Genomic DNA, 144179 nt, shown 5'->3' on the forward strand with positions numbered 1-144179 from the left:
GGGCAAAAATTCTGATGTCCAGAGCGAGTGGTTCACAACGGAATTTCTTACTGGTATGAAGAGCTCTGGAATTCCAAATCACCGGTTGAAACTAAGGGTTGGATGTCCAGTTATGCTGATGAGAAACATCGATCAGGCCAATGGACTGTGTAACGGTATGAGGCTGATAGTTACACATCTAGGGAAGAGCACGATAGCTGCTGCCATAATTACAGGAAAAAGGGCAGGTACCACGGTATTCATTCCCAGGATGAATCTTATTCCGAGTGATCCAGGACTACCCTTCAAATTCAGGCACATGCAATTTCCATTGACGCTTTGTTTTGCAATGACAATAAATAAAAGTCAGGGTCAATCTTTATCTCGAGTGGGAGTTTATCTTCCTAAGCCCGTGTTCACGCATGAACAACTCTATGTCGCTGTCTCTCGAGTTACTTCTAGAAAAGGGTTGAAGCTGCTCATCTTGGATGAAGATAATAATGTTTGCAAGGAGACAACAAATGTTATGTATCATGAAGTTTTTCAAAAAGTATGATCATTGGTCATGTTTTAGAATTGTTGTTGCTATAATTTAGAAAACTAAAGTTGTGTATTGTTTGGAAGTCGGTTTTTTTAATTTCTTTGTAAGGCGTACTGGTCATTACATAACATGCAATTTCTATATAAGCAGATCCTCCTGCCATTGACTTTTAATTGATGCACTTTTCAGGTATAACAATACGCGGAACTTTTTTTTTACATCATTGTTACCCTAAAATACAATATTTACATTAGACCATTGGTTTTGTAAAAAATAAAAGCAAATAACAATCGGCGTTTCTGTAGCCCAAACTATATTTATACGCACCCGTAAAAAAAATTAACGTTTGCATTCACAGACTAGCTGTATACATCTGACACTGACTATTATATAAAAAAAATATAAATTTTTTAGTTTTTATGATTTATTTTTTTTATTTTTTTTATAAGGCCAGAGCAAAGGACATAAAAGAAAAGAGTTGCTCCCAACTCTGTTGGTACCCAACTCTAATCTTTTGTCAGATGCTCATAAATATATTATTAAAAAAAAAGGGAAAAAATACATAAAAAAAATTGGGGGACATAAACTTAACCTGTTTATCCAGAAAATGTAGGTCTACCCAAACGGGTGATATGAAAATTAAAAACAACACAAATGGATATAACAGCCTCTTAAGTAGAGGTCTAAGACCGCGGTGAATGGACCAACCGTCAACACAGAGCAGATCCACGTACCATCCTCTCCCTGCAAAGCACAACAAGATAAAAGCTCTTTCGAGCCCCAAAGTATATATCAAATAAGACCTTCCTTCCGACACGGGGAGGAATACTGGAGCCTTTAGCCCAGAATTGCAACCACCATCCAGAAACACGTGGATCAACACAACAGTGCGTCCCTTATCAGACCTTGAAGAACGAAGACAACCTTAAGGATGACGACGACGGTAGGTTGGGAATCCGAATTGAATCTTGCCGCCGAAGAGGAAAACGTCTAATCTGCCACATATACTCAACAATTCTGAATTGAACAAACATCAGAGACAAGCATGAACATATCTTTTTTAGGGATGGTGTCTGAATCGACCGCCAACATGAACAAGATTCACGTACCAACAGCCCATGCGACAAATCACAGCAAGCATTTTCAGCCCTTTCGAGCTCAACGAAACCCGAACACCGCGAAACACACTAGCACAACCGCGACGGGTTTCTGAAGTAGAACCACGACCCCAGACGACAACGAAGGAAGCCATCGTGGGGTTTGAAGATTGCGAACCGGGACCATGACGAAACGCAACTGCGTAACAACTACCACCACGCAAACACCATCAAGAAGGATGAGGAAACCCATCCATCTTTACACCAGATCTACTACCAAATCCAAATCAGAAACGACAACGATCTCAAAAGCAACCACCGACCCTGTATAAGTTTTTAGACCAACACATGAGCGGTTTGGTGATGACGCAACCGCGAGGCTGATCGCATCACCGGCGGCCGCGATTACATGGTGGAAGAAGAAGGGAAGGAGGCTGAGAAGAGGGAGGTTGAAGGGGCTGCGCGGTCAAATCAGGTTTTGCGAGTATGTTATCAGTTTTTATGATTAATAAAATACACTATGTCAACAAATAATAATATACAGTACGTCGGCATATTTTTGCAAAAATATTACATATGCCAAGCTTTACACTGAGTACAACTTATACTACAAATAATTAGTATAAGTATAAATCCAAATACTTTAATCGTTATCTGCAATGTTTTGATATTTCAAAATATATATAAAATTAAGATGATATTTTTTCCATGTCAAATTTAAATTATAACTACACTTATAACTTTAAGATAACATAATATAAAATCTATATATTTGATAAAAAAAGTTTTTTATTTCCCCGTGCTTGGCACGGGTCACTATACTAGTTATGTCTTAAAAGGAAAGGGGTTTGATAATTCTTCATTTGGTGAAACTCATTAACCACTTGAATCTAATTGTTTTGATTGGTTATGACATGCATTAATTTATATCAAACGTAAACACATAATAATATGTTAATGTTTGTGAAACATTTATATATTAGACCTCTCTCAAATTTCAATGTTCATTAATTATTTCTTTATCAATATACCCTTATTTATGTTACATATTTTTCTGCAATATATAATAATAATAATAATAATAATTCTTTCATTAAAACATTGACTAATTCTCTCTATTGAAGAGCAAACACTACAACATCAAAAGTAAAAGTAATCAAGTTTAACTTTACAAGATTTTGAGTAAAACAATTTATTTTTATAGAATACCGTTAATCTTTTAATTCTTAAAAATATATCAAACGATATTAAGTTTGTATAAAATTTTACATTGATGATCTATACGATATAAACTTACAATCTAACGGTCAAATTTAAAAAATATAAATCGAGTAATACAATAGTAAGTCAAAAGTAAAAGTAATCAAGTTTAACTTTACAAGATTTTGAGTAAAACAATTTATTTTTATAGAATACCGTTAATCTTTTAATTCTTAAAAATATATCAAACGATATTAAGTTTGTATAAAATTTTACATTGATGATCTATACGATATAAACTTACAATCTAACGGTCAAATTTAAAAAATATAAATCGAGTAATACAATAGTAAGCGGTGTAAAATTTTCAATCTTTTTCATCGGAGCTGCCATGGCGAAGCACCAACATCGAAAACATCTGAAAACCGCAACAGATCCTGATGACAGACACCTAAACGAGGAAACCAGAACCAAACAAACCACAAAACCACTGTTGCGGTGGCGGCACCCCAAAGATCATGGTAACTGCATATCTCAGCAGATCTGTGGATAGAATCATAAAACACAGGCGAGGCCGCACAACCACCAACCTTCCCCCTCCGAAACGGTGGCAAGGAGAAACACCAGCGAGAAGAAGCACCAGCGAAGTTGTGGATGAAACGGTGGTGCGGAGAAAGATTCTCGTCGCACCACCACTGCCGGAATCTACATTGTGAAGAGAAAAACTGGAAAGAGGATGAAAAGTCTGATGAATCTAGTGAGAGGGCAGAGAAATGTTTGTTAGAGAGAGAAGTCGGTTAAAAAAACTTTTTAAAACAAATAAAGTTTTAATCTCTTTATTTAAAAAACTGACTTTCTTTATCCAGCCGCTTTAACTTTATTCTGGATTTTTGTCCCTCCTCATATTTGGATTATTTTATATGATGCAGTTTCATTTATTTCCTTTTTTTATTTTAAAGGTTAGAAAGAGGTCTATTCATTTATGACAAGCAAGAGATTATTAGACATATTTTTGTTGATATGAATATTTTTGGTGACCTAATTGGCGCTGCCACATCATAAACAATGATCGAAAAATGAGATGATAAAATAAAAAATTCAAGAAAAAGGGGAAAAGAAAACACTGATTTTATAAACGATGGAACAAAACTTCATTTTATTTGGTACTCCCTCCGTCTCTAATTAAAATATCATTTACAAAAAAAAAAGTGTTTGTCTATAAATATATATAAGACCATCTATAAATTTTAAGATAAATTCATTACTCTTTTCCTAACCATACCACTTAATAATACTATCAATTGTTTTGGAAAATGAAAAATCAACAGTAAATACATTCATAAATAATGTGCAATTTAGTAATACTTACAAACTTTTTCACACAAATTTGTTACTGCAAGAATTGTTTTTAATACCACCCGTAGCTTTTCTAAATACTATTATATTAAAGAGCACATGAAGTATATATTTACCCGTGGATGGTTCAGGTATCTATACTAGTTAAACATACACCAAGCAATTTTCAGTTTGCGTATCACATAACACACGACAAGAGTAATCAGAAATCCAAAGTTACTTTTTTTTTTCAAAGAAGATTAAGATGAGTGTGGATCTTATCCAGCAGCATTCTAGCAGTCTCGTTCTTAACATTTTATAGATTCTGAATAAATAATAAGAAAATAATCCTCTTAATAATTATATTTTAATAAAAGACAAAAAAAAAAAATACTAATTTCATTTAACATAATAAGCCTTAATACATCATAATAGAATTACAAAATATAAAAGAAAAAAACTTATCTTTCCTAGAAAATTCATAAGAATCGGTTTCTTTGAGCATTTTGAGATGCAAGATCATTTATTAACCCACCAATGTTCTCCAACATATCCTTCTCAACTGACAATATTGTCAGACCGTTTTATCTCTTTTGTGACATTGATGATCTCAGATAGGTTTTAATCAACTTCAGTTTTGAAAAACTTCTCAAGTATGTTTCTTCAAGCATGAAGTGAGCAATGCTTTTTTTTTTGTTATAATTTTTTAGCCCCCTCTAATGATGCTTAAATTAAGGTAATTGTTGTAAAAAAATTTGCTATATAAAGCCCTTACATTAAAAAAGCTATATAAACTCCCTACTGTAATATTTTTTGGCCCCCTACAAACATGGACCTTAGGCCGTCATAACCCGGACCTAAGCCCAGGGCCAACCCAACATTCTTGATGCATAAGAAAACAACCACCTTGAAGGGTATCTTACACTTCACATAATTTTTCGAACACTACTTTCGTATCCTGAAATATTTGGAGGTTGTAAATACTTGGAGCAACCAAAGAAAATCTTCATACACAATTTTCGAATTATACTCACCTTACATATCAATAACCCAATTCCATTTATTCCCCCATTGTGAAAGTGCAAATTACAAAATTTAAGTCTAGGTTGATACACAATTGTGATAAAAAATTTAAAAAAACTAATTGATTATTAGTCGGCATACAAAGGATAAATGTTATAATCGACACATCATTGAAATGGAATGTGTTCAAATTGCTATCTTAGGCACTACATATTTGAATCATAGCAAAATAATTGTCCGAGAATTTGCATGTTAGTAACTGAGATGTTACTCGTTATGGTGTGTCTATACATTACAGTTCAGTTGTCAGTATAAAGGAGTTGATATACTTAGTCTACCTCTAAATTAAATATAATTAAGCTATCATAACTTAAGTATGTTTTCCACGTTTTACTATTGTATTAAATTTGGTAATTATTCAGCTCTTACAAAAAAAGAAGTATTTCACCAAAACAAAACCCACCACTTTCTCCTCATTGTTTATGTGTAATACAAGCATGCATATGAATGAAGGGAGAAAAAGAATAGAATCCACAATAATGAACTCCCTCATGACCTTAGAAAATTACAATGAAACACGACAATAAAATAAATGTTCAAAGAATAATGAACTCTAGCGACATTGTAATAATAATAATAATAATAGTAATAATAATCAAGTTATTCTTCACCCATGTGTTAACTCTATGGACCAGGCTTCACTCTATTTATAATGGCTTCCGCTAAGCCCAGAGAATTAGAAGCAAGGTCACCAGATTTTAAAGCATCCTGATAAAAGACTGAAACTCCACCGTTATAAGATTTATCACAAGCGGAATGGTAAGATAAAGCCTCTAACAATTGGGTCCTTGCTTCTACAGCATTGCGCTTTGCGACGAAAGCAACGGCTGCGGTTATACTATTGAGCATCTTTCCATATAGTTCCCGGCAAAGAGGAACATTGTTGTCCTCTGTATGAGGAAACATCTTATTAGGAATGACTTTTATTGTTGAAGGAGTCATCCTGTAATCCAGGACTTTTATTGTTTTATTGACTCGTATACTTGTTTCTTGAGTCTCAACCTCAAGGGCTTTATATATGTTGAATCTAGGAGTGCTCAATGCTTTTGGTAATATTGTATCGTAACACATAGTTGGGTTTTTTAATGTTTTGCACATCCTCCTAACACGATCTTCGGGGGTGCGAATACCATTAGCTTTTTTTATGGGAATAGCATTTGTGGTGGGTGCAAACATCATAGATATTATCACAATGAGGAGAACGACGAGGTGGGTTTTAGTGAAAGCCATTTTAATCTCACTCTTTGTTCTCCTCAACAAGAGAAGAGGAGATTAAGAGAATGAGAGAATGTGGATGAGATTGGAATGGTGACATATGAAGGGTATTTAAAACTTTCAATATGTGGGTTTGTGCGGGTTTTTAGATTTGATATACCTAAGAATAGGATTTGTAACTAGTTTTATTTTATTTTTGTTAATTTTAGAATAATCTTATGGTTTTGTGGTGGATGTTGTATTTTAACAACTACTATTATGCCCGTTTATTTATGGTGATTTTCTTACCTGACTTCCTTTTATTTTGGAATTTGATAAGAATAAGAGAGAAACTCCTCAAATTTAGGTTGCGATACATGGATTAATTCAAACTAATAAGTTTTCTTTGACACCAGTACAACAGTACCGTACCGAGTCAGAAAACAAAGCACGGAAAATGATATATGGGCAAATAATATTAAAAAAAGAAAAAAGAAGGTAAAAGAGTACCATTTTGTTTGCTTAGTCCAAGATTTTATATGTAGTATACAACTTTGAAATAGATATCCTGTTGAAACTAAACATTTGAATAGATGATTTGATTTCTTATATAACTGACATTGCCTACTATGTAGAAACAAAATGAGAAATCAAATTTGCTACATTTATACTGTATACAAAGCAAATAAATGATTTGAGTTGTCTTGTTATCTTTCAATTGTACTCTTCATTTAAATTATTGTTTTAATCATAACATTATATTTTCTATAAATTATTTGTTAAACCACCATTCAATATTTATTTTTTGTATTTTATAAAAAACGATGCACATATCTGGATACATCGTATTATTTTTTTTTTTTATAGGTTTTTTGTACTTTAGAAAATCAACTTGAAAAATGGTTACAAATCTTCCTATTCATATTAACTATTACTCATAAAACTAAATTTTAGTTTTATATATACTGAAATATAGAAGTCATTATCTATATGTGTCACGACGAGCCATCCATGATATCTTGTACTTAGCACAAATCACTACATTAGTAAAATAAAATAAATAGGCATATACGCTCAAGTTTAAAACTTTGATGTTCTGCGCACTAAATTCAATATTTTAATTTGAATTCTTATACATTAAAGTTGCTTGATCATAGCAATGATATTGCAAATCACTAATGCACAAATTATAATTCAGCAACTTACCCTCTATTGTCAATGTTAATTCTGACAAAAAAAAATATGAAGTAACGTTGTCATATAAGTGTATCATATTATTTGTATGTATCGGAGTTTGAATATCGGATTTTCCACTAAACCTTGAACAAAAAAGTAACGTTCCGAATATATCTATATATACTATATATATAAAGGTGGTTGCCTTGCGTAACAAATTAGCACCTATTTGGAAGGATTTAAATAGGTGGGGAATTCAATCTATAGGAAAAGGTTACTTGAATTAGCTTTCTCATCTATTGAAGATATGAAGAGGGTAAGATCCACTGCTTTATGGAACTTAAACCCAGGAATGCTTAAGCTGTTTGCATGGTCGAAAGATTTTAACCCTAGCGCACAAAAGCTCTCATCAGCACAGGTTTGGCTCAAAATCTATGGTCTGGCTAAAAGATTCTGGAGACCAAAGATTATCTTTGCGATTGCCAACAGTGTTGGGACACCCATATGCACTGATTTTGCTACTAACAAGCCAATTTTTGAAAGAACATTTGGCCAATATGTTAGGGTTTTAGTTGATATGGATTTATCACAACCTTTGAGATATAAGGTTCTATAGTAGAGAGACAAGGTTACGCGTTTCTTGTGGATTTAGAATATACCGGATTTTTGTACTCACTGTAAGAAGATTGGCCACCATGTTGGTATTTGTAAGAGAATCCATCCAATGGAACATGAGGAAAAAAAGAGAGATAAACAAAAGAACAGAAGACAAGGAAAAGAAACTGAAAATCATATTGTTCAGGTGCATAATGGAAGGAGGAATCAGAGGAAGAGTAGTATTGTGATTGAAGTTGCGGCTTTAGCACAAAACAAGTCTGGTAGGAATGGAAACAAAGTGACTGAGTCATTAGCTAGAAACAATGAAGAAGAGATAAATAATGAGGAATCAAACAAGTCCCTTGCGGTTCATACTGTCAGAAATAATGAGAATATACAGCTAGAAGAAAACACAGATGAAGATCATAATGTTACGTACTAGGGTGAGTAATATGTTTGATGGTTTAAATGATGAAGCAAGTTCGGAGGAATCAGAGTTGAAAATACAAAATATTTTCAAAGACTGGAAAAAATAAAAAACACAAACAAGTTGATCACCTCAATCAAAGTTGGAGATATCACATATTGCAAGAGCCAAATGATATTGCTGAGCACATCACTAACTACTTTAAAAATCTTTTTTCTGCTAACTCTTTTTTGCAGGATAATTCTTTGGTGGAAGATGTGGTGCCCAAATTTACAAAAAAACAAAAAGAAAAAAAAAGAAAAAAAAAATCTAAAAAATTGCCACTTTTATTTTTGAATGCAACTTTAATTGTTAATTTTTCATTTGCACCCTTATAAGGGTCACCGCTAAGTTATTATTCTCCACTTTACAATTATGACAATGAGAATACATCAATAATTAATATAGAAAATTGTATATAAAAACAGGTTTTTTCTAGATTACCCTCTCTTATTTAGAGAGTATTTATCCCCTCACGATATCTACCAATCAAAATGTAATATACATTGGCAACATTAAATGTCAAATAAATGAGTAAATTTTATCTATAAAAAAAAAATCAATTTTAGGTAACTTTTAATACTTTTAATTTTTATTTAATTATAGACAAGATTACATTATAGGTCATTTATCTTATTTATTAATAACACTTTGGTCCTTTTTCTTTATTTTTTTCCGTTTAGGTCTTTTATCTCTCATAAAAGTACATATACATCATTCGGGGAGAGTCCTAAAAAAAAAAAAATCATTTTGGGAGAGTAACGTAACATACTCCATAAGATATAGGTGTAAACTATAAGTTGATACCTAATATAATTTTAAGAGCACGTACTTATAGTAGACATTTGTGAAATATGCAATGTCTAATTGACAGTTATATCCACAAATTCTAGGCAGGGACGTTCCTGTAAAATTGGGGACCCAAATGTTCTTTATTTTTGTTTGATAGGAATGTTTTTTATTTTTGACAGGATTTTATATATCCATCCTATATCCTATCCATCCTATCCTGGGAGTCGAACCCAGGAGTCAAGAATACACCACTAAGTTCTGCCGTTGCACCATGCCTTCATTTTCACAAATTTTACAACGTTATATATATATATATATATATATATATATATATATATATATATATATATATATATATATATATATATATATATATATATATCATACATGAATTTTAGGAAAATGCTCTTCTCCCAATAAGTTTTGTCCACTTCCAACCAAACTTCCGAAAATGCTCCCAACGTGAGTTAAGTCACGCATGTGCTAAACACTTGTGTGACTTAACTCACGCATAGATTAACACCTGCATGACTTAAGTCACTCTGTGTCTGTGCAAAATACCAAAACAACAGAAACTTAATATTCCCTAATTTTTTTCATTCACTCATTCATTCATACATCCATTCAGTCAATTGCATCCATTTTTCATCATTCATTCAAGCATTCATTCAATCAAGCATTACTCATAATTAAAATATGCATAATAAAACCTAAAATTGCGCAAAATATCATAAAAAAACAAAAGCACAAGTGTAAATATATTACATCCATATCTGACAAAATGTCATAAAAAAAACTACAAATATACAAAAGTCAAAAGATAAGACCCTAATCCTCCTCCTCTGTGAAGCCGCCACCACTTCCAGCATGCTATACTCGGCCTGGATGCTCTCCATAATGCCGACAACGGTAGGATTTGAATACACATCATGAACCCCTGCAGCGCTGTCTACCATGGCTCTGATGTTCCAGATGATCTGGAATGAGTCAGGAGGTTGTCTGACCCACTGCTGCTCAACAATGACGTCCTCGTAGGGAGGGACAGGAGTTGTGTAGTCAGGAACAGTTGCAGGGGCGATCACAAGAGTATGGGATACACGGTAGAACCATTTGATGTACCCCACTGAATGATTTCCACACCTCGTCCTCCGGGACCGGATCACCCATCTCCTGCTGGCTAAGGACATGGACATCAAACTCCATGAAGGCCATAACCACCTCCGATTGCTCAAGATCCGCAATCTTAGTAGAAGGTCTAGGAATGGTCTAGGCATAACCGTACTGACTCAGAACTTGCTCCGGCAAGTGACGTCACATCCTATCTTTGTCGGCCATAATCCATCCAGAGTACCAACCTATATCATGAAAAGGCGTCAGGTCTCGTCGAGTCTCGTACGACCTACAGATGATATTATGATGCTCCGTCAAATCAATTGCGCTTCTGAAGGGTCCATGATCATAAATGCCCCTAGGAGGTTTTCATTTACGCATAAGCGGGTCAGCATGTAGGTAGTCTTCCTCACGCTTCCTCGAAACGAGCTGCTTGAAGTGCGCCACAACTCATCCTTGCAAACACAGAGAGACAAATGTATATCAGCACAAATATCATACAAACAACTATACATTTATAATCCACTATAAAAACAAAGAAAAAAAATATATTGCCACAAGCAAGGTCATGTAACGACCAACAACTTTAACAGCTGAGTCGGAGGTAAGAGAAAACTGCTCATACGGAAAGCAAGTGAGATCCCGCCACATGACCAGTCGCCTAACATGACTAAATCCTGAAGCGCAAGCAGCCATAGCAGATCAACGCTTATGTTGTTCTTGCCGGCAAAAATGGTGTAGCCAAGAAAGAGCAACAAAAATGCCTTAACGCATGCGGTCCTAACAACACTCTACTCCACCTTCTCCTCCCCTAGTAGGCTCCACCAGCTGATTACACCTATTCCACAGTGTGTATTAACACCTCTTCAGTTTAGTGTAACTGACATGAGCACCACATTGTTTTTTCACCTCAGCTCTTGCCTCCGCCTTTGTAAAATATAGCTCATCATGCAACAGCTTTATGCCCCGGTCATGATCTAAGTCCTCCTCATCAATGAGCCTCCCATTGATAGGGATGTCTAGAAGACACACCAAATCATCTAGTGTGATGGTCATCTCCCCAACAGGAAGATGGAAGTTGTTGGTGTCCTCATGCCATCTCTCTGACTAGGCACAAACGAGCCAGTGAGAGATGTTGTCGTACCCAATCTTAAAGAGAGGGGAAAGATTGGAATCATCCACCGGCCCCCAGAACCAGTCATTTACTTCTCCCGGCAACGACATTGACAAGTTACTAAGCCTAAGCTTATTCCCGTGCGAGACACAGGTCACCGTATACGACTCATGAAACTAAAATACAAAATAATAAACAAACAACAACACCGTTAAAAAAATAATAAGTAAAATAAACATGAAATATTATAACATAAATTTCAATTCTTAAGTAAAATAATAAAGCAATAATATAATCATTAAAATAAGTAAATTTGAATATTCTAACATAAACATGAAATAAGTAAAATAATAAGTAACATATCGTTAAAATAAAATAAAGCAATTATACTTATTTTGGGATCGACCCATACCGAAGTTCGGTAAAAGCGACAACTCATAAGGTCCCTCTAGGAAAGCCCTATGGTCCGGCCTCAAACTCCATCCTCGGCTCCTCATGAGCCTCACCCTCTTGCTAGTAAGCCTCACCCTCCTCCTGGTGAGGCTACTCATACTGAGCCTCCACATATTGAGGCTGCTCATACTGAGGCTGATACGCCTCATGCTAATGTTGATATTGCGTCGGTGATGACAGGTCATCTTACATTATTCTTAGCATGTTTTTCAGTTTATTTTAGTAGAAATTAGCAGCAAAAAGTAGGAGTATTAGAATGATTTCCTATGATTTTGGGAGTTTTGTAATGTTTTCTATGTTTGAGTTTGTATTTCTAGTTTTCCCAAAACATAGCAATTTGAGGGGGGTTTTAAAGTAATTCACGAAGAAATCATGCAAATCGGCAAATCAAGAACATCCGAAGAATTACAAAGAATGAAGAAAACGAAGAATGAAGATTCAAGAGGCCTCATAAGACTTACAAATGGGAGGAATTTTGTTCCCAAGTCATGAGGAAAATTATTTGAAGACGAAGACTTAAAACGACAGAAAATCGAAGAATTTGAGCCCAGGAAAGATACCATGCGCCTAGCACATGGGGAATGTGATGCGCCTAGGGCATGGTTTTGTCCTCTCTCCCATGCGCTAGGCAAACTAACAATGTGCCTCGAGCGCCTGAAAACTCAGGGCACAATTGTCTTTTCATGTTAATATTTTGGGTAAAGCCCGCACTTTTAGCCCAAACCCAAGTAGAAACTCTCACTATAAATACCAGCCTTTCTCATTCAGAATTTCTCGTTCAGAACTGGAGCAGTTCAAGAGGAAGGCGACTTTGGAGCTTCGGGAGAGTTTCTATCTTCTCCTTGATTTTCTAGGGTATGTTTTTATCTTTAGTAATTTGTTTTTAGTTACCATGTGTAACTAAATCTTTTTAGGTTAGAGTTCTAAGATAAACCTCTGTATATTTTTGTTGGATATTTATTTAATTTAATTTGTCGTTTATTTATTTTATTTATGCTTTTGTCCACTATAGAGTTTTATTAGATTATCGTCTTTATTTCTGCGAGAGGTGCAACCCTAGATTAGGTACTTAGGTTGTGACAGGACCTAATAATGCTATCACTAACCAGATTCTTATAACTTGATATTTATATCCCTTTACTGATAATTATCTGTCTAGGAAGTAAGTGATTATTAATTAGCCAAAGATACCATAGGAATTGTTGACCCTAGACGTAGGTACCTAGTGGATGATACCCATTGGGTCATGTGGTGCATTACCGAAGCTATGAATTAACTGTTTAGTAATTAGGTAAACAAGCACCTAGCTGTCCGACTTAGAGCTGTAGCCTAGTAAAACCATTCTCTTGAAACCCTTAGTAAGGTAGACGTAGATTAGGGTTACCTGTTTGTAGAACTACTAAGTAAGCTTACAGAGAGTGTGTTTTGAGTGTCCTAAGATTCATAGATGGGTAGACCTAAGGGAACCTTGACCTTCATTGAACCTTGGCCTTCATTGCCTTGGGAAACACTGGAAAGCCAATTTAAGTTTATGTTTCAATTACCTTTGAATTAGCAAGACCTCGCACGTAAGGATCACCGTGCGATCAACAGCTGCAGTCAACCATCAGAGGGAAAGGCCTAATTAGGTACCATGATGGCCATTGGGTCTGGTGGTGCCCTACCTATTTAGGAAACTCCCAATGGCCTTATCACTTCTATAGTCACCAAGAGATAAATAAACGCGACATTTAGATTATGTATTATCCAACAATAAATATACAAAGGGGATTCGAAGAATCCTAACCGCTGCTTACTTTTCTGCAACCAAAATAGGTAAATTCGCTCTGTTGCAAACAGATAAAAATTGCAACTCATTTTTATACCGTCAAACTTACAAAAATAAGTAAATAGAATTGTTCAAACGAAAGGACAATCCATGTGGATAGGATACGCTACTTACTAACTATATTACTTGATGAAAATGACTGGTACACTTACCATTGTTCAATTACGATAATCAATACAATCTTAAAAACATTGTATCCACTCCATCAGTCGAGTCCACTATATGGGAAGCAGCCGCCTGTGTCGATGACCCCTCCGCATCATCAATCCTACCAAACCTTGTTCCCCATCTCTCCGTCGAGCAGCCTGAGGAGGGTGTTGTGCTTCCTTTTCCCTCTGTGCACTGCTAGTAGAGGACTCCCTATCTCCCCTAAGTCGGTCAGGCCTATGAGACATATCTGCACAACATTTGAAAAAGTAGAAAATCAATGATTTTTTTCATATGGACATTGTATCATTTCTAACTATTCAACAACAACAGTAAAATTTCGGCAGTGTCATTTCAGTCCGTAAACTACCACATTGCAGTCAAACTAACTATAATAAACAATAACAAACCAATTTCTAACTAATTTTGTAACGCCCACTTTTTCATAATTGTTATTTGAATTTATTTATTAGAATATTATGTGAAATATTATTAATATATGTTATATTGGTGAAATATATGTTAATAGTTATTAAATAGGTATTTTTCTAAGTGGGGGAGAAATATTATTATTAGTAGAAATAATTAATTATTAAGGGAAAGAGTATGACTGTGGTGAGAAGAGCAATTAGGGAAAGAATAAAATCAGTAAATGGGAAAGAAAAACATAACGCGTATAACTGAGAAAAGAGGAGAGAAAGCAGAGAAGTCAGAGAGAACCCTAATTGGACGAAGAACGCGGCTGTTGGAATTCAGAAAACTAATCTAAGGTAATGATGGCTTGTAGGTTTGGTCGGCTCAAGTGTCTAGGGCTCTGATACATATTAGGATGGGGATTCGTCGCAACTGTTTTCGTTTTCTTCATTTCTTTTATGTATCATATTTTTGGTAAAAGACTTAATAATGGAGTTTATCGTTGTTGAAAATAATGTTGATTACGTTGAGGCCTTTGTGCCAAGATTTTCCCTTTATGTTGGATTTGGTTGAAATAGTATTTTCTAAAGAATTATTCCGCTGCAGTTTTGGAGATATTTTAAATGTTGATTTAAATAAATAGCTATTTTCTATTTATGAAATTTTGATTAGCAGTGTGACACTCCGTTGTATGGTTTACTCTGATTATATTAATTAATATTACGTTGTTGGGAGAACGGGGTGTTACAATTGGTATCAGAGCAGGTCGGTCCGTCCGGCCAAGTAGATGAGTCGTTGTGTCGTGTCGTCATGTTTTCTAGTTAGTAGTTATGTTTTATTACGTGATCATGTTTACCTGACTAACTTTGATGTGGTTTTCTGTTTTGTTTGAAGAAGCAATAAATAAATTTATTTTTTCTTGTGCTTTGAATTTCGAGGACGAAATTCTTTTAAGTTGGGGAGAGTTGTAACGCCCACTTTTTCATAATTGTTATTTGAATTGATTTATTAGAATATTATGTGAAATATTATTAATATATGTTCTATTGGTGAAATATATGTTAATAGTTATTAAATAGGTATTTTTCTAAGTGGGGGAGAAATATTATTATTAGTAGAAATAATTAATTATTAAGGGAAAGAGTATGACTGTGGTGAGAAGAGCAATTAGGGAAAGAATAAAATCAGTAAATGGGAAAGAAAAACATAACGCGTATAACTGAGAAAAGAGGAGAGAAAACAGAGAAGTCAGAGAGAACCCTAATTGGACGAAGAACGCGGCTGTTGGAATTCAGAAAACTAATCTAAGTTAATGATGGCTTGTAGGTTTGGTCGGCTCAAGTGTCTAGGGCTCTGATACATATTAGGATGGGGATTCGTCGCAACTGTTTTCGTTTTCTTCATTTCTTTTATGTATCATATTTTTGGTAAAAGACTTAATAATTGAGTTTATCATTGTCGAAAATAATGTTGATTACGTTGAGGCCTTTGTGCCAAGATTTTCCCTTTATGTTGGATTTGGTTGAAATAGTATTTTCTAAAGAATTATTCCGCTGCAGTTTTGGAGATATTTTACATGTTGATTTAAATAAATAGCTATTTTCTATTTATGAAATTTTGATTAGCAGTGTGACACTTCGTTGTATGGTTTACTCTGATTATATTAACTAATATTACGTTGTTGGGAGAACGGGGTGTTACAATTGGTATCAGAGCAGGTCGGTCCGTCCGGCCAAGTAGATAAGTCGTTGTGTCGTGTCGTCATGTTTTCTAGTTAGTAGTTATGTTTTATTACGTGATCATGTTTACCTGACTAACTTTGATGTGGTTTTCTGTTTTGTTTGAAGAAGCAATAACTAAATTTATTTTTTCTTGTGCTTTGAATTTCGAGGACGAAATTCTTTTAAGTTGGGGAGAGTTGTAACGCCCACTTTTTCATAATTGTTATTTGAATTGATTTATTAGAATATTATGTGAAATATTATTAATATATGTTATATTGGTGAAATATATGTTAATAGTTATTAAATAGGTATTTTTCTAAGTGGGGGAGAAATATTATTATTAGTAGAAATAATTAATTATTAAGGGAAAGAGTATGATTGTGGTGAGAAGAGCAATTAGGGAAAGAATAAAATCAGTAAATGGGAAAGAAAAACATAACGCGTATAACTGAGAAAAGAGGAGAGAAAGCAGAGAAGTCAGAGAGAACCCTAATTGGACGAAGAACGCGGCTGTTGGAATTCAGAAAACTAATCTAAGGTAATGATGGCTTGTAGGTTTGGTCGGCTCAAGTGTCTAGGGCTCTGATACATATTAGGATGGGGATTCGTCGCAACTGTTTTCGTTTTCTTCATTTCTTTTATGTATCATATTTTTGGTAAAAGACTTAATAATGGAGTTTATCGTTGTCGAAAATAATGTTGATTACGTTGAGGCCTTTGTGCCAAGATATTCCCTTTATGTTGGATTTGGTTGAAATAGTATTTTCTAAAGAATTATTCCGCTGCAGTTTTGGAGATATTTTAAATGTTGATTTAAATAAATAGCTATTTTCTATTTATGAAATTTTGATTAGCAGTGTGACACTCCGTTGTATGGTTTACTCTGATTATATTAATTAATATTACGTTGTTGGGAGAACGGGGTGTTACAATTGGTATCAGAGCAGGTCGGTCCGTCCGGCCAAGTAGATGAGTCGTTGTGTCGTGTCGTCATGTTTTCTAGTTAGTAGTTATGTTTTATTACGTGATCATGTTTACCTGACTAACTTTGATGTGGTTTTCTGTTTTGTTTGAAGAAGCAATAACTAAATTTATTTTTTCTTGTGCTTTGAATTTCGAGGACGAAATTCTTTTAAGTTAGGGAGAGTTGTAACGCCCACTTTTTCATAATTGTTATTTGAATTGATTTATTAGAATATTATATGAAATATTATTAATATATGTTATATTGGTGAAATATATGTTAATAGTTATTAAATAGGTATTTTTCTAAGTGGGGGAGAAATATTATTATTAGTAGAAATAATTAATTATTAAGGGAAAGAGTATGACTGTGGTGAGAAGAGCAATTAGGGAAAGAATAACATCAGTAAATGGGAAAGAAAAACATAACGCGTATAACTGAGAAAAGAGGAGAGAAAGCAGAGAAGTCAAGTGTCTAGGGCTCTGATACATATTAGGACGGGGATTCGTCGCAACTGTTTTCGTTTTCTTCATTTCTTTTATGTATCATATTTTTGGTAAAAGACTTAATAATGGAGTTTATCGTTGTCGAAAATAATGTTGATTACGTTGAGGCCTTTGTGCCAAGATTTTCCCTTTATGTTGGATTTGGTTGAAATAGTATTTTCTAAAGAATTATTCCACTGCAGTTTTGGAGATATTTTAAATGTTGATTTAAATAAATAGCTATTTTCTATTTATGAAATTTCGATTAGCATTGTGACACTCCGTTGTATGGTTTACTCTGATTATATTAATTAATATTACGTTGTTGGGAGAACGGGGTGTTACAATTGGTATCAGAGCAGGTCGGTCCGTCCGGCCAAGTAGATGAGTCGTTGTGTCGTGTCGTCATGTTTTCTAGTTAGTAGTTATGTTTTATTACGTGATCATGTTTACCTGACTAACTTTGAGGTGGTTTTCTGTTTTGTTTGAAGAAGCAATAACTAAATTTATTTTTTCTTGTGCTTTGAATTTCGAGGACGAAATTCTTTTAAGTTGGGGAGAGTTGTAACGCCCACTTTTTCATAATTGTTATTTGAATTGATTTATTAGAATATTATATGAAATATTATTAATATATGTTATATTGGTGAAATATATGTTAATAGTTATTAAATAGGTATTTTTCTAAGTGGGGGAGAAATATTATTATTAGTAGAAATAATTAATTATTAAGGGAAAGAGTATGACTGTGGTGAGAAGAGCAATTAGGGAAAGAATAAAATCAGTAAATGGGAAAGAAAAACATAACGCGTATAACTGAGAAAAGAGGAGAGAAAGCAGAGAACTCAAGTGTCTAGGGCTCTGATACATATTAGGATGGGGATTCGTCGCAACTGTTTTCGTTTTCTTCATTTCTTTTATGTATCATATTTTTGGTAAAAGACTTAATAATGGAGTTTATCGTTGTCGAAAATAATGTTGATTACGTTGAGGCCTTTGTGCCAAGATTTTCCCTTTATGTTGGATTTGGTTGAAATAGTATTTTCTAAAGAATTATTCCGCTGCAGTTTTGGAGATATTTTAAATGTTGATTTAAATAAATAGCTATTTTCTATTTATGAAATTTTGATTAGCAGTGTGACACTCCGTTGTATGGTTTACTCTGATTATATTAATTAATATTACGTTGTTGGGAGAACGGGGTGTTACAAAAGGCGCCTTTTTATTGTAATAGCCCGGTGGGTCCCTCGCAAGGCAAGGCACTGCACCCCCCGCACTGCACTGTTACTCACAAGCTTAATCACTAGCCCCCTCACCATACTAGTGTTTTTGCCTCCCGTGGGAATCGAACCTAGTACCTGGGGATAAGTACTACTTCAATGCATTCCCACTACCAATTGAGCTAGTAGCTCAATTGGTAGTGGGAATGCATTGAAGTAGTACTTATCCCCAGGTACTAGGTTCGATTCCCACGGGAGGCAAAAACACTAGTATGGTGAGGGGGCTAGTGATTAAGCTTGTGAGTAACAGTGCAGTGCGGGGGGGTGCAGTGCCTTGCCTTGCGAGGGGCCCACCGGGCTGTTACAAATTTCATCATTAACAATCCAATAAACAAACAAAATTTCATTGAGATATTTTATCAAACACCTAGAGTTCAACTTTCAATCAACTTAAAATATAACAATTTCTAAACCCTAAACTACCACACTGCATTCTAAACAACATCTAAACTACAATTCCTAACTTAATTCATCACTAACAATCCAAAAAACTAACATGCAAACCAAATTTCTAAAAATGTAAAATTTCTACAAAAAATTCAACCGAAAAAAAAAACAATGTAGTAGGATAAGCAACACTTACTTGTTGATTTGTGTGATTTTATGTTGATTTGGTTGAGTTTGGTGAAAATCGCACTTGGTGATTGATGTGATCCTAAAATTATCTCTCTTGAAAAGAATAATAAAGTCATTGTGGAATAAAAGAACCAAATTAATTTTGGGTTCTAAGTTTTATTTTCGCAGGTCATGATATGTCAGTCTTGTTTTGGCTATATCTGGAGCTCTGGATGTCCGTTTGAGGTGATCTTTAATGCGTTGGAAAGCTTAGAATATTCTCTACATTTCGTCTGTTGGACTCAAGAGCAAATTAGGAATATTTCTTGGTGTAAAATGAGCATGAATTGGATGACGTGATTTTGATGAATGGGCTGATGTAAGAGAAGAAACAACACATTAAAGAAGCAAATGAATGTATAACATCTCCATGCATTGATGCAGCCACCCCTACCTTAAAGTCATTTTGTAACCTTTTATTTGCATTAATCAGCCACCAAAACATTATTGTAATTAGTGGCTGCATTTCCTTTCATTTTCTAAGAGTTTTAGAGTCAAAATCATCATGTAATAAGCTCCTATAAATAGAGCACGAAAATGATATGTAAAGATAGAGAATTTTGATAAAAAAAGTCACTTTATGTGAATTTGGAAGCTTTGCTTCTTTTTGGTTCTGGATTGAACCATGCATTGATCTTATCAAGAAACCACGTTTCTTGTGGCGATCCTCTACCAAATTAAACATCTTCCTTGGATTGGGAATTTGTTTGGTTACCATTTTCTGCCTATTTCCATCATTCTTTAACCTTAATATCCAAATATCCTTCATCATTTACAAAAATACAAAACTAAAATTACAACCCTTTTTCTTCTTTATCATTTGGTATTCAGAGCTAGGTTCCGTTGGGACTGATTTTTATTTTTCAATTTCAAAATCTTTTTCATTTGCATATTATCCTTGAAATTTCTTCATCTCAGTTTTTTTTTTTGAAGTATTAAACAAAAAAAATATGGCTCATGAAGTTCAAGCTTCAATTGAATATTTTGATAAAGTATGGAGAGAAAAATGGCTTGAGAATATCAAGAGAAGATCAAGTCCTTCTTCTGCTCTTAGAGAGTCACAAAGAAATAGGAGAGAGGAAATGAGGGCAATAATTGATGGAGGAATGGCTGATATCTCTAAAATACTAGAGGAAAATCTCTTTCAAATCCAAAATAATTATAAGAAAGAGATAGAAGAAAAAGAAAGTCATGAGGAAGAAGTGAAAAGGAAGGAAAAAGAAGAAAAAAAAAGAATGTGATGAAAAAGAAGTAGATGAAAAAAAAGAGAGAAAAGAAGGTGCTGAAGAAGTCGAGAGAAAAGAAGAGAAAAAAGAGAGTGAGAATGAAAATCAAGAAAAAAATAGTTTGAAGTTTTGGCCTACTATTACACTAGTACCTTCTTCTAAGTTGCTTTGTGTTGTTAATTGTTGGAATTCTTCTAATATTGTTCAATCTCCTAACATTTCTTCTTTATGTCATGAAGGAAACAAAGTCAATGAAGAAACTTTTTCTCAACAGGTGGAAGGAAATTATGAGATTTGGAATGATTATTATGTCCATAAATCAAAAGTTGATGAAAAGCAAACAAATTCTTCCAACAAAAGTGAAGAGCTCTCTAAAGTTAAAGTTACATGTGATGGATTCTGTAGATTTGTTTTTGACCCAGGAGGTATTCAAGCTAAAAATTCGAGGTCGAATTCTCTTGAAGAGGGAGAGTATGATGTGATCCTAAAATTATCTCTCTTGAAAAGAATAATAAAGTCATTGTGGAATAAAAGAACCAAATTAATTTTGGGTTCTAAGTTTTATTTTCGCAGGTCATGATATGTCAGTCTTGTTTTGGCTATATCTGGAGCTCTGGATGTCCGTTTGAGGTGATCTTTAATGCGTTGGAAAGCTTAGAATATTCTCTACATTTCGTCTGTTGGACTCAAGAGCAAATTCGGAATATTTCTTGGTGTAAAATGAGCATGAATTGGATGACGTGATTTTGATGAATGGGCTGATGTAAGAGAAGAAACAACACATTAAAGAAGCAAATGAATGTATAACATCTCCATGCATTGATGCAGCCACCCCTACCTTAAAGTCATTTTGTAACCTTTTATTTGCATTAATCAGCCACCAAAACATTATTGTAATTAGTGGCTGCATTTCCTTTCATTTTCTAAGAGTTTTAGAGTCAAAATCATCATGTAATAAGCTCCTATAAATAGAGCACGAAAATGATATGTAAAGATAGAGAATTTTGATAAAAAAAGTCACTTTATGTGAATTTGGAAGCTTTGCTTCTTTTTGGTTCTGGATTGAACCATGCATTGATCTTATCAAGAAACCACGTTTCTTGTGGCGATCCTCTACCAAATTAAACATCTTCCTTGGATTGGGAATTTGTTTGGTTACCATTTTCTGCCTATTTCCATCATTCTTTAACCTTAATATCCAAATATCCTTCATCATTTACAAAAATACAAAACTAAAATTACAACCCTTTTTCTTCTTTATCAGTGATGTTTTGGGAAGTTTTGGAAAGCGACTGTTATGTTTTAGCGTGAGTTATATATAAAAGCACGCATCGTGACTTAAGTCACACTGGGTTTATAACCTGCATGGGTTAACTGACGCTGTTAACTCACGCTGAAAGTACCTAGCGTGACTTAAGTCACGCAGGGGTACTTTTCCTCCATCTAGTTTGGAGGGAGCAATTTTTTATGGGAGAAGAGCATTTTTCTGGATTTTAACAAACAAACAAAAAATTTGAACCCCCAGCTCCATAGTGTTGTTTGCACCTCCCCATGAACGGCCCTGATTTTAGGCAATGGTTGTATAGATTATTGTTATGAATGTGAGTTTTAATTAAGCTTGTAACAGTTAAGTTTTGCTATAAATTCAATAGCCAATGTGTAACACCCATACTAGACGTATCTAGAAAGTCTAGCATATGTATTAGATTAGTACTGGATACATTAAAAATATACAACATAAAAACTTCGAATGAATATCGTATACAACAAATGCGTTCGTACAATAAGATTACAACTCAACTTTTCTAAAATAATAATAAATGCATCCTTTAAAATCCACATCATCCAGCAGCGGGTACAAACGAACACTTGTCGCATCATCCATTCGGCTACTAGCTTGCTAATCCATCCTGATATCTGAAACAAATAAGGATTGGGATGAGACATAATGTCTCAGTGAGTTCCACCTAACCCTAGGCTATAGGCAACCACGGGGGAAACCTACAGTCACCACGTGTCTACAATACAACCTGCCGGTTGATTATACGTGTGTGGGGACTTGCTTTCTTAGACGGCGGTGCTTGCTAGGGCCGTCTTAATATTCTTAACTTGTTATAGGCTTCTCTTCTTATACGTGCCATGGCGGTTAAGGGGATCTAAGACCGCATTGCCAAGATACGATCTATGAATCAAGGCATCCACTTGCTAAAATCATGACACGACTCTAACCGGACGATTAAGGGAAACCTAAGATCGTCGACGGTATAACTCTCTTAACTTGCTTACTTACTTACTTGGATAAGTTGTATTAATAAACTTTCTTAATCTTGCCACAAATGTGACTCTTTCTAGCTTGCTAGCTCTTGACTTTCTAGTTCTATATTCTTTCTAGTTCTTGACAGTCTATGCCAAGGCTCTATGACATAACACACATAAATGTATGAAGAATATGCATAGTTAGCTTCATTGATTATGTTAGCGTGTAACAAACAACTTATCTGAGTTCATTTTACGGATTAGTCCCGAGTGGAGTAACCCCGGAAGCTAATCCCTTACTACCGGTGAAGTGCTTAGCAAGAGCGAACTGGACTCCCTTAGTGAACGTGCGGGTCCCTTACGGCTTACCCCATTCCCCTTGGAGAACCTTTTGTACCCAACCTTGGAAGGAATACAAAAGACACAACACCTTAACTTAGTGAAATGCGGCTCCCTTGCGGCTTAACCATTCCCCTTGGGGAACCCCTTGAATCCAACCTTGGAAGGATTACAAGAGACATAACACTCTTTCTTTCTTATAAGTCTTAGTCTTATGCATGAAAATTAACTTAAACATGCTAACTCGTTTACCTCGGATCCCTAGACGATCCCACTAGAGGTAACTATATGCTTGCTTAACTTACTTTGTGAATGGATATAAAATCGATTCACGTCTTGCCATACTCGTATGGCACTTAACTTCTATGCGAAGATAATAATCTATATCACCTCATGTCTTAACAAGCATATCACGAATGTATAACATTCTAATTCTTTACTAGCTATTCTATTTCTCGGTAACTATACCGAGGCTCTAGTTCTTCCCTTTCCTTAAGATTTATCTCGCTACCCGATTCAAACATCATACTCTCGTTTACCATGCTTTACCATACTTGCCAAATACTTGTTTCATTTATAAGAAAGTCTCCTTTTAAAACTTGAACATTTAGGATCTTGGTTTGAGGGGTTTATTTCTCTTAAAAAGACTGCACAAGAAAAACCGCTCGCGAAACGCCGAAACGACCTGAGGCGAACAAAACAATGGGTTTCCCCACTGTGTTGCTCGCCTAGACGAGTAGAATTGCTGGGGAGGCGAGCTCTTACTCGCCATGACGAGTTGGGGGCGAGTAGGACCCCCTGTTCGGCCCTTTAGCTCGCCGTGGCGAGCTGTGACAGTCCTGCAACTTCAAAATTGATATTTTTGACTTAAAAACCTCAAACCAAGCATCTCCAAGTGCTATGTGACCCTTAGGATCATTAGAAACCTATAAAAACAGTCATGGAACAAGTGTACACAAGTATGGCAAGCGTGGTAAGAAAAGGGGCAACTAACTTATACTTTAAACCCTAAAATTCATATAGTTTCCTTACATGAATGAAACACATAAACCAAGGGTGGTAAGCTATCTAAGGAACTCACCTAATCAATTCTCTCATGGCAGCTTCAAGTTCCATGTTCAAACAAACATAATCCTAGTTTTTGAACACATGCTTCCTTGACCTAGACCAATCCATCTTATTGCCCTTTCTTGCAACCTTAGCACCATTATTTCTTGATCTTTGAAGAAAACCTAGATTGAATCCTCTTCCACCTTACCAAGAGCCAAACCCTAACTCTTGACTTCAAGACAAAATCAACTTCAAGGTTGTTTTCTTGCTTCACTCTCCAACTCCATGAAATATAACTAGTATAAGCTCCAAATCCACAACCAAAAGCCCTAGCTTCATGTTACAATCACCAAACCCTAAACTTTTGATTCACTTCTTGAGAGGAGAAGTTGAGAAATCAAACATAACACAAGCTTCTCTTAGTTCAAAAGACCATGAGGAAACATAGTTTAGAAGCTTGCAAGAATGGAAGAAGTTTTGAAAAGGTTTGGTTGAGAGATGAGAGAAAGATGGCGTGGGGGAAGGAAGGAGAGAAGGAGGAGAAATTGTTTGCCAACTAGAGAGAGAAAGGATAAGGGAAAATGAGATATTTTCCACCAAAATCATTTAAATAATCTTTTCCGTGAAATTACAATTATGCCCTTGCCTCAAGCGTGTTAAAAACGACTCTAACACTTTTCCCGTAAAAAGCTGACATCTCATAAAATATTTTCCATTAACTTACTTTCCATGAATTATTCCCTCTGGCACGATTAACGGGTAATATACCGATGCTGACAGGCGGGATATTACGCAATGTCTAAAAAAATTATGTCTACAAGATCATAGTCACAAGCAGCCTACATATTGCTCAAACATTTGTAAGTTTTAGGGTTAATAGTGTTTTTCACCCCTGTAATATAGGACATTTCCGGTTTTCTCCCTTGTAAAATTTTCGGTTTGATTTGCATCCTTGTAAAACTTTTTTTTTCTTCCGGAAAGCACCCCTCCTCCATCCAACTCAGCAAATTTGCTTACGTGGCGCTGATTTGGCAATTTTTTTTCATTTTTTTATTTTTTTTAAATGGCCAGGTGTAAAAAAAAAATCCACATCAGATTTTTATTTTAAAAATATTTAAAAATAAATTTTTAAAAATAAAAAAAATCAAAAAAATTAAAAAATCGAAAAATAGTTTTTAAAAATAAAAAAATCCAAAAAATCATAAAATATTCAGTTTTTTTTTCCAAAAAATCGAAAAATAGTTTTTAAAAAATTCAAAAAAAATATTAAGATTTTTTCCGAAATATAAAAAAACAGCAAAATAGTCATATTTTTTTTCCAAAAAATTTAAAAATCGAAAATTTAAAAATTATGAAAAAAACTATTAAATTTTTTTTAGGAAATTTAAAAAATTAGAAAATATAATCAGTTTTTTTTAAAATTAAATTTTTTTAAAAAAATTCTGGAATTTAATTTTCAAAATACAAAAAAATTAAATTTTCAAAATAAAAAAAAGGTCAGATTTTTTTAAAAAACATTCTGGAAAAAAAATTAATTTCTAAAAATCTGAATACAATATTAGAGGTTTTTATAAAAGTCGTGGAAATTCCATTTTTCCTATAATTAAGCTCTTCCTTAGAGGTGGTAGAATTCATAAATTATAAATCTTATAAAATCTTTCCACGACGATGGTAAAACCCTCTGATATTATTTGAGAATAAAAATTCTTATTATAGCCCCAAAACGGATTTTTGTTAGAATCATTAGGCAAAAAAAAAAAATTTGTCGAATGAAATGATTTTTTTCCCAATATTTTATTAAAATTGTGGTATAAAATTTTCGAATAAAAAATCTGAATTTTTTCTATATTTGTATACAGATTTTTAAACAAAGTCAGATTTTTTTTTTTCAAAAAATCTGACCTCTTTTGTAATTTTAAAAATTAAATTCCAGAATTCTTTAAAATCTTTTTAATTTTTAAAAAAATCTGATTATATTTTCTGATTTTTAAATTCCAGAATTTTTTAAAATCTTTTGTAATTTTAAAAATTAAATTCCAGAATTTCTGATCTTTTTTTTCGATTTTTAAATTTTTTGGAAAAAAAATATGACTATTTTTCTGAAAAAATATTAATATTTATTCTGAATTTTTAAAAAGAATTTTTTGATTTTTTAAATTTTTGGAAAAAAAACTGAATATTTTTATGATTTTTTGGATTTTTTTATTTTTTTAAAAATTATTTTTCGATTTTTTAAATTTTTGAAAAAAAACTGAATATTTTCATGATTTTTTGGATTTTTTATTTTTTAAAAATTATTTTTCGATTTTATAAATTTTTGGAAAAAAATTCAATATTTTTATTATTTTTTGAATTTTTTTATTTTTTAAAATTTATTTTTAAATATTTTTAAAATAAAAATCTGATGTGGATTTTTTTTTTACACCTGGCCATTTAAAAAAATAAAAAATGAAAAAAAATTGGCAAATCAGCGCCACGTAAGCAAATTTTCTGAGTTGGATGGAGGAGGGATGTTTTCCGAAAAAAAAAGTTTTACAAGGGTGCATATCAAACCGAAAATTTTACAAGGGCGAATACCGGAAATGACCTATATTACAGGGGTGAAAAACACTATTAACGCTAAGTTTTATATTATATCCATTTGTAGGTGTTTCTCCTTTTGCACACCTTGTGCGGGGGCATCATCGGTGGTTTCGTAATATATCTCCTTTTGATTTGTTAAAAAAAATGATAATAAGGAATATAATATTCAAATATATTGGTGTCTTATATTCAAAGTTAAGTCCCCAAGGCTTTGCTAAAAAAAAGCCCTCAAGGTTGATAAATAGATACGAAAATGCTGAAATAGAATAAATATACACGATGAAAATTGATAAATTTAAGACAAACAATGCTAACATGTGACCAACATCGTCAGTTTGTGACTGAAGATTTATAATAAATTTCATTATAGAAAAAGCTAGAAAAAACACAAACCTACAAAGGAAAATGAGAAGAAAAAAAATTAAGGCTCAAACACAACAAGATCACCAAGACTTACACTCTAATGCTGCACATCTTATTTAAACCCCTATTGGACCGTAAAACAGCCCAAGCATGCCAATTTGCAAAACCATAACAAATTAATCAACACATATAGAAGAGATGAAATCAATCATATTTATACATGCAAACACGATTTCAATTTGTGGTGAGAGAGAATAATGAATGTGTGGCTCCATGATTGATAGCAATGAAAGGATCAAACATTCAAGGAAAGGAACAGAAACCGTGAAGGTTTTACTTTGAGTACTGAGTGTAGAAAATCGTATGCATATTCCATAAACTAAAGTTAAATGTTACACAATTTCTCAAAACTTGCTTAAGAACAAGGATTTCAATAAATTGAACAAATCAATAGGCTACTTGCTTTGATCACGGAGAAGCAGAATCAGAATGAGTAATCAAGATGAAATTAGAAGAGGAAAGCAGGAGATTTAAAAAAATAATGAAAGGAAAAAACAATTGAAGATGGAAGGAAAACGGAAGAAAGATGCAAAATGGTTTTTTGAATGGGTGGCGTCTCAATTTAATTTTGCACAGCAACGGAATGGTTGAAAAATGTTTAATTAACAATTAAATTCATATTACAATACTTAAAATTTATTTAATGGGCTATCCTAATTAGTGTCAAGGAAACCAAAAATGGTAAGTTTACATTGAATTCAGCAATTTGTTCTTAAAATTTATTTAATGGGCTATCCTAATTAGTGTCAAGGAAACCAAAAATGGTAAGTTTACATTGAATTCAGCAATTTGTTAACTTTTAAAAAGTTAAATCTATCATTTTTCACCATTTCCCAAATACAACATTTCTAAATTTGTTCTCTTAACTAATGTCCTAAGGGCACTCTTTAGCATTTTCCTTATTTAAATAAGGGAAATGTTAATCAGTTCCCCCGGAGCACCGGTTAAGGAAACAAATATATATAGCAATATTTGCATTGAAAGCTGTGTAATCAATACATTAAAAACTTAAAAAGTGTCTTTTTTAACTTACAATTTCTACTTTTGGCCTCCTCAACCAGTGCTCCGAGGGCACCAGTTAACATGACCCTTTAAATAACAATTAAATTATTTTGGGCCCCTACAAACCTGAACTTTAGGTCGTCGCACCCTGAACCTAAGCTGAGGGCTGACCCAACATTCTTGATGCATAAGAAAGCAATCAACTTGAAGATTGCCTTACATTTCACATAATTTTTCAAACACTACTTTCTAATCCTAAAATATTTGGATGTTGTGGATACTATAAGAACAGTGGTTTATATTATTTTTTTTGAATGAATTACAATTGTGAGAATAATCTCTATTAATAGATAGAGAGTGAACCGAGAGCATTCAGGCACTATGCTACAATCAGGGAAATATATAATACTACATAAATACATATAATACAATTACTATATTTACATGATTTGTTTTGTTGTCTCATTGACTTTTGAGCTGTGACAGTTCCATGCTTTGATTTTCTGTGGTATGACTTTTGCTCCTCATTAATTCTTTATTATTTCATATTAATTCTCCTATATGCCCCCTCAAGATGAAGTTACCATCTGTGACTTTCATCTTGGACCTTAATTCTTCAAATTTAGCTCGAGGTAAGGGCTTTGTGAGAAGGTCAGCAAGTTGATCCTTGGTAGACACATGAGAGACTTGTAGCTTTCCATCACGAACTTGTTCACGCACAAAGTGATAGTCCATGGATATATGTTTCATTTTGGAGTGGAGAACTGGATTGGAGCATAGATATGTGGCACCTACATTATCACATAAGAGCAACGGTGGCTTTGGTAGTGGTATATGCAGCTCAGACAAGAGATTTGTTATCCACATAATTTCAGCTGTTGCTGTGGCTACTGCTCGATATTCAGCCTCGGTGGAGGACCTAGCAACGGTGCGTTGTTTCCTTGAGAGCCAAGAAATGGGATTACCTCCAAGATATATTAGATATGCAGATGTGGAAGTACGATCATCAGTATTGCCACCCCAATCAGCATCTGTGTATGCTTGAAGGGTGAGTGCAGTAGTTTTCTTGAGCAAAATTCCAAAGTTAATTGTGGCCTTGAGATATCTAAGTAGCCTTTTGAGATGTTGAAAATGGAGACTGGTAGGCTTATGCATGAATTGAGAGAGTTTGTTGATGGCAAAGGAAAGGTCAGGCCTTGTGAGATTGAGGTACTGTAGTGCACCAATGATCTGTCTATAAAGAGTAGAGTCTGCAGCAGCTGTGCCATCATTTAGTGCGAGTGTTGAAGTTGTGGACAGAGGTGTATATGTAGGTTTTGATGCATCCATATCAAACCTTTCAAGGATATCTCTAATGAATTTATGTTGAGATAGGAATAAGCCTGTTTTTGAAGGAATAAGCTCTATTCCGAGAAAGTAGTGTGGTGTTCCCATATGTTTGAGAGAAAACCGGTTGGAGAGAGATTGAATAAAGTGATGAAGAAATGATGCATCATTTCCCGTTAAGAGAAGATCATCAACATAAACCAAAAAGTATGCAAGAGTAGTACCTGAGGCATATATGAAGAGTGAAGGATCACTTTGGCTTGTAGTGAAGCCATGAGAGGTAATGAAGGTTTTGAGTGCATCATGCCAAGCTCTAGGTGCTTGCCTTAGGCCATATATAGCTTTATGCAGTTTGCAAACATAAGTTGGTTGGTGAGAGTCTTTGAGGCCTGGAGGTTGTGCCATGTAAACTTCTTCATTAAGTGACCCTTGGAGAAATGCATTATTGACATCGAGTTGATGCATTTTCCACCCTTTTGTCAAAGCAATTGTAAGAATCAATTTTATGGTTTGAGGTCGGACAACAGGCGCGAAGGTTTCTTTGAAGTCCACCCCGGGACATTGTGTAAAGCCTTTGGCCACCAACCTTGCTTTGTAACGATCAATGGTGCCATCTGGATTACGTTTGATTCGAAACAACCACTTGCAATCAACAATGTTCTTATTCTTTGGTGGTGGGACAAGGGACCATGTGCCATTCCTAATTAGAGCGTTGAACTCTTCTGATATGGCTTGTCTCCAATGAGGATGTTGCATTGCTTGTCTAACATTAGATGGTTCTATATTTTCAGGAAGAGGATGGTTTGATGCATAGAAGAATTTTTTTGGTTTGAAAATATTGTTCTGAGATCTAGTAATGATGTGATTTGTGGTGTTTGAATCTGCAGGTGGGTTAGTGAAAGCAATAGAATTATGTGTAGGGGAAGGTGAGGGAGAAGATTCATTACCTGATGAAGTGCTTGGAGACAATGGAGCCTCTTGAAGGATTGCTTCCGGTGTGGGAGGTGTTGTGGCCATGGGTGAGTTTGGTGCTTGTGGTTGAGGTATGGTTGGGTTAAGAGATAGTATTGTATGAGGGGGTATCAGACTAGTGTTGATGGGAAGATTGGCAACAGGTGCATTTTGGTTGATGGTTGGATATGGAAAATGGTTGTCATGGAATACAACATGACGTGAAGTATAAATTTTGTTGGTTTTAGGATCTAGGCAACGATATGCATATTGTGAGGGTGAGTAACCAATGAATATACATGGTATAGATTTGGGTTGGAGTTTATGGTTTGTGTAAGGTTTTAGCCATGGGAAACAAAGGCATCCAAAGGAGTGTAGGTGATGAATGTTATGTTGATGTTGATGTAGAGTGAAGTATGGTGACTGCATGTTAAGGTTAGGAGTGGGTAACCGGTTTATCAGATATGTTGCCATGGTGAATGCAAATGACCAAAATTGAGATGGTAAATTGGCATGGTGTAGGAGTGCTCTAGCGGTTTCAGCTATATGTCTATGTCTTCTCTCTGCAGTGGAGTTTAATTCGGGTGTGTGAGGTGGAGTTGTGTAATGAGAGATGCCATTTGATGACAAAAAAGATTTTAGTTTAATGTACTCTCCACCATTGTCAGAATATAGAGCAACAATTGGTAAGTTAAAATATTTTTCAACAAGTTCTTTGAATTGAGGAAAAAGCAATGAGACATCAGACTTATTTTTCATGGGATATAACCATGTGTATTTTGAATAATGATCAACAAAGATTAGATAGTACAAGTAGCCATCTAACGACCTAATGGGAGCAGGTCCCCATACATCCGAATAAATATTCTCAAGAGGCCTAGTGCTCTCTATACTAGAAGAAGTAAAGGGCAATTTATGACTTTTTGAGGTATTACAAGAGATGCATGGATTGTTGATACCGTGTTTTATTTTATGCAAAGAAGATAAATGTCTCATGATGCGATCACTCGGGTGTCCTAGGATGTTGTGCCATGGTTGATGTTTTGTTGTAAGGAAGGCTTTATGGTTGGTGGTAGATTTTGGGAGATAGTAGAGCCCATCCTTATGCAATCCTTTTAGAAGAGGAGCCCTTGTCTTCAAGTCCTTTACCAAGTAATAATCATGAAAGAATTCAATAGAAATTGGGTTAGTCTTGCATAAGTTGGAGACAGATAATAATTTGCAAGAAATATGAGGGACATGAAGGACTTTGGGAAGGTGTAAAGTGTGCTTTTGAATAGATAAATTGGCCTTACCAACATGAGATATGGGAAGAGTATTACCATCTCCTATGGTGATCTTGTCTGAGCCGTGATATGGATTTGTGATGTGCAGATCATCAAGATTGTTGGTGAGATGATGAGTGGCTCCTGAGTCAAGTATCCAATCAGTTTCATCAGTATGAGGTGTGTACCTGGCAGAGTGAGCAGCTGATCTGACACCATTTTTAGAAGGGTATCCATGAATCTTGTAGCACTCTTTAGCAGTATGTCCAGATTTGTCACAAAACTGACACATAACCCGCTTTTGTTGGCCTTGAGAATCTGATCTGTTGTTGACAGAGGGACTGATATGATTGTGAAATGAACCTTTCTTGTGATATGTCGGCTTGCCTCTGTAAGCCACTTGAGCAGTTGGAATAATTGCTGGTTCTTGGTCCCTTTGTAGGAAAGTTTCATGATCAACCAGAATATCATGAAGTTCATCAAATGCGATGGCATTCTCGCGAGTTCTAAGGGCTGCATCGATCTCTTTGAACTCGGACCCAAGGCCATTGAGAGCATGAATCACGAGATCATCATCATCAATAGGCTTGTTGATGATTGCAAGTTCATCAGAAATTGCTTTGATGGCTTGGAGGTATTCAGAGACAGATTTGGAACCTTTAGAGGTTCGAGTTAACCGCTCTTTAAGATGCATGATGCGAGCTCTTGTTTTGCTTGCAAACATTTTGTTAAGGATATCCCAGGCATCCTTTGAATTTTTGACATTACCTAGCATGGTAATGATTGAGGCCTCAACAGAGGACAAAATAGCATGGAGAATGAGCTTATCTTGTCTCCTCCAATAGTTGTAGTCTGCATGTTTTTCAGCAGGTTCTGGTTTTGTTCCGTCAACAAAACCAAAGAGATCATAACCGATCAATAGAGCATTGAATTGCACCATCCATGAGGGAAAGTTTGTGCTGTTTAGTTTTATGGTGGACTGAACATTCAGTATGAGGACAGTTTTGGTGTTTGTTTCACCAATGGATAGTGAATGAGCAGACATGGTGGTGGATGAATTTTGGATCGAGATGCTGTTAAACAACAGAGCTTGATACCATATAAGAACAGTGGTTTATATTATTTTTTTTGAATGAATTACAATTGTGAGAATAATCTCTATTAATAGATAGAGAGTGAACCGAGAGCATTCAGGCACTATGCTACAATCAGGGAAATATATAATACTACATAAATACATATAATACAATTACTATATTTACATGATTTGTTTTGTTGTCTCATTGACTTTTGAGCTGTGACAGTTCCATGCTTTGATTTTCTGTGGTATGACTTTTGCTCCTCATTAATTCTTTATTATTTCATATTAATTCTCCTATAGATACATGGAGCAACCAAAGAAAATCTTCATGCACAATTTTCACAACGATCATTTGAATGACAACAAACATGCACGACAATGGGCGAAATTTTACCACTCTTGCATGTTTCTCTTTCTTTTAACTAATAAGTTTCTCTCTCCCATGGTTTGATTTCAATCCACATGATTTCTACTATTTTTGCACCACGTGTATTCATCTCGTGCTATATAACACCTCTCTTTTTACATTATACTCACCTTGACATATCAACAATCCAAGTCCGTTTATTCCCCCACTGTGAGAGTGTAAATGGAAAATTTAGGTCTAGGTAGACACACAATTGTGACACCATGATAAAAATTGAAAAAAAAAATATTATTTATAAACATACAAAGGATAAATGTTATAATCAATGCATCATTGAAATGATATTTGTAAATTGAGAGGAATTCGTCGACATTAGACATGGAATTGATGATAATTTAAATTCGATCGTCAAGAAAAGTAGACAAAGTTGATGGAGGACAAAAATAGCAATAACAGGTTGCTTGTCATCTTCTTACTTTTAGGCACTACATATTGGAATCATAGCAAAGTAATTGCTCTAGAATTTGCATGCTAGTAAGTGACAAGTCACTCGTTATAGTGTGTCTATAAATTATAGTTTAGTTGTTAGTATAAAGGAGTGGATATACTTAGTTTACCTCTAAATTAAACATATTTAAACTATCATAATTTAAGTATGTTTTCCATGTTCTACTATTGTATATGAAATTTGGTAATTATTGATCTCTTACATAAAAATAAAAATAAAAAATGAATTTCACCAAAACAAAACCCACCTCTTTCTTCTCATTGTTTATGTGTGTCACAAGCATGCAAATGAATGAAGGGAGAAAAAGAATAGAATCCTCAATAATGAACTCCCTTGTGACACTAGAAAATTACAATGAAACACGACAATAAAATAAATGCTCAAAGAATAATGTTGTCTAGTGACATTGTAATAATAATTATAATGATATTAATAATTAAGTTTTTTAATTTGAGCCCAATTAAATTCCAAGTTCACCCTTGTGTTAACTCTATGGAGTATGCTTCACTCTATTCATAATGGCTGTCGCTATATCCAAACAGTTAGTAGCGAGGTCTAAAACAATTTTAGCATCAGCAGCAAAGGGTGCAACAGGATAATCTTTACTCTCAGCAAAAGTATCTACACAAGAGGAATGGTATGAAATAATTCCGCTAAATTGGGCATTTACTTCTTGAGCATTGCGCACAGCGAGGGCCGCAACGGCTGCGGTTATAGAATCTGGCATCATTTCATATTGTTGCTTGCAAGCATCAAGTGATCCACTTACGTCTGGGTTGTTTGCATATTTAGGGATCAAAGATGTAATGATAGCTATAGTTTTATTGATTTGTACACTTGCTGCTTGAGTCTCAACCTCAAGGGCTTTGTATATGTTGAATTTAGGAGTGGTCAATGCTTTTGGTAATATTGTTTTGAAACATATACCTGCCCTCGATGGGTCTTCTAATTTTTTGCACATCGACCAAACACGAGCTTGGGGGGTGCGAACACCAATAGGTTTTTTGGTGGCGATAGCAATACCAATAGCATTTGTGGTGGATTCAAACAACATAGATATTGTCACAATGAGGAGAACAACGAGGTGGGTTTTGGTGAGAGCCATTTTTTTCACTCTTTGTTCTCCTCAGCAGGAGAAGAGGAGATTGGGAGAATGAAAAAAAAGTGGGTTTCGAATGGGGACATGTGAAGGGGTATTTGAAACTTTTAATACGTGGGTTTGTGCGGGTTTTTAGGTTCAATATACCTAAGAATAGGATTTGAGGTGTAACTGGTTATATTGTTTTTGTTAATTTTAGAATCATATTATGGTTTTATGGTGGATGTTATTTGATTTAGACAACTACTATTATGTCCATTTATTTATGGTGTTTTTCTTACTTGCTTTCCTTTTATTTTGGAATTTGATAAGAAAAAGAAAGAAACTCCTCAAATTTAGGTTGAAATAGCTAGAATAATTCAAACTATATGCTTTATGCCCTTCAGCTTTTTGTACTTTCTTTTTGTTTATAATATTTTCTTTGATTAAAAAAAAATGCCCATATGTTGACAATTGCAACGTATTGGTATGCAAGAAAAAGAAAAGATAATGAAAAGTTAGAATTTATGCCAATACTTCAAGCTCATCTATTTCTCCCTGGCACTTTCTTTAAATTACTCTAAACAATCTATCAACTTCTCTCCTTGGTTTCAATAGTTGGGTGATGACCTCAGCTCTTTGGTTTCTTCTAGATTCAGGTTGTTCTTTTAAGGATCTGGTTGTTGCTTGGTACATAATTCGGGTTTCATTGATATGGGTGGTTTTCACTGTTTTCGATTAGGATCTGCTCGTCGTCGTGCCGTAAAAGTAGATTTGTTCGTCTTTGTCTCGCCTCTATAGGTATGACCTCGTCAGTCTTTGAGATTTAAAAGTTAATCTTCTGGATTTATTAGTTCTAGTTTTGGTTCTCAGAAAACCTCCGACAGTGTAGCCACGGTGGTCGGTTGATTTTAAATTTGTCACTTTACAATATCGAAATTTGGTAAGAATGAGAAAGAAAGTCCTCAAATTTAGGTTGTAATACCGTAAATCATTCAAACTATAATGAATATTTATGAGTCTTTCCTCTAGAATACTCTTATGTTTGTTTTCATGTTGATCATTATGATCGTTTTCCCTATAATTCCAATATTCATAAGAAGGTATCATAGTGATACCCTAGAGTAAGATGATAATGATGCTTCCGCTTTCAATTCAACATACGATGAAGATGAAGAATATGGTGGTGATGAAGTTTTTGCAATTTCTAGACCAATTTTGGAATTCTTAGCTACGCATAATCAAATAGTTTTCAATAGTTTCGATTCTCCAATCAATTAGGTTTCCAACACATCGATTGAACCAGAATTTGATGGATTCTCCATCAAGATTGGTGAGATTCCTAGTGTTCTAGTTGATACTTGCAGCAACATTGTCAATGCCGACGATGTGGCCTTTAAAGATCCACAATAAGACGAGTATGTGATGGTTCTTGAACCTGAATTAAAGAATCGCTACTCTGATTTCATTATTTCTAAAGCCTCGGAAGAGTTCGTCACAACTTTACCGATGATATTGTGAAGCTCTATTTACGGGGTTGTCATCGTGAGGCCCTTACTGTAAAAAAATAAAAAAATTCTCCTATATTAACCCCAAACTATAATTCTTTTCGGGCCCCTACAAACCTGAAATTTAGGCCGTCGCACCCTGAACCTAAGCCCAGGGCCGACCCATCATTCTTGATGCATAAGAAAGCAATCACCTTGAAGGTTGCCTTACATTTCACATAATATTTCAAACACTCTACTTTCTAATCCTGAAATATTTGGATGTTGTAGATACATGGAGCAACCAAAGAAAATCTTCATACAATATTTTCACATAAGGATCGTTGGAATGACAATAAACATGCACGGTAATGGGTGAATATTTCACCACTCTTGGATGTTTCTCTTTCCTTTAACTAATAAGTTTCTCTCTCCCATGCTTTGATTTTACAAAATACACATTTAACATCAAGGGGATTTTAGTTTTCACATCAGCAGGGGAAATATCTGAAGGGAAAGATACACAGTGTGAGTTTTAACATCAGTTGGCATAAGCAAATGAAGGGAATTCTTAGTAGCATATACCATTTACATCAGTGCATAATTGAGATGAAGGGAAAAACACGCGGTGGCATTTTCGCAATTTGAGCAAAAACTTTGACTAACTTATTTTTACATCAGTGGGTGAGAAATGCCTGATGTGAAAACAAATTTTCACTTTACCTTATCTCTTCCTCTCTATCGTAAAAACACTTCTTCGTTCCTCACTTTCTCAGTTCTTCGTTCCTCCAATTATTCAATTCTTCATCTTACTTTGCCCATTTGGCTTCTTTGTACCCATCGGTCCAAATTTTCATTTCAAGTGTTGAATTCAAAACACTATCAATTAATCTATAAAAACCCATTTTCAGATCTGAACCATACACATCTAAAATCTCACATTCCATTTCACAATCACAGTCACAGTTACAAAATCAATCTTCCAGAAGCTTCTCTCGATGGCACGTACCAAGCAGACTGCTCGCAAGTCCACCGGCGGCAAGGCTCCCCGGAAGCAGCTCGCCACCAAAGCCGCCCGGAAATCAGCTATGGCGACTGGAGGAGTGAAGAAGCCACACAGATTCAGACCTGGAACAGTTGCTTTGAGAGAGATCCGTAAGTATCAGAAGAGCACTGAGCTTCTGATCCGTAAACTTCCATTCCAACGTCTTGTTCGTGAAATTGCTCAAGATTTCAAGACAGATCTGAGATTCCAGAGCAGTGCCGTTTCCGCTCTTCAACAAGAACATCATCATCATCTCTTTCTTCCAAGAAAACCTTCCACTTTCGTCTACCCTCTTCTAAGCGTCCGTATTCTCTTCTCGATCAATCTTTTCTTTCATCAATTTTCTAATTCCATCATTAATTTTACTATTATTTTTTTCATTTCAGGTGACGATGGTAACAACGATTCAGAATCGCAATCTAAATCATCATCATCATCCAACGAACTCAACTTCAACCTTTCTCAGGTTCCCACTAATCGTTGTTTCTCCATTGTATGTAATGTTTCTCTCTAACCCTAATTTCCTTATTTTTATATACGATGGATGGTAAAGTTTGATTTTTTTTTTTGTTGACTTGTGAAATTCATTAAATTCTGATTATAATTTGTGGGATCAGGATGCGGCGATGGGGCTGGTGTTGAGTGCAGCAACAGGTAGAGGATGGACAACAGGTTCTGGGATGGAAGGGCCTCCAGTTCCTGCTATTAGCAAGGATGGCCAATCTGGGACTGACAATATTTCCACTTTCCCATGGTCACTCTTCACTAAATCTCCCAGGCGAAGGATGCTCATTGCTTTTACTTGTACCATATGTGGCCAGCGAACTACTCGCGCTATTAATCCTCATGCTTACACCGATGGCACTGTTTTTGTTCAGGTAATAATGGTTTTTAAGGAAGTAGGAATATTATACACCAAACCTGTTACGAATGTTGCATTATATCTGACCGAAACTCAAACGGTAAAATTTTGCATGTTGATTGTGTAGCTTAGCTGATCAAAGTTTGGTTCAATTATTTATGTGAACTGTCATGGATTGCATAAGACAGGCAGTTTGTCTTTAAACTGAAATATTTAGCTGATAGTTGTCATGAATAAGGGGAAATCCGGACATGCCATTTATAATTTAAACATGATCTTGGGATAACGAGCTAACCATTGGAGTTTGAAACTTAACTCTCAAAGATGACAAGTATAAACTGCCATATGATGCTAGACTTCGAGTTGGCCCTGAGAATTAGGAAAGCTGATAGGAAAATATCAACACTTATGTTTCAGTATTTGTTTGTAAATCCCATATACATTAGACTTGAATCAAATTGATTGTTTTTTTAATCTTTAACCAACTATTTTGTTTATAACATCTTGGATATAGTCTCATGACTTTGAGTGTACTAAGTGTGAAAATAAGCATATTACTCCCCCCACACTATTACAATAAAAGCTTGAGTAATTCTTGTGTGCTCACAAGAGTTTATATTTGTGATACGTGTACTGTGCTGGTAGGAGCTTAACTGTGCTCTTCAAGAGTTTATATTTGTGATACGTGTACTTTGAGGACACACGTGAACTAACCCGTGTCTTGCTCCACCATGACCATTCTCTCAACTGGTGGATTCCTGATGGCCAACTCTGTCCAACTGTACCCAATAGGTCTAATTACATTCATTGGCTTCAAGATCTTCTATTATCAAACATTATTCCAAATACGATTTCAACTTCTTGGTGCTAATTATCATAGCCTTTTTTTTTTCTTTCCCAAAATTATCAACACCAATTCGTTTTCTGGATCCACAACAACAAAACAACAAAATTAGTTTCGGAATTTGTAACAACACAGGCCGATTCCAGCAACAATCGGAACAATACAGAACCAAATCGGAATAGTGAAGAAGCAAGGAAGTAGAGCCGTCGCGAAAACAGTGAGAGATCGGCGAAGAGGTAGTTCCTTTTGTTTCGTATCTTGTTTTGTAGATCTACAACTTTGAGTGCATTTTAAACCTCAACAAATAATTTAAACTAAATAAATTTAAATTTTCTTTGTGGATTAAATATGATGAATATTTTTCTTTTTCCTCACTATGTACTAATTATGCTTATTGTATTATGGCAGCTCAGATGTTTACTCCTATCCAGAGTATAATAGTGTCTTGGATCCACATTTAGCACAACATTTGGCCTTTTTTGGCATTGACTTTTCATCGCTTCAAAAGGTTCACTATTTACCTTCAATGATACAATTTCCCTTTAGAGTACTTGGTTACGCGTGGCCTCTATGAGACCTGCATTTGTTAACTTGATGCCTGTTAAAACTTAAAACTCAAAATTATATTACTTATTTATCATATTGCTTTCCTTTATGGGACACGGCCCTTGAGCGTTTACTTTTGCTATAGCAAACTTTTTTTTTATATATTTTACTGATTAATGGTTTATTTGAAAACTTTTATTGTTTTTTCCTTATTACATGAAAACATATTTGTTGGGATCAAATGTCCTGTTGAACCCTTGTTTGCTGGATTAAATATACTTTATTTTCTTCATCATCTATTGATAATGTTGAGATTAGAAGGGTTGCATTTCTCAAAGATCTAAGGTTTGCTACTTGTGTTCGATAAAATATTTTTTTTCCGATAATTATAAAATTGAGTGTTTGGATTTTTGCATATGCATTTCAATTTATTGTGATATATGCTATCATACTCAATCAACAAAATTAAATTAACATCTATCAAGAGCTTAAGATGTTATGTTGGGCATATTATTTTGTTTAGATTTGATACTCAATTTGACAGATGCAAAACTAAACTAGCTTCTGAAGATTCAGTTGAAGTTTAGACAGCTAACTTTTGTCTTTCTACTCTGCTAGGCGTTGTATTAAACTGCCATACCATAAATTATATATCAAGTGACATGCTTTTAAGTGACACATGTTCTTGTATGCAGACTGAAATGATTACAAATTTTGATTGGAATCAAATTCAAGAAAGTGGACAAGAAGTTGATCCAATTTTTGGACCTGGTTATACAGGATTGGTCAACATTGGAAATAGGTGAGAGTTGGCCCCTACTATATGTTGGTTCTTATGAATTATTTATTTTTATGCTTCTTATTTATTCATTTTGTTTCCTTTTAGTTGTTATATAGCAGCAACTATGCAAGTTGTGTTTTCAACAAGATCATTCATATCACGGTTAGTAATGTCTTCTATTCTCTTGTGAATAGCTCAATCCAGTTTGCATTCAGCTCAATTCTGTTATAATTTCTTTCTTAGGTACTACTTGAACCAAAGTCTAAAGAAGGCATTTGAGTTGTCTCCTGCTGATCCAACTGTAGACCTGAATATGCAGTTGTAAGTGTGCTTGTTTGGATTATCTAAGTTTGTGTGTAGGAAAGCTTGTAATTTGTTGACATTCAAATAAATAGTATATAATCATATATACGTTGTAAATGTATTCTAGCTTACTCTCTTAGCTACTTCGCATAGAATATTATGTAGAATATCCTTGTAATTAAGTGTATAATCTCCTATATAAAAGACCTTCCGTAGTGCTATTCAGTAACACGGTTTTCAGCATATGTTTCTCTTTTCTCTCTTACTCAACACGGTATCAGAGCAAAGTAAGCGTGCTAAGTATCTAGCTTGTTTTAAGTGATTATATTATCACCATTAGCTATTTGTATCTCTATTCTCATAGTCATGTTTATACATACAATCAAAATGGTGTATGTCATGGCATACATTAATCTTTTGATAATTTTTTTATTTTGGTTATCTAATTATCTAACCATTTGATTGGAAGTTCTTGAGAATATACAATTCAGAAACTAACTGATTATTTCATCGAAACACTTTATTTTAACATATAATATACGATTGAACTTATAGTTAAAACGTCCAGTCATGTGTGTGTGCAGTATAGGAGAACAATTTGTTTCCCATATAAAAGAAAACATTTGTTAGTGAAGATGATGTTCTTAAAGGGATAGATCATTTTTCTTCGTTATAATGTAAATAAGCATCCATTTGTTGACAGGACAAAATTGGCGCATGGTCTACTTTCTGGGAAATACTCTGTTCCTGCATTCAAGGTATGTATCTCTCCATAGCGTAGTAAATTCATCTGAAAATTTATATTGTGCCTTTGTAAAATTTAATGTTACCTTTGTAAATTCATCAACTACGACTGCTGTAAGATTTCTGGCTCTTTGATGACTGTTGAATTTGTATATATTGATTCAGCTCATCTGGAAGAAACATGTTTCTTATGCATTTTATTTGCCCAACTTATCTGTACGTGCATCCATTATCCTTCAAACATTAGAAACAAGAAGGAATACGGCCAAATATGTTCAAAGCTGTAATTGCTGCCAGCCATCCTGAATTTTCATCTATTCGGCAACATGTATTGTGTCTTTATTATAATATTATAAGAAATCAAACATGGATAGAAATCTTATCTAACATAGGACAAACTAAAGATAATGACAGAGCATAAAACAAACAGAAAAATTACAAGGAATTGTGGTACTGGAGAATGCTCAATAGTGTATATATGCTCTGGTAGTGTTGGCTTTTTTTTCCCCTCCTGTTTTGGTTTCTGATTCCTAATGTTGTCATATAACTTTGTACATTTCTATTGCAGGTTGCTAAGGAGATTGGTATAGAAGTCAAGTCTTCGAACGATTTTTGGGAACAACTCTAGTTGTGGTTCTGTGTTTGTCATAGTGTACGAGGATCACGACAAACCAGCTCTGGTCACTTATCCAGATTTAACACTAAATTGTAAGTGGATTATGGCCCTTTTGGATAAATAGATTAAAATGTTTGGTATGATTATGTAGTTATGTTTAACGAAAGTTTGCAACTGATTTTGCATGAAGTATACTATTGAATTTATGAATCGCTAGCTATGAAACCTCTTGAGAGATTTTTGGGTTTTATAAGCCTTGTTGTGATTATGTGTTTTTTTAGGACTAGGCTCCTTTTGTTGGTAAGGCAGAGAAGTTGAAAGAGGAGAGTGACAGGATGAGCTCTTGAAGATTCTCATCTCCAGAGTTTAACATAACTAGATCAAATTTAGGTACCATATTTGGTTTTATAAATTCATGTATTTGATTTGATGACGGAGAATAATTATAGTAGAACATTTTTATAAATTCATGTTTTATAAATTTAGGTACCATATTAGATTTCTTGTAGTGTATAATATAACTTCTTTGATTGTATTTATATATGCATGTACTTTTTTATATAAAAAATATTGATGTAGCATAAAAATATCCATAATTTTTTTTCTTATTTTTATTATAAAAGGAAAGAGGTCTCAAGCTGATCTGGTAAGCAGTTTTAAAAAAAATAATTTTTTTAAATTTTTTTTTGGATTTCACATCAGTGGGTAAAAGTACTGATGTGAAGTATACATGTTTAACTTCAGTGCCTATCATAAAACTGATGTGAAAACCCTGCTGTTAAATTTTAAAGGGAGCGTACCACGTCAGTGCAACAAAGGCCTGATGTGGAAAAAAAGATTTCACATCAGTTCGTACCTGATGTGAAAAGATCTGAACATACTACATCATATCACTTTACATCAGTTGCCACCTGATGCGAAAAGTGATTTTCAACTGATGTAAAAACTCATTTCTGTAGTAGTGTCATCCGCATTATATCTACTATTTCTGCATCATGTGTATTCATCTCGTGTTATATAACACCTCTCTTTTTACATTATACTCACCTTGACATATCAATAATCCAAGTGCATTTATTCCCCCACCGTGAGAGTGTAAATTTAAAATTCAGGACCAGGTCGACACACAATTGAGACACCACAATAAAAAATGAAAATAAAAAAATTATTATTTGTAAACATGTGAAAGATAAATGTTATAATCAACGCATCAATGGAATGATATTTGTAAATTGAAAGGAATCCGTTGACACTGGATATGGAATTTCTAAGAACAAATCCGCCATGGATGAAGCTTCAAGCTTTTGGAGAAAGATGAAAATGATTCTTATTTCATTGAATTGAAACGGTTATAGAGATAGCTATTTATAGGAGCTGAAAACTCTAACTAACTACATGTAACTCAAATGAAATGCAAATGTAAGAGAAATTACAAAAGCTTAAATGAAACTTGCGCCTCAAGTAACTTCTGCAGTGCTTGTATCATGTACTGTCATTTTCTTCTCTTCAATGCTTTCTTCCAATACCCCCCCACAAGATGGAGGTTGGTAAATGTCAATCATGCCCAGCTTGTTGAGACACTCATAGAACTGACGAGGGCCTGAAGCTTTGGTAAACATATCTGCAGTCTGATTGTGTGAGGAAACAGGAAGCAGTCTCATGACTCCAGCTTGCAACTTCTCTCGTACAAGATGGCAATCAATGTCTAAGTGTTTAGTGCGCTCATGGAACATAGGATTAGCAGAAATGTGCAAGGCACTCTGATTATCACAATAGAGCACAGGTAAACGAGCTGGTGATTGCTGTAAATCATGGAGAAGGAAGCACATCCACTGTAATTCACGGGTTGCTGAGGCCAAGGCCCTATACTCTACTTCAGCAGAAGAACATGAGACAATATTCTGCTTCTTTGATTTCCAGGACACAAGAGATTGACCAATAAAGAAGCAATAACCAGAAATAGATTTTCTGGTGTCTATGCACCCTCCCCAATCAGCATCACTGAAACCAAACAACTGTAAATCAGATGATTGAGGGAAAAACAAGCCACGACCTGGAGATCTTTTGAGGTATCTGAGAACCCTAAGGGCAGCTTGATGATGAAGAGCAGTAGGTGAGGCCATGAACTGGATCAGTTGTTGGGTGGCATAGGCAATATCAGGTCTGGTAGTAGTAAGATACAATAATCTCCCTACTAATCTTCTATAACCAGAAACATCAGGATGAAGAGAACCTCCATCTTGGTGTAGGCGTGAAGAAGGGTCCAGAGGAGTGCTGACAGGTTTGCAACTAGTGAGCTTAGCATCTGCCAAAAGTTCCAGACAATATTTTCTTTGACAGAGTGTGATACCCCTAGAGGATCTGGCCACCTCTAGACCAAGGAAGAACTTGAGCTGGCCAAGGTTTTTGATTTTGAATTGTTGATGCAAAGCAAGTTTTAATTCATCAAAAACAGTGAGAGAGGTACCAGCAAGGATTATATCATCTACATACACTAAAAGTGCAGTAAAAGAAGAAGCAGTGGATTTAGTGAACAAAGTGTGATCTGAAGATGCTTGAACAAAACCCTGGGCATAAAGAAACTGGGTAAGCTTCTCAAACCACTGCCTACTAGCTTGCTTAAGACCATAGAGAGACTTAAGTAGCCTACACACTTGTCCAGCTTTAGGAGAAGAAACTCCCTGAGGTACCTTCATGTACACAGCTTCATTCAAGTCTCCATGAAGAAAAGCGTTATTAACATCCAGTTGGTGAAGGTGCCAACCATGAATGGATGCCAGAGCCAATAAGACTCTAATAGTGGACAACTTTGCAACAGGTGAAAAAGTTTCAAAGTAATCCAAACCTTCAGTTTGGGTATATCCTTGGGCCACAAGACGTGCTTTGAATCTCTCTATACTTCCATCAGCATGTCTTTTAATCTTATATACCCATTTACTCCCAATAGCCACTGCATTTGAGGGCAAATCCACAAACTCCCAAGTATGGTTAGCATTGAGAGCCTCAATCTCATTCTACATAGCAGTTAACCATCTAGAGTCTTTGCAGGCTTGATGGTATGTGGAAGGCTCAATATCTTGTGAAAGGGACAAAGCATAAGCTTGATGTTGTGGTGCAAGATGAGAGTAAGAAACATAATTGGCCATAGGGTAACCAGAAGAGTGACAAACATAGTCTTTCAAGTATGAAGGTGGTTTACTACTTCTCTGAGACTGTCTAGGAGGTAAATGTGTAGCAACTTCATCAGCCTGGTCCAGAGGTTCAATATCAGTAGTAACACTTTCAGATGCATCAACATTTTCAGATGCATCAATATTTTGAGTGGACTCTTCTGTATCAACAGACAGCTTGCCAGATAAATCACAATTACTATCTAGGTAAATGTGAGTGTTGGGAAGAGGATTTAGAGACAATGAATGGAATGGAAATTCAAGATCAAAGAATTTCACATTCCTAGAGATCAAAATATCAGAAGTATGAACATTGACTAGGATGTAGCCTTTCATTCCTGATTTATAACCCAAAAAGGCACACTTTTGTGCTCTTGGATCAAATTTGTGTTTGTTGATAGGCAAGGTAGAAGCATAACTGAGGCAGCCAAAGACTTTGAGCTGACTCAAATCAGGTGCATGACCATATAGTGCTTCATAAGATGACTTATTGTGTAAAAGTTTTGTTGGTATCCGGTTCAAAAGATACACAGAGTGTAAAACTGCATAAGACCAAAACTTTTTGGGCAATTTAGACTGAAACATTAGTGCTCTACTAATATTCAGTATGTGTTGGTGTCTCCTTTCTACTCTCCCATTCTGTTGTGGTGTATACACACAACTCCTTTGGTGCAAAATACCTTTCTCTGCATAGAATTCTTGCAGAAGAAACTCAGGACCATTATCACTCCTAATGGATTTAACCTTCCTTTCAAATTGATTTTCCACTAATTGAACAAAACTCTTAACCTTTGCTGAGACTTCTGATTTGGATTTTATCATAACTACCCAAACATGTCTACTAAAGTCATCTAAAATGGTTAGAAAATATCTAAAACTATGAACAAAGGCAGTAGAGAATGGACCCCAAATATCCATATGCACAAGATCAAACAGGTTATGTGCATTATTCTGACTGACAGTAAAAGGCAGTTTCTTTTGTCTTGACATTTGACAAATATCACAAGCTACATGATTACTAGCAGAAATGTAGCTATACATTTTATTCATACATTGCATTCTATCATGAGATAGATGCCCAAGTCTAAGGTGCCATAGGATTCCAGGTGGCACAACAGTACTAGACTGATTATTAGAAACAGAAATACTAGAAATCTTTACTGGTTTTTGTGGTTCTTTCTTGGCCTTCAAGTAATATAGACCATCCACTTCTTCAGCCAAACCAATCCTCCTCATATCCTTCTTTTCCTGTATAACACACAAATTAGCCTCAAAATTCACTAGGCAATCTTGTTCTTTGCACAGTTTTGACACAGATATGAGATTAACTGCAAAGTCAGGTAGAAATAACACATTGCAAATATGCAAAGTATCAGACAGTTTCACATTTCCTCTGTAACAAGCCTCTACAATGTTCTTATTTGGTAGAGTAACACTGATAGGATTAATTTCATAATAAGTAGTGAACCAGTTCAAATCATGACAAGTGTGATGTGTAGCACCTGTGTCCACTATCCAGCTAGTGTCATCAAACTTGCAATTAGCATTATTGGTAAAAAGTTTACCTCCAATATTGCCAGATGAAGTACTGGCTCTCATCACATTTGCTGAGCCTTTAGAATCAATGTTGCTTCTTTCTAACAATGCTATCAAACTTTGATACTGATCCTTGGTTAACATCATACCATTATCTTCATTCTTTCCATTGGAAGTGCCTCCCTTAGATTCAGTATCCTCACTTTCCACAAAGTTAGCACTTGCATACGAATTTCCTCCATTTGAAAAGGAATTTCCTCATCCTCTTCCCCAATTAGGAGGGTATCCATGCTTTTTATATCAAGTTTCAACAGTGTGATTAGTTCTATTGCAAAAACTGCACACTCTTAGAGTTCCTCTTCCTCTTCCTCTTCCAAATTGTCTCTGTCCATCCATGGCATTCACAAGTCCTGAATTTGCATCATCCATTGTAGCTGTAGGTGATGACACAACATTGTATTGCATCTTCCTTTCTTGCTGCATTACCATGGAGAAAACTCTGTTAATTTGGGGCAAAGGATCCATCAATAGAACTTGTGATGTCACCCCTTGATAATCTTCATTCAATCCCATCAAGAACTTGATGATTCTGTCTTCTGCTCTAAAGGCTTTGTTATTCCTCATAGCTAAAAAGGTGCAAGCTATTGGACAAGTACATTGAGGCATTGGCCTATACTGATCCAACTCTTCCCATAATCCTCTCAATTCAGTGAAAAATTCAATAACTTTCTTACTACCTTGCTTCAAATTCGCAATCTCTTCTTGCAATTGTGCTACTCTTATCCTATCTCCTCTCATGAATCTATCTTTCAAGTCATTCCACATATCAATAGCATTCTCTATGAACACTACACTCTGTGCAATAGAAGGTGAAATGGAATTGATTATCCAAGTATGAACCAAATTATTACACCTTTCCCAACCAGCGTAATTCAAATCATCCTCTTCTGGCACAGGTATAGATCCATCAACAAACTTGAATTTGTTCTTCATTGCAAGAGCTCTTCGCATCTTCATGGACCAAGAGTGATAATTTTCTCCGGTTAATTGAGGTGTAACCGTAACTGTTGTGGAATTATCTGACGAGTGAGCATAGTAAGGATCAAGGCTTTGATCCTGATTGTTATTGTTTCGCACCATATTGAAGAAGAATCCGATCAAAGATTCAAAGAAGAAATGAGAAATTGTTCAAGAAAGAACAATGAAAACCAGAAACGCAAAATCAAAGAGAATCGGTGAAAAGAGAGTAGAAAAACAGAGTGAACGAAGAAGATGAACTTATCTATCGTTCAATCTTCAATGTGCGGAAGCAGAGCAAGAAAATCTTGCTCTGATACCATCTAAGAACAAATCTGCCATGGATGAAGCTTCAAGCTTTTGGAGAAAGATGAAAATGATTCTTATTTCATTGAATTGAAACGGTTACAGAGATAGCTATTTATAGGAGCTGAAAACTCTAACTAACTACATGTAACTCAAATGAAATGCAAATGTAAGAGAAATTACAAAAGCTTAAATGAAACTTGCGCCTCAAGTAACTTCTGCAGTGCTTGTATCATGTACTGTCATTTTCTTCTCTTCAATGCTTTCTTCCAATAGAATTGACGATAATTTAAATTCGATCGTCAAGAAGAGTAGACAAAGTTGATGGGAGGACAAAAATACCAATAACAGGTTGCTTGTCATCCTCTTACTTTTAGGCACTACATATTTGAATCATAGCAAAGTAATTGCCCTAGAATTTGCATGTTAGTAAAAGTCACTCGTTATAGTGTGTCTATAAATTATAGTTTAGTTGTTAGTATAAAGGAGTGGATATACTTAGTCTACCTCTAAATTAAACATATTTAAGCTATCACAATATAAGTATGTTTTCCAGGTTTTACTATTGTATACGAAATTTGGTAATTATTGATCTCTTAAATAAAAAATAGATTTCACCAAAAACAAAACCCACCTCTTTCTCCTCATTGATTATGTGTAACACATGCAAATGAATGAAGGGAGAAAAAGAATAGAATCCTCAATAGTGAACTCCTTCGTGACAGTAGAAAATTACAATGAAACACGACAATAAAATAAATGTTCAAAGAATAATGTTGTCTAGTGACATTGTAATAATAATGATAATGATAATATTATTAATAATCAAGTTTTTAAATTTGAGCCTAATTCAATTCCAAGTTCACCCTTGTGTTAACTCTATGGAGTACACTTCACTCTATTCGTAATGGCATTTGCTATATCCGCACAATTAGAAGCAATGTCACAAAGAACTTTAGCATCAGCAGCAAAGGGTACAACACGATATTTGTCACTTTCAACAAAAGCGTCTGCACAACCCATATGGTAAACAAAAATATTGCCACATTGGAAATTTACTTCTTTAGCATTGCGCACTGCAAGGGCTGCAACAACATTGGTTATGGAATCCGGCATCATTTCATAATTTTCCTTGCAAACTTTAAGTGATCCACTTACGGCTGGGTTGTCTGCATATTTAGGCATCAAAGATGTAATGATAGGTAATGTTTTATTGATTTGTGCACTTGTTGCTTGAATCTCAACCTCGAGGGCTTTGTATATGTTGAATTTAGAAGTGGTTAATGCTTTTGGTAATATTGTTTTGAAACATATTTTTGGTTCTTCTACTTTTTTGCAGATCGACCAAACACGAGCTTGGGGGGGTGCGAACACCAATAGCATTTGTGGTGGATGCAAACAACATGGATATTGTCACAATTAGGAGAACAACGAGGTGAGTTTTGTAACGCCCCATTTTTATTTAATTATTTTTAGTAGATGTGTGTTATACCCTAATTTTGGACCTAAAAATACTTGCTCAAAATGTTTTTCCATCTTTAATATGTGTCTATCATTATTGAAGATTGTCAATTTGCTATTGTTTTACACTAATATTTTACTCTGCTTTATCTTCCAATTTTGCTTTAAAAATCTTTTCAATTGTGACTTTGTCCATGATTTCTTGCATTTTAAACCATCCAAAGGGTCTTTCTTGCATTGCAAGTCATTTGAATCTGTCTCTGATCAATTGCATAGTTCTCTGCATTTTATTTCAATGTTATTTGCAAAATTCATAAAAAGGGTATTTTAGTCATTTTCTGTGTTAAAAACCTCTTTTAATCTTTGAAAATTGTCTCTGAGTCTTTTCAATTGGTTTGTATAAATCCTTGCCTTGATTCCATGCCAAAATCCATTTCAAAAATTGCATCTGAGATATTTGAGTCAGTTTAGTCCCTAGGGGCATTTTGGTCTTTTCACATGAAATTTTGACAGAGAGAGGTTACTTTAAAGCACCTCATTTATGTAGTTGGTTCATTTTAGTCCATTTTGTATTTTTTATTTGTTTCACTTTACGTTATTACATTTTTTACCCAATTTTATTTTTTAATTTGCATTTTAGTCCTCCAAACTTTTAAAAATTGCATTTAAGTCCTTATTTTTTGCATTTAGGTCCTTTTGGTTTTAAATTTGTTTTTTAGTCTTTTTTCTAAATTGCAGAACAGTCCTTTAAGTCTCATGCTTTTGTTTTTAGTCCTTTTACCAAAATTGCATATTAGTCCCTCAAGTTCCAAAAATTGCAGAATGGTCCTCAAGTCAATTTTAAGCCAAGGCCGAGTTTGTTAAGGTCCAATCCAGGTGTCAACATCCCATTGGAGCATCAGAACACATGGCAGCCTATATAAGGCCACATCACTGACTGCAACAGTACACATTCTCCTCCCTCCAATTCTTAACTTAGCAAACACTTAGGTACAAATAACACTTTCAAAATAGCATTTAAAAATAAAGCGCGCGCGTAGAAAGTAAAGACGGTTCCTATAGGATACTATAGTCGTTATGGGTGCCTAACACCTTCCCGTCGCGAAAACAACTCCCGAACCTCGATTCTCAAGGGTTTTTCTTATTTTTCCCTTCCCAAGAAAAAATGAGATATCAAAGGTTAAAAAGGTTCAAACTTAATCAATGTTTGACACCCGAAAAACCAAGATAAAACAGCTGGCGACTCCACTGGGGAGATTCGAGAGTTACGCCTAATCTTTATTTTCACGCTTGCGCTTTGATTTTACTTGCTTCTTTCATTTGCTTTCTTATGTGAATAAATGTTTAAATTCTTGCAAACGTGTGGGGGTGAGAATATCAAAGCCCTACACCCGGGCTGAGTGAACTTAGGATTTATGGGGGATATAATCGACAATTCATTCCGAGGGTTGCCTCGTGTATTGGATTATGCGATCAATCCCACATAGCTGAGGCATTTTGGGGGTGATGTTGTCGGCGCGTGTTGTCGCGTTTAGGCACTTTGCTTCCAATTGTTCTATATGACGCTATGGACCGTAGATAACCAAGCCCATCCATGGCCATTTTCTAGGATGTAGTGCGGAGGCTAAACCGAGTGTTTGTCTCGAGTTTTAGTCGTCACGCGATACTACACTCAAGTTAAACCTTCTCGCAGATAATCATGGAGCGAGTGTTTGTCTCGTGGCACCATGCTATACGTGGGAGAGGTTGCGACTTGGGAACCTTTTAGAACCCGGTTACTATTTCCTAAAGCCCTAGTATCACCGGACACCGTGTCCACCCGTGACTCCTTGACTTTGAATCTCAACCCACCATGTTTTCTCCGTACTTGAATCGTGCATACATGCATACATGCATAAACTTTTTTCCATGCATTTATCGAAAGGCTTAGACAAATTGAATTTGTAAACATTGTAGGAATGGGGAAGACTAAGTCCTACAAGTTCAAGGAAGTGGATTTGGCTAGTTTGAGAGATTTGGCACTCAAGGTCAAGGATCCGATTGGTTTCCGACACCGTTATGGGGATTTACTTACTCTTCTCCGAACTAATGTGGATGAGAAGCTTGTGCACACTCTAGTGCAATTCTACGATTGGAAATATCGGTGCTTCACTTTTCCTGACTTTCAGTTGGTACCGACTCTTGAGGCTTATTCTTCCTTGACAGGTTTACCTATAGCCAAGGGAACACCTTTCACGGGTCTTGAGCATCCTCATATGCCTTTGGATATTGCCCGTGATCTCTATCTCAAGACCTCCGATGTCTCCAAGAATCTTGTCACTAAGGCTCGCATCCAAGGGTTCACTTCGAAGTATCTACTTGAGAAAGCCAATCTCAAAACTACTTGTCAGGACATTCTTGAGGTTATTCTTGCACTACTCATCTATGGGCTTATCCTCTTTCCAAATCTTGATGACTTCGTGGATATAAATGCTATTGTGATCTTTCGCTCCAAGAATTTGGTTCCTACTTTGCTGGCTGACACATACCATGCTATTCACGATCGATCCGGCAAGGGTCGTGGATACATTCTCTGCTGTGTACCTCTCCTCTACAGGTGGTTTATTTCGCACCTTCCAAAGTCTTTTCATGATAATCCAGAGAATTGGACTATTTCACAGCGGATTATGGCTCTCACTCCTAATGAAGTGGTTTGGCTCACTCCGGCTTCTAAGGTCAAAGAAATTATCTTCGGTGGTGGAAAGTTTCTTAATGTACCTCTTCTTGGTACCCGGGGTGGAATCAACTATAACCTGGAACCGCCTTGCGACAATTTGGCTTCCCGATGAAAGAGAAGCCCATCTATCTTGCTACCTCTCCTTACTTCTTCCATTACTCTAATGCTCCTACGGGAATAAGAGAGGACTTCATAGAGGCTTGGTCCAAGATTCGGAAGAAAGATGTGAAGCATATGGGTGTGAGATCCGGTATTGCTCATGAGGCTTATACTCAATGGGTAATAAACCAAGCCGAAGAGATTGGCATGCCTTACCCCGCCATGAGATATGTGTTTGCATCCATTCCAACCATGCCTTTGCCTCTACCCCTACCTACTCAGGAGAAGTATCAGGAGCATCTAGCTATGGAGAGCCGAGAGAAGCATCAGTGGAAGGCTTGATACTATGAGGCTGAGAATCTGATCATGACCTTGGATGGAAAGGATGAGCAGAAGACTCATGAGGTTTTGACATTAAAGAAGGAGTTAGCTAAGGCTAGGAAGGAAATTGAAGAAAAGGATAGGTTGCTCATGAGGGATTCCAAGAGTGCTAGGGGTGCCCGTGACTTCTATGCCCGATATTGCAGTTACGAGTCTGAGTCTGAGCCTGAGGATGATGCTTCCACTTCCTATGCTTGAGGGTTGCTATTCCCTGTTGTTGTTTCCAGTTGTGGTTGCTTTACATTTCAAAGTCTATCCCTTGGCTTAGCATTTCAAAGGGAATTATCTTGTAAAACCTTATGATGTTTGCATGTTGTGTATGATGTTTCAGTTGTTTAGTAGTGTTTACAAATTTTTAATTTGTCTAAAAACCTTTCGATAACACAAAAAGAGTCTTTTTGCATATGCATTAACACATCTCATGCATCATATGCATTCATTGGTCACAAAAAACTTCCCCCGTGCTCATTGCCTCCTGGTTTTTTCTGCCGCAGTCTGAAAAGTGGCTCGTGCTCGCAAGGTTTACAACCAGATAGAATTCATCAGGCAAGATTGTATAAGAGAAGAAACATGGCTAACATTGAAGAAGAGAATGCTCAGCTCCGTGCCGAACTGGCTACTATGAAAGAAGACTTGGCTAAGGCCCACGACACTATGTCCGCTCTGATGGCTGCACAAGAACAACCACCCACATCTGTTCCGGTTACTACTGAAGTGATTCCACCTATCCCAGTGTCTACAGTAGCTTCTGATGCTCGATTTGTCATGCCCAATGGGCGCCCTTATGGACTCTCAGCTTTCTATGCCCCCAATACTGCAGCCGATATCTCTGGTATTGCCAATCAAGGACCTATTCCTACAACAACCCTTGCTTCTACAAAAACCCATAGGCCTCAAGTGACTACTGTTGTTACCGATCCTGTTGTGCACACTATGCAACAGGTAATCGATGTTGATACTCCGCGAGGACAGGACCCTATAATGGAGGCTATGAGAGAACAGTTAAGAGAGCTAGCTGGAGAGCTCCGTGAGGTCAGAGCTAGCCGTGAGATTGGTGTTTCTGCTAAGGCTCGTGATCTATGCCTGGTATCCCAGTTTGAGATTCCTAAGAAGTTCAAAGTGCCGGATTTCGATAAATACAATGGATCTTCTTGTCCACATAGCCATGTCATCTGGTACGTCCGAAAGATGGCCAACTACGCAGATAATAATGCACTAATGATTCACTGCTTCCGGGACAGCCTGGCAGAAGATGCGGCAGACTGGTACACCGGGTTGAGTAAAGACAATATCCATACTTTTGAGGAACTCGCTGCTGCTTTTGAAAGTCATTATGAGTTCAATACCCGTTTGAAGCCGAATAGGGATTCTCTTAAGTCTTTTTCTCAGAAGACAGATGAGACCTTCCGTGAATATGCTCAGAGGTGGAGAGGGGCGACTGCCCGTGTTTCTCCTCGGCTTGATGAGGAAGAATTAACACAGACATTCCTGAAGACTCTGAAGAAGGAATATGTTGAAAGAATGATAGTCTCTGCGCCAAATAACTTCTTCGACATGGTTACTATGGGAACTCGTCTAGAGGAGGCTGTCAGAGAGGGTATCATTGTTCTTGAAAAAGGTGAGCCCTCAGCTAGTGCGCCAAAGAAGTATGGTAACGGCCACCATAAGAAGAAGGAATCCGAGGTGGGGATGGTGTCCGGTAAGCAATCCACAGCTACTGTCTCTCCTATTAATGCTGCTCAGTTATCTCTACCCTACCAATATATGCAGTACTCTCAACATCCCTTTTTCCCACCATTCTATCAGCAATATCCTCTGCCATCGGGCCAACCACCAGTGCCCGTTAATGCCATTGCTCAACAGGTACAACAGCAGCCTCCTGCTCAACAGCCACAGCCGCAACAACAGGGCCCTCGGCCCAGGACATATTTTCCACCAATACCAATGCGGTACGCTGATCTGCTCCCAACTCTACTTGCTAAAGGGCATTGCGTTACCAGGCCAGGCAAGCCTCCGCCTACGCCATTACCTCCCAGGTTCCGACAGGATCTCACATGTGAATTCCATCAAGGCGCTCAAGGCCATGATGTTGAGGGTTGTTATGCTTTGAAGTATGTTGTGAAGGATCTGATAGACAGGGGACGGTTGACTTTTGAAAATAGTGTTCCACACGTGCTTGACAATCCACTTCCAAATCATGCTGCTGTTAACATGATCGAAGCTTTCGAAAGAGTTCGTGCTCCTCAAGAGGCTCCCGTTTTAGATGTCCGTAATGTTATTACTCCTTTGGTGCCACTACATGTCAAACTTTGCCAAGCTTCTTTATTCAATCACGATCATGCTTCCTGTTCAGAGTGTCTTCAGAACCCGATGGGCTGTTGTGCGGTGCAAGATGATATACAAAGCCTAATGGACAATAAGTATTTGATTGTTAGTGATGTTTGTATGATTGTGCCAGTGTTTCATGACTCTCCTGTCGAGAGTGTGCTTATGACAAAGAATGTTGAACCTTTGGTGATCAGGCTACCTGGCCCGGTATCTTATGCCTCTACTAAAGCAATCCCTTTCAGGTATGATGCGACTTTGATTGAGAACGGGATGGAAGTGGCTCTGGTATCCCCAACTACGGTTAGTAACATTGCAGAAGAAACTACAACTCTGAGAAGTGGAAGGGTTCGTCCACCCTTGTTCCAAAAGAGGGTTGTCACACCTGCTGCCACAATAATTCCACCAATTGCTCCTCCTGTTGACAAGAACATCAGCCTATCAGGCCAGTCTATTGAAGAGTCCAATCTGGACGAGATTTTGAGGCTCATCAAAAAGAGCGATTATAAGATTGTAGACCAGTTGCTGCAAACGCCGTCAAAAATATCCATCTTGTCTTTGCTCTTAAGCTCAGAAGCCCACAAGAAAGTGTTGATGAAAGTATTAGAACAGGCCTATGTTGATCACGAAGTCTCCGTGGATCAGTTCGATGGAATAGTGGGTAACATTACTGCTTGTAATAACTTGTGGTTTGGTGACGATGAACTCCCCGAAGCAGGGAAACGCCACAACTTAGCATTGCATATCTCAGTGCACTGCAAGTCTGACATGATATCCAATGTGTTGGTGGACACTGGATCATCCTTAAACGTAAAGATGTTCTTGGGGAAGTAGATCTGTCAATTACCATTGGTCCTGAAACATTTCAAATCACTTTCCAGGTCATGGACATCAATGCTTCTTACAGTTGCCTCCTTGGAAGGACATGGATTTACGATGCTGGGGCAGTAACTTCTACTCTGCACCAAAAGCTCAAGTTTGTGAAGAATGGTAAGCTTGTCACTGTACATGGCGAAGAAGCGTATCTGGTTAGCCAAGTGTCATCTTTCTCTTGTGTTGAAGCAGGATCCGCTGAAGGGACGTCATTTCAGGGCTTGACTGTTGAAGGTGCGGAGCCTCGGAGGGCCAGTGCTACTATGACTTCATTGAAAGACGCTCAGAAAGCTGTTCAGGAAGGGCAAGCTGTCGGATGGGGCAAAGTGATACAGGTTCTGGAGAATAAGCGCAGAGAGGGCCTCGGGTTTTCCCCGACCTCTGGCGTTTCAATAGGAACTTTCTACAGTGCTGGGTTTATCAATGTTATTACCAAAGATGCTACTGAGAGTGGTTGTGTGCCTGCGTTTGTTGTACCAGGAGGCATTACGAGAAATTGGGAGGTCATTGATGACGAAAGTGATGTCTTTGTAAGGGCATGTTTGTTTCGGCATTGCCGTTATCAATAAGAATTGTCGTTTTTCCGCGACTCTGTTTTTTTACTTTTTAGTGCCTTTTTCTTGGAAATAATGGTAATGCCAGAAAAAACCAAAACATCTTTATTTTCTTATTAATTTCAAAAATCTGCATGAGAAAACTTTTTCTAAAGCTCATCCCAAACATTATGCAGATTGAACCATAATAAACCCGTTGAACACAGTGACCCTACAGTTCCTCCAAATTTTGAATTCCCTGTATGTGAAGCTGAAGATGAGAATGATGATGAAGGGATACCGTACGAGATCACTCGATTGCTTGAGCGAGAAAGAAAAGTCATTCAGCCTCACCAGGAAGAGATTGAGCTTGTCAACCTGGGTACTGAGGAGAACAAGCGAGAGATCAAGATTGGTGCTACACTGGAGCCAGAAGTGAAAAAGAAGATTACTCAGCTTCTCCGATATTATCCGGATTTTTTTGCATGGTCCTATAAATATATGCCGGGTCTAGATCCCAAGATTGTGGAACATCGGATACCAACAAGATCTGAATGCCCTCCCGTCAAACAGAAAATGAGAAGGTCCCGGCCAGACAAGGCTCTTAAGATCAAGGCTGAGGTGCAAAAGCAAATTGATGCGGGTTTTCTCATGACAGCTGAATATCCTGAGTGGATTGCCAACATTGTACCAGTACCAAAGAAAGATGGGAAAGTTCGAATGTGTGTTGATTACAGAGATCTGAATAAAGCCAGTCCGAAAGATAACTTCCCATTGCCTCATATTGATGTGCTCGTTGACAGTACTGCTCAATCCAAAGTGTTCTCCTTTATGGATGGTTTCTCCGTCTATAACCAGATACGGATGTCTCCTGAAGATAGGGAAAAGACGTCCTTCATCACCCCATGGGGGACATTCTGTTATAAAGTGATGCCTTTTGGCTTGATAAATGCGGGTGCAACGTATCAGAGGGGTATGACTACTCTGTTTCATGATATGATTCACAAAGGGATTGAAGTATATGTTGATGACATGATTGTGAAATCAAGTGATGAAGAGCAGCATGTTGTGTATTTGGAAAAGATGTTTGAAAGATTGAGAAAGTACAAGCTACGGTTGAATCCCAACAAATGTACATTCGGTGTAAGATCTGGAAAACTGCTAGGCTTCATCGTCAGCCAAAGAGGCATTGAAGTCGATCTTGACAAAGTCCGAGCCATCAGAGAGATGTCGGCCCCTCAAACTGAAAAGCAAGTCAGAGGTTTCCTCAGACGCCTGAATTACATTTCAAGATTCATATCTCATATGACTGCTACTTGTGGACCAATTTTCAAATTGCTCAGAAAGAATCAGCCTGTTGTATGGAATGATGAATGCCAGGAAGCTTTTGATAGCATTAAAGAATACCTGTTAGAACCTCCTATCCTTGTCCCGCCAGTGGAAGGAAGGCCTTTGATTATGTATCTATCAGTGTTAGATGAATCCATGGGTTGTGTTCTCGGTCAACAAGACGAGACCAGAACGAAAGAACATGATATCTACTATCTAAGCAAGAAGTTCACCGACTGTTAGACTCGGTATACAATTCTTGAAAAGACTTGTTGTGCTTTAGCATGGGCTGCCAAACGCCTGCGTCATTATATGGTGAATCATACAACTTGGTTGATATCCCGAATGGATCCAATCAAGTACATTTTTGAAAAGCCTGATGTTACTGGAAAGATCGCACGTTGGCAAATGTTATTGACTGAATATGATATTGTGTACAAGGCTCAAAAAGCAATCAAAGGAAGCATCCTTGCTGAGCATCTTGCTTGTCAACCTCTGGATGATTACCAGCCAATCGAGTTTGAATTCCCTGATGAAGAGATTATGTATTTGAAAGCAAAAGACTGTGAAGAACCACTGATCAATGAAGAGCCGGATCCCAATAGCAAATGAGGGTTGGTATTTGATGGTGTTGTCAATGCTTATGGTAAAGGAATTGGGGAAATTATTGTAACCCCGCAGGGGCACCACATTCCTTTTACTGCACGAATAACTTTCGAATGTACAAACAACATGGCTGAGTATGAAGCTTGCATCTTGGGCATTGAAGAGGCTATCGACTTGAGAATTAAGCACCTTGATATCTACGGAGATTCTGCGCTTGTCATTAATCAGATAAAAGGTGAATGGGAGACTCATCATGAGAAGCTGATCTCTTACCGTGACTATGCAAGACGTCTGTTGACATACTTTACAAAGGTCGAGCTGCACCATATCCCTCGGGATGAGAATCAGATGGCCAATGCTCTTGCTACTTTATCTTCCATGTTTTGTGTGAATCACTGGAATGATGTGCCCATAATCAAAGTACAGCGTCTTGATAGACCCGCTCATGTGTTTGTTGTTGAAAATATGCCAGATCAGGCTGAGGAAGGTGTGAATGGTAGAAAAACTTGGTATTATAATATCAAACAGTTCTTGCAGAATCACGAATATCCACCTGGTGCTTCCAATAGGGATAAAAAGACCCTGAGGAGATGGGCCAGTAGATTCCTTCTGGACGGAGAAGTCTTATACAAGAGGAAAAATGACATGGTCTTGTTGAGATGTGTTGATGAACAAGAAGCTGAGAAATTAATGCATGATGTACATGACGGTACTTTTAGGACCCATGCTACGGGTCACACTATGTCAAGGAAGCTATTAAGAGCCGGTTATTACTGGATAACTATGGAGTGTGACTGCTACAGACATGGCAAGAGATGCCACAAGTGTCAAATCTATGCTGACAAGATCCATGTGCCTCCACATGCTCTCAATGTTATCTCTTCCCCATTGCCTTTCTCTATGTGGGGCATCGACATGATCGGAAGAATTGAACCAAAAGCTTCCAATGGTCATCGTTTCATTCTAGTGGCGATTGACTATTTCACCAAGTGGGTTGAAGCTGCTTCCTATGCGAATGTGACCAAGCAAGTGGTTGTCAAGTTTATCAAAAATAACATCATCTGTCGGTACGGCGTTCCCAGCAAGATCATCACTGACAACGGCTCCAATCTGAACAATAACATGATGCAAGCTTTATGTGAAGAATTCAAAATTGAACATCATAACTCTTCTCCTTACAGACCTCAGATGAATGGTGCAGTTGAGGCCGCTAACAAGAACATCAAGAAGATTGTTCAGAAGATGGTCACTACTTACAATGACTGGCATGAGATGCTACCGTTTGCCTTGCATGGTTACCGTACTACGGTGCGCAGTTCAACCAGGGCAACCCCCTTTTCCCTGGTATATGGCATGGAAGCAGTTCTCCCTTTGGAAGTGGATATTCCATCCCTTCGAGTAATCATGGAAGCAAAGTTAACCGAGGCTGAATTGTGTCAAAGTCGGTATGATCGGTTGAATTTGATTGAATAAAAATGCATGGATGCTATGGCTCATGGACAGTTGTACCAAGTACGAATGAAGAATGCTTTTGACAAGAAAGTTCGACCTCGAGAATTCAAGGAAGGCGAACTTGTATTGAAAAGAAAGATAAGCCAGCAACCCGACCCAAGGGGCAAGTGGACCCCCAACTATGAAGGTCCTTATGTTGTCAAGAAGGCTTTCTCTGGTGGTGCTTTGATCCTTGCACACATGGATGGTGTTGAACTTCTGAATCCTGTAAATGCCGATATAGTTAAGAAATACTTTGTCTAAAAATATGAAAAGAACAGCGTGGTAGGTCGAAAACCCGAAAGGGCGGCCTAGGCAAAAATGCGCTTACCGGTGGATCGAAAACCCGAAAGGGCGATCCAGGCAAAAGTTAGGGACAAAAAAATGAATATGAAAAAAGCTCGCTGAGATTGCACGCAACTCAGGCAAAAATGAGCGTCTCGATGAGCCGAAAACCCTAAAGGGCGGTTCATGCAAAAATGAGATTGATAATAAAAGACAAGTAACAATATCTAGCAAATCACCATCACCTCTTGGGGCATCTGCAGCTGTCAATGATTGTCTTCATCAGAAGCTTCTGTACTTGTGAATTCAAAATTTCTATGAAATGTAGCAGTCATCGTGTTCAATGTACCACCAACCAATAAAATTACCATTTTCCAAGCTTTGTAAATCTGTGGAGTTATGCCTTTGGCTGATTTCCACTCTTCTACTTCAATTTGAGCCTGTGCTTTTGTTTGAAATTCTATTTTCTTTCTATTTTCAATGCTATATACAAACTATTTTCTTTCTATTTGATAATGTCAATGTCTGAAACAAACATTTTTGAAAATTAAAAAACCTTTTTCTATCTATTTTGAAAGCAAACATGAGCAATAGGGTATATTCCAATGAAACATGCATGAATAAATGTATATCAATGTCTATTTCAATACATGTTACAAGCAGGTTGTTCCCCCGGATGATCTGTGGTCAATGGCAAGAATGAAAAAACAGAATGAACAATGAAAAATGAAAATGCAAATAAAGAGCTCGCTAAGTCGAAAACTCGAAAGGGCGGCTTAGGAAAAAATGAGCACCCCGCTGATTGACAACCTATGAAGGCAATTCAGGCAAAAATGGGCAATGAAAAGAATTTATTCCCGGTGAATCGAAAACCCGAAAGGGCGGTTCAGGCTAAAATGGGACTGAAAAATGAAAAAGGAAGAACGAAAGAATGAAAAGCATTGACCACAGATGCGAACATCCGATGTTTACCCAGCACTGACACGCCATATATCCGATGCGACCTGTATCAAAGAATTTTCCAAGGTTCCCTCTTCTGCAAGTTTTGAATATGTGATGCGATATATTGCACTCAGCCATGGTTTCGATACGTCTTCCAACGACGGTCTCTCCAAAGAGGATTCCTGTGTGTATATGTTATAGCACGGGCCACTACGTGCCCAATCTTCCAATGTCTTGTCTGTCTCTGTGAAACCTCTCTGTCAAAATGCAAAACAATCATGCATTTCGAGCATTCATACATGCATAATCATGCATTCTATGTGCCCATACATTTGACAATGTTGTTATACCATACACACATGTTGCATTCCCAATCTCAACTTTCAATTCGACTCAATCTCAACTTCCAATTCAATTCAATCTCGACTCTCAATTCAATGCCTATGTCCATGCTTATGTTTATGTTTGTGTCTATGCCTATGTCTCTGTTAAACTCCCAATTCAATTCCATGTCTATATTTGTGTCTCTGATAGTTTCCAACTTTCAATGTCAACTTTCAATTCAATTCAACGTCTCCGTCAATGCTAATTCACTCTCAATTTGCTCTTGGGCCAACAATAATGGTCATGTCTATCTTTAAATCAAGTCTATGCCAATCTACCCTCAATTTGTATCTTGATAAATCAAAACTCCAATGTATCTTGCTATATGTTTTGTTATTGGTCAAGTGGCTAGTTCGATCCAAAGAACAACTTGTACCTGCTTATATGCCTATATTTCCGGTCAAACGACAAGTTCGATCCAAAGAACAGTTTGTACCCTGCTTATGTTTTGTTATCGGTCAAACGGCAAGTTCGATCCAAAGAACAGTTTGCACCTGCCTATATGTTGTGATATTGATCAAGCGGCAAGTTCGATCCAAAGAACAGCTTGTATCAGCCTTTTGTCTATGTCTCCAGGCCAAACAGCAAGTTCGATCCAAAGAACAGTTTGTACCTGCCTATCTGTTTGTGTTTTCAATCAAGCGACAAGTTCGATCCAAAGAACAGCTTGTATCTACCTACATGTCTATGTTTCCAGTCAAGTGACAAGTTCGATCCAAAGAAAAGCTTGTACCTATCCTGTATTTCTATTCCCAGTCAAGTGGCAAGTTCGATCCAAAGAACAGCTTGTACTCACCTTTTGTTTGTACTCCTTGGTCAAGTGGCTAGTTTGATCCAAAGAACAGCTTGTACCTCTCTTTTGTCCCCTGGTTTGTCTACCCTATCAATGTCTACCAAGATCCCCAGTGATATGACATGCTTCATAGACTCCAGTTGTTTGTCTTGCATTCATAATCAAAATGCTGCATGGCATTCATGTTTTGAAAATATGAGAGTATATTTTTATGTCCAAAAACAGTGCAAATGTTAATATTTAAGTATCTTCGTCCCGTCAAATCAAAGACTTCGTCTCTTGACTCTCCGGACAAAGAAACTTAAATAGAGGCAGCTGTTACACCCTAATTTTGGACCTAAAAATACTTGCTCAAATTGTTTTTCCATCTTTAATATGTGACTATCATTATTGAAGATTGTCAATTTGCTATTGTTTTACACTAATATTTTACTCTTCTTTATCTTCCAATTTTGCTTTAAAAATCTTTTCAATTGTGACTTTGTCCATGATTTCTTGCATTTTAAACCATCCAAAGGGTCTTTCTTGCATTGCAAGTCATTTGAATCTGTCTCTGATCAATTGCATAGTTCTCTGCATTTTATTTCAATGTTATTTGCAAAATTCATAAAAAGGGTATTTTAGTCATTTCCTGTGTTAAAAACCTCTTTTAATCTTTGAAAATTGTCTCTGAGTCTTTTCAATTGGTTTGTATAAATCCTTGCTTTGATTCCATGCCAAAATCCATTTCAAAAATTGCATCTGAGATATTTGAGTCAGTTTAGTCCCTAGGGGCATTTTGGTCTTTTAACATGAAATTTTGATAGAGAGAGGTTACTTTGAAGCACCTCATTTATGTAGTTGGTTCATTTTAGTCCATTTTGTATTTTTTATTTGTTTCACTTTACGTTATTACATTTTTTACCCAATTCTATTTTTTAATTTGCATTTTAGTCCTCCAAACTTTTAAAAATTGCATTTAAGTCCTTATTTTTTGCATTTAGGTCCTTTTGGTTTTAAATTTGTTTTTTAGTCTTTTTTCTAAATTGCAGAACAGTCCTTTAAGTCTCAAGCTTTTGTTTTTAGTCCTTTTACCAAAATTGCAGATTAGTCCCTCAAGTTCCAAAAATTGCAGAAAGGTCCTCAAGTCAATTTTAAGCCAAGGCCGAGTTTGTTAAGGTCCAATCCAGGTGTCAACATCCCATTGGAGCATCAGAACACATGGCAGCCTATATAAGGCCACATCACTGACTGCAACAGTACACATTCTCCTCCCTCCAATTGTTAACTTAGCAAACTCTTAGGTACAAATAACACTTTCAAAATAGCATTTAAAAATAAAGCGCGCGCGTAGAAAGTAAAGACGGTTCCTATAGGATATTATAGTCGTTATGGGTGCCTAACACCTTCCCGTAGCGAAAACAACTCCCGAACCTCGATTCTCAAGGGTTTTTCTTATTTTTCCCTTCCCAAGAAAAAAATGAGATATCAAAGGTTAAAAAGGTTCAAACTTAATCAATGTTTGACACCCGAAAAACCAAGATAAAACAATGTGTGAGTATTTTTATATGACTTTATTTGATAAATATATGTGATTTCATGTGAAATATATGTTTGTGTGTTTTTATGTGATATACGGTGTAATTCTATTTTATTATATGATTTATGGAGTTGTGTGTATTTGAATGAATATTGTTTTATTATTTAATGAGATAATATGAGAAATAGAAATAGTATATAAATATTATTATTTTGGTTTAAGGGGAATAATGAGGAGTTAATTGAAATTAAGGGAGTTAAGTGAGAAAAAGGAGAGGTTATAGTTTTGGGAGTAAAACAAAAAGTCAGGAAAACATTTTTCACGTACAAAACTTTAGAAAACTGGTTTTTGGAGAGAAGGAAGAGAAAGCTAGGAGAAGAGCTAGGAAGAGAGAATCCAACCGTTTTTGCTGTAGAATTTGCTGAATTAAGGTAAGGGTGGGATTCCTTTCAATAATCACGGTATATAATTCTGAAAATTGATGATTTGTTGTTCTTGGTTTTAGGGTTAGAAGTTTTATGTTAATTGAGGAAAATATGATGAATTGTGTTGTTTGATGCATGTTTCTATGTTGTTTTGGTTGCTATGTTGTATATAGAACCTGTAAACATTGTCCTAATTCATTTTAGGTGATTAGGGGATCAAAAATTGGGTTTTGGGGTGAAAAATGGTGCAAAAATCGTAACAGCCTGTGCCAAATCGTGCTCCGATTTCGCCAAATTGTGCTCCGATTATTTACGAATGAATATGCAAATTTTGACCCAGAAAATCGTGCTCCGATTTTCCAAATCGTACTCCGATTTGACAGCTTTCCCTGTTTCGCGTTCTTGCGTCTTTTTCACCCGTTTCTGTTTTGAATTAGCTTTCGGTGTAAACATGAAAGTTGTAGATAATTGAGTTAGCTTCCTATTGACTTTGGAGTGACTAGAAAATTATTTGTAGATTTTGACTTATGATGTAAATAGTCCAGGTGGGTCTTCAGAAAACTTTAAAAAAAACTTAGCATAACTAATCCCAAGTTAGTCCAAAAACTTATGCTTGGTTTCCCAACTTAAAACTTAAGTGTTAGGGATTTAGTTGAGGTGTTTTATGGGTATTTGGCTTATGTCCTATTGATCAAAACTTAATTGCTTTTGAAGGATGTTTTGGACTTTGAGATGAATGTAATTGATTTATATATATGCTATGTTGTTGATTTCCGTTGTTGACATTGTTGTATCGTCTAATGTCGAAGTTGGGGAGTGTGTCATAATTGTTTTAGGCACATATGTCGCTGTTGTAGTCGTTGTTGAAGTTGTATGTTGATATACACAAGTTGAGTCCATATGCATACTCATATTCTGTTGGGGGCTTATGCCCTGGAATGTTTATCATTCACCTGTTGGGGGCTTATGCCCTGGGATGCTTTAACCATCCAAATTGTTGGGGGCTTATGCCCTGGAATGCTTAGCATTCAACGCGCGTATATTGGTACCACTTGCATGATGCATTAGTTGTTGTCGTCGTCGCATTGTCGAGTTGTTGTTGTCGTTGTCGCATTGTCGAGTTGTCGGTGTCGTTGTTGATAACGAAGTTGTTGTTGTTGTTGCTATTCTTTGTTGCTGAAAATGATTATGTTGTTGCTTACGTATTCTTTATATACATTATTAATGATGCCTGTTGTAATATATTGTTGTTTTCATTAATTTGATGGATTATATATTATTATTATTGGATAAGTTTCTCTTCCCTTCTGCTTGAAAATGTTGCCCTTCGTATGGGTAACTTGCAGGTAATGATGGATTGTAGGATGGTTGGCTCAAGTGTCTAGGGCTCTGATACATATTAGGATGGGGATAGTCGCGAATGTTTTCTTCATTTCTTTTATGTATCATGTTTTGAAAAGACCTAGTTGATGGAGTTTATTATTGTTGAGAATAATGTTTATTATCTTGAGATCTTTGTGCCAAGAATTTCGTTGGTGTTGGATTTGGTCGAAATTATATTTTGAAAGAATTATTCCGCTGCAGTTTTTAAGATATTTTAAATGTTGGTTTAAATAAATAGTTATTTTCTATTTATGAAATTTTGAAAAGCAGTGTGACACTCCGTTGTATGATTTACTCTGATTATTATAATTAATATTACGTTGTTGGGAGAAATGGGTTTAAATTTGGTATCAGAGCAAGTTAGTCCGTCCGGCCAATTAGTAGAGTCGTGTCGAGCCTAGTAGTGTTGTGTGACAATTTTGTATTGCCCTTGTTGTCTTGTTTGTTGTTTGTTGTGTAACCCTTAGTATGAACTGGTTGGAGTACAACCATGTTCATATTAATTGTTTTAGTATGTCGGTGTATTTCTCTTCTGTTGAAGAAGAGAGTGGAGCAGAATTTTTATCTACCAAGCAGCTGAAGCAGTTAAAACATGATGGAGACTTGATGTTTTCTTTAATGGCGTATTTGTCTATGGAAAATCAGTCGGTAATTGATAGATTGCCCGTTGTGAATGAATTTCCAGAAGTTTTTCCTGATGAGATTCCGGATGTGCCACCAGAAAGAGAGGTCGAATTTTCAATTGAGTTTGTTCCGGGTATGAAGCCTGTGTCGATGGCTCCTTACCGTATGTCAGCAGTTGAGTTGGCAGAGTTGAAGAAACAGTTGGAAGACTTACTTGATAAGAAGTTTGTAAGACCGAGTGTTTCGCCTTGGGGAGCGCCGGTGTTGTTGATTAAAAAGAAGGATGGTAGCATGAGGTTGTGTATAGATTACCGTCAATTGAATAAAGTAACGGTAAGGAATAGGTATCCACTTACAAGAGTTGACGACATGATGGATCAGCTAGTGGGTGCACGTGTGTTTAGTAAAATCGATTTGAGGTCAGGTTACCATCAGATTAAGGTGAAGGGTGAAGATATGCAGAAGACAGCGTTTAGGACACGTTACGGTCATTATGAATTTAAAGTGATGCCTTTCGGAGTTACTAATGCACCTGGTGTGTTCATGGAATATATGAACAGAATTTTTCATGCTTTTCTGGATAAGTTTGTTGTTGTGTTTATTGATGATATCTTGATTTATTCTAAGACTGAAGAAGAGCATGCAGAACATTTGAAGATTGTGCTACAGGTGTTGAAAGAAAAGAAGTTGTATGCTAAGTTATCCAAATGCGAATTTTGGTTAAGTGAAGTAAGTTTTCTTGGCCATATTATTTCTGGTAGTGGAATTGTTGTAGATCCGTCGAAGGTTGATGCGGTATCGCAATGGGAGACTCCTAAGTCGGTTACCGAGATTAGAAGTTTCTTGGGTTTGGCTGGTTATTATCGTAGATTTATTGAAGGATTTTCGAAGTTGGCACTTCCATTGACTCAGTTGACCTGTAAAGGTAAAGCGTTTGTGTGGGATGCTCAGTGTGAGAGTAATTTCAATGAGTTGAAGCGAAGATTGACGACGGCTCCAATTTTGATTTTGCCGAAGACAGATAAACCTTTTGTTGTATATTGTGATGCTTCCAAGTTGGGCTTAGGTGGTGTGCTTATGCAAGATGGCAAGGTAGTGGCTTATGCTTCGAGACAGTTGAGAATACATGATTTAGAGTTGGCTGCTGTGGTTTTTGTGTTGAAAATTTGGAGACACTATTTGTACGGTTCCAGATTTGAAGTGTTTAGTGATCACAAGAGTCTGAAATATTTATTTGATCAAAAGGAGTTGAATATGAGACAGAGAAGGTGGTTAGAATTGCTGAAGGATTATGATTTCAGTTTGAATTATCATCCAGGTAAAGCTAATGTTGTTGTTGATGCCTTGAGCAGGAAGACGTTGCATATGTCTGTTATGATGGTAAAAGAATTTGAATTACTGGAACAGTTTAGAGACTTGAGTCTTGTTTGTGAATTGGCACCTCAGAGTGTGCAGTTGGGTATGTTGAAAATTAATAATGATTTCTTGAAGAGTATCAAAGAAGCACAGGAAGTCGATGTGAAATTTGTAGACTTGAAGGTTGCTAGTAATCAGACTGCAGATGGTGATTTTCAGGTTGATGATCAAGGAGTGTTGAGATTCCGAGGCAGGATTTGTATCCCTGATAATGATGAATTGAAAAAGTTGATTTTAGAAGAAAGTCACAGAAGTAGCTTGAGTATCCATCTAGGAGCTACAAAGATGTATCATGACTTGAAGAAACTGTTTTGGTGGTCTGGGTTGAAGCGAGATGTCGCGCGGTTTGTATATGCGTGTTTGACTTGTCAGAAATCGAAAGTTGAACATCAGAAGCCTGCTGGTTTGTTGACGCCTTTAGATGTGCCTGAATGGAAATGGGATAACATCTCCATGGATTTTGTGACGAGTTTGCCGAATACTCCGAGAGGGCATGATGCCATTTGGGTTGTTGTCGATAGATTGACGAAGTCGGCACATTTTATTCTGATTAATATCACTTATTCAGTAGCTCAGTTGGCGGAGATTTATATTCATAATATTGTGAAGTTGCACGGTGTCCCGTCGAGTATTGTGTCGGATAGGGATCCGAGGTTCACTTCGAGATTTTGGAAGAGCTTGCAAGAAGCTTTGGGCTCTCAGTTGAAGTTGAGTTCGGCTTATCATCCGCAAACAGATGGTCTGTCGGAAAGAACGATTCAATCCTTAGAAGATTTGTTGAGGGTGTGTGTACTTGAGCAAGGTGGAGCTTGGGATAGTCATCTACCGTTGATAGAGTTCACGTACAACAATAGTTACCATTCGAGTATGGTATGGCGCCTTTTGAAGCTTTATATGGTCGAAGGTGTAGAACTCCTTTATATTTGTTTGAGTCGGGTGAAAGTGTTGTGTTGGGACCTGAAATAGTTCAGCAGACTACGGAGGAGGTCAAGATGATAAGAGAGCATATGAAAGCGTCGCAGAGTCGACATAAGAGTTATCATGACAAGCGTAGAAAAGACCTTGAGTTTCAAGAGGGTGACCATGTGTTCTTGAGAGTCACTCCTATGACCGGTGTGGGTCGTGCCTTGAAGTCCAAGAAGTTGACTCCAAAGTTTATTGGTCCTTATCAGATATCTGAGAGAGTTGGAACAGTGGCTTATAGAGTTGGTTTACCACCACATCTTTCGAATTTGCATGATATGTTTCATGTGTCGCAACTTCAGAAGTATGTAGCGGACCCTTCACATGTTATTCCTAGAGATGATGTGCAAGTTAGAGACAACCTTACGGTGGATACTTTACCTTTGAGGATTGATGATCGCAAGGTGAAGACGTTGAGAGGCAAAGAGATACCTCTAGTGAGGGTTGTTTGGGGACGAGCAACTGGTGAAAGTCTTACTTGGGAGTTGGAGAGTAAGATGCAGGAGTCATATCCTGAGTTGTTTGCTTGAGGTAATATTTCAAGGACGGAATTCTATAAGTTGGGGAGAGTTGTAACGCCCCATTTTTATTTAATTATTTTTAGTAGATGTGTGAGTATTTTTATATGACTTTATTTGATAAATATATATGTGATTTCATGTGAAATATATGTTTGTGTGTTTTTATGTGATATACGGTGTAATTCTATTTTATTATATGATTTATGGAGTTGTGTGTATTTGAATGAATATTGTTTTATTATTTAATGAGATAATATGAGAAATAGAAATAGTATAGAAATATTATTATTTTGGTTTAAGGGGAATAATGAGGAGTTAATTGAAAATAAGGGAGTTAAGTGAGAAAAAGGAGAGGTTATAGTTTTGGGAGTAAAACAAAAAGTCAGGAAAACATTTTTCACGTACAAAACTTTAGAAAACTGGTTTTTGGAGAGAAGGAAGAGAAAGCTAGGAGAAGAGCTAGGAAGAGAGAATCCAACCGTTTTTGCTGTAGAATTTGCTGAATTAAGGTAAGGGTGGGATTCCTTTCAATAATCATGGTATATAATTCTGAAAATTGATGATTTGTTGTTCTTGGTTTTAGGGTTAGAAGTTTTATGTTAATTGAGGAAAATATGATGAATTGTGTTGTTTGATGCATGTTTCTATGTTGTTTTGGTTGCTATGTTGTATATAGAACCTGTAAACATTGTCCTAATTCATTTTAGGTGATTAGGGGATCAAAAATTGGGTTTTGGGGTGAAAAATGGTGCAAAAATCGTAACAGCCTGTTGTTAGCCAATATATTTTACTAGCTGTAATAAATGTGGTCAAAGTATAGTTGACCTAGATTCAAAGAAGATTCGAACAGAGTGTTGTGTTGAAAGCAAATATGGGTTCGAAGATGGCAGAAGACTTCGATAAAGCAGTTTTCGAAGGTGGTTATCAGCAGTTATTCTTTAAGTCAGTTTTTATTTTAAGTTTGTTTTCAAATAAGGAAAACTGTCGACTTGTGGCAGTTGTAGTTTTAGTTTCAAAGAAATGTAGTTATTTCTAGACTTAGTATAAATAGTAGTTTTTCATAGGAAAAACAGGTCACAATTCCGTCATACAAACTTACACTCAAAGTATCCGTATGGAAGCGAGAAACGAGTCACAAGTTGCAATGTATGAATCTGTGTACCAACTTTTGTTTAATCAATGCAATTTACCCTTTGTTCTTTAAGTGTTCTTGCACTTTACTTTATCAAGTTCGATTGAGTTCAAGTGGATTGAATTCGATTGTTTTTTGTCATATTTCTTACATTTTTGACACCAAAAACACAGAATTTCTAACAACAAGAACAAACACAATATGTCCTAAGATTTACTGGTTGATCTTGCAAGTTACCATTTGTAAACCAGCGGTTGTTTACGAAAATCCAACGTAAACAAATTGGCACGCCCAGTGGGACCGTTTGTGTTTTTGTTTATAGTTTTGTTAGAGTTTCTTTTAATTCTGGTTTGTTTTGTTGTGTATGCAATTAAGAAACAAGAAATTGCTTCTTAATATGACACGCGCTAACAACCAAAAGAAAACAAATCCAACATCTTCAAATGAAGATGTGGATCAAGTGACGGTTGAAGATGATGTTTCATCCCCAGGGAATGTTAGAACATCACAGGCTGTTCCAACTAGTAATACAGTCACTCAAATATCGTCTCAGGCCATGCCTTCGATGGCCACAGTAATTTCTCAAGCCATGCCTTCGATGGTTACCCAAACTTCCCATGATTATCCAAATAATACTTCTATTCAAGGGGTTTGGGATCATAGATCAATGCCGTATGGTATGCCATCATCATTGATGCAAGGCTTACAAACTAGTGGTAATATGTTTTCAGAGAATTTAAATGTTTCATTACCACAACTTTTTGGTCCTGGGGTATCTACAACATATAGAAGTCCCCAACAAAATTTAACCAACGCTTCTATGGCTGCCATTAGGCAAACTATGGAAGAAACTAATCATGATATGGTTAATATGATGACCCAACAAATTGGTACTGTCATAAATCCTTTGATTCGAGATACCAACACTAGTTATCAACGGTTGTCTGATCAAATGGAAAGAATTGCCAATTTCTTTGGCGCTCCACCAATCCAAAATAACCCATTGCCTCAAAATCGAAATGTGAGGGCAATTGAAATAATTGCTGATGAACCAGTGGTTCGAAATCATGAAAATTTTGTCCAACCACAAGTAGTACAACCACAAGTTCAGGCAGAACCTGAAAGACAACCCATTTTGGTTAACAGAAACCAAGATGCCGATCAAGTGGTTTTACAAGCCCGTCGGAACAATTTCGATGGTCAGAATAATATAGCGGGTATTGTCGAGGCTTTGTTAGCCCAAAATGGTTTTAATATGGGTTTACGTAGACCAAATTTTGCGTCTCCTTTGTCTGAGTATGTTTTAGACGCTGAATTGCCTAGAAATTGGAAAATTCCAAAGTTTACCAAATTTGCTGGAGAAACTAATGAATCTACTGTCGAACACATTGCTAGGTTTCTCATGGAAGCAGGAAATATTGCAGAAAATGAAAATTTGAGAATGAAATATTTCCCAAGTTCTTTGACAAAAAATGCTTTTACTTGGTTTACAACTTTACCTCCTCATTCAATTTATAGTTGGAACCAATTAGAAAAAGCCTTTCATGAACAATTTTACATGGGTCAATCTAAGATTAGTTTGAAAGAATTGGCCAGTGTTCGACGTAAAAGTCATGAGTCAATCGATGATTATCTCAATAGGTTTCGTCTCCTTAAGGCTAGATGTTTTACTTCTGTTCCAGAATATGAATTAGTCGAAATGGCTGCTGGTGGCCTCGATTATTCTGTTCGGAAGAAATTAGATACCCAGTACTTAAGAGACATGGCCCAATTGGCAGACAGAGTTCGACAAGTTGAAAGACTTAAAGCTGAAAAAACTAGAACTCATAACAAATTTCCCAAAAAAGAAAAAATTGCCTATATAGAAACAGGAGATAGTGAACCCGAATTCGATTGGGGTTTAGATATCATTGAAGACAATGATATAAACCTGGCAGAATTAAAAGATGGACCTCCATATGCTTGTAAAATGTTGAGGCCATCCAATGGAAAGAATCCTGAAGATCCCAAGAATGATAAATATCCTTCTAAAACTTATACTTTTGATATTACTAAAAGTGAAGAAATTTTTGATCTTTTAGTTAATGATGGCATAATATTAGTGCCACCTAATATGAAGTTACCTCCTTTGGAACAAAGGAAGAAAAGAGGATTTTGTAAATTCCATGGTTTTTTAGGTCATAACCTATCTCGATGTACTCGTTTCAGGGATTCTGTACAAAAAGCTCTTGATGAAGGGAGGCTGAAATTTGGAGAGAAATCAAAACAACAAGTGGATGGAGATCCTATGAAAAAGGCAGAGTCCATGTTTGCTGATGTGTCTACCAATGTGGTAGAATCCATGTTTGCTGGTATTTCTATCAATATGGTGGAAATTTCAGATAATATTGATGTAGAAATGGTTACTGAGGACCATCGAATTGAAGAGCCAGTGGTTACTGAAGATCAATTGGCCAAGGAAATGGAGAAAGCATATCCAAAGGCTGAAGAAGATTTGGTTGATTTTTTAAATCGATGTAAAATATCTAACACCCATGCTATGCTTTGTCCTCGATGCAGTGCAGTGTTCGATAAAGAAGCTGCGAAATCAGTTGAAGGATATCAACCTCAAACAAAACGTAAAGGAGGGTGGTTCGAGAACCGTTCTAAGTTTGGCTTTAACAAAAGAGGTGTTCCTTACAAGATGAAAACTTCAGAGAAGTATCAAGTGAAGAACCATAAGAAGACGTTCGTTCCTTCATCGAAGTCTCCTATTGATACTTGGGTTTTCTCTGGAGGCAAGAAAACTGGTCATTCTGCGCCTCCAGCACCACCAACAAAATGGGTAAAAAGAGTTGTCAAAGTTCCAGACCAACCAGAGAGTTCTAATCCTAACAAGTATGCTTACAAAAATAACTATAAAGGTAAGAATCCTATGACTAGAACTCAATGGCGCCGTTTTCAACGCCAGAAAAAGGAAGGAGTTTTGAAAGACGTCACTAATGGTGACAAAAGTAAGGGAAAACAACCAATAGTTTTCGAAATGGTTAAAAAACCAGCTACTGAAAGAATTTTCCCTCCATTATCTTCTGCTTTAGACATCCCTAAAGGGGATGATGATATTCTAACTTCTACTTTTTCAGATTCTGAACCAAGTCTTGACATTATATGTGTGGTTTCTGTACTACCAATTGAATATGCACATGATGTATCTTCGAAGGCCAATCATGATGATGAATGTGATTTCACTGAGGAAATGGCTCGTCATAGGCCTCTATGTTATTATGTTATGAATAATGGCTGTATCGAAGATCAACATGCAGTGTTCGAGAAACCTGATGATAGCATGAAGCTTCATTTAAAGCCTTTGTTTATTCAAGCTAAATTAAATGGTGTTGGAATTAACAAAGTATTAGTAGATGGTGGTGCTACTGTTAATCTCCTACCACAATCTTTTCTAAGGAAACTTGGTATTTCTGAATGTGATTTGAAACCACATAATGTAGTGCTCACTAATTATGAGGGATCTACTGGACAATCTCTTGGTGCCATCGAACTAGAATTGGTAGTAGGAAGCATAACCAGAGCAACTGTGTTTTTGGTAGTTCCTTCTAAAGCCAATTTCAATGCATTATTAGGAAGGGAGTGGATCCATGCTGTAGGTGCAGTTCCTTCTACAATGCATCAAAGGATTGTGATTTGGAGGAAAGATGGTTTGGTAGAGAATATTGAGGCTGATCAGAGTTATTATTTCAAAGCTGAAGTTGATAATCAAGATATTAACAAAAAGAACTTTGACAAACAACTTCAATTTATTGCACCATTCATGGAAAATGATGCATCAAGTTCTATGACTAAAGAAGAAAAATTCTTTGTAAAACTTGCTCCAGAATGGGGTTTTCGTTGGAAAACTGCATTCGACGATGACTTCGTAGTGGTGAACAACGAAGATTGCCATGAGAAAATACCTGTAAAGGAGAAAGATTTGCTGAAGACAAGAAGTACTTCGTACAAGAGGGTTACTGATGACCAAGGATGTTCAGCAAAGGGAATCTCACCAACCAGGTGGGATATCAATAATTGATCAATGGTTGAGCCCAGCATATGGGAAAAGATTACGGCTTATGTAGCCGAGAAAAACTTCGATTTGGCTGAAACAGCCAAAGAAGAAGAGGTCTTCGATGCTTCAGTAGGAAATAATTCTGATGACCTCATTGATGATAAAAAATTAGACTGTATTTATGATGATGAACCTTTGGGTTTTGAAGAAGATCCAATGGGATCTACAATAAAAATGAAGGCCCAAGATCCTCTTGAAGAAGTGGATATAGGAGATGGTTCTGTAAAAAGACCAACATACATAAGTTCAAAGATTCCTAAGAGCTTCAAAGATCGAATTGTGGCGCTTTTGAAAAATTACAAGGATTGCTTTGCTTGGGATTATCATGAAATGCCTGGTTTGAGTAGAAAGGTAGTAGAGTTGCAATTGCCAATCAGGACAGACAAGAAACCAGTGAAGCAAATTCCAAGAAGGTTTGCACCAGAGATTCTACCAAAAATAAAAGAAGAGATCGAAAGACTCCTCAAATGTGGCTTCATCAGACCTGCAAGGTATGTTGATTGGTTAGCTAATGTAGTTCCTGTTAAAAAGAAAAATGGTAGTATAAGAGTTTGTATTGATTTTAGAGATTTAAATCTCGCTACTCCCAAAGATGAATATCCTATGCCAGTAGCAGAAATGTTGGTAGATTCTGCAGCAGGTTTCGAATATTTGAGTATGCTTGATGGTTATTCAGGTTATAATCAAATATTTATTGCTGAAGAAGATGTTTCTAAAACAGCGTTTCGATGCCCAGGAGCATTAGGATGTTATGAGTGGATAGTAAAAATGCTGGTGCTATATATCAAAGAGCAATGAATTCAATGTTTCATGATTTTATTGAAGATTTTATGCAAATTTACATTGATGATATTGTTGTGAAATCATCTTCTGAAAACAAACACTTAGAACATTTACGTTTATCATTCGAAAGGATGAGACAATATGGATTGAAAATGAATCCATTAAAATGTGCGTTTGGTGTTTGTGCAGGTGATTTTTTAGGATTTGTTGTCCATAAAAAGGGCATCGAAATCAATCAAAATAAGACTAAAGCTATAATGGAGGCTAAAGCACCCTCTACCAAAAAAGAGTTGCAGTCTTTATTAGGCAAAATAAATTTCCTCAGAAGATTTATCTCTAATCTCAGTGGCAGAGCGCAAGCATTCTCGTCATTATTTCGATTAAAGAAAGAGGAAATTTTTAGATGGGAGCCTGAACACCAAAAGGCATTTGAAGACATAAAGTCATATTTATCTAATCCTCCTATTCTTTCACCTTTGTTGAAAAACAAGAAGATGAAGTTATATATAGCATCATCTGAAAGAACTATAGGGAGTATGTTAGCACAAGAGGATGAAAATGGTATAGAAAGAGCCATTTATTATCTTAGTAGAGTTTTAAGTGATGTTGAAACAAGATATCATCCTAGTGAGAAACTATGTCTTTGTTTATATTTCTCATGTATGAAACTTAAACATTATATAAAGCCTTTTGATGTTTATGTTTATTCCCATTTCGATATTATTAAGCACATGTTATCTAAACCTATTCTACATAGTAGAGTTGGTAAATGGGCTTTGGCACTCACAGAATATTCTTTAACTTATCAATCTTTGAAAACTGTGAAAGGCCAAATAGTGGCTGATTTTATTGTTGATCATTCCATTGAAGAACCTGTGACTGGGGGCATCGAAACATTTCCATGGACATTGTATTTCGATGGGTCTAGTCATAAAAATGGTTCTGGAATAGGTATAGTTATAGTTTCACCAACAAATGAAGTAACCAAATATAAATTTCGAATTAGCCAATATTGTTCGAATAATGAGGCAGAATATGAAGCCTTAATAAATGGTTTAGAGATTTTGCTCGAACTGGGGGCAAAATGTTTAATTATTAGAGGTGATTCTGAATTAGTAATAAAGCAAATAACAAAAGAATATAAATGCCTCAAAGAAACTTTGATAATGTATTACACTATAGTTAATGCATTACTTAAACATTTTGTTCAAATTGAAGTTCAACATGTTCCTAGAACAGAAAATCAAGAAGCTAATGATTTAGCTCAATTGGCTTCTGGGTACAAACTTTCGAAGGGACAAGAGCAAGAGGTAATTGAAATTAAAACAAAGCGTAATTCGATAGACATTGTGCCTAACAAATTGTTAAGACCAAAACTTGGGGGCATGGAAGCATCTCAAGGATACCTTCAGAGTGCAAAATTTTCTGAAATTTTGGTCATTAACAATTTGGATGATGATGATTGGCGAAAACCCATAGTCAATTTTTTGGAAAATCCAGATGGCACAACTTGTAGGAAAGTCAAATATAGAGCCTTGAGTTATATGATAATAGGCAATGAATTATTTAAAAAGACTCCAGAAGGAGTTTTACTCAAATGCCTTAGTGAAGCAGAAGCATATTTGGCTGTATCGAATACTCATAGTGGTGCTTGTGGTACACATCAAGCAGGCCATAAAATAAAATGGCTTTTGTTTCGACAAGGTGTTTATTGGCCAACCATGTTAAAAGATCGCATAAACTTTGCTAAAGGTTGTAAAGAGTGTCAAGAACATGCTGGAATTCAAAAAGTACCAGCTAGTGAATTACATTCAATAGTAAAACCTTGGCCATTTAGAGGATGGGCTTTAGATGTAATTGGGGAAATCAAACCTAAGTCATCCAAAGGCTACAAATATATTTTGGTTGGAATAGATTATTTCACTAAATGGATAGAAGCTGTTCCACTAAAAGATGTGACTCAAGATGAAGTTATAAACTTCATTCAAAAATTTATTATTTATAGATTTGGCATACCAGAAACTATTACTACAGATCAAGGATCTGTATTTACTGGTCGAAAGATGGCAAAATTTGCTGAAGAAATGGGATATAAATTGTTGACTTCAACACCATATTATGCTCAAGCAAATGGTCAGGTAGAAGCAGCAAATAAGAATTTGATTACTATAATCAAAAGAAAAGCTAGCCAAAAGAAAAAACCCAAAGAATGGCATGAGTTTCTTTATGAAGCTTTATGGGCAGTTCGAACTTCTCCTAAAGAATCCATAAATACTACTCCTTTTCGATTAACATATGGCCATGATGCTGTATTGCCAACAGAAATCTTACTTCAATCTACTCGAATTCAAAGACAAATCGAAATCCCAACAAATCAATATTTGGATATGATGTTGGATGAATTAGTAGATATTGATGAAGAAAGATTAATGGCTTTAGAAGTGCTTACAAAGCAAAAAGAAAGAATAGCAAAAGCCTATAACAAAAGAGTTAAATCGAAATTATTCCTGCAAGGAGACTTAGTTTGGAAAGTTATTTTGCCTATGGATAAAAAGGATCGATGTTTAGGAAAATGGTCTCCTAGTTGGGAAGGACCATGGAAAATTCTAAGAGTTTTCTCGAATAATGCGTATGAGATCGAGGAACTGCAAGAAGATCAGAGAATTCTACGCATAAACGGTAAATATTTGAAAAAATATAAACCGATGTTACAAGAAATTAAAATTACACAAGAGTAATTTGATTCGAAATAAAAACTTGGCATTAATTTTTTTTTTTTTTAAAAAAAAAAAATGCCAACTGATGGGCAGGTTACATCGAAATGCTTAAAATGGAAAAACCATTACAAAAGAAAACACAAAGTACTTAAAGACAAAAAAGCATTTAGAAATGGTTTTCACCATTCAGTTACAATCCCAAAACGATCGAGAAACCAGCGAATTTCTGTATCGAGACGACACCTGAAGCAAGCATTGACCAGGTAGTAGTCATGATCTGGCCCAGGTAGAAGTGAATACCAGCCTCCAATTCTCCCATCTCCTGCACAGTTGTGGTAGTTGTTGCAAAAACGACGCCTAGTAAGCCAAATAGGCATGGGCCTATTCCACCAAGGACAGCGAAATCGATAAGTTGAAGTTTCCCCCAAAATGTCGCTTCGAAATTCTGCCAATCGATGTGTCCATGCAAGATCTTTGAAGTCTTCGAGGATGTTTTCTGGCATAGGCATAGAGAGCGCATTGATGAGAAGAAGGTAGTACCTTGCACTCAGAGAGCCAGTGGCATTGATAGCAGTAGTAAGGAGGCGTTTCATTTCTTCAATGTTTGGATTAGCATCCAACATGTGTTGAGTGCTTCGAAGAATACAGAACATGGCGTTGCCATGATTCCAGAGTCTAAGTTTAAAAGCAAACTTAGAATGAGCCACCATAGCATTGTTGTACCATTCATTGGGGTCGTAGAGGAAGTAGAGGACATCATCTCCAAAAGCCTTAGAAACTTCAGAATCCTCACTAACGCGCCAATGCCTGCTATTGGTATGGCGAAAGGCGAAAAGATCTTTCCTGCTTTGAGCAGCAATCTTTGTAGCAATCTTGACTAAAAGATCATCACTCAGATTATCAATGGTGGTCATGATGATTTAAGAAAGAAAAGCTTTGAGTAAGAAGGATTTTTTCGGACGAAGACGAAACAAAGAAAAGAATGATTTTTATAAAAGGGAAAATCATATTTATAATGGAGGGAAGTTGAAAGAAGTGGCTCAATCAAACGGTTCTTCTTGCTTTGAAGATGATGACACGTGGGAGCAGTTATTCTGATGGCCAATGGTTACTTAACTTTGTAATCTGAGGGAAGTTTTAAAGGTTTTATTTTAAAAAGGATTAATTCATGATTAAAAGGTCATTTATTTGTTTTATTTCTTTTCAACTTCCTAGGCAAGTTTAACTTGTTGGGTTAAACAAAAAGTTACTTTTTTGTTTCCTCATCATTAAAATGTCTTGGAAATTGTTCCAATCTTATTTGGATTTAAATAAAATTTAAATTCGATACAAGAAAATAAGAAAGGAATTTCGATGATTGAAAAGAAATTGTCGTTCGAAATAGAAAATGGTCCACAGATTGTTATAAAGACATTACAGACCAAGATATTCGATAAGGCTGAAACAAAATAAAAGTCTTAGAGAATAAAATAGAAACAGAACTAAATCTCAAATGATGAGATGAGTTTCTCAATTTGGCTTTTGTATTCAGCCAGTTGGGTATCGAGAGTATGGTTGTCATTTGCAAGTTGAGCAATGGTAGACTCTAGTTCCTTGGAGAGCTTGAATTTGTTAACAGCTTCATTGGCTTCTCGATTTCTGGCTTCATCCTTAGCCAAAATTTCAGCTTTCTGAGCTTCCAGTTCTTTAATTTTGGCATCGATGTCAACCACTTGCTGTTTCGCATTGTTTCTTTCTTGCTGAAGAGTTTTAAATTTCTCTTGGAAGGATGACAGTTCGATCACAATTTGATCATGATGCGCTTTCTTCTCTGCCATTTGAGCTTGACCAGTTTTCCTCTTCTGGAAATTTTGATTAGCACTCTCCAACATTGGTTCAAGATAATTAAACAGGTTTCGAAATTTCCAACCAGTTGGGAGAGCATCAAGTTTTTCAAATAAACTCTTGATTTCAGCGAGAGCTCCAGCATCCTTTTCAATCAACTCTAGCAAGTTGGCTTCGATGATCTTCTTTTGAAATTCTGCTAGCAGGTTGTTTTTTGAAGTCTCAGAGGGATTTCCCTTGGATGAATCAGAAGTTTGGCCAGTGCTAGTTGAGAAAAGAGTATTACTCTTAGCTATCAAAGCAAAGGCATTGAAAGGATCATCTTTGGCCAATCGATCGATTTCTTCCAGATCGATCATAGGGGCATCTTGTTGAGCAATCATCTCTGCATCACCAGGAGCATCTTGTCGAGTAGTTATGTTTGTATCTTCAGTAACAAAGTTCGATACATTATCTCCAAGGGTGGGTGCAGAATGAGATTGGTCATTGTTGAGTGATTCATCATTTACCAAGTCATCAGTGGGTGTTTCTGCCTGTTGATGTTGAGGAGGATCCACTTTAAGACCTTCTGGACTGCTAGCATCATCATGCTCATCCTCTTTATCTTCAGCAATTGGTGAAGTGGTCTTCGAAGAAGGAAGAACTTGCCCATGTTGTGATGGATTAGTTTGTTCTTGTTCGATACCCTAAAAAGAATAAGATAGATGCTTAAAAAACAGGACATTTAGAGATATTTTGTATAAAATATGGTTTTGATAAAATACCTTCGAACCATTATCACCAACATGTGAATGAGCACTAGAATGAGAAGTCTTTCGACGACGTTTGAGTGGTTTAGATGGCGAGATGGGGGGAGAACTTTCAGAAGCTTCCACTTCGACTTCTTTTTCTTGGACAAGTGATATTTGTTCTTGTTTTCTTTTCCTTCTTCCTTCAGTATGGACTTTGGGAAGTGTTACTTTGGAAGCTTCGATCTGTTCTTTAGTTATCTCCACCTCACTATCATCATCAGAGAGATCAACAGTTGCTTGTTCTTTCTTGCTCTTCGATCTAGAATGTCCTTTTGATGAAGTTGTTTTCACTTTGGGTTCCTTTGATTTAGGAGGTTCCTTCGATGCAGCCTCAGATTTCTTCGATTCAACTTCTTTAGTTTGGGAAGTTTTCTTTTTCTTCTTGTCAGACTTGCTTTTCGAAGTGTTCTGGGTGCTGGCATCATCAAGCTTTGCTTCTCCTGGAGTTAAAGGCAAAGCTGAAATATGTGATCATACAGATAAGTACTATTTCTTTTAACAATAGTATTAATGTGTTTTAGCGAAAGAAAAAATCATACCCATGATACTGGGAGTTTCGATTCGAACTTGGGACAATTCATAGCCAAGTTCACCATTATATTGGTATAAATTGCATTTAGCATAGGTTACTAAATTATTTTGTGGGAATTTGAAATTATAAAGTAACCATTTTGGGTATGGTGGCCTGAAGGCCAAAGCAAGATTACAAGATGGAAGTCTTGCTAGTCTCATTTTCTTTTCTAAAACATAAAGATATTTATTGGGTGTTCCAGGGGGAAAAATTGTTTCTGAAATTTTCTCTCGAACTTTATCTCTCAGAGTTTGAGCAGCATAGTATACTGTCCTCTTTGGATGTAAAGGGTCATATGTTGTTTGATAATATCTTTGAAATTGCTGAATTTCTTTAATGTGCGTACCTCTAGTCTTCTTGTCTTTGTTCTGCAAAGTGTGAAAAGTACTGATCAGTTGAGGCAGCAATTCATCAGGATTCCCTCGATTGGATTGACGTATGTAATAATTTCGCCACCATCGAAAGAATGCTTCAGAGCATGCAAATGATGTTGAGAAATATGTAGGCTCGAACACAGTTGTTCTCTTGGCTTGAATTATGGATTTCCATACAGGTTCGATCAGAGGAATTTTCCATTCACTTATACTTTTGAACAAAGAGCTGGGTTTTGATTGAACCATACCAAACTGTCTAGCTACATGGTTAGGTTGATAACCATATACTCCATAAGGGCTACCAGGTGTAAGTCTGCTAGATAGATAGGTAGGGGTCAAATAAGCTTCCCATATAGCATTGATTTCTGTTTTATTGGTTTTTTTCGAAGTGGTGGGAAAGTCTTCTTTGAACCAGTTAGGTCCATATTTCCTAGTGGTAAATGGTGCCATCATAGGGGTGAAAATGGGACAATCAAGCAGGGTTTCATAAGCATTTGCAAAAAGTTGTTGTGAAGACTTGTTCCCATCGGGGTGAAACATAGCTAAGCCTATACCTTCAGTGGTCTTGTCTGAGTATGCTGATGTGTAAAAGGAAGGTAGGATCGAAGCAAGTTTTGATCCAAAAATGGCTAAAAGCCATAGTTGGAACAACCATATGGGTCCTGATACAACTAAATTTCCACCAGTTTGGGGATAATCTCTAAGATTATTAGTTGTTTGGTTAAGGGTTTCATATAAAGAACCTAGAATCAGTTTGCTTAAACAGATATCTGTTCCTTCATGTAACTGACTAGCTAGACACATGAATTTCTTAGGGACTTGGACTGACCTTGAGCAAAAAACATGCATAGATAACCAGTAGGTCAAAAAGCTACATGTTCATCTGCAGATACTTCAGCACATTCGGTATCATGGTTGTTAGCTATAAACATACCATAAGCAGGGCTATCGAAATTGACTGAGTATTGAGAGGTGGTAACATCTGGATTAAAGGTGTATCCAGTTGGTTTTAAGCTAGTAAGGCCAGCCACATCTAAAAGGGTAGGAGTGAGCATTCCACATTTCAAGTGAAGGCTGTTGTTCGATGGGTTCCAAAAATGTAAAGCAGCAAATATCAATTCATTATGGTATTTTGGACCATATCGAGATATTTGGATGAGATCAAAAAGCCCTTTCTCCTTCCAAAATTGGCCCTTTTGTTTTTGAACTTTGTCTAACCAAGCAATATATTCGGGATAAGTTTTTGGTTCAGTCCTAATTTTGGATTTTACAAAACTTAGGTCAAAAGGACCTTTTGTGAAAATTAAAGGAGGTTGAGTTTCAATGCATGGGAAAAGAGAATTAATTTCTGGAGTTTCAGGTTCTAGAGAAATGGGGCCTAAAAATGCATGTGGAGTATCAGTACAAGGGATGATTACCTGGGTTTTCCAGATAGCTTTTTCAGCTTCATTGATTTCTGGTTCGTTCATAAAAGCAGGAGCAGCACTGGCGATTTCTTTGGTAAAATCAATGGGTTCTTCGCGATTCACATGAGAAGTTCCTGCTGCGTTCGTCATTGTTTAAGTGTTTTGGTGAGAATTTGATGAATAGTTCGTGTTTAAAGATAGGAGTTGCAGAAAATTCAAAGTTTTTCTTCGGGAGAACTTTTGGCGGAGAAGAGGAACAGTGAAAGTGAAAATGAAATGGTGAAAAGTGAAAAGAGTAAAGGTGAGTTTGTTTCTATATGGACCTTTGATCATGACACATGTCAAGATCTTATTTTGACAGTTTTACCATTAAAGTGTTGACTTTTCCAATGTTAGAGAACGTGGCCCACTAACTAAGATTGTGGGGTCAGTATTTAAAGGGAATTTGAATTAGTTTTGAATTAAATACTGACATCATTCATTTCGATGGAGAATGTTAGTTTTTTCTTTCAAAAACGTCTTTTTCTTCTTCAGAGAAATCGAAAATGGCGTTTCTGGGGGGCAATTTGTTAGCCAATATATTTTACTAGCTGTAATAAATGTGGTCAAAGTATAGTTGACCTAGATTCAAAGAAGATTCGAACAGAGTGTTGTGTTGAAAGCAAATATGGGTTCGAAGATGGCAGAAGACTTCGATAAAGCAGTTTTCGAAGGTGGTTATCAGCAGTTATTCTTTAAGTCAGTTTTTATTTTAAGTTTGTTTTCAAATAAGGAAAACTGTCGACTTGTGGCAGTTGTAGTTTTAGTTTCAAAGAAATGTAGTTATTTCTAGACTTAGTATAAATAGTAGTTTTTCATAGGAAAAACAGGTCACAATTCCGTCATACAAACTTACACTCAAAGTATCCGTATGGAAGCGAGAAACGAGTCACAAGTTGCAATGTATGAATCTGTGTACCAACTTTTGTTTAATCAATGCAATTTACCCTTTGTTCTTTAAGTGTTCTTGCACTTTACTTTATCAAGTTCGATTGAGTTCAAGTGGATTGAATTCGATTGTTTTTTGTCATATTTCTTACATTTTTGACACCAAAAACACAGAATTTCTAACAACAAGAACAAACACAATATGTCCTAAGATTTACTGGTTGATCTTGCAAGTTACCATTTGTAAACCAGCGGTTGTTTACGAAAATCCAACGTAAACACCTGTGCCAAATCATGCTCCGATTATTTACGAATGAATATGCAAATTTTGACCCAGAAAATCGTGCTCCAATTTTCCAAATCGTACTCCGATTTGACAGCTTTCCCTGTTTCGCGTTCTTGCGTCTTTTTCACCCGTTTCTGTTTTGAATTAGCTTTCGGTGTAAACATGAAAGTTGTAGATAATTGAGTTAGCTTCCTAATGGCTTTGGAGTAACTAGAAAATTATTTGTAGATTTTGAGTTATGATGTAAATAGTCCAGATGGGTCTTCAGAAAACTTTAAAAAAACTTAGCCTAACTAATCCCAAGTTAGTCCAAAAACTTATGCTTGGTTTCCCAACTTCAAACTTAAGTGTTAGGGATTTAGTTGAGGTGTTTTATGGGTATTTGGCTTATGTCCTATTGATCAAAACTTAATTGCTTTTGAAGGATGTTTCGGACTTTGAGATGAATGTAATTGATTTATATATATGCTATGTTGTTGATTTCCGTTGTTGACATTGTTGTATCGTCTAATGTCGAAGTTGGGGAGTGTGTCATAATTGTTTTAGGCACATATGTCGCTGTTGTAGTCGTTGTTGAAGTTGTATGTTGATATACACAAGTTGAGTCCATATGCATACTCATATTCTGTTGGGGGCTTATGCCCTGGAATGTTTATCATTCACCTGTTGGGGGCTTATGCCCTGGGATGCTTTAACCATCCAAATTGTTGGGAGCTTATGCCCTGGAATGCTTAGCATTCAACGCGCGTATATTGGTACCACCTGCATGATGCATTAGTTGTTGTCGTCGTCGCATTGTCGAGTTGTTGTTGTCGTTGTCGCATTGTCGAGTTGTCGGTGTCGTTGTTGATAACGAAGTTGTTGTTGTTGTTGTTGCTGCTGTTCTTTGTTGCTGAAAATGATTATGTTGTTGCTTACGTATTCTTTATATACATTATTAATGATGTCTGTTGTAATATATTGTTGTTTTCATTAATTTGATGGATTATATATTATTATTATTGGATAAGTTTCTCACCCCTTCTGCTTGAAAATGTTGCTCTTCGTATGGGTAACTTGCAGGTAATGATGGCTTGTAGGATGGTTGGCTCAAGTGTCTAGGGCTCTGATACATATTAGGATGGGGATAGTCGCGAATGTTTTCTTCATTTCTTTTATGTATCATGTTTTGAAAAGACCTAGTTGATGGAGTTTATTATTGTTGAGAATAATGTTTATTATCTTGAGACCTTTGTGCCAAGAATTTCGTTGGTGTTGGATTTGGTCGAAATTATATTTTGAAAGAATTATTCTGCTGCAGTTTTTAAGATATTTTAAATGTTGGTTTAAATAAATAGTTATTTTCTATTTATGAAATTTTGAAAAGCAGTGTGACACTCCGTTGTATGATTTACTTTGATTATTATAATTAATATTACGTTGTTGGGAGAACGGGATGTTACAGGTTTTGGTGAAAGCCATTCTTTTATCACTCTTTGTTCTCCTCAACGGGAAAAGAGGAGATTAGGAGAATGAAAACAAAATGAAAACAAAAGGGTGGGTTTGTGAATGGGGACATGTGAAGGGGTATTTGTAACATCCCATACTGCTTTCAGGATTGCCGACTGACCCCACAAACCAACACGAGTCTTTTCAGCGTGTTTTGTCCTCACTCGCACGCTTACCGGGAAACTTCCCGGTAGGTCACCCATCCCAAAATTTCTCCAAGCACGCTTAACTGTGGAGTTCTTAGGGAATGAGCTACCGAAAAGAAGATGCATCTTGTTGATATCGGTAGTACCAAACAATTCTTATAAGCCTTCCTTCAACCATGTAGTCCCATACCTACACAGCCTTAGGATCCCTCTCATTCCGATGTGATTCGGTTCCTCTAGAAACTGTCTGGAACCGCTTATTGTCATGTCTTGTGCACCGACGACCACTCCCCTGTCCTCATCAGCCATGGGTGTTACAGTATTTGAAATTTTCAATATGTGGATTTGTGCGGGATTTTAGATTCAATATACCTAAGAATAGAATTTTAGTGTAACTGGTTTTATTTTTTTTTGTTAATTTTAGTATCAGTTTATGGTTTTATGGTGGTTGTTATTTGATTTTTAACAACTACTATTATGTCCATTTATTTAAGGGATTCTCTTACCTGCTTTCCTTTTTGTTTGGAATTCGATAAGAAAAAGGAATAAACTCCTCAATTTTAGGTTGAAATAGCTGGAATAATTCAAATTATATGGTTTTTCCCTAAGATTTGCTATTGAAACAGAAGTTCGTGGACACCGACAACAACACCAGCTCAAAAAGCAAACCGATACATCAGATGTTCTTTTTTGTGTCCCAAAATAATTTTCCTTTTCCCCTCAAAGGTTCCTTCCGAAAGCATTGTGACGAAAGGAAACAACTAAGCACAATACAATAGCAGTGTGATAATATAAGACACCATAAATGACGGATAAAATTTTAAAATATTATTCACAAACAGTAACTACCTTTTTGTTTACTTAATCTAAGATTTTATTGTAGCATCCATCAATTAACCAATATTGCCTACTATCTAGAGACAAAATGAGAGATCAAATTTGCTACATATGAGTATAATGAAAAGGATAGACCAAATATGCAACTATATTTATAGTACTCCCTCCATCCTAAATTATATGTTATTTAGAGCATTTTACACGTATTAAAAAATGTAATTAATTTTATACGAAAAAGAGATATTATAAGTTGTTATACAAAATTATTCTAAATAAATTGTGTGAGAAAGATAAATTAAAGAATTAAGAGAAGAGATAATAATAAATAATTATGGTTGTAATATGATGAAGTTTTTTATTTCATTAGTGAAAGAAAATAATACACAATTCCAAATAAAAATTTAAATTTTGATATGAGATTGATCTAACCATGTTGATTGCTTACTTATGCATAATTTGTAATTGAAGATCCAATTATCTTGAATGGTTCCACAGTAAATCTATACAACGAATTTAATTTTATCCCAATGACACAATAATATATGTTTTGTAAATTAGAATCCAATTATCCAAAAAGTGTTACATTTAGCATGCTAATATCATGTATATGGTTTTTACGATTTATAGTTGTTGTTCTTGAAAAACACTGTTCATTGTGAGGGGTTGATGAGTCATTAATTAATAGTTTTTATATAATATTTAGTTTCATTTTATTTAGATTTAAGTTTATTTTATTTAAATATTATTTCCTTTTTGAACTATTTTACTTCAATTGCATATTATTATATTTCAGGAACGAATATTTGATAGATTGAGTCTTGGAGCAAAAGAAAGAGGATTAGGAGCCAATTGGGGTGAAAAATACGAAGATTGAAGATAAAAATATCATCTCCCCAAGTCAGAAGATTGGCACGGCCAGTGCCACCCCCCAGAGCCTCTTTTGCTGCTTTTGCTTCATGTACAAGCTACCTGTTTTGACCGAAAAGCCCGTGGTTTCTTGTAGAACATTCTACTGAATAGTTGCTTAGGTTTTAAGTCAACAATAAGACTATAAATAGAGTAGCCATCTATCATTAACATTCATCTTTTGTTCTTGGAATAAAAGTTCGCCTTTATTTTATTGTTATTTACTTTTATGTTCTTCTTCTTCTTATATTCTATGTCTACAATGAACGTGAGTGAGTAGACTCTTCTTGTCTTGGGATTGTTAGATAAGTCTAATGACATAATCCTAATCAAACCAAGCCCTAAAACTTAATTTTATGTAACCCTAATTTCTAATCTAAATTCACCGTTTTAACATGAATGAACAATTATCAAACTGTAGAAGCGAAAGTGGAGGGTTAGTAATTGTTAATTCATCATCTCAAATATCAATTCATAAAACGAAAGTGGAGTTTTGATATTCGAACAAGTGAATTTAGACAAGGATTGAGAAACATGAAAATAGTCTAGCAAACCTTGAGACACATAAAGTTTTGAGCTTCAAGGATTCTAAAGGCAATCAACCATGAAAATAGGCGTGGTTGCTAGAGGAACACACTCACTAAGACCGAAAGGAGATGTGATAGGCCAAAAAGAAACTTGTCTTTAGAAATTAGGTCTAACATAAAGTTATAAGTTTAAAGGTTTGGTTTGTGAAGGGTTTGTCACCATGATGGACCAATAATCCCAAGGCTCTCTTTTATTTTTATTATATTCTTTTAATTAAAAATCCAAACTTTTTAACCTTTGAAACTTTCATCTAATCATTATTAAAAGTTAATTGAATTCATAACTCCCTGTCGGAACGATACTCTTTTTACTACTTCGGTAGAACCGCGCACTTGTTGTTTTATCCCATCAGGGGTTGGTGTTTGCAGCGATGGAAGAGAGGGAACATGGCTTTACAGGTTAGAAAATTTCTCAATTCCGGAAATGTTGATGAGGTGAACTGATGTAATTTGCCAAAGGGTTAAAATCGATATTTTTTATGGTTTGTAGGGGTAGAGGTATAGTTGTCGGGGTATTGGGTATAACTTCCTTTTTTTAGTCATGACTTTAATTTCGTTTTATTTTAAAAATGGGTCCAAAGGCCTAAATAAAAGTGCACTAATAAAGCAACAAAACTAGTTGGGCCAACAACTTTTATTTAAAAAAAGAATAATCCACAATGAATTTTCTCTTTACAAAAAGGTTATTTGTTTTTCCATCCTTCATTCTTCTCGCATGTTCTCAAATATCACAAAATTGTCCTTGAGTTTTCGGATTTTATAATCCGAAATGAGATTTTCACCTACAATACATTTTTCACCTATTCATATCATAAAATTTGAAGTGCTAGTTTTTTTTTCTTCAGAATCTACCTTCTCTTCTCATATGGTCTAAATTAAAAATGAAATAAAAACTTAAAAGATAACATAAGGGGTTTGAGGATACATTATACATTTGACTCCTTAAAGGAATCAATTAAGCCAAGATCTTTGAGAAGACAAGGTAGATTCAAAATAAGCTAAGAAACTTTTAGTAGACTCAATAAGCTTGTTGAAGCTAGGATGTTTGAGTCAAAATTACTAATGAATCATATGTCCTCTGAAAAATCAAGTGCATAGCTAATTAGGCAAAACATACTCTGATGATTGTAATCGGTTGATTATAGTGAAGTAACGATCGAACGTTTTTATACTTATTTTATATGTATATTTTATTCAATAAATTAATAGTTTTTATCATATTTTGTAAACTATTTTTCTTTATTTTCCAATGAATTGGTAATATCAAGAGAAACAGTGTAAATGATGAAAAAATAGTGAAAAACAATGCATTCGATGAAGCGGTACATGTACCTCTATAAAGTAACATTATGGCCGGAAAAGCCAATCTAAGGAGATTTTGGGAGTTATGCTGTGTGGCTTCCGATAGTTTATTGTACTCCCTCCGTCCCATATTAGATGATTTATTTGATAATGTACACTATTGGCCTGACAAACTTTGATCATATTTTTCTACTAATGTAAAAAGATAAATAATATTATATAAGATGTTGGATTCGTCTCAATGAATATTTTCAAAAAAAATACACATTGCATATTAAAAAAAAGATGAGGACATGATATGACAAACCCTTTGGATATGTATGAATAGAAAATGTATGGCTCAGACCATAGATGGTAAGTTTTTGTCATGATGGTTGGTAGTCGATCTCTAAATTTTGAGGACGAAATTTCTTTAAGGGGGTAGGATGTAATATCCCGCCTGTCAGCATCGGTATATTACCCGTAAATCGTGCCAGAGGAAATAATTCATGGAAAGTAAGTTAATGGTTAATATATTATGAGATGTCAGCTTTTTACGGGAAAAGTATCAGAGTCGTTTTAAACACGTTCAAGGCAAGGGCAAAATGGTAATTTCACGAGGAAAAGATATTTAATTGGTTTTATCCCAAAATATCTCATTATTCTCATCTCTTTCTCTCTCTAAGTTGGGAAAACAATTCTCTCTTCTTTCTCTCTAATCTCTCACGCCCTCTTCCTCCCTTCTCACCACCAAGCCTTCCAAATCTTTCTCCTCATATGGCAAGCTTCTAAGTTATGTTCCTCCATGATTATTCTAAGCTAAGGGAAGCTTGTACCTTGCTTGAATTCTTTCCTATCTCCTCTCTAGAAGTTAGGGTTTTGGTTATGTTGGGAGTGGAAGCTTGATCTTGTGCAAAAACTTGACAGGGCCGCAAGTGCACGGCTATGTCGGTTTTAGTATAAAAAGTATCGTATCCACATAGACCAATTTAACAAGTACCGCTTTTCGTTGTTGCTATGTTTATCTAAGGTAAAATTCAAAATAGTTGGGTTTCGAGCGTAAAATATAAATATTGATTTTAATAAATTAATGATAAGGAGAGACCAAAACGATGGTTTCCGTCGTCCTTTCGTTACTCACGTAAATTTTGCGCTAATTAAATAGTAACGAGATAAATAAAACTTTTGTAGAAAATATTGAACAAAAGACTCTGTTTGCTTTCGCAATACGTTGTCAGAATTCTTAGACGCGTAACTCCCTACTTTCGTAGTGTATAGTTACAAGCTTAAAAATTATCTTTTCTTAATTCAATAAATTCTTAATTAAAAGAAAAGAAGTGCTTTCGCTTTAACCTTTTCAATTAAAAATCTGAATTTTCTTATTCGGATGTCGTTTTCCCTCTTTCGATGCGTAAACGATATCTCGGTGTCTCTACTTTCGTAATAGACTTTCTAAATTGCAAAACAAAATTTTTCAAAACAAATATTTAAATTCTCGTTACAATAAAAGGGACGCGCAATTTACAAGAGTTGCGTCGGTACGAACGGTCCCTCGTTTTGGACTCAAATAAAACTACTCTAACATGATTAAATTATGCACTAAAATTACTTCAGATGAATTCATAGTAAAGAGTGGTAAGGACCGAACCTGTATTCCGTTGGTAACATTAATTTAAAATAGCAGCTGCGGCAGTAGAGGAATTAGGAACAGCAACATGAATTGAATCCCATAGCAGCAATAATAAGCACAATAATATTGAATAACATGGCAGAACTAGCAGCCGCAAACAGCAAGTGGTAAATACATAGCAATAACAATAAAGAGGTTTTGAATTGAAATTAAAATATGAATTGATATATTAAATCGCATAACAATATAACATGAATTGAAATTAAAATAAAGAGGGGCAGCAGTATTGAATTTAAAAGAAACAAACTGGAACAACGTGAATTGGAAAAAAATGATTAAAGCCAACTGAAATTGAAAAATCTCTCGCCCAATAACGTTTCTGAAATATACGATATTATACAGCAGCAAAAGGTTTGGAATGAAAAATTAAGGCTCCCAAGTACTGTACGGTGGCTAGCTAGGGTTTTTAAAAGAAAATAAAACTGAAACTGAAAAACTAGGCTCCTTTGCAACTGAGTGTCTCATGTGCTTTTATAGTCTAATTCTTGAACAGAAAAATTGCCAAAGGTCGTTGGGCTTGTGACACATGATATCTTTCTTTTCCTCATTTTTCTTCACTTCTGCTTTTTACACCTTGTGGTCCTGAAACACATCAAAGTACTAGCGGTAATCGTGCAAAATAAAATAATTGACTCTAAATTAAATGGAAAACAAACTATTTAGACAGTGTATTTTGCATGTTATCAGTGTGGTTCCTCCATGAACATAGAAGATGATTAGAAGTTGGAATCAAGAGCTAGGTTTCAAGAGAAGCAAGAAAGCTAGAGTTAGGGTTTGGTTCTTGGTAAGTACAAAGATGATTCAAGTTATGGTTTCTTCATGATAAAACAACAAGTTTGATTGGTTTGAGCAAAGGAAGCAAGTGATCAAAAACTAAGGTTTTGGGCATGCTTGAGCTTGGAGCTTGGGGCTGTTGCAAGAACTTGTTTAGGTGAGTTCCATAGATAGTTTTCCCACCCTTTGGGACCATGATTATGCCATGTTAGATTAATATGAATATCATGAAATTTCTAGGGTTTTCAAGTATATGTTTAGTTGCCCCTTTAGCTATGCTTGCTATAATTGCTAATACTTGCCATGTAAATGTTTTACAAGTTTCCTATGACCTCTAAGAGTCATAACATTCTTAGAGACACTTGGTTTCAGGTTTTTGGGTCAAAAATACCACTTTTACAAGTTCTGGACTGTCACAACTCGCCGCGGCGAGCTATTACTCGCCACAGCGAGCAGAAAGGAGCAGAACCAGTGCATTGATCGCCTTCTACTCGCCCTGGTGAGCAGCTGCTCGCCTCCCACATGATTTTACTCGCCATGGCGAGCAAGTGGTGCCTTCTGGTACAGCTTGCTCGTTCTGGCAGATTCGGTGTTTTTCGTTCCGGGTTTTCTTGTGCAATTTTTTATAAAAGTAAACTCCTCAAACCAAGGTCCTAAATGATAATCAATGAAAGCAAGACTCATATGATAATGAAGCAAGTATTAAGCATGTTAGTAAGGCATAGCATACAAGAGAATCATGTCATGAATCGGGTAGCAAGTTATTCAATAAGCAAGGGAAAACTAGAGCCTCGACATAGTTGTCGAGAACTAGATAGTTAGCAAGAATCCCTAGAAAGATGAGACGTGAAACATGTTATCTTAGCACAAGTACAAGAATAAGATAGCAAGATGTTAAGCTGAGGTTTGATTAGTTAATCACTCCACCATGATTAAGAATGTTCAAGCATGAGCAAGTATGATTTACCGCTAATCGGATCGATCAAGGTTCCGAGCTAAACATGTAAGCATGAATAGGTTAATCCTACATGAACGACTAGACTATGATTAGTGTAATGTAGGTGGCATGTCTCTTGCTATCCACATCAAGGGGATACAAGGGGTTCTCATTATGAGAACGATTCAAGCCGTAAGGGACCCGCATGTCACCGAATACGCAAGACTAAGATTATAACCGCATGTCGGTGCTCGTGTCTCTTGTTATCCACGTCAGGGGGATACGGGAGGTTCTCAACTCAAGGGGAACGGTTCAAGCCGCAAGGGACTCGCACGACACCGAGGGAGTCTGATGTACGTACATCGGTCATGATGGGATTGTTCTCGGGGTTACTCCATCTGAGGCTCTCCGTAAAATGAATCAAGATAATGATTGTTTGTTCAACGCTAACATAATAATGAATGAACTTACGTACGACCATGTTTCTTATGACTATGATTATGTTATGATATGCAAGAATGATTTCAAGTATGTCTAAGTTATGAACAAGAGCATGAGATGCTTCAAGAAAGTACAAGTCATGTATAGAACAAGTAAAGAACATGATACCGATGACGATCTTAGGTTTCCCTTAATCGACTGGTTTAGAATCGTGCCATGATCATGATATGTTTAGGCCTCGATACGTAGAGCGTATTCTTGGCAATGCGGTTTTAGTTTCCCCCTCGACCGCCATGACACGTATAGGAAGTGAAGCCTATAACAAGTGAGATAAGCCTATGACGGGTCTAGCATGCACTACCGTCTAGGAAAGCATGACCACACACGTATAATCAACCGTCAGGTTGTATTGTAGACACGTGGTGACCGTAGGTTTCCCCTGAGGTTACCTATAGCCTAGGATTTAAGGGAACTCACTGAGACATTATGTCTCATCCCAATCCTTATTTGTTTCAGATATCAGGTTGGACGTCAAGGTAGTAGCCGGATGGATTTTTCAGCAAGAGCTCGTTCGTACCCGAAGCATGAAGAATATGGATCTCAAGGATGTATTTATTTTAAATTAGACAAGATATGATGTAGTGATATTGTACGAACGCGTTTTGTTGTATATATATTCATTCGAAGATTTTTATGTTGTAAATTTTTGGCTTAATTGCACTTTTGGCCCCCTAACTTTCCAAAAGTTTCGGTTACAGCCCCCTAACTAATTTAAATACAAAACGGCCCCTTAAGTATTGAATTTTTGTCAGTTTTGGCCCCCTGGTCCATTTTTGACTTGGTCGTTGATGACGTGGCACCCAAACCCCTTATGTTTGTTGCCACGTGGATATATATATATATATATATATTGAAGGTGAGAAAAACACAAGAAGGGGGGTTGAATTGTGTTTTTAAAAATTCTTCGTTTCTCTTAAAAACTGAACACACTGATCAGAAGCTAGGTGAGACAGCTTCTGAAGTGATAATCAGAATCTAAATGCAGCGGAATAAAACAGAGAGAGAGAAGAAGAACGACACAAAGCAATTATACTGGTTCCTTCCACAATCCGGAAGTAGTCCAGTCCCCCTTGCACTTCCAAGGAGATTTCACTATGAGTAATATCTGATTACAAATGCTCAAGCACACAAGCAAGAGACTTCCAATGCTCAAGCACACAAGCAAGAGACTTCCTTTGCTCAAGAACACAATCAAGAGACTTCCTGCTCAAGCACAACTGCAAGAGACTTCCTAACTAAACAAAATTACACAGAAAATTGTTTAAGGTTGAACACTTGATATACAATCAGAGGTGCTCACAATACAAATCAGATACAGACTCAATGGACTTAAGAATTTCTAAGATATGACTTTGAGACACAGAAATTCTAAGTGAATGCAGAACAATTTCAGCAGAGGTTTGGTACTTGTGAAAATCTTGTGAGTCTTTCGTTCAGCGTTCTTGCATTACCAAAGCTCTAGGTCTTCACTCCTTTATATAGAGGTGTGAAAGAGACGTTGTGAAATTGCCAGCACACCAAAGAGTCGTTGTTGAAGCTTGATCTTTCACCAATGATCTTTTGCCTGATTTGGTTGTTGTCCTATGAAGAACAAATTTGAAATCCATTCCTTATCCAAAGGAACATCTATGCAGGCGAGACCGTATTCTGGAGCTGTTTTCTTGTCCTGTAGCGTGGACACAAAACAGAGTAGTGGAGAACGTGGTTGTACAATTCGTACAAAGTACAATGTCAACGCTTTCGTCCAAATTGCAAGCACAAGCCTTCAAACACCTTTGAAATGACCGTTGCAAAATTCCACTAATCCTTTGTTTGTGTTTTCGAATCCAATGGACAGCTTTTGCATTGATAATTCTTCAATTCTTGAATCTTTTGCAAATCCAGTTGAGATTCAGCTTCTGGTGAAATAGCTTCTGATGAGGCAGCTTCTGATGATGCAGCTTCTGATGATATGACTTCTGCAGCTTCTGATGACGCAGCTTCTGACGATGTGGCTTCTGGACCTCTTGACTTCAGAAGCACTATTCTTCAGGAGCAGCTTTACTTCAGGAGCGGTATTTCTTCAGGAGCAGCTTGACTTCAGGAGCGCTTTGCCTTCAGAATCATCTAAGCTTCATTTTCTTTTGCTCTTTATTTGCTCATTCAGAACCAACCAATGATGTAACTTTTTAATTATGGTCCTGTACACTTGAACAAATATTAGCTAGTCCAATTTACAATTTTTAATACCTTGTTATCATCAAAACTCTTTAAGGTTCATTGTTAAACACATTTTGTTCCAACATATATATATATATATATATATATATATATATACACACTTTCAAATCTTGCAGGCTTTTTAAATTGGGAGGAAATTAAAAAAAAATGGAAGAAATTAAAAAAAAAGGAAAAAGAAAAAGCAGGTGGAGAAAAAAATGGAAGAATGGGGCACGTGAGAAAAAACCCAGCAATTCTTCCTTCTCTCCAAACCCTTCTTTCTTCATCAATCATTCTTCTCCTTCGCATGAAAAAACCCAGCAATTCATCAAACCCATAAATTAATTAAAACAAAGAAAAATTTAAAATAAAAAACATTATAAACACTGTTGTAGTGCAACACCATGAATCTCCTTCTCTTTATCTTCTTTGGATTCAAAATTTCATCCAATCCTTCAACCTACAATCAGTTCAAATCAAATCAAACATTTATTTAAAAAAAAATCCAATTTTCCAAATCTAATAGCGTAAGAATGAATCGGTTGAAACGGCGAAGAGTGGTTAATCACGGTGTTAAAATAGTGAAGAGCAATGAATCGGAGGAAGAAGAGAGGAAGAAAGCTGCTGAACCTGAGGTGACATACAAGATCTATATCTTCAAGGTTCTGAAACAAGTTCACCCAGACATTGGTATCTCAAGCAAGGCCATGGGAATCATGAACAGTTTCATCAATGACATCTTCGAGACTTGCTCAAACTTGTTCTTCCTGGTGAATTGGCCAAGCATGCTGTATCTGAGGGTACAAAAGCGAATGAAAGGGTTGAAAGTAGTTTAATCAAACCAATAAAGCTCTCTCTCACTCACTCCCTCACTCTCAAAGCAATAAACAACCATAACACAATCCACTCCATAGAACACAAAGAACCTCTCTTTCACTATCACCTTCTTTCCCTTTCCATTTCCATCATAAAAAGTAGTTTAGTTAGTTTCCTTGTCTTCTTCTCTTCTTCAAAAAACACACCACAAGATCTATCTCAATTCACCACCTTCACACACTTCACAAAACACACATAAACTTAAAATATAAAACATAGAAAGAAAGAAAGAAAGAAAGAAAGAAAGAAACATTGTTTAAGTTTATGTGATGGGTGGGATGGCAACGCTGCTGATCTGGGTCAGATGTATGAGTTTTTGGGTTGGTGGGTGATTGGTTTTGGGAATACCATCCTCAATAGCTAGCGGCCCCCTAACAAATTCTCTATTTTTTTTTTAATTTCTTCCAATTTAAAAATGCCTTCCTGAATTTAAAAAAAAAGTAAATAAACAAATATCCACGTGGCACCAAACATAAGGGGTTTGGGTGCCACGTCATCAAAGATCAGGTCAAATATGGACCAGGGGGCCAAAACTGCCAAAGAATCAATACTTAGGGGGCTGTTTTGTATTTAAATTAGTTAGGGGGCCGTAACCGCAACTTTTGGAAAGATAGGGGACCAAAAGTGCAATTAAGCCTAAATTTTTAATGTATCCAGTACTAAACTAACGCACATGCTAGACTTTCTAGATACGTCTAGTATGAGTGTTATAGTTTGCACTCCAAAAATCGTTTCCTACTAAACATATAAACATAAAATAAAATAAAAAACAAATCACTCATATTAACAGATTGCTCCTATTTTGTTTGGAAGACAAAAAAAATCATTTGTTGCTAAACAGATAAACATAAAAATAAAAATAAAATAAAAACAAATCACTCCTATTAACAGATTGCTCCTATTTTGTTTGCACTACAAGAATCGTTTCCTACTAAACAGATAAACATAAAAAAAAAAAAAAACAAATCACTCCTGTTATTTCCTTTAAACAGATCGCTCTTATCCTTTCCAACCTAATTGTCCTATTTTTGTTGAAAAACAAAACAAAAATTTACGTGAGTATTCCGTTTAATAAATTTGAGAAAAGCAATGTTTTATTTGCGTGAGTATGCAAATCCTTTCTTTTTCCATTATATTTCCTGATCATTTGTTCTTCTCCCACTATCTCTTCAATTCTCTTCCTTCCCATTCTATGACAAGCCATCATGATGAAGAAATATCTCATGTTTTCTTCTGACACTGATTTATATCTCTATTTTCTAATTATTACTTTTGTAATTTCTCTTTGGCATCGATTTTTCAGATCGATTGGAGAAATATTTTGGTAGTACGAATGATAGATTTTGAGATAAAGAATTTAGGCATTTTTCATGAGTAATGGATTCTAAATACTTTTTTTAGCTCATTTGAAACAATATGTTTTGTTTCTCACTGCCATACCTTTTTTAAATTGTGATGCACAAATCCTTTTTATTTTATTTTTTCTTATTTGTTCTAATTCAGACAATTTTGTTGTTTCTCTTTTTGTTTGTTGGAAATGTGATAGGTGAGTGAATTGATATATTGATAGGTTGCTCGATATCTCTAAAAAGTGATGCTCATATAGTGTATGGAATCCTTTGATTTTGGTAGAAGGATGGCTGTTAAGAAAGAAATAGAGAAAACGGAAAATGCACGGCAATCAAATGTACTTTCTGATGATAGCTTTAGCTTTCTTATATAATCAACCTTGCTTGGGAATACAGTGAGTTTTTTCTTACTTTACTGGATTACAATCACTTTATTTCCTTATGGTGTATAATTTTGTATAATGCAATACAGCTCTAGCTAGATGAAAATTCATTGTGTTACGTGTTTTACATCTTCTTCATCGTTATAAATGGTATTACACTATTATAGTATTACTATTAGCATGAAGTCTGCTTAGTGCTCAAATGTAGAGATCTGATGACTGGTTGGAGTAAGTTGATGAATGATGATGATGGCTGATGGTTGATTGTAACCTCTTAGGTTGATGTGCACTGCAGGTACCAAAGTTGTTTCCATTCTGCAAATACCCAACGTTACTTTCTTTTTAGTGTATTTTTTGTGTCTTTTTCTCTTTACCTCTCTATATAGCCATCAATCTCTTCTGTTATGTGGTTTCATTTAGCATGAAAAGTCTCATGAGCTAATTTTCATTTGGTTTTCTTTCTTAGGATTGCTAACATATTGACTCAGTGTTTTAGGGAATTATTACATCCTCCAATAGAGGTATTTGTCTACAACATTGCTATTATCCCATTTTTAAAAATATATTTTTTTTTGACAAAATTAAACGATATTCATTCATTCAAATTGATAGAGTACATCGATACAATACAAATCCAAATTCGCTAAAAACAAAAAGGATGAATCTGTGAACAAACTCACAATATCCATGTTAATAGCATAAAAAGGCAAAGTATCTATGCCTACAAATATGACTAATATGACTATGTTCAAGTCTCCGAAATATTCATGTCTCCGGATCTGCAACATTGATGACGCCAAAGTCATTGTCATTGATCGGATCTGCACTTGCTCAAAGCTAATCTTTCAACGTGAATCAAATAAACACCGCACTAAGACGGGAAATAAAAAACACCGCACAAAGACGGGAAATCAAAACAACGTTCAGATACGACGAAATCACAAAACAAACGAAAGAAAACAGAAAATATGTGAAATCACTTATTCAATTAGGATAAAAGGAAAAAACAACTCGGAGGGGTGATTTTTCGGGTCAAAATTGACCCTAAATCACCCCTCTGACAAGAAGAAGAAGGGGGTGACGGCTAGGGTTTGAGAAGGAGAGAAAAAGACTCACATATACTAGATCCAAATACTTAAAAATATATTAATTGGCTTAAATGCAGAATTTTTCATTTTTTTCCTTTCAATGTTGCTAAAGAATATATTTTATTTGACGGGGACTACAATGCAAACCATTAACCTAAATAATATATTTTATTTATTTGATGGGTACTACAATATTAACCTAACACAATGATGTTGAGTTTGCTTATGCTATGCAGGATATTTAGCTCACTATTGAAATTTGATTGTTGTGTCACTTATGGCTTGCTTTGTATCAAGGTACCTTTTTTTTTTTTCGCGTAGCAGGATTTACACAAGACATAGTCATCTAGATTAAATCATTTGCTTATTTTTCTTTTCTTCTACTCTTCTCTTTAGTTTATATATTCACTTTTGTTTTCAATTTTTCTAAGTTGATTTTGTTATACTCCTATAAACCATACTCATTTGATCCACTTTATTTTGCAGAATGGTTTGTAAGCATTAGGAGTTTTCTTACCTTTACCATTAGAGGACACTCAATTATATTGGTTTGCTCACTGAACAATTAATATCTTGGCTCTTATGTCTATTTTCTTATAGTTTAATAGTAGTTTAATGAAAAAGATGTCTTCTTATCTACGTATTCTTATATATTCTTATTTATGTATTCTAATTTATGTTGTGAGATGGTGGTTCATTAATTATATGTTTGAGCAAAATGTATATCAATTTCATGACCACATTCAATTTATTGTGTTATGGGAATGAAGTTGCAGGAAAAATCGAATTGCTTACGAAGCTCAAATTGGTTTGTTCTCTTGAGAACCACTTAAACTAACTCAACTATACTGGTGTATAGAATGATATTGTTGTTGGTGATGGTTTCAAAATGAACAAGGGTTAGTCAATCTTTTATTTTGCATAATTGAATTTTGGTTTTGCATTGCATGATGTTTTTAAGCATAATTGAAGGATCAGATTGTTCAGTCATTAAGTCGGCAAAAATGTTGTATGTGTAGACTTTTCACATGAATATTCTAAATGCTTATTGAAATTTGTTGTTTCTTCAATTAAATTTGGTTGCTTTTGAGATTGAAAGTGTTGAACATTAGTTCGGTTGCAAAATTGTTGAACATTTGCAAGGACCATTGAAAGGATTTGCTATTTTAAATTGGGAGTTCTGACAATATTTTAGTTTCTTTTGTGCAGGTTTGATTTGTGGTCTGTGAGGATCGATTAAAGAAAAAATATGAGAGGAATAAATTTATGTTCATATTTTTTGTGACATTATAATTTGTGTCCTGTGCGAATCAATCAATTATGAAAGTGAACTACCATTAGCTTAGAGAATAAACTTTTGTTATGTTGTAAATATTATTTATATTTCAAAAGTTTTTCAATTATATTATATATATATTCCTTATTTTAAGTGAAAATATTTTTAGCTGATATTCAAGTCAATTTATTTGACCGGTTCTATGTAACAAACTATTTTTTAATCTTTCTTGAGTCATCAAAGCATATACATACAGATTTTTATATAGTTTTCCTACTATAAAATATGTTGGCATAATGTTAAAAACTATTTGAGTTTTTCTCAAACGTGCACAATAATCCCTATATTTATGCCAAGAATTGGTCTTCAAAGTAACAGTACTGAGTATGTGTATATCCCACATTTTTATTGTGCTCAACTGTTAGTTTTGAAAAATAGCTTATATAATATTTGTTTTGAGGAGCAGAACGTACGGACAGAATATAATCAACCTGCATACAGTACATATAGACTCCCTCACTTCATTCATATTTAGTGATACAAAAAATTATTTTCCCTCATCCAAAATATTAAGTTTCTGGGTTCCATCTCATGATATCTTTGAGATAAATTTGAGTTGTTTTGTCACCTCTGGTTATGATTCATAACCGGGAAGAACTGTTGTATCCTGGGAGAATATGCGCTTGTGAGGCGGATAAAATCCTCAAGGACAATGACTATGTCATGCCTCAGGTTACTTAATTAACAGTGTGCTCTTTTGCAGGTTCCCTCTAATTTGACTTGTGAAGATTTTGATGGAGCTGTGTCGACCACCAAATTCGATAAGTTCCTTTTCATTATTTCTCTTTATTACTGGTCTTAATTATTATTATCATATTTCTTTTAATTTCTTCTTATACATGATAATTCCACATCTAAATATACAACAATCTTGAGGATTTTAACCAAATGTTTTTTGGCCATACTGTTAAAACAATCACAGTGATTCAAATTTAAGTTATCTATTTCTTTATGTGTGTTCTTCATCTAACGAAACTTACATGTGGATTTTGCGGTGTAGTTTATTGACGGATGCGGCAATTGTTGATTATTGGTCATGAGATTCACGATTTGGCAAAAGGGCTTTTCTTAACAAAGAGACATAAAAGCTACAACAACCGAGCCAAATTTATTAGCCTAATTATTTGGTGGGCTTGGAATCTGAAAGCATTCTTTGATTGGTTTGAGCATGGAAATGAGAAGAATAGAAAAGGAATGGAGAAAGTAAAAGCAAAGGAGATATGCAGTATGGTGTGATCAATTTTTGTAAGTTTTAAACTCTTCTCTCATTAAATTTACCTTGAAGAGACCAGGTACATATTCTGGAACCATTAAATCTCACAAATTTTGATTTGGTGTGTAAAAGTTGTATGTGTACATTGCATATACTTGGGAATATAGTTATTATATGGTGTGATTATACTAATTTTGTGTTTGTTCTTCTTTTGCACATTGAGTTTCTATATTTTGTTTGATTGTTGGAGTTATGAAAGTCACTGCCTCATATATAGTATTTTGACTTTATGAGAGACATGCTATTCTTTTGATTTGATATATAATAAATATATGCACATGTGATAAATCTTTGATGTGAATACATAGATAAAACAATTGTAATTGTGATTATAAGGTTGATGTATGCATAGCATAATATATACCCACTAGGTCTGTTTTAATCCTGTACTTTTATTTATTTGGAGTGGCATGATCAAATGTATCTTCATGATATGCATTTGGCATCATTTCGATCTGTTTCCGTCAAAACACTTGTATACTTTTTTTTAATAATCATCTACATCAAACATGTGGATGTTTTGAAAATATACTAATAATACACGCTTTGATTTGATTAATAATATCCAAGAAGTGGAAATCACTAATGCCAAACGGAGCCATATACATTTTTTTTAACTTGACGGAACAACATCATGAAATTAACAAATGAATCTGTAAAAATAGCTGAAAAGGGCTAAACAAAATTACCTTTTAAAAGGTAACGACAATGACATAAAAAATTAACAACGGTACTAAGTTGGTGGTAGAACTAGAAAACGGTGACTAAAAGTTAAATTAAAATGTCACTCTCATCTCATTTAATTAGCCATGGAACCTTTGACCATGGGATTGATAGGATCCAATTCCGACAAATTTGGATACCAGAAGATCTACTAGAAAGTGACTAATCGTCAATGAAAAACTCTCAACTAAAATATGAAACACATCTAGTAAAGAATAAAGACAAATTGAAGTGAAAAGAAACAAAATTTTAATGTAAAAATGTTATTATTTTGCTGTTTGGATTTTCTTATGATATAAAATGTATGTATTGGTTTCATATCTTGATAAAATTCTAATCAGAAGTAAGAAACAGAGTACTGAATTAAATTAAATGGTACCATGTTTTCACCTCCACATATTTTCTATTTTACACAATTTAAACAATGTAATCAAGTAACATTCTGTATCATTCTTGCAGAAAAACTACATTAGCTATTGATCTTGCGTGGAGAAGAGTTGGCGAGATCGAACTTCTTTTGAGATGGATGTAGGATGATGCTTGCGAACACTCTAACGCTCTAGTCAAGAGAGCAAATAGTGAGAGGTGTAAAATGAGAAAGAATATGTACCTTGCATTGTAGTGAAGAATGCTATTATAGACACCCATGAAGAGTCATTGAATGATAATGGATGGTTCGTTATGAATGCCGCACATCAACAATGTGCGCGTAATGTTCATAGCTATGATGACCATTACTAGCCATTGCGATGTTATGGAATAGAGGGGGGTCCAAGATTGGAGAGTCTTATTGGTCTGCTCCTTCATGTATTGTACCTTATATAATGTGGATTCTCGGCCTTGAGTCAGTCCAGAACAATTATAAACATCTTATTCTAGGATTTAATTTGTATTCACCTACAATGTAATTTTTTTTACACATTCATTCAATAAAATCACGCCATGTAGATATTTGTGAACATATTATAGGAGCGAAACTATAAGGTGGCAATATGGTGCAATTTAATTGGACGTATGTGTAAAAAGAATTGCACTGTCAGTGCATAGAAATTAATCTCTATAAATTGTTTGTACATGAAGCCAAACAAACATTGCATGCCAGTCACACAAATAATAGTTTTTTATTTCGTTGGTAAGGTAATCTAGTGACTTTGTAACACCCATATTAGACGTATCTAGAAAGTATAGCATGTGCATTAGTTTAGTACTGGATACACTAAAAATGTACAACAATAAAACTTCGAATGAATAATTTATACATCAACATGCGTTCGTACAACGATAATACAACTCATCTTTTCTAAAGAATAATAAGTACATCCTTGACTATCCATCTCATCCTGCTGCGGGTACGAACGATCACTTGTTATCATCCATTCGGCTACTAGCTTGCCATCCGACTTGATTATATGAAACAAATAAGGATTGGGATGAGACATAATGTCTCAGTGAGTTCCCCTAAATCCTAGGCTATAGGTAACCTCAGGGGAAACCTACGGTCACCACGTGTCTACAATACAACCTGGCGGTTGATTATACGTGTGTAGTCATGCTTTCCTAGACGGTAGTGCATGCTAAACCCGTCATAGGTTCATCTCAACTTGTTATAGGCTTCACTTCTTATACGTGTCATGGCAGCCGAGGGGGAATCTAGGACCGCATTGCCAAGAATACGCTCTACGTATCAAGGCCTAAATATAACATAATCATGACACGAACCTAAATTGGACGATTAGGGGAAACCTAAGATCGTCATCGGTTTCATATTTTTACTTGTTTTACACATGACTTGTACTTGTCTTATAGCATCTCATGCTTTTGCCCTTAACTTGACCGTACATATAATCATTCTTACATAATCATGAACATAATCATAAACATAACATACATGTTCGTGCATAAGTTCATTCATTAGGTTAGCGTTGAACAAACAATTATTATCTTGATTCATTTTACGGAGTTAGCCCCGGGTGGAGTAACCCCGAGAACAATCCCATACATGACCGATGTACGTACATCAAACTCCATCGGTGTCGTGCGGGTCCCTTACGGCTTGAACCGTTCCCCTTGAGTTGAGAACCTCCCGTATCCCCCTGATGTGGATAACAAAAGACACGAACACCTACGTCTTGTTTACTCAGTGACATGTGGGTCCCTTACGGCTTGAATCGTTCTCATTACGAGAACCCCTTGTATCCCCCTGGTGTGGATAGCAAGAGACATGCCACCTACATTACATTAATCATGGTCTTGTCGTTCATGTAGGTTAAACCTAATCATGCGTACATGTTTACCTCGGAACCTTGATCGATCTGATTAGCTGTAAATTCATACTTGTTCAGGCTTGTACATTCTTAATCATGGTGGAGAGATTAACTAATCAAACCACGACTTAACATACTTGCTATATCATTCTTGATCATGTACGAAGAGGATATACTTCGCATCTTAACATTCTAGGGATTCTTGCTAAACATGCTAGTTCTCGACAACTATGTCGAGGCTCTAGTTTTTTCCCTTTGCTTAATGAAATCTTGCTACCCCAATTCATATCATAAGATCTCTAGTTTGCCAAGCATTACTAAGAATGTTAAATACTTGCTTCATTCTTGAGAAAGCCTCTTTAAAGAGATCATCATATGGGACCTTGGTTTGAGGGGGTTACTTTCATAAAAGACTGCACGAGAAAATCCGGCACCAAAACATCAAATCTGCCTGAAATGAGCACATAGGGCAGATTGTGTTGTTTACTTGCCATGGCGAGTAAACTTTCTCGCGAGGCGAGTAAAACATTGGTTATGTGCTGTTTACTTGCCATGGTTAGTACTAGCTCGCTGTGGCGAGTTGTGACAGTCCAGAACTTGTAAAAATGGTATTTTAATCCCAAAAACCTCAAACCAAGTATCTCTAAGTATATTGGAACATATTTGATCATAGGATACTTGTAAAACACTCATATAGCAAGTATTAACATGTTTAGTAAGCATGGCAAGAAAAGGGGCAACTAATCACATACATAAACCCTAGAATTTCATGTTATTGTATAAGACATAAACATAATCCCAAAGGTAGGGAATACTATCTATGGAACTCACCTAATGATTCACTTGTGATAACTCCAAGCCTCAAGCAAGCTAAAACTCTAGTTTTGATCCACTTGCTTCCTTGACTTAAACCAATCCATCTTGTTGCTCTTTCTTGCAATCTAAGCACCATGATTCTTGATCATGAAGAAAACCTAGCTTGAATCATCTTCCATCTTACCATGAACCAAATCCTAACTTCTTGTTCCAATCCAAACCCTAGATTCTCCATAATAACCTTAAAGCCTCAAATCCAAAACCATAGTTGCTTCTTGCTTGTTGAGTTGCTAACAATCCATGCTTGGTTCACTTCTAACAAACTTGGAAGAATTGTTTCAAAGGAGAATAGATGGGATGAGCTTCATGAGAGGTGGAAAAGAGAAATCAAACCTTAACCAAACTTCTACAAGTTTAAGAGATCATGAGGGAACAATATCAACTCACTTGCCATGGAAGGAAGATGATTTGGTGGAGAGAAGATAGAAGAGGGCGTGTGTGTTCTAGAGAGAAGGGAAAGCCAATTCTTTCTTCAAACTTAGAGAGAGGAAAAGATGAGGATGATGAGATATTTTGGTCCCTAAACCAAATAAATATCTTTTCCCTTGCAATTACCAAATTGCCCTTGCCTCAAGCATGTTTAATCCGACACTGATACTTTATCCGTATTAAGCTGACATAACATAATAAATATTTCCATCAAACTTTCGTTCCAAATATTATTCCTCTGGCACGATCGACTGGTAATATTCCGATACTGACAGGCGGGATATTACAGACTTGAATCACACACTTTAAGGCTCTGTTTGGATAGTATAAAATCAGCGGAGCGGGATGGAACGGAGCGGAATGGAGCGGAACGGAATGGAACGTAATGGAATAAACTTCTCATTCCATCGTTTGGATGTTTTACAATGGAACGGAACAAAGTTTCCCTTCCATCGTTTGGAAAATTGAACGGAATGGAGTACTTATAACTTTTAATTCCTTTATTACCCTCAATTGTAAAAACATCATTATGCAAAATTGAAGCATATTCTAAAATCATTATAATCAAAATAAGCAATTGTTTGACGAATTAAAAAGAAAAAAGATTTTGATTGAATTATTATTGAACTTCTATTCTTTAGACTGTAAAGTTCAGTGCTGTAAAGTTCATAAAATATTTCTTTTGCCGTGTTGAACTCATCAGTTCAAATTGGAGCAACAGATTAACGTGATTGTGTAGTGTGCAAAAAATAAATCAATTGAACAAGGTATGTGTATCCAAAGTAAATTGGCACAGTCATGGAACTTTGCGAGGAAAAACACAATTGTGGGACAAGTTACATGCGGCAAAGTAATTGTAAAGAGATAAAATTATGAGTAGTGATATGCAAGTGGAGATAAAATTATGATGCCTGTACACGAGAATATGGTGAAGAGAAGATGATACAAACAAGAAAGGGGATAGAACACAACTAGCTAGGTAGTGGTGGTGAGTGATATTGTAAGAAGAGGGTATATATGTCATTTTAAAATTTGATGGAGTGGTTCCATCCCATACCTCCCGATTTGGGGGGAATGAAAATTGGGAGAAATAATGGAATAGGATGGAATACATCCCATCATGTTCCATTCCATTCCATCTTTATTTTTCAAATCCAAACAATGGAATGGTACATTATTTAATCTCATTCCATTCCATTCCATCCCATACCACCAATCCAAACATAGCCTAAGCGTGAGAAAGTAAGAAATCTTGAGTTCGAATACAGGACGTGCATATCAACGTTCATACATCTATGAACTAAATTTTACTTACATGAGTAATAGTTTCAATGACTAAGTAAGCAAAATAGGAACGGACGTATATTAAGCAGCAATCAAGAAGTGTTCGTAAAAATGGATGAGTTTTATTTTACCATGGGCTTATTTAGTTCTCATTAAGTAACAACTGAATGAGTTGGATTCTTATCACGAGAAATCCTAGGGTCACACTCACTAACACTCTCTTTTAACACACTAAATAAGAATTGGACATATGTCACACTTTTTTATTTCAATTAACCTGTAACCTGTTCAACCTATTTCTAAACATTTTGATTTTTTTTAATAGTTTAATTTAAAAGAAGAGAGAGAAAAGGTAGTGAGATACATGTCTTCTTCAATTTCCACGACGGTGTTCTTTCTCTTCACTACGGTGTTCTCCGGTAGTGAGATACATAGTCTTCTTCAATTTCCACGACGGTGTTCTTTCTCTCCACGACGGTGTTTGCCACTCTCTTCACGACGACGTTCTTTCTCTCCACGACGGTGTTCGCCACTCTCTTCACCGTCAGCTTCAATCACAACGACGTTAATAATGGAAAATTGATGTATACACATTTGTTTAGGCTGAAAAACACATGTAAATGATGAAAAGCTCCGGCAGGAGTTAACTGCCGAATTATGAAGGAACCGGCGGCAGTTAACTGCCGAGGAAAACTTCGGCAGTTAACTGCCGATACGTATTGATTCAAAATCTGGCAGAAGCTCTCTCATCCATTATTACTGTAATATCCCGCCTGTCAGTATCGGAATATTATCAGTCGATCGTGCCAGAGGAATAATATTTGGAACGAAAGTTTGATGGAAATATTTATTATGTTATGTCAGCTTAATACGGATAAAGTATCAGTGTCGGATTAAACACGCTTGACGCAAGGGCAATTTGGTAATTGCAAGGGAAAAGATATTTATTTGGTTTAGGGACCAAAATATCTCATTATCCTCATCTTTTCCTCTCTCTAAGTTTGAAGAAAGAATTGGCTCTCCCTTCTCTCTAGAACACACACGCCCTCTTCTCTCTTCTCTCCACCAAATCTTCTTCCTTCCATGGCAAGTGAGTTGACATTGTTCCCTCATGATCTCTTAAACTTGTAGAAGCTTGGTTAAGGTTTGATTTCTCTTTTCCACCTCTCATGAAGCTCATCCCATCTCTTCTCCTTTGAAACAATTCTTCCAAGTTTGTTAGAAGTGAACCAATCATGGATTGTTAGCAACTCAACAAGCAAGAAGCAACTATGGTTTTGGATTTGAGGCTTTAAGGTTATTATGGAGAATCTAGGGTTTGGATTGGAACAAGAAGTTAGGATTTTGGTCATGGTAAGATGGAAGATGATTCATGCTAGGTTTTTTTCATGATCAAGAATCATGGTGCTTAGATTGCAAGAAAGAGCAACAAGATGGATTGGTTTAAGTCAAGGAAGCAAGTGGATCAAAACTAGAGTTTTGGCTTGCTTGAGGCTTGGAGTTATCACAAGTGAATCATTAGGTGAGTTCCATAGATAGTATTCACTACCTTTGGGATTATGTTTATGCCTTATACAATAACATGAAATTCTAGGGTTTATGTATGTGATTAGTTGCCCCTTTTCTTGCCATGCTTACTAAACATGTTAATACTTGCTATATGAGTGTTTTACAAGTATCCTATGATCAAATATGTTCCAATATACTTAGAGATACTTGGTTTGAGGTTTTTGGGCTTAAAATACCATTTTTACAAGTTCTGGACTGTCACAACTCGCCACAGCGAGCTAGTACTCGCCATGGCAAGTAAACAGCACAGAACCAATGTTTTACTCGCCTCGCGAGCAAGTTTACTTGCCATGGCAAGTAAACAGCACAATCTGCCCTATGTGCTCATTTCAGGCAGATTTGATGTTTTGGTGCCGGATTTTCTCGTGCAGTCTTTTATGAAAGTAAACCCCTCAAACCAAGGTCCCATAGGATGATCTCTTTAAAGAGGCTTTCTCAAGAATGAAGCAAGTATTTAACATGCTTAGTGATGCTTGGCAAACTAGAGATCTTATGATATGAATTGGGGTAGCAAGATTTCATTAAGCAAAGGGAAAAAACTAGAGCCTCGACATAGTTGTCGAGAACTAGCATGTTTAGAAAGAATCCCTAGAATGTTAAGACGTGAAGTATATCCTCTTCGCACATGATCAAGAATGATATTGTAAGATCCGTATATTTTATCTTATTTCTATGCTCAAGCATTTTATTCCTACTATTTTTATATTTAAATACTATTTTACTAGTATCATCATTGAACTCTATAATATTTTGTCTTCACAAGTTTTTTAGTAGATAATGCTTTATCTTAATATTATTGTTGTTAAATTGACGCTGAAGTTCATTTATGGATAACATTTTATATTTCCTTCTTGTGTGTTTTATTTTGAGAAAAATAATTATTTAAAAATAACATTAGTTGGTAGTTATCAAATTAATGTGACCAATTGATAATATGGAGTGTGACTCTTATGTGGCCAAAAGAATTTTATCATTGAGAATTATTAATTTTGTAAAAAAAAAAAGAAAGAAAGGAAAAAAAAAAACATTGTTCTTTTAAGCATGTGCTGAAAACCATTTAAAATCTCTTTCCCTAGTCACACGATCGATAACATTTTTCTACTCCCCTTCCTCAAAAAAAAAAACATTTTTCTACTCCCTCATCTTTTAATTCCACTCATGTAGGAAGGAGGTTAGTGGAGAGGTTATTTCCCTAATTGTAACAATCAGTTCTCTTCCTCTAGTTCTCTTCCTCTAGTTATTACTCCATTTTACTCATTAATACACTTAGAAAAACATTAGTGAGAGAGAAGGAAAACCAACAAAGAAGAAGGAATAAGAGTCGAGAGAGATTATTAGAGAGAACCTCTATCTTAAGAAGTTCATCATCAAGTAAGAATATTTTTCACTCTTACATTTTTCTCTCATTAGTAATTTATTGTTAGAAATCATTTTTCTTTTATGAAAATCTAAGACTGGCTTACTCTTTGAAAACAATTTTCGAAGGATACCTTAATTTTCTACTACTGATATTTAAGATAAATTTCTAAGTCATAAATTTCGAAGGATACCTTAGGTCCCTTTCTTCTCTGACCTTTGTGGAGATCTGTTGTCCGATCGGTTTTCCGTAATCTGATCGTCTTGTTTTATTGCCTTTTTAGGATCTAGATGAAGATCATGGTGTGATCTTTTCCTTGGTCGACGTACTCCTGTTTGGTCGGTGTCTTGTTTTGTGTCTCACCAATTTATTATCTTTCAGATTTTGTTCTTTGTCCATGGATTATTCTATGAATGAGTGGGATTTGCTGCTTATTTCAAGCGCGTGTTTAATTATGTCTTTCTATAAGTCAACAGTTTTGATATGGCTGTATCTTGGGATTTATGGATACCAGTCAAGTCTTTTGATCATGAATATCTTTCTTTTATTAGTAAAGATTTGGTTGCCTCTTGTTGGTGAGTGCAGCGAGGCATATATGTATGTGAAGTCTCTGTTCATTTGTTTTCATTGCCTTATGAAACTAAGCCTTCTTCCTTTTCTTATCATCATACTCATAATTCAATCTTTAACCTTTCAAATGGAGAACCTGAATCTCAATGCTGAGCATGGAGCTGATTCTCAACGACCGAATCTTACTCAAGCTGAGCTGCTGGACCTGTGCCTTGTAGGTCGCGTTGTGGTAAACAAGCCTATTCATCTGGCCACTCTTGAGACCAGATTGGGACCTATTTGGGAACCGAAATATCGCATGACCCTTATTCCCATGGAGGGCAACAAGTTCTTAGTCCAGCTTTACTCCAAGGCGGACCTGAAAAGGATTCTTGATCGCAGCCCTTGGTCGTTAGATAACAACATGATCATCCTGAAGAAAGTCGAGATTGGAGAAGAGCCGCTAACAAAATCCATGGATACCACAGAAATTTGGGCACAGATTCACCAATTGCCTTTTGGCTTCATGGACGAGAAGGTTGGAGCTCTTGTAGGCTCGCATGTAGGGAAGATGATTAAGTTTGATGAAGACAACAACTACGGGCCATGGCGGAGGTTTATGCGAATCAGGGTGGAAATTGCGTTGGATCAACCTTTACAACAAGAGTTGGTCATTGAGAGGGAAGAAGGAGATAGTATACGTCTTGCTATCAAATACGAGAAGCTGGGTAAGTTTTGTTATGTTTATGGCATTATAGGTCACTCTGAAAGCTTCTGCAGTGATAAGTTTGAAGATGGAGACGGTAGTAGCAAGAAGAAATGGGGTCCTTACCTCAAGGCGGAGAACAATTCAGTAGGCGGCAACAAGGAGGGAAGCAGGTGGATAACAGGCGGCCGGAGTAACAATTCCGGTGATCGGAGGGACGAGGGGACAACAATTAATGCTAATAATCATCACTCAATGTCAATTGATAATTGTGGTCTTTCCAGTCACAAATTATATGGGCGCATTAAAGTGAAAATTAATGCGGAATCTAGGTCGTTAACTTTTTTTCGTTACATGGAATGTCAACGGTCCGACGGGTCCGGTCTTGTTAGATGGTGGACTGAAGTGGACCCTATGGAGATTCCTACCGAAGGGACCAATCAAGAGGAGGCCAGAACCAGAACCAAAGTTTTTGCTCCGAATTTAACAAAGTCAGATCATGTTAACAAAGCATTAGCAGAAGGGATGAACGAAAAGGACGAATTTTTGTATGCACATGGGGGAGGTGCAGAAGCATTATGGAAGCTAATAGAATTGGAAGCCCAAAAGCAAGTAAGCCCACAAAATTCTACAGCTGGTGACAACATGCAGGAGGCGCGTGGAACAATGCTTAGGAGGGAGGATGCAGATTTTGACAGAAGGGGCCCACCAGGGGACAGGCGCGGCAAGCAAGGTCAACTTGCTCCCTTTGATTCCTCAAACCAGCAGGTGGTCCCCATTGCTCAACAATCATCACAACAATTAATGTTTAATCATAAGATGACCAGCGCGGAATACAGAAAATTGTTTGACAAGAATGTTGTGCCAATAAATGTTGTCTTTAAGTCTAATCATACTGTCATAAAAGTGCAAAAAGTTGATCAGTTTCAGAATTTGCTGTCAAATGGGAATGAAGAGCAATCAATTGTGTCTCCCACTTTCAAAGCTGCTAGGACCGGTGCTGCAAGTGGGTCAGCTAGAGACAAAAACTGCCTCCCAAGCCGAGCCAAGCCGCCTAGGAGAGATAAAGCTGTTGTTGTGTCTCAAGCTCTTGGGAAAGCGCGCAAGCCAGCTGTAGGACGCAGCCCAATACAACCTGGCTCATTTATGGCTAGTGCTCGCGGCTTCAGTAGGGCAGGTGGGTCCCCAAATGACAACGGGCCCAAAAAAAGGTCTCGTACTGATACTGCTGAGGAGGGTGATCACGGTAAGGAAGGGCAGCAAGCTGGAGCTGTCTACAACAATCCAGATTTTGAAGATAAAACGGCGGGACCTGGTAGCCAGGCCCGCTGAGAGCCATGAGTATCGTAGCATGGAATTGCCGATTCTTGGGAAACCTGCGCGTAATTCCTAAAATTAAATTCCTTGTTCGGTATTATAAACCGGATATCCTATTTCTGTCTGAAACTATTGTTGAAAGTAATAAAATCGAGGAATTTCGTTATCTTTTGGGTTATGATTCTTGTTTTGCACCTAATAGAATTAGTAGAGGTGGAGGCATCGCTTTATTTTGGCGTAACACGGTTAATTGCAGTATTATTAATTACTCGAATAACCATATTAGTGCTAAAATTGAAGAGGGCGGTGGTATGGACTGGATGTTCACAGGATTCTATGGATATCCAGAAACTGCTAGAAGAAGAGACTCATGGAATTTTATTCGGGGTCTTGCTAGACAAATAAGTTTACCTTGGTGTTTGATGGGGGACTTTAATGATATCCTTCACGTTGATGAAAAGAAAGGGAGGGCTACAAGACCTAACTGGCTTATCAGAGGGTTCCGTCAAGCCATTCAAGATGCTGGGCTTATTGATGTTCATATGGAAGGGTACCCTTTTACTTGGTTTAAAAGCTTAGGCACTCCTCGTGCTGTGGAGGAAAAGTTAGACCGAGCTTTAGTATCCAATTCTTGGATGCAGTTATTTCCCAATGCAAAGCTAGAAAATCTTGTTGCTCCATCCTCTGATCATTTCCCTATTTTGTTAGACAAAACTCCTGTGACTCGCAACAACAGAGTTGAGAGGACTTTCAAATTTGAGAATGCTTGGAGAATAGAGGAAGGGGTGTTTGATGTTGTTCGAGATAGCTGGTTGGGTAGTGCAGGGAGTAATGTTACTAATAAGCTTTCAAATTGTGCGGAGGATCTAAAGCATTGGAGTAAAACTCATTGCAACAAGCTTCAGGTTGATATCGAAAATTGTAGAAAACAACTCAGCAGAAGTCGCTCTATTCATGGAATTCAGGATGGCACTTACTTTGATAATTTGCGGCAAAAACTTAATCATTTGTTGTTTCAAGAGGACATGTATTGGAGGCAGAGAGCGAAAACTCATTGGTATCGAGATGGAGATCTGAACACAAAATTCTTCCATGCAGCGGCAACTTCCAGGAAAAAGGTAAACAAGATTTTGTCTCTTGAAACTGAAGAAGGAGTTCGTACTACGGATGAAGTTGGAATGCGTTCCGTTGCAAAGAACTATTTTGAAGAACTATTTGCTGGCCAGGAAAGTGTACGTTCTCCTGTTATTGGTATGTTGAACCAGGTGATCGATAATGAAGATAATGCACAGTTAACTGCACCTTTTTGTAGAGAAGAATTCAAAGAAGCTATGTTTTCTATGCATCCTGACAAGTGTCCGGGTCCTGATGGCTTCAATCCGGGATTTTATCAGCATTTCTGGTCCATTTGCAGTGAGGATATTTTCAATGAATGTTGTCAGTGGATGAACGAAGGTCAATTTCCTCCTTCGTTAAATTCTACAAACATAGCACTCATTCCTAAAGGTAATGAACAGAAGACTATGAAAGATTGGAGACCTATAGCTTTGTGCAATTTCCTTTACAAGTTGCTTTCAAAGGTCCTTGCTAATCGACTAAAGAAAATTCTACACAAATGTATTGCCGATTCACAGTCAGCTTTTGTTCCTGATAGGTCCATCCTGGACAATGCATTAGTGGCCATCGAATTGGTTCATTACATGAAGACAAAGACAAAAGGAAAAGAAAAAAGTGTGGCGTTGAAATTGGATATAAGCAAGGCCTATGACAGAATTGACTGGGCTTATCTCCAGGATGTTTTGAGAAAGATGGGTTTCTCAGAGAAATGGATCCAGTGGATCATGATGTGTGTTGAAACGGTTGATTACTCTGTAATATTGAATAAAGAAACTGTTGGTCCTATTATTCCAGGTCGAGGTCTAAGACAAGGATATCCGTTGTCACCTTACCTCTTTATCCTCTGTGCTGAAGGATTATCGGCGCTAATCAGAAACGCTGAAAGTAGAGGGGACATACAAGGGGTTCGTGTCTGTCGTATTGCTCCAAGAGTGTCTCACCTTCTCTTTGCTGATGACTGTTTCTTGTTCTTTCAAGCTAATGAGCAACAGGCGAATGTTATGAAGCAAATCTTGAATCAATATGAGGAGGCATCAGGTCAAGCTATTAGCCTTCCCAAGTCTGAGATCTTCTACAGCAGGAATGTTGAAGAACCACTTCGACAATCTATAACTACCATTTTGGGAGTTAGAGCAGTTTTAGGAACTGGGAAATATCTTGGTCTACCCTCAATGGTAGGACGCAGTAAAAAAGCAACGTTCAGTTTCATTAAGGACAGAGTTTGGCAAAAGATTAGCAGTTGGAGTAGTAAATGCTTGTCCAAGGCAGGTAGAGAAGTCATGATCAAGTCGGTCCTACAAGCTATTCCTTCCTATGTTATGAGCATATTTAGGTTACCGAATTCACTCCTGGATGAAATAGAGAAGATGATGAATTCTTTTTGGTGGGGTCATGGTGGCTCAAGCAACAGAGGTTTGAACTGGCTATCCTGGGAAAAACTATCTGTCCACAAGAATAATGGCGGAATGTGTAACATCCCAAATTTTGAGAATAGTTACTACAACTAATTATGGAAAAAAAAAAATATATACGTTCACATATTTCTTTGTTTCTTATGGTTTTTTTTTTTTTTAAACAAAAGTTTCATCGAAGTAATAGCAACGAAATATTTGTGGAGAAGAATAACTCAAGAATTCAGTTCCTTCTAATTTGAATTAGTAGTGTTCATGTCAAAGCCTAAACACGCTGGAACCCAAAGGCAGTGGAAGGACAATTGCAAAACAAACAACCATTCATAACTCAAATAGTTTTAAAATCACTACAACAACATAAGGAACGAAATCCACTTCAACAGAAAGAAATAAACCAAGCATCAACTCTAGCCAACATAACCTCCTAGTTCAGGCCATTAACAAAATAGAAATGAAATCCTAAAGCTGATCAACTAATCCGAACACTATTAACTAGCTCAAAGCTGCTCCTCTCCACTGACGTCATATCCGCATCAAAGTAAGTTATATCGTATCCCCGAAAGGGGAATCATCTCGACGAGGTAGATCAGGATTGTCATCTGCTTCAAAATTAAGGGTCATCTCCCACTAACAAATATAGTACAAAAATGCTTGCAGGCATAGATTTAAACAACAAATATTCAAAAAAAATAAATAAATAATTAAATAGACCGTACAAGACACATTACTCAGTTTCTTAATCACCACGCCTAGTACTTATTTTACAATTTGACTGAAATGCGTTAGTCCCTAATGGTCAATCTATATGCCAATGCTCGTGATCCGGATTTCACCTCTATGCGGAGCCAAATGTCCCACCATTGGACAATATACCCCACCATTGGGCAATACCCCACCGTTGGGTAATAACTCCTAAAAATTCGGCGTTCAGTACCCCACCATTGGGCATTATTCTGAAACACCTAATGCATATGAATCGCCATTACCCCACCGTTGGGTAATAACTCCTAAAACTCGATGTTCAGTACCCCACCATTGGGTATTTGTCTGAGTCATCTAATGCATGAATGTCTCCGTACATACCCCACCGTTGGGTAATCTCCTAAAATCAAAAGTTTCATATCCCACCTTTGGATATAGTTTTGAAACACCATTTTAGTTACTTGAGGTTATTCACCGATAAACAAATAGTATCTATATTAATTAAAACAACACCAAAGAAATAATACACATAATATTCATGACCAAAACAACACCACCAAGATAATTATCACATCACCAATATATAACACATAGCATTCATTTCAAAATAACAACCCTTGGATAATTATCACAACACAAATATATACACACATGCACATACGAAAGCGTGTGGAGAGATGCCCTTACCTTGGTAACAACCGTCGTTATACTCCTCAAGCGGCGGTCTTTGCTCTCCTACCTCTATACCTTCACAATTAGATATTTACTAGCTTAGTTTCAATTTCAATTACTAATGTCAAGGCTTGGGTTACATTAAAGTATGACTTACTACCTCTTCATCCTTTCTAATATCTATGTACGGCCTCTTTTTTTTTAGTTTATCCTACAGTAGAGGTTATGCTACAATCTGCATAGTTCATTTTACTTGGATCTAAAAAGAACCCCTTTTTTTTTTATTTAATAACTAAGTATAGTTTAGACTTGGCCCTTCAAAATTGGAATAAAGTTCATGGTTAAGATAACTAAAGCACAGAGTATTAAAATTACCCATCAGAGGACAATCAAGGTAAAACTATGCTACACTAATTATTATAGACTAGATAATTGAGAATTCAAGTTAAAGGTTGATTCAAGGTTACAATACTACCTCTGACATCAGGTCTCCTCTTATTTACAACATCTCAATTTACATCTATTCTACATTTCTACTCCACCCATAGTCCTTTCATATCTACAAAACAATTCTTTCTCTTAATTACGGTTACTATCCTAAACAATTACTCAATTCTCTTAATGCTAAACCAGAACAGTAAAAGAGAGACATGCCAGACTTTAATTCTCTATAACCACAATAATAACAAGGATAGTGAGAGGAAGATATTCTTACTTGTCTCGGCAAAGTGAATTTCTGTTCTCTTTTCTTTCTCCTTCAGACTCCCTCTACATACCCTTTTTCTCTCTTTCTCTATGTAACCCGTTTTTCTTATATTTCTAAGGAGTGGAATGAGTGTGTGAGTGGAAAGCCAGGTAATTAGGAAGGGAGGTTGAAATTTAATTCCCAATTGTGGGGACGTGTACTAATTGGGAGTGAAAACGTGTTGTAACTTATCCCACTACTTGCACCTATATAATCAAATAATTATCTATTTTTATTAATGACTTAATTAGATTTTAAAATATTATAAAATATTTTAATTTAACACCCTAAAATAAATAGTATAAAATACGGAATCTTACATTCTACCCACCTAAAATAGTTTCGTCCTCGAAACTGACACCGACGAAAAGCTCCGGATACTGGTTCCTCATCTTATCTTCCAGCTCCCATGTAGCATCACCGGTAGTTTGGTTCCATATGACTTTGACCAAAGATATTTCCTTGTTCCTTAGCCTCTTGATTTTCCTACCCTCAATCCTTGCAGGAGGTACTTCAAATGACAAATTATCTTGCAGGTGAATATTATCGGCTTCAATCACGTGAGATGGATCAAAGATGTACTTCCGTAACTGTGAAACATGAAATACATCATGGAGGTTGGATAATGACGGTGGAAGTGCAATCTGATAGGCCACAGGCCCTACTCGAGAGATAATCTGATACGGTCCGATAAATTTTGGGGTCAACTTCCGTGACTTGAGAGCTCTTCCTACACCTGTGGTAGGGGTTACCCGGAGAAACACATGATCACCCTCCTCAAATTCCAGAGGTCTACGGCGCTTATCAGCATAACTTTTCTGACGATCCTGAGAAATCTTCATCCTTTCTCTTATCTTCTTAACTTTATCTGTAGTCTGCTGAACCATTTCAGGCCCAACAATCATATTCTCTCCATCCTGGTACCAACACAAGGGGGTTTGACATTTGCGCCCGTACAATGCTTCATAAGGGGCCATTCCAATACTTGCATGAAAACTATTGTTGTAAGTAAACTCCACCAATGACAACACATTGTCCCAACTTCCTCTATCATCTAACACACAAGCTCTTAATAAATCTTCTAAGGACTGGTTTGTCCTTTCAGTTTGTCCATCTGTCTGTGGATGGTATGCAGAACTCAATCTCAACTCGGTCCCCAAGGCTTCATGCAACGCTCTCCAAAAGTGGGATGTAAACTTTGGGTCTCGGTCTGAAATAATGCTTGATGGCACGCCATGGAGTCTCACTATCTCTTCAATGTAGATTTCTGTTAACTTGGCGACATTATAAGTGGTCTTTACAGGTAGGAAATGAGCCGACTTAGTTAATCGATCCACAATTACCCAAATGGAATCATTCTTCTTCTTTGTCTTAGGCAAACCCGTAATGAAATCCATTGAGATACTAGTCCACTTCCATTCTGGCACGTCTAAGGGTTGTAGCATTCCCGCCGGTCGTTGGTGTTCCACCTTGGCTTTTTGACAGGTCAGACACGATGTAACATACTCTGCCACTTGTTTCTTCATCCCAGGCCACCAGAAATTCTGTCTCAAATCTCGATACATCTTTGTCACCCCCGGATGGATGCTCAATTTACTCTTATGTGCTCCATCTAAGATTAACTTTCTTATTTCTGATACATCGGGCACACACACACGTCCATTACATCTCAAAATATTATCTGGTCCAACCTTAAAATCCAATGCTTTCCCTTGTACCATTAATTCCCTTCTTTCTTGTATGAGCTTGTCATCTTGATGTTTTGCTATTTCTTCCATCAATCCATTGGAAATCTTAATCATACTCAATTTCAACCTTCCTGGTGAAGAATCTGCTTCTAAATGTAAATCACGAAACTCTTCCCACAGTTCTTGCTGTTTAACCATCACTACCGCTGAAGCGACAAGGGCATGTTGTCTGCTTAGAGCATCTGCTACAACATTAGCCTTTCCAGGGTGAGATTCCAAACTAAAGTCATAATCTTTGAGAGTATCCATCCACCTTCGTTGCCTCATATTTAGTTCCTTCTGATCGAATAGATATTTCAAGCTCTTATGATCACTGAATACCGTAAAAGTGCTTCCATACAAATGGTGTCTCCAACTTTTCAATGCAAAAATTATTGCAGCCAGTTCCAAATCATGAGTGGGATAGTTCTTCTCATGAGTCTTTAACTGCCGTGATGCATAAGCCACCACCTTTTTACCTTGCATCAAAACACTTCCTAGTCCATGCTGAGAGGCATCACAATACACTTCGTACAACTCATCTGGTTGGGGTAGAATCAATATAGGTGCAGTGGTGAGACGCTCCTTCAATAACTTGAAACTCCCCTCACATTCCTCTGTCCAAGCAAAAGGATGATCCTTCCGAGTAAGTTGTGTCAATGGAGCAACAATTTTAGAAAAACCTTCAATAAATCTTCGATAATAGCCGGCCAGACCAACAAAACTTCGGATATCTGTGACCGTTTCCGGTCGCTTCCAATCAAGTACTGCTTTTACCTTTGTCGGATCCACGGCAATCCCCTCCTTCGAGATTACATGGCCTAAGAAATTCACCTCATTTAACCAAAACTCACACTTTGATGGATTGGCATACAATTGCTTCTCTCGTAGCACTGATAAAACTTGTTGTAAATGTCCTACATGTTCTTCTCGGTTTTGCGAGTATATGAGAATGTCATCAATAAATACTATGACAAATTTGTCCAAAAAGGGGTTGAATATTCGATTCATGTAATCCATGAACACCGCCGGTGCATTTGTCACTCCGAAGGGCATTTCTAGGTATTCATAATGTCCATAACGCGTTCGAAATGCGGTCTTTGGAATATCCTCCGTCTTAACTCGTATTTGATGATACCCTGATTTTAAGTCAATCTTAGAAAATACCTTTGCACCACGAAGTTGATCCATAAGGTCATCGATACGCGGTAGAGGGTATCGATTCTTGATGGTTGCTTTATTGAGTTGTCTGTAGTCCACACAAAGGCGAGAGCGCCCGTCTTTCTTCTTTATTAGTAGTACTGGGGCTCCCCACGGAGAGACGCTCGGTCGAATGAACTTCTTCAACATCAACTCTTCGATCTGTCCTTTAAGTTCACTTAATTCTGAGGGAGACATACGATAGGGTGCAATTGAGATTGGGCCAGTTCCGGGGTGTAGATCAATGGAAAATTCGGTCTCCCTTATTGGAGGTAATCCTGGAACATCAGACGGAAAAACATCTGCAAACTCCTTAACTACCGGTATATTCTCCATGGCATTCCGATTTGTAACCTCCGCACTCGCTAATGCGGTGTACTCATGATTTCTATCTTTCAAGGAAACTTTGACATGATACGCATTTAAAAATCTAGCCAAACCCGGGTCCGGAAATATCACCAGTTTACGACCACAGTCCAACATGATGTAGTGATATGATAACCAATCCATTCCAAGGATGACAGCAAGGTTTTTGAGAGGTAAACATATTAAATTAACAAGAAACTCCCTGTTTAGTATAGTTATAGGACAAAGCATACAAGCGGTATCTGCTGTCACTATTTTGTCAGCCGCTGTAGTAACCATCAAATCAAACGGCAAAGAGGAAGCAGACAGTTTCAAACATTCCACATAATCCACAGAAATAAATGAGTGCGTGGCTCCAGTATCAAAAAGTACGGGTAAAATGGTACCTGCAATCTCACATTCTCCTTGAAAGGACTCATTCGGACGAGTAGCACCTTGTCCGTCCATAGAATACACTCGACCTGGAGCTGTCTGACGCCTAGCATTATTGGAATGATTAACAGCTCCAGCTGGTGGTGCTTTGCAATCTCTAGCGAGGTGTCCTGTCTGGCGGCATTTGTAGCATAAATTTCCCATTTCTGTACAGTTGTTAGCATAATGTCCTGGATCTCCACAACGGTAACAATAAGGCTTTGTCGTTGCAGAGTCACCCTTACTTCCAGGGGTAGCAGTCATAGGACGATATTGTTCCCCTGCGGACCCTTGAGGGCGCTGATACGGTTTCTTTCCTTGTCCTCTCTGTCCAGCATTCTGGTGATTTGGTCGAATCGGTCCTCCAGTGTTAATGTTTCTCCGATTCAGTCTCTTATTCTTCATCGCCTCTATTTCTCTGCACTTTTCCACCAAGGGCTGGAATTGTTGAATTCCCAACGGCATTACCATGTCTTGAATTTCATCCTTGAGCCCCTCTTGAAAACGGTGACACATGTAGGCTTCATCCACAGTCTGGCGAAAGAACTTGAAGTACCTAGATAGCGTCTCAAACCTTGCTGCATATTCTCCAACCGTCATGTTGCCCTGCCGTAACTTCAGAAAATCATCACCCAACTTAGTTCTTGCACTCTGAGGGAAATATCTCTCCAAGAACTTGGTCTGAAAAACCTCCCAAGTGATTTCCTCTTGAGCATTCTCTGACATACTTTTGGCATTTTTCCACCAATATTCTGCATCACCGAGCAACATAAATGTGGCATATTTCACCTTCGATTCTTCAGGGCAGTTAATCACTTTCAAAATCTTTTCCACTTCTTGTAGCCACAGATCAGCCTTCTCAGGGTCCACTTCTCCATGGAATTGAGGTGGATTATGACGACGAAAATCTGCGAATCCCCTTGAATCTGCTGCCCTATCTTCTCTCTGTTGTTTCAGTTGGTCCCGCTGAATTTTGGCGGCAGTTTGTGCAGCAACAGCAGCAGCCATGTCACTCATAGCCTGGGCCATCTGAGCGTTAACATTACCAGAAGTTCCAGTAGCAGTGGGAACACGTCTTGGAGGCATTGTTTCCTGCGACACTTAAACTAATTAGTACCCTTCCTTCATAGATACTTACATAGCTACTAAGATAACAATTTCCCTCTACCCGACCAGGATCAGCTTAAGACTCAACCAACAGGCAAGTTGGGACCGAACTGCTCTGATACCAAAATGTAACATCCCAAATTTTGAGAATAGTTACTACAACTAATTATGGAAAAAAAAAAATATATACGTTCACATATTTCTTTGTTTCTTATGGTTTTTTTTTTTTTAAAACAAAAGTTTCATCGAAGTAATAGCAACGAAATATTTGTGGAGAAGAATAACTCAAGAATTCAGTTCCTTCTAATTTGAATTAGTAGTGTTCATGTCAAAGCCTAAACACGCTGGAACCCAAAGGCAGTGGAAGGACAATTGCAAAACAAACAACCATTCATAACTCAAATAGTTTTAAAATCACTACAACAACATAAGGAACGAAATCCACTTCAACAGAAAGAAATAAACCAAGCATCAACTCTAGCCAACATAACCTCCTAGTTCAGGCCATTAACAAAATAGAAATGAAATCCTAAAGCTGATCAACTAATCCGAACACTATTAACTAGCTCAAAGCTGCTCCTCTCCACTGACGTCATATCCGCATCAAAGTAAGTTATATCGTATCCCCGAAAGGGGAATCATCTCGACGAGGTAGATCAGGATTGTCATCTGCTTCAAAATTAAGGGTCATCTCCCACTAACAAATATAGTACAAAAATGCTTGCAGGCATAGATTTAAACAACAAATATTCAAAAAAAATAAATAAATAATTAAATAGACCGTACAAGACACATTACTCAGTTTCTTAATCACCACGCCTAGTACTTATTTTACAATTTGACTGAAATGCGTTAGTCCCTAATGGTCAATCTATATGCCAATGCTCGTGATCCGGATTTCACCTCTATGCGGAGCCAAATGTCCCACCATTGGACAATATACCCCACCATTGGGCAATACCCCACCGTTGGGTAATAACTCCTAAAAATTCGGCGTTCAGTACCCCACCATTGGGCATTATTCTGAAACACCTAATGCATATGAATCGCCATTACCCCACCGTTGGGTAATAACTCCTAAAACTCGATGTTCAGTACCCCACCATTGGGTATTTGTCTGAGTCATCTAATGCATGAATGTCTCCGTACATACCCCACCGTTGGGTAATCTCCTAAAATCAAAAGTTTCATATCCCACCTTTGGATATAGTTTTGAAACACCATTTTAGTTACTTGAGGTTATTCACCGATAAACAAATAGTATCTATATTAAAACAACACCAAAGAAATAATACACATAATATTCATGACCAAAACAACACCACCAAGATAATTATCACATCACCAATATATAACACATAGCATTCATTTCAAAATAACAACCCTTGGATAATTATCACAACACAAATATATACACACATGCACATACGAAAGCGTGTGGAGAGATGCCCTTACCTTGGTAACAACCGTCATTATACTCCTCAAGCGGCGGTCTTTGCTCTCCTACCTCTATACCTTCACAATTAGATATTTACTAGCTTAGTTTCAATTTCAATTACTAATGTCAAGGCTTGGGTTACATTAAAGTATGACTTACTACCTCTTCATCCTTTCTAATATCTATGTACGGCCTCTTTTTTTTTAGTTTATCCTACAGTAGAGGTTATGCTACAATCTGCATAGTTCATTTTACTTGGATCTAAAAAGAACCCCTTTTTTTTTTATTTAATAACTAAGTATAGTTTAGACTTGGCCCTTCAAAATTGGAATAAAGTTCATGGTTAAGATAACTAAAGCACAGAGTATTAAAATTACCCATCAGAGGACAATCAAGGTAAAACTATGCTACACTAATTATTATAGACTAGATAATTGAGAATTCAAGTTAAAGGTTGATTCAAGGTTACAATACTACCTCTGACATCAGGTCTCCTCTTATTTACAACATCTCAATTTACATCTATTCTACATTTCTACTCCACCCATAGTCCTTTCATATCTACAAAACAATTCTTTCTCTTAATTACGGTTACTATCCTAAACAATTACTCAATTCTCTTAATGCTAAACCAGAACAGTAAAAGAGAGACATGCCAGACTTTAATTCTCTATAACCACAATAATAACAAGGATAGTGAGAGGAAGATATTCTTACTTGTCTCGGCAAAGTGAATTTCTGTTCTCTTTTCTTTCTCCTTCAGACTCCCTCTACATACCCTTTTTCTCTCTTTCTCTATGTAACCCGTTTTTCTTATATTTCTAAGGAGTGGAATGAGTGTGTGAGTGGAAAGCCAGGTAATTAGGAAGGGAGGTTGAAATTTAATTCCCAATTGTGGGGACGTGTACTAATTGGGAGTGAAAACGTGTTGTAACTTATCCCACTACTTGCACCTATATAATCAAATAATTATCTATTTTTATTAATGACTTAATTAGATTTTAAAATATTATAAAATATTTTAATTTAACACCCTAAAATAAATAGTATAAAATACGGAATCTTACAGAATGGGCTTTAAAGATTTAGCAGCTTTTAATGTGGCAATGCTTGGTAAGCAAGGGTGGAAGCTACAAACTAATTCAGACAGCCTCGTCTCAAGGATCTTCAAAGCCAGGTACTATCCTAATGGTACCTACCTAGATGCAAAGCTGGGTCATAATCCAAGTTTTGTTTGGAGAAGTATTTTTGAAGCAAAAGTGGTAGTTAGACAAGGAGTGAGATGGAAGATCGGTTCAGGGTTTAATATTCCCATTCTTAGTGAGCCATGGATAGGTTCAGGTCTCAGTATTCCACCAGTGGGGGATGACATGTTGGCCCTCCAACCTTTTTCGGTAGGTCATCTTATTGATCAGGAAGTTAAAGTCTGGAATGAACCGTTGATTCGAAATTTGTTTGCAAATGACACGGCACAAAGTATTTTGAATACTCCTCTACATAACCAAGTACAGATGGATAAACTAATCTGGAAAGCGGAGAGGAATGGGCAATATTCAGTGAAAAGTGCTTATAGGATTTGTATTGAAGAGGTAATAAATAATGATCATTTGCGTAAGCCTGGGTTTTGGAGTGGTATATGGCGGTTGAAAGTTCCTCCCAAAGTCAAAAATTTGGTGTGGAGGATATGTAGAGACTGTTTTCCGACTCGTGCGAAGCTGCGAAGTAGGGGTGTAAATTGTCCCTCAGAATGTGTCAGATGCGACGATCCCCATGAAGATAGTTATCATATTCTGTTTCACTGCCAGTCAGCTATTGAGGTCTGGCAAGCAGCCAACCTTTGGCACCTTATTTCCCCATCCTTGGTCCAGTACGATAATGCTCCTGATATCATTTTTAACTTACTACAACGTTTGACGGCAGCACAAATTGAAAAATTAGTGTCTGTGATTTGGAGTATTTGGAAAGCCAGGAATCTTAAGCTTTGGCAACAGGTGTCAGATTCGACAGTTACTATTCTGGAAAGAGCAAGACACTTGCTAGAAGGTTGGAGGAGTGCTAATAGCAAACAAACCCTCAATCAGAGTTCTTCCCATAATAATGGAAATGTTAATCATAGTTGGAGGAAACCGAGAAGCGGTCGATACAAATGTAATATTGATGCATCTTTTCCACACAATTCGAATAGAGTTGGGCTAGGAATGTGCATTCGTGACTCTGATGGTAATCATATCCGCTCAAAAACCATGTCTTTCACTCCAGCTTGTTCCATAGATGTTGGAGAAGCTCTGGGATTACATCACGCGATTCGGTGGATCCATGAACTTCAAATACCAAATGTTGATTTCGAGGTTGATTCCAAAAGGGTTGCCGATTATTTCAACAAAGGTCGTGGCGATGTCACCGAATTTGGGTCTATTATGGATAGTAGTAGACAATTTTGTAATTCTTACTTAACAAACTTTCATGTTGAGTTTATTAGGAGGCAAGCAAATGAGGTTGCTCATACTTTAGCCAAGGCAGCCCCATCTACAACTGGCTTCCAGATCTTTGATGATATTCCTACATGTATTGCTGATTTGATTCTTAATGAAATGGCATAAGTTATTTTCTTTCAAAAAAAAAAATTCATTTACATTCAGAATCGGTCTACAATTTAAGCCATAGTTTTATAGCCTGCTTGGAGTTATTAGAGATGTTAAACTGGTATCATTATGAAATTGGTTATGACTTGAAATACCGTAACTATTTTTTTTTATTTGAATTAAAATAGGAAAATCTGAACAGTACTTCTACAATATAAACAATTCAATCGTCCTCTATTCTATAGCACACATGGCATTGTTATGGCCTAATTATCTTTAATGCTCATCTCATTTAAATTTCTATCCAGGTCAACACAATACATAATGTTAGAAAGAGCAGCATCACAGGAACACATTCAACATCACATATACTCTCCTTAATTATGATTAATATGATTAATTGTCACATATTTGAAATTCTCTACTCTCCTTAGTCCGATATTAAATTCTATTATTGCAAATATTCATTTGCAGAATCAATTACAACTCATATAACTATTCTCTCTTGCATTTTCTTATTTTCATTTTCTCTCCACATTCTCTATTTTCATTCTTTCCCTTCCAAATCATTTGTTTGAATGCATTTCGATACATTTTATTTTATTTGAGGTTCTTTTTTCGAATCACTCTGAAAACATATGAATGGGTTGCATCATGATCATACTCCTTAATCAAAAAACAGAGTTTCCGATGTAGGACTTGATCCAAGGAGCAAGAAAGTTTCTTTTCTTTTTCATTCATTCCTTTTTTAAGATTTATTTAAATTACAATGATGAACTTTTTTTTTGTAGTTTAATGATTGGAATTTGAAACCTCGAGGCATCATTGTTAGATAGTTTGATTAAAGTTGATAATTTTCTTTTATTTCTTGGGTTCACTCTCTATGGTGGTTATAAATGAAATATGATTCGATGCCTATTTAATTTTATGTTACAATAGAATAGGTTATAGAGTCTTATGACATTTGGGTGAGGTTTTCTTTTCTTTTTTCAAATCATGTAATTTCAATTCACTATCATTATTTATCTTTTACATCTAATTTCAAATCATTAATTGTAACCTATAACTCCTCCATTGTAGATCTAATGACATTAAAATCCTCTGAAATGTCAAGCATGAACCATAATCTACAATATAAATAAATCAAACTCCTTTCATTCTATAGTACATGCGGCATGTTATTGGCCTAATTTGCATTTAATAATTTTCTAATTCAATGCATAAGTATAAAAAGTCTTTTTGTCAAAAAAAAGTATAAAAAGTCTAATGAAATGAAATTGTTAAAGGAATATCTTCTCTTCTTCAATGAAAATTAATATGCAAATCAAATCATATAAAAGTCAAAATAACAAATTTTAAATTTGGTTAAAACAAAAACTAGCATTAATGTATGGTAAAAAAATAAAAATACTCTATTCACAGAGTAATTCAAAATTGGCATAAATTTTGCATATCACAATAAATGACAACAATTATAAGAAATGTGAATGTATTTAAATACCACCGCCGACGCTCAACTGAGTATTCTCCATTTCTGATAGGAAAATAGTAGTGACACAACTGAGTATTCCTTAAATCTTTTTTTTTTTTTAATTTGTTTGTTTTTCCACTTTACCTTTTCTATTCAAGGTTATTATATTTGTTTTTACTCTTTTTTGTGAGCTTCAATCTTAACGTCAAGGAGATATTTTTAATTTGTTTGATGATGAGGGGTTTCAAATACATGTGTTACTGCTACCTTCCACCATATCAAGTATTTAGACATTAGATAGAAAGGTAACAACTTTATTTTCAATTCATTTAATTGACTTTTTTTTCTTCAAATTGTCTAATAGAGAAATTGGTAAATGTCATTGCGAAGAGCAATAATGATAGTCTAAGCGTGTAAACTAAAGCAGCAAATAAGTGTCTAACATTGATTAAGGATGCTAAATTATCAAACATGGAATTTGAAGAAGAGGATAAAAACGATATCATACACGAAAGGGTTCACACCATGATTGTAAAGATTTTCAGAGCAAATAAAAATTATATCAAGAGTTTTGTTCCGAATTTAAAATTTGGAGATATTTTTTGAAATAAAATTTGGAGAATTAGGTCAAAAGATGAATAGAATAAAAAGGAACATCGCCTTTGAAAACTAACACCTCCATTTCCATTAATCACCTTCCCATCAATCGGTACACTACAAAAAAAAATCGAAGGAATTGAAAACAAGCGAGCCTTCATATTTCGTATGTATGTCGTTGCGGTAAATACCTCAATTTTTTTAGATTATTAAAATGCAAAACAAAATTCTAGGTTATTAAAATGCAAAAAAAAAAAAAAAAACGGAAGGAGTGATTATGTATAAATTAACATTGAACAAAATCACTTTGCAGAGAGTTGTTGTGGTTATACTCAAATGGGAACTTCAAGTTTTTGATATAGCTTTTTCAATAAAAGATTTTATGATAAACGCAAGATAATCATAAAAAATAATCCATCCAAAATTCCAAGACAATAAAAATGTAAACTAACCAAAATCCTCCATGATAAAACAATTAAAATATATTTGATCTAAGATCAGAAATGGAAATGTGCTCAAGGGTTTTCAAAGAAATTGATGGGTTTTGAAAAATTGGAGAAGAAATTTCTAATCAAGGGATAATATAACGGCGACATTGGGTGGTGCAGTGATGCAGCCACGACGAATCTCACGGCTAAACAGGGGAAGGTGTGTATCTCGCAGTGGAGATCCCTTCATGTACTATTTTAAGGATTAAAATTTTGGTTTCTCTAGACTCATAAAATCGATGTAAGAGATTAGAGGAAATAGTTTCTTTAATTTCTTTAAGGAAAGGAGAGAAGATTAAATGAGAGACTCTACAAAATGTGCACCACCCAAAGTGATCACTCCCAATGTCAGTATCGGAATATTACCAGTCGATCGTGCCAGAGGAATAATATTTGGAACGAAAGTTTGATGGAAATATTTATTATGTTATGTCAGCTTAATATGGATAAAGTATCAGTGTCGGATTAAACACGCTTGAGGCAAGGGCAATTTGGTAATTGTAAGGGAAAAGATATTTATTTGGTTTAGGGACCAAAATATCTCATTATCCTCATCTTTTCCTCTCTCTAAGTTTGAAGAAAGATTTTTTTTCTCAAAAAAAAAGTTTGAAGAAAGATTTGGCTCTCCCTTCTCTCTAGAACACACACGCCCTCTTCTCTCTTCTCTCCACCAAATCTTCTTCCTTCCATGGCAAGTGAGTTGATATTGTTCCCTCATGATCTCTTAAACTTGTAGAAGCTTGGTTAAGGTTTAATTTCTCTTTTCCACCTCTCATGACGCTCATCCCATCTCTTCTCCTTTGAAACAATTCTTCCAAGTTTGTTAGAAGTGAACCAAGCATGGATTGTTAGCAACTCAACAAGCAAGAAGCAACTATGGTTTTGGATTTGAGGCTTTAAGGTTATTATGGAGAATCTAGGGTTTGGATTGGAACAAGAAGTTAGGATTTGGTTCATGGTAAGATGGAAGATGATTCAAGCTAGGTTTTCCTCATGATCAAGAATCATGGTGCTTAGATTGCAAGAAAGAGAAACAAGATGGATTGGTTTAAGTCAAGAAAGCAAGTGGATCAAAACTAGACTTTTGGCTTGCTTGAGGCTTGGATTTATCACAAGTGAATCATTAGGTGAGTTCCATAGATAGTATTCCCTACCTTTGGGATTATGTTTATGCCTTATACAATAACATGAAATTCTAGGGTTTATGTGTTGGAGTAAGCCCTAATAGCCAATCTATGTTGATTGGGTTTGGCTTTGTATCATGATATTGATATAAGTATATATTGTGAATATATAATAATAAGGCACTTCTTTATTGATTTTGTTTTGTTTCAAAATAATAAAGTCCCTAGAATAGTTAGTCTGTTTAATGGAACATTAAGTATAACTTAATTGTGAGACCCCGTTAAACATAAGGAAACTATTCTTAAAGTATCCGTAGTCAAGATTTATTGAGAAGTGTGATATCATTAAAGCATAGAGACTATTATGTGGGTAGACTGATGATCACATCTCACAGATCATGGATAAAAGAGTTATCAAGTCTTCACATAGATATAAATATTAGGAGTAATATTTATATTGGATTGACCCGCTATGAGAATATTACATAGTAAAAGTTATGAAAAGTGTCATAAGATATTCTCATAGTGATAGTGGTGTATTCCACCCTTCGACCTGAAACCGCTATGTACCCTAGATGTTGGAGTCGAGTGCTTTGTCACCATTCAAACGTTGTCCGTAACAGGATGACTATAAAGTTGGTTGATGGGTACTTCATGAATCATGCTGAGGAACATGAGTGACCTAGATGGAATTTGCCCCTCCTACATAACAGGAGAAATGTCTACGGGCCCAATATTGAACTAGACAAGGATGACACGATCTATGCCTTGTGTTCAATATAGACATGAGGGCAAAAGAGTAATTATACACATGATCATTATCACAGAAAGGTTTCGTCAGATTACATGACATTCTCGTCACTTGGGTAGCAGTGATGCGTTGCCAGATACGGCTCACTGTTTATGATATTAAATATGTGATTTAATATTATTGCCAACGTTATGAGAACCTATAGGGTCACACACAAAGGACAGATAGATGAGAGAAATAAATAAGTAGGAATTATTAGTAATTAAATAATTAAATATGATTTATTATTTAATTTACGAAAAATAGAGAAACGCGGTCCACCGTAAGGTACGGTGTGTTTAAGTGAAATATGGTGCACCATAAGGTACAGTGTACTTAAGTGTTTGTCTTGCTGACCACACAAGTGATTCTATAAATAGAACCCTTGTGTTGAAGCATGACTAACTTTTTGGTTGAAACACTTAACCTAATTCTAAAAGTTAGAAACCCGCCGCCGCTCTCTAAACCTAGTCTCTCTGAATCCTCGTTGAAATTGGCTAGCACCGGTCATCGGAGAAGTTCTGTTCGTGTGGACTGAGTAGAGGCATCGCTGCTTTGCTTTGCTCGTGATCAGAAAGATTTCTGCTACAAAGGTTCTGCTCTTCAAGAGGTAAACACATGAATCTTAAGGTGTTAAGTTTCTGTTTGATTTGTGATTAATGATTTAATCAAGATCCGTTTCAATGGGATTTCTTCCGCAAAGAGGATTAAAATTTTGAAAAACGCCTCTTAAAATCCCATCAGTGGTATCAGAGCTTCGGTTCTAATTGAATCATTAATTCAAATTTGATCTATGCATATGTTATGATTATATGATGATATATTCAAGTGTCGTATGCATCTCCTTGCTTAGTTTTGTTTAATCATGTGTTTAGTTTTAATTATTAAATAATAAATAAATAGAATTACACGGTGAATTCTGAATTCTGTGGATATAGTTTATTTATTTTTGTTTGTGAAAGGAGTTTCACAAGTTATGTTAACACATATTAATCGATTAAGCTACATAATCTCTTCGTGAATTTTGCTGATCATTCTTTTCTATGTTCAATGGAATTGTGATATTGTTTGTTCTTGTCTGTTATTTGTTTTTGTGAACCGTGAATCATAATAACACACATATGTGACCTGTTGCTGATGCAAATTGAATAGGCACAACTAATTGTTTAGTTTGTTTCTGTATTAATTGGTTCATGGTTAGTGTATTGAAATTGTTTCAAAATACTAAAGATATATAAGTTTTAAAATTGTTTTTAAAAGGATACTTGGCAAAACTTATATTCCAAAGTTGTTTGTGAAAACGGAAAGTGATCGAAATTTTTCGAAACTAAAATTAGCGATTGATTACGTGCAGATTTGATTAGAAAATTAGTTTCTTTTCAATTGATGGATATTATTATAATGGTTATAATAAGAAATAAAATATATTTGGTTTTGAAATACCAAATATATAAACGTGATTCAATTGCAGCTAGGATATTGAATAATGATCAATATACTATTGATTTTGAAATTGTTTCAAAATAAGTATAAGTGTATAACTTTAGAAATCGTTCTAAAGGTAACACAGTTGATCAAATCCTTGTTTCAATTATTTTTCGGAAACCAGTTTGCTATCATATCTAAGTTTTACATATGTGTAATTAGTTGTTATAGAAAATCATGGGATGATTTTTCACACGTTCTTTTCTTTTAGGAAAATTAGTTATTGGCTTGGATTTGAATTAAAATTGTATCCTATTTTATGGGATAATTTTAAAGCATATCATTATCTTCATAACAAATTTGGCAAGTTAATCTCAATTGATACGTAATAATTGATACCGTGTGAAATTATTATTCAATTGTTGATGTTTCTAAAATCACGGTTTGCAGCTTGACTAACTCAAAAGCTAATATCACATTTAGATATCTCGCTAATAATTATTTATTTAATTAAATTCATAGATATGAATTTCGGCACTTGACATCCTTTAGTAGGTAATTATATGAATGAATATTTGATTCATTACGTGCTCATCTATAATTTAATTAATGGTATATGGTTATGACCTTAGATTTTGGTGTTTAATTTTTATTTAAATACGACCTGCGTGTCGTGATTTATTTTAATTCTTTTATTTAATTGTTAAATAATGTAATTTCTCAAGTTGAAGAGAAGACCACACCAAATGATGATTCCAGTTGGAGAAACTTTTGAAGCTTGCTCGTGGGTCAAAGAATTGTAATAAAGTAGTTTATTTAATTATTACGCATTAGGCGGTCATAACCATACTACCTAATTTATTTTATGTATGTGATGCATGAAATGTATGTTTATTTAGCGCATGTATGTGATGTATGCTTAACATGTTTTAGATGTATGTTAGCATGTATATTTTAAATGTTTTATATACTTGCTTTCTATGAGCATGAATGTCATGCATCTTTAAAGACGCGTGTATGAGATACACATGTCAATGAGATTAAACTAAATAAAAATCCTTCAAATAGAATATGAAGTAAATTGTTTTCAAAAGTATAACACGCTTCAAGACTAATATCGAAATGTGTAGGTTTCGCCTCCGCGAAGTGCACTTTCTATACTAGTAAGTTGTGGTGCGGTAATTCTATTTACCGATTGTTATTTTTTGGATCTAACTTAACTAGATTATTTTAATAAGATTAAAATATATATATTTACTTCAAATGAAATATTAAGTTTAATGCTTTCCAAAAGTTTAACATCCTTCAAGACTAATATCGAATATTTGGGTTTTGCCTCCGTGAAGCGAATATTCTATAATAGTAAGTTGCGGTGCGGTAATCCAATTTACCCAAGTGTTATTCTTTTGGGTTTAGCTTAACTAAATTAATTTTAATAATATTAAAATAAATTTAGAAGCAATGTTTGGGAACATCTATATGATAGATTAGAGTAAGGAGTTATTCACTCAAATGATTTGAAAGTTGTATGAGATACAATTGGAAGAAGTTCCTACCTAAATAACTGAGTTTTGAGTACAACCCCCGTTGACTTAAAGCAAGGTGAAATATGGATTTCAACCCACTAGAAAATCTTCCAATGAGATTTTCCGATTCAAATGTTGAAGGTCATTTGTTTTGAGTAAAATAGTGGGAGCATATTTAATTAAAGACCTAATTAAATATGTTTTTCAATCATGATACATTTATTTTATTTATTTATTGTATTTAGAATTTCTTCGGCATATACATTTTTATTATACTGTTAAATGTTCTTATGAAGAACAAAATCTTCAGAAAGGAGTTTCTGAATTGGTACAAAATTAAGAATTGTTCTTAAGAATAAGAAAAATTGTATAATTTCGAGCACCCATTTCCTAGCAACTTTCCATATCTAAGTTCGAAAAGAATGCTTGTCAGAAGCATCAGGCCGATTGAGTGGATATAAGATATCTCATAGTGGTAACGACAATGGATAATGATATGATCATTAACCTCAATGTTATAACTGCGAGATAAGATAAAGAGTTTCAGCCTATCAAGTAGATGTAAACGGATAAGAATAAAATTCAAACTTTGTTTCTCTACCTTGGAAGGTTAAACATGGTTGGTAAATAGGGAAGAAATTATTTCAAAAGTTGAAAAACAAAACATTGCTCGTAGTTTTGAAAGAGTCAAAATAAGAAAGAAGTAAGACTTCTTATTTACCCATATAGTTATATAAAGTTAAATTTCTAATTCTGCATCAGAAGTATATGATACTTGATGATTAATCTTATATTTGTTGAAATATAGAGTTTTAAAGAAGTAGAACATTAATTATAAGTGAAGTCCACCTACGTCTAGAATGGAACAAATAGTTCCATTGACTATAAGAGCTTATGATTGGACTTAAACTTAACTTGATATGGAACCAAATAATTGTTATTAAATTCCATATAATATAGAAGCATTATGTCCTAAATCTTGTATTGACAAGAGAAGGATTGTGTAGTTGAATAAAAGACAAATGTTGTCCTATTATCCAAATAATGTTTTCTATACAAGTGTGTTAATCAAGTAATGGAATTGAGTTCCATGATCTTGATAAGCTGATCTATAACATATGAAAAAGGATCAAATGATATTTGAACCTTTTGTATATCATTGGCATTACTGTTTAGTACAAACAGGTGTGATTCACATTTCCAAAATCCGTGGATATGAACTATTGGACTCATTTGATTTTATATCATCTGAAGGATGTGAGTCCCAACTGTCAAAATATATTAGTATACCGATCACCAACAAAGGTGAAAGGACACATAATCTATTTGAGTTGATATACATATCAGGTGTATATGAAGCACTAAACATATTTGCTAGATATTTTGTTTCTCTTACATCATCTAACATTACTAATTAATAGTAGATGAGCAAAGTGTTTTTGCACGATGCAAGAAATCTTTAAAATTGTTCAAAGAGTTTAACAATGAAGTAAAAGGAATAAGTTTAAAAAGTATAAAGACCATACAAGTAAGCGTGATGGTATATACTTAATTAAGGAGTATAATGGTTATTTATATGTCATCATGTTTAACATGACTCGATCTAAAATAAGATTATAACTTCGTGACTCTTGTAATATCTTTATTTACAGTTATTCTTTACCCACAACAAGTTCCAATTGAGGTAATCATAAAGACACCATATTTGATATGGAGGTAAAGTACCTAGTTTGACTTTATGATAATTTGGGTTATAAGGTTTATTAGATAAACAAAACTTCAAATTAAATGAATGTATACTTGTGGAGGTTCCATTAGGAAACTAGAGGATACTATATCTACATCTTCTTCATTTTGACAAAAGTTGTTTGTCGCTAGAACTGGAGTATCCCTTTTCAAGGAGTATGGCTCTGCAAGAACTAGTGGGAGTGATGTAGAACTTGAATTAAGTCAAGTACCACAAAATACATGTTTCTCTAAGAATGGAACATGAACTGATTCAACAAAGGGTTGTTGGTAAATCGGTAGTTCGAGTAGCACATGATCTAGATGAGTCTGATATGTCATAACACTAGGATGAGAAACATGATTTTTTTCATGACTCAACAAGGTGATATGATCCTCATGGAAGATGAGCACCTGACTTACTAGAAGGTCACAAATGACCTTATTTTTGAGAAGTGGCTAGATGCCATGGGATCTTATAAAGAATCCATGTACACAAACCATATATGGATATTGGTTATATCATCCAAATTAGTATGACTCATAAGATGAATGTGAGTTTTCTTATACAAAACTGACAACACAAACCATATATGGATATTGGTTATATCATCCAAATTAGTATGACTCATAAGATGAATGTGAGTTTTCTTATACAAAACTGACATGGATGGTATTATGAATACCTTTAAGATATGATTGATTGTAGAAGGTTTCATGCAATTCATGATGCATATCATGACGAAACCATTCCATCATCATAATGCTTAAATCTAACGATCCTAATTCCGATTGTTGTATAATACATGTTCTAGAAGATGGATAACGAGGTTGTATTCCTTAATTGGAATAACCTTATATATGTATTTGATATATGTAGGATTTCTTTAATCCAAATAATACTAGAAAGGTAGATGTATTATAAAATTCATTTATGAATTAGAGAAAACTTCTCGAAGTTGAATTTTTTTTATTTTATTAATGAAGTTTTATGAAAACTTTTATTAATAAAGAAATCTTGTGCACATAAGGAGATTAGTGGGAGCATTGATGTTAGTTTGGTGGAGTATGTGGATGACATACTAGTCACCAGAATAATTCATCCACACATGTAAGACATTGTTAGAAAATTATTTTCAATATGTACCAAAATTGATTATAGTGTTCGACACTAGAATACATTCAAGAATATCCTTGGATGTCTTAAAGGACTATGGATTGTTTCTTGAACATGGATGAAAGAAACATTGTAAATGAGTAACATTGATGTTGATTTTCATATCGGTATACAGTATATCCAAATCGTAATTTGGAATAGATGTTATGCTAGGATATCAACTATGAAATTTGTAAAAGTACAAGCTTCAGATAGTTTTTGTTTCTATTACAGATGTCAAATATATATGATTTAGATTGTTTAGCTCATATCTGAGTGAAAACATGTGTTTCTTGCGTTGTGGATTCCATTGATCTCGTCTGAGGTAAAATTGGTTTAAATCTTGCAAGCAATGAAAACTTGATCTCGCCAATGATCCAAATGTATACGTTGACACTTCAATTTCTTTTCGATAGAAAATCAAAAGTGTAAATTGAAAGTAGTGTAGTCTACCAACATAGGAAAGGGTTCCTTATCTACTAGAATAGTATCATGCCCAAAGTGTGCTTGATGCTAACACTTGACCAATAGATATTAAGTTAATATTTGATTGGCTTTTAGTGCTAGTGGGAGATTGTTGGAGTAAGCCCTAATAGCCAATCTATGTTGATTGGGTTTGGCTTTGTATCATGATATTGATATAAGTATATATTATGAATATATAATAATAAGGCATTTCTTTATTGATTTTGTTTTGTCTCAAAATAATAAAGTCCCTAGAATAGTTAGTCTGTTTAATGGAACATTAAGTATAACTTAATTGTGAGACCCCGTTAAACATAAGGAAACTATTCTTAAAGTATCTGTAGTCAAGCTTTATTGAGAAGTGTGATATCATTAAAGCATAGAGACTATTATGTGGGTAGACTGATGATCACATCTCACAGATCATGGATAAAAGAGTTATCAAGTCTTCACATAGATATAAATATTAGGAGTAATATTTATATTGGATTGACCCGCTATGAGAATATTACATAGTAAAAGTTATGAAAAGTGTCATAAGATATTCTCATAGTGATAGTGGTGTATTCGACCCTTCGACTTGAAACCGCTATGTACCCTAGATGTTGGAGTCGAGTGCTTTGTCACCATTCAAACGTTGTCCATAACAGGATGACTACAAAGTTGGTTGATGGGTACTCCATGAATCATGTTGAGGGACATGAGTGACCTAGATGGAATTTGCCCCTCCTACATAACAGGAGAAATGTCTACGGGCCCAATATTGAACTAGACAAGGATGACACGGTCTATGCCTTGTGTTCAATATAAACATGAGGGCAAAAGGGTAATTATACACATGATCATTATCACAGAAAGGTTTCGTCAGATCACATGACATTCTCGTCACTTGGGTAGCAGTGATGTGTTGCCAGATACTGCTCACTGTTTATGATATTAAATATGTGATTTAATATTATTGCCAACGTTATGAGAACCTATAGGGTCACACACAAAGGACAGATAGATGAGAGAAATAAATAAGTAGGAATTATTAGTAATTAAATAATTAAATATGATTTATTATTTAATTTACGAAAAATAGAGAAACGCGGTCCACCGTAAGGTACGATGTGTTTAAGTGAAATATGGTGCACCGTAAGGTGCGGAGTACTTAAGTGCTTCTCTTGCTGACCACACAAGTGATTCTATAAATAGAACCCTTGTGTTGAAGCATGACTAACTTTTTGGTTGAAACACTTAACCTAATTCTAAAAGTTAGAAACCCTGGCCGCCGCTCTCTAAACCTAGTCTCTCTGAATCCTCGTTGAAATTGGCTAGCACCGGTCATCGGAGAAGTTCTGTTCGTGTGGACTGAGTAGAGGCATTGTTGCTTTGCTTTGCTCATAATCAGAAAGATTTCTGCTACAAAGGTTCTGCTCTTCAAGAGGTAAACACATGAATCTTAAAGTGTTAAGTTTCTGTTTGATTTGTGATTAATGATTTAATCAAGATCCGTTTCAATGGGATTTCTTCCGCAAATAGGATTAAAATTTTGAAAAACCCTTCTTAAAATCCCATCATTATGTATGTGATTAGTTGCCCCTTTTCTTGCCATGCTTACTAAACATGTTAATACTTGCTATATGAGTGTTTAACAAGTATCCTATGATCAAATATGTTCCAATATACTTAGAGATACTTGGTTTGAGGTTTTTGGGCTTAAAATACCATTTTTACAAGTTCTGGACTGTCACAACTCGCCACAGCGAGCTAGTACTCGCCATGGCAAGTAAACAGCACAGAACAAATGTTTTACTCGCCTCGCGAGCAAGTTTACTCGCCTTGGCAAGTAAACAGCACTATCTACCCTATGTGCTCATTTCAGGCATATTTGACGTTTTGGTGCCGGATTTTCTCGTGCAGTCTTTTATGAAAGTAAACCCCTCAAACCAAGGTCCCATATGATGATCTCTTTAAAGAGGCTTTCTCAAGAATGAAGCAATTATTTAACATGCTTAGTGATGCTTGGCAAACTAGGGATCTTATGATATGAATTGGGGTAGCAAGATTTCATTAAGCAAAGGGAAAAAATTAGAGCCTCGACATAGTTGTCGAGAACTAGCATGTTTAGAAAGAATCCCTAGAATGTTAAAACGCGAAGTATATCCTCTTCGCACATGATCAAGAATGATATAGCAAGTATGTTAACTCGCGGTTTGATTAGTTAATCTCTCCACCATGATTAAGAATGTACAAGCATGAACAAGTATGAATTTACCGCTAATCGGATCGATCAAGGTTCCGAGGTAAACATGTAAGCATGATTAGGTCTAACCTACATGAACGACAAGACCATGATTAATGTAATGTACGTTGCATATCTCTTGCTATCCACACCAAAGGGATACAAGGGGTTCTCGTAATGAGAACGATTCAAGCTGTAAGGGACCCGCATGTCACCGAGTAAACAAGACGTAGGTGTTCGTGTCTCTTGTTATCCACATCAGGGGGATAAGAGAGGTTCTCGACTCAAGGGGAACGGTTCAAGCCGTAAGGGACCCGCACGACACCGGGGAGTCCGATGTACGTACATCGGTCATGTATGGGATTGTTCTCGGGGTTACTCCACCCGATGCTATCCGTAAAATGAATCAAGATAATAATTGTTTGTTCAATGCTAACCTAATGAATGAACTTATGCACGACCATGTATGTTATGTTTATGATTATGTTCATGATTATGTAAGAATGATTACATGTACGGTCAAGTTAAGGGCAAGAGCATGAGATGTTATAAGACAAGTACAAGTCATGTATAGAACAAGTAAAGAATATGAAACCGATGACGATCTTAGGTTTCCCCTAATCGTCCAATTTAGGTTCGTGTCATGATTATGTTATATTTAGGCCTTGATACGTAGAGCGTATTCTTGGCAATGCAGTCCTAGATTCCCTCTCGACCGCCATGACACGTATAAGAAGTGAAGCCTATAACAATTTGAGATGAACCTATGACGGGTTTAGCATTCACTACTGTCTAGGAAAGCATGACTACACACGTATAATCAACCGCCAGGTTGTATTGTAGACATGTGGTGACCGTAGGTTTCCCCTGAGGTTACCTATAGCCTAGGATTTAGGGGAACTCACTGAGACATTATGTCTCATCCCAATCCTTATTTGTTTCAGATAATCAAGTCGGATGCCAAGCTAGTAGCCGAATGGATGATTCAACAAGTGATCGTTCGTACCCGCAGCAGGATGAGATGGATAGTCAAGGATGTACTTATTATTCTTCAGAAAAGATGAGTTGTATTATCGTTGTACGAACGCATGTTGATGTATAAATTATTCATTCAAAGTTTTATTATTGTAAATTTTTAATGTATCCAGTACTAAACTAATGCACATGTTAGACTTTCTAGATACGTCTAGTATGGGTGTTACAATTACTCTCTAAATCTCAAAAAAAATCTCTAATCTCTCTTAAAAACTCTCTAAAAACCCAACCAAATTTATTCAACAAAATCACAAGTAAGTAAATCATAGTGCTATTAACTTATGTTTTAGTTGTTATAAATGTTTTTTTTTTGTAGTTTTTGAGTAGATTTTGAATAGTTTTTTTTTTTTAGTTTTTGAGTAGCTTTATATGTTATAATTCATATTTAGAGTAGATGTAAGTTGATTAGTTTAGTTAAAATGTTTGTATGATGTTTATATTATAGTTTAGAATTTTAGGGTTATTTTTAATTATGGTGTTTTAGTTGGTAGGGAAATGCACCTTCCAACTACAATAATTATCTTACTAATTCAAATTTGTTAAACGGCAGTTCTCAAACATTCACCCGACATTCCTATTGTTCCTTTCAAAAGATTAAATTATTGTTAGGCTGGTTTAGATGAAGGTATTAAAGTGTCAAGGAATGGACCTCATTCTTTTGACACTTGAATACCATCATTTAAACCAATCCTAACAATAATTTAATCTTTTGAATGGAACAATAGAGACGCCGGATGAATGTTTGAGTCCTGTTGTTTAGCAAGTTTGAATTTACCCCATTTCAGAGGTAAGACAATTGTTGTAGTTGGAAGGCTCTACCCAAATGTAATGTAATGATAACACATATTTAGGAGTTTTATGTAATGTAATGTAACCTTTATTCGAAATTATTCACTACCCGACTTTAATCGAAATTATTCAATACGCGACTTTAATCAAAATTATTCAATACACGATTTTGCTTCAAATTTAATCAATACGCAATTTATTCAAAATCTTCTAAGATTAGGGTTAATATGTGTTTACCCCCTGTAATTTGGGCGAGTTTCGGTTTTCCCCCTGTAAAAAATTTTGTTTGAATTGCACCCTTGTAAAAAAAAAATTTCCGGAAAACACCCCTCCCCCTCCAACTCAGCAGATTCGCTGACGTGGCTCTGACGTGGCGCTGACTTGGCTTTTTTTTTTCATTTTTTATTTTTTTTAAATGGCCAGGTGTAAAAAAAAATGCCACGTCATATTTTTGTTTTAAAAATATTTAAAAATAAATTTTAAAAAATAAAAAAATCTAAAAAATAATAAAAAAATTTAAGTTTTTTTCCAAAAATTTAAAAAATAGAAAAATAATTTTAGAAAAATTAAAAAAAACATAAAAATATTCAGTTTTTTTTCCAAAAATGTAAAAAATCAAAAATAATTTTCAAAAATAAAAAAAATAATAAAAAAATTCAGTTTTTTTTACAAAAAATTTAAAAATCGAAAAATAATTTTAAAAAAATTTCCACGTCATATTTTTTTTTTCAAAAAAAATAAAAAATCGAAAAAAAATTAGATTTTTTTCAATAATTTAAAAATTATAAAAAAACTATTAAGATTTTTTTGGAAATTTAAAAAATTAGAAAAAAATCAGAAAATATAATCAGATTTTTTTAAAATTAAAAAGATTTTTAAAAATTCTGGAATTTAATTTTCAAAATACAAAAAAAGTAAATTTTCAAAATTAGAAAAAAAAGGTCAGATTTTTTAAAAAATATTCTGGAAAAAAATTAATTTTTAAAAATTTGAATACAAATTTAGAGGTTTTTATAAAAGTCGTGGAAATTCCATTTTCCCTATAATTAAGCTCTTCATTAGAGGAGGTAGAATTCATAAATCATAAATCTTATAAAATCTTTCCACGACGATGACAAAACCCTCTGATATTATTTGAGAATAAAAATTCTTATTATAGCCCCAAAACGGATTTTTGTTAGAATCATTAGGCAAAAAAAATTTGTGGAATGAAATGATTTTTTTCCCAATATTTTATTAAAATTGTGGTATAAAATTTTCGAATAAAAAATCTGACTATTTTTCTAATTTTTAAAATTTTTGAAAAAAAATCTAATTTTTTTCGATTTTTAAATTTTTTGGAAAAAAAAATATGACTATTTTTCTGCTTTTTTATATTTCGGAAAAAATCTTAATATTTTTTCTGAATTTTTTGGATTTTTAAAATTTTGTAAAAAAAACTGAATATTTTTATGATTTTTTGGATTTTTTTATTTTTTCAAAATTATTTTTCGATTTTTTAAATTTTTTAGAAAAAAAACTGAATATTTTTATGTTTTTTTGGATTTTTCTAAAATTATTTTTCGATTTTTTAAATTTTTGGAAAAAAACTTAAATTTTTTTATTATTTTTTGGATTTTTTTGTTTTTTAAAATTTATTTTTAAATATTTTTAAAACAAAAATATGACGTGGCATTTTTTTTACACCTGGCCATTTAAAAAAATAAAAAATGAAAAAAAAAGCCAAGTCAGCGCCACGTCAGCGAATCTGCTGAGTTGGAGGGGGGAGGGGTGTTTTCCGGAAGAAAAAAAAAATTTACAAGGGTGCAATTCAAACAAAATTTTTTACAGGGGGGAAAACCGAAACTCGCCCAAATTACAAGCCATTACATTATTTAATCATCTCCCTCGTCGCTTATCTCAATTGGGTTGTCCCCGACAGCCCCTGGGGCACCTTCTTTTGGTTGAGGACCAAAATAGCATGTCCTCCCGCTCCTCCTCAACCTCGATTGATTGCACACCGGCACATTCAAATCCTTCTATTTTACAGATCTATCACAAACAATTTTGTGACATGTCATAGGCGATTTTTCTTTCTTCTTCTCATCACCCTCATTTTTGTTCAACTGAACGTTACCCTGATTCTGATTCTGAGACATATCTACATAAAAAAAAATTGGCGATCAAAACCTAAACTAAACAAAAATGCCATAAAATCATAAAATCAAAACCTAAACCTAAACCTAAACTATCATCTAAACCTACACCTAAACCTAAACCTAAATAATTCTAACAATTCTACAACAATTCATCAAAACCTAAACCTAACAATTCAATAAATCTTCTATAACAATTCATAACAACCTAAACCTAAACTATCCTAAAATCATAAAATCAAAACTTAAACCTAACCATTCTAACAATTTTAACATGGCTACAACAAATCGTCAAAACATAAATCTAAACTATCATAAAATCAATAAAACCTCTATAATCGAAATTTAACAAAAAAAAACTAACAATTCAATCACAAAACAGAAATGCAATAGGATTCAAAAAACTTACTTGTATTTGTGCTTGAAATTGGCTTGGAATGGCTTATGCTTTGTGAAATTCGCACCTATGGAAGCAAAAAAAACGCAACAATGGAGTTTTAGAACTCTTATGTTTGTTCTGTTCTTATAACAGATCTTCTGCAGTTAACTGCCTAAGTTTTCCTCTGCAGTTAACTACCGCCGGTTCCTTCATAATTCGGCAGTTAACTGCCGAGGGGGCATTTGAGTAATTTACATGTGTTTTCAGCCTAAACAAATTTTGATACAACAATTTTTTTAGTTATGTGTTTGGTTGCTACAATTGCTGAAACCTTTCTTTTAAATGTGAGAGACAATAAA

The 144179-nt window shown here is 35.7% G+C and overlaps 3 protein-coding genes and 3 long non-coding RNA genes across 9 annotated transcripts; 3 read left to right on the top strand and 3 right to left on the bottom strand.

Annotated features, from left to right (window-relative positions):
• Positions 1-34461: 34461 nt before the first annotated feature.
• On the bottom strand, positions 34462-35076 carry LOC146944964 (uncharacterized). Its single transcript, XM_085748007.1, has one exon. The coding sequence runs from the start codon at positions 35074-35076 to the stop codon at positions 34462-34464; it is 615 nt and encodes a 204-aa protein (XP_085604133.1).
• A 412-nt stretch (positions 35077-35488) lies between these two features.
• LOC146944965 (uncharacterized) lies at positions 35489-85574 on the top strand. Its single transcript, XR_015026195.1, has 3 exons — positions 35489-36904; positions 49646-49741; positions 85348-85574. It is a non-coding gene; the product is annotated as an uncharacterized LOC146944965 (long non-coding RNA).
• Positions 37311-42864, top strand: LOC146944966 (ubiquitin carboxyl-terminal hydrolase 14-like). 4 transcript variants are annotated; one of them, XM_085743354.1, is made up of 11 exons: positions 37311-37882; positions 37968-38074; positions 38199-38459; positions 39423-39523; positions 39701-39795; positions 40529-40635; positions 40720-40776; positions 40858-40935; positions 41621-41675; positions 42230-42369; positions 42559-42864. In XM_085743354.1, exons 3-10 carry the CDS (start codon positions 38296-38298, stop codon positions 42287-42289), a joined length of 717 nt encoding a protein of 238 aa, XP_085599480.1. In that variant the 5' UTR covers positions 37311-37882; positions 37968-38074; positions 38199-38295; the 3' UTR covers positions 42290-42369; positions 42559-42864. The 4 variants fall into 4 exon arrangements, with proteins under 4 accessions (XP_085599480.1, XP_085599482.1, XP_085599483.1 ...); XM_085743356.1 differs by lacking the exon at positions 39423-39523 and having other exon boundaries at positions 39696-39795; XM_085743357.1 differs by lacking the exon at positions 39423-39523 and having other exon boundaries at positions 37968-38047; positions 39696-39795.
• On the bottom strand, positions 79444-83222 carry LOC146944967 (uncharacterized). The gene is made up of 3 exons (XM_085747685.1): positions 82958-83222; positions 80695-81179; positions 79444-80616 (listed from the first exon to the last, which is right to left on the bottom strand). The coding sequence occupies exons 1-3, from the start codon at positions 83220-83222 to the stop codon at positions 79588-79590; spliced, it is 1779 nt and encodes a 592-aa protein (XP_085603811.1). The 3' UTR covers positions 79444-79587.
• Positions 85575-101108: 15534 nt separating the features above from the next.
• Positions 101109-103833, top strand: LOC146944968 (uncharacterized). Its single transcript, XR_015026196.1, has 2 exons — positions 101109-101908; positions 103119-103833. It is a non-coding gene; the product is annotated as an uncharacterized LOC146944968 (long non-coding RNA).
• Positions 103834-122735: 18902 nt separating this feature from the next.
• On the bottom strand, positions 122736-124959 carry LOC146944969 (uncharacterized). The gene is made up of 3 exons (XR_015026197.1): positions 124624-124959; positions 123924-123983; positions 122736-123137 (listed from the first exon to the last, which is right to left on the bottom strand). It is a non-coding gene; the product is annotated as an uncharacterized LOC146944969 (long non-coding RNA).
• Positions 124960-144179: the final 19220 nt, after the last annotated feature.

This window comes from Medicago sativa, chromosome 2 (assembly GCF_051527215.1).
Source record: "Medicago sativa cultivar Bolivia chromosome 2, Bolivia_mono, whole genome shotgun sequence".
Classification (NCBI taxonomy): Eukaryota; Viridiplantae; Streptophyta; class Magnoliopsida; order Fabales; family Fabaceae; genus Medicago; species Medicago sativa.

What these genes read in the sequence shown, in the direction of transcription:
- LOC146944967 (XM_085747685.1), bottom strand. Translation starts at nt 83,222, where the DNA reads ATGACGAACGCAGCAGGAACTTCTCATGTGAATCGCGAAGAACCCATT. An exon ending in TCCTTTAATTTTCACAAAAG is followed by an intron (nt 81,180 to 82,957) that starts GTCCTTTTGACC and finishes CACATATTTCAG; the next exon opens with CTTTGCCTTTAACTCCAGGA. An exon ending in TTGGTGATAATGGTTCGAAG is followed by an intron (nt 80,617 to 80,694) that starts GTATTTTATCAA and finishes TATTCTTTTTAG; the next exon opens with GGTATCGAACAAGAACAAAC.
- LOC146944966 (XM_085743354.1), top strand. Translation starts at nt 38,296, where the DNA reads ATGGCCAATCTGGGACTGACAATATTTCCACTTTCCCATGGTCACTCT. An exon ending in ACTTTTCATCGCTTCAAAAG is followed by an intron (nt 39,796 to 40,528) that starts GTTCACTATTTA and finishes TCTTGTATGCAG; the next exon opens with ACTGAAATGATTACAAATTT. An exon ending in TTGGTCAACATTGGAAATAG is followed by an intron (nt 40,636 to 40,719) that starts GTGAGAGTTGGC and finishes GTTTCCTTTTAG; the next exon opens with TTGTTATATAGCAGCAACTA.
- LOC146944964 (XM_085748007.1), bottom strand. Translation starts at nt 35,076, where the DNA reads ATGGCTCTCACCAAAACCCACCTCGTTGTTCTCCTCATTGTGACAATA.